Source organism: Hyaena hyaena, unplaced genomic scaffold (assembly GCF_003009895.1).
Source record: "Hyaena hyaena isolate Hyena2069 unplaced genomic scaffold, ASM300989v1 scaffold_1623, whole genome shotgun sequence".
Lineage (NCBI taxonomy): Eukaryota > Metazoa > Chordata > Mammalia > Carnivora > Hyaenidae > Hyaena > Hyaena hyaena.
The window spans coordinates 137,636-265,757 of NW_024082245.1; the positions used below are offsets into that span (position 1 = coordinate 137,636).

Here is a 128,122-nt window from a genome sequence, read left to right on the forward strand (position 1 = left end):
ACCCCAAATATCTGGGATATAATAGAAAAATCCCTCATTACTTCAAAAACCAGGATAATCATAACTTAAATGAGAAAAGCCAGAGGAGACTCCAAGATGGCAGAAAAGCATGGAAGTCTTCTTTCTGTCGTGTGTACATGAAATACAGCCAGATCAACACTAAACCATCCTGCACACCTAGAAAACTGATTTGCACAACCTGAGCCATGGAACTCATCAGGTATGCAGAGAGGATCAACAGAGGGCAGGGAGCTCTTTGCTTGCAGAGAGAGGATGGAGACAAGGGTGAGAGTATGATAAAAGCACTCCCCCACAAAAGCAGCTGGAGGGAAAGTGGAAAAGTGGAAACAGCCGCAGGGACTGAACTAAAAAGGGAGAAAGGAGAAAGAAGAGGGTTTAAATTCCATTAAGATTCTATAAATAGGGAGGGTGCAGAGTCTGAAACTCCACAGCTCAAATAACTAGTGGTGCTCTGGTGGGAAGGGTGAATTCCCAGAAAAGTGGTTCTGGGAGGTCCTCGGGCCATGCATGATTTTCCATAACCACAGAAACGCTGCTGCTACACAATTGTGTGAACTTTTTCTGGGGAGGGCTGGCACCCAGTCACAAGTCTCTGGACGTCAGCAGCAGCAGGGTCCTGCGAATGTTCCTGGGTGTGGCTGGCACCCAGCCATTGCTCGGTGAGACCCTCCCCACAGTCTCAGAAGTGAGGGGATAGGAAACACAGCCGTATCTCAGATAAAACTCATGAGGGAGGTGACACAACCTGATGGCGTGGTTACAGACAGTGTAAAAGTGTGGACTGCATGAAGACCAGAGACAAAGGATGAGTGTGCAATACCTGGTTGGGGAGAGCACAGAGTTCCGATACTAGACCCGGTAGTTGGGTGATGCCATTTTCATTCCACCTGTGCATACCCATACACACTTACAGGTGCCACAACAATCCACTCCAGTAAGCTAAGGAGCATCGTTTAGTGGAGAATGGAGCCGTTACAATAACTCCCCTCGCAAACTGGGCCAACCTTGCTCCAACCTTGCTCTTCGGGAACACCACAAATCTCTCCGCCTTCTTAGCATTTACTATAAAGTATTTCATAGGTTAACTTGTAGGGTAAAACAATGTAATATCAATTGTATTTCAGTCTGCTCACTAATCCATCTATTCATTTTTCTTTTTTTCTGTTTCTTTTTTGTTTCTTTTCTTTTACTTCAGTACAGAAAGATAAAATTTATTCTTATTTTCAATTTTTATTTAAAAAATTTCCTTTTTTGACTAAAATTTTTACTTTATAGTAAATTCTTCAAATTCTATTTTACTTCCATCGTTTCAAGTTATTCTATTTCATCGTATTTATTTTCTCAAATTTTCAAACGTTTTATTTTTTTTCTTTTCATTTCCCCTTTTTTCTCTAATCAGTCAAGCTCCTTTCAATAACCAGAACAAAACACACCTAAGACCTAGCATCACTTAGTTGATTGTGTGTGTGTGTTGTTGTTGTTGTTGTTTTTAATTCTTTAATTTTATTTTTTTCCACGTTGTCTCTAATTAATCAAGCTCTTTTCAATAACCAGACCAAAACACACCTAGGATCTAGCATCATTTACTTGATTTTATGTATGTGTGTTGTTTTAAATTTTAATTTGTCCTCTTTTTTCTCTAATCAGTCAAGCTCCTCTCAATAACCGGGCAAAAACAGGCTGAAGACCTAGCATCATTTATTTGATTTGTGTGGGTGTGGCTGTGGGTGTTGTTTTCAATTATTTAATTTTGATTTTTTTATCCTTTAGTTCCTTTTCTTCCTTCAAAATGACAAAACAAAGGAATTCACCTAAAAAGAAAGAGCAGGAAGAAAAGACAGCCAGGGACTTAAACAACACAGACACAAGCAAGATGTCTGAACCAGAATTTATAATCATGATGATAATATACTAGCTGGGGTCAAAAATAGATTAGAATCTCTCTCTATAGAGACAAAAGAAGTAAAAACTAGTAAGTATAAAATAAAAAAAATACTATAACTGAGCTGCGATCTTGAATGGATTCCAAGGCAGCAAGGAAAGATGAGGCAGAGCAGCGGATCTGTGATATAGAGTACAAACTTTCAGAGAATAATGAAGCAGAAGAAAAGAGGGAGAGTAAAGCAAAAGAGCATGATATAAGAATAAGAGAAATCAGTGACTCATTAAAAAGGAAGAACATCAGAATCATAGGGGTCCCAGAAGATGAGGAAAAAAGGGGGAAGATGTGTTATGTGAGCAAATCAATGCAGAAAACTTTCCTAACCTGGGGAAAGACACAGACATCAAAATCCATGAAGCACAGAGGACTCCCACAAAATTCAAAAAAAACTGATCATTAACAAGACATATCATAGTCAAATTCACAAAATACTCAGGCAAGGGAAGAATCATGAAAGAAGCAAGGGAAAAAAGTCCTTAAAATATAAGGGAAGACAGATCAGGTTTGCAGCAGACCTATCCACAGAAACTTGGCAGGCCAGAAAGGAGTGGCAGGATATATTCAATGTGCTGAATGGGAAAAAATATGCAGCCAAGAATTCTTTATCTAGCAAGACTGTCATTCATAATAGAAGGAGAGATAAAAAGTTTGCCAAACAAACAAAACTTAAAGGAGTTCATGACCACTAAACCAGCCCTGCAAGAAATTTTAAGGGAGACTCTCTAAGAGGAGAAAAGATGAAAAAAATTAATTAAAAAGGACCAAAAGCAACAAAGACTAGAAAGGAACAGAGAACGCCACCAGACCTCCAACTCTACAGGCAACACAATGGCAATAAATTCATATCTTTCAGTACTCACTCTAAATGTCAATGGACTAAATGCTCCAATCAAAAGATATAGGGTAACAGAAAAGATAAGAAAACAAGTTCCATCTATATGTTGTTTACCCATTTTATACCTAAAGACACCTTCAAATTGAAAGTAAGAGAATGAAGAACCATATATCATGCTAATGGTCACCAAAAGAAAGCTGGAATAGCCATATTTATATCAGATGACCTAGACTTTCAAATAAAAACTGTACCAAGAGATGAAGAGGGCATTATATCATAATTAAGGGGTCTATCCACCAAGAAGACATAAAAATTGTAAACATTTATGCTCCAAATGTGAAACACCCAAATATATAAATCAATTAATCACAAACATAAAGGAACTCATTGATAATAATACCATAATAGTAGGGAACTTCAACACATCACTTATAGCAATGGACATCTCATCTAAACAGAAAATCAATAAGGAAACAATGGCTTTGAATGACACACTGGGCCAGATGGACTTAACAGATAAATTCAGAAGATTTCATCCTAAAGCAGCAGAATATACATTCTTCTCCAGTGCACATGGAACCTTCTCCAGAATAGACCATATATTGGGACACAAATCAGCACTCAACAAGTACAAAAAGATACAGATGATAGCGTGCATATTTTCAGACCACACAGTGCTATTAAACTCTAAATCAACCACAAGAAAAAATTTGGAAAGATAACAAATACTTGGAGACTAAACAACATCCTACTAAAGAACAAATGGGCTAACCAAGAAATTAAGGAGGAAATTAAAAGTACATGGAAGCCAATGAAAATGATAACACCACAACCCAAAACCTCTGGGATGCAGCAAAGGCAGTCATAAGAGGGAAGTATACAGCAATCCAGGCCTTCCTAAAGAAGAAAGGTCTCAGATAAACAACCTAACACTACATCTCAAAGAGCTGGACAAAGAACCACAAATAAAACCCAAAACCAGGAAATAATAAAGATTAAAGCAAAAATCAATGCCATTGTAACCAAAAGAACAGTAGAACCGATCAATGAAACCAGAAGCTGGTTCTTTGAAAGAATAAAAAAAAAATTGATAAGCCACTAGCCAGTTTGATCAAAAAGAAAAAAGAGAGGACCCAAATAAATAAAATCAAGAATGAAAGAAGAGAGATCACACCCAATGCTGCAGAAATACAAACAATAATAAGAGAATATTCTTAGTATTTATACGCCAATAAAATGGACAATCTGGAAGAAATGGGCAAATTCCTAGGAACATATAAAGCACCAAAACAGAAACAGGAAGAAATAGAAAATTTGAACAGACCCATGGTCAGTAAATAAATCGGATTAGTAAACAAAAATCTCCCAAAATGCAAGAGTCCAGGGCTGGATGGATTTCCAGGGGAATTCTACCAAACTTTTTTTTTTTTTAATAGTTTATTGTCAAGTTGGTTTCCATATAACACCCAGTGCTCATCCCCACAAGTGTCCCCCTCCATGCACATCTCCTCCCTCACCCCCCACACCCATCAGTCCTCAGTTTGTTCTCATCATTCAAGAGTCTCTCATGGTTTGCCTCTCCCTTTTCCCACTATTTCCTCCCTTCTTCTCCCCCATGGTCCTCCGTTAAGTTCCTCCTAATCCTCCTATACGTGCAAACATATGGTATCTGTCCTTCTCTGCCTGACTTATTTCGCTCAGCATAGCACCCTCAAGGTCCATCCACACATGGCCAGATTTCATTGTTTCTCATTGCCATGTAGTATTCCATCGTATAGATAAACCACATCTTCTTGGTCCATTCATCCGTTGATGGACACTTAGGCTCTTTCCATGTTTTGGCTATTGTTGAGAGTGCTGCTATGAACATTGGGGCACATGTGCTCCTATGCATCAGCACTCCTGTATCCCTTTCTACCAAACATTTAAGAAGAGTTAACACCTATTCTTTTGAAGCTGCTCCAAAAAATAGAAATGGAAGAAAAAACTTCCAAACTCTTTCTATGAAGCCAGCATTACCTTTATTCCAAAACCAAAGACCTCACTAAAAACGAGAACTCAGAGCTGGTCCCAGAGTTATACAGCCAACTAATCTTTGACAAAGCAAGAAAGAATATCCAATGGAAAAAAGACAGCCTCTTTAACAGATGGTGTTGGGAGAACTGGACAGCAACATGCAGAAGAATGAAACTAGATCATTTTCTCACACCATACACAAAAATAAACTCAAAATGGATAAAGGACCTGAACGTGAGACAGGAAACTATCAAAACCCTAGAGGAGAAAGCAGGAAATAACCTCCTTGACCTCCACCAAAGCAACTTCTTACTTGACACATCACCAAAAGCAAGGGAATCAAGAGCAAAAATAAACTGTTGGGACCTCATCAAGATTAAAAGCTTCTGCACGGCAAAGAAAACAATCCACTAAACTAATAGGCAACCAACGAAATGGGAAAAGATAGTTGCAAATGACATATCAGATAAAGGGTTAATATCCAAAATCTCTAAGGAACTTCCCAAACTCCACTCCTGAAAAACAAAGAACCCAGTGAAGAAATGGGCAGAAGACATGAACAGACACTTCTCCAAAGAGGACATCCAAATGGCCAACAGACACATAACATGTGTCTTTTTTTTTTTTCCAAAAAAAAAAAAAGAAAAGAAAAGAAATAAACCCATCATCACAATAGGAAAAAAAAAGACAAGTTAATACCTATTCTTCTCAAACTATTTCAAAAAATAGAAATGTAAGGAAAATGTCCACTAATTCTATGAGTCCATCATTACCCTGACAAAGACTCCACTAAAAAAGAGAACTATAGACCAATATTCCTAATGAATATGGATGCAACATTTTTCAACGAAATACTAGCAAATCAAATCCAATAGCACATCAAAAGAATCATTAACTACAATCAAGTCAAATTTATGCCAGGGCTGCAATATTGGTACAACATTCACAAATCAATCCATGTGATACACCATATTAATAAAAGAAAGCATTAGAACCATATGATCCTCCCAATGGATGCAGGAAAAGCGTTTAACAATGTACAATGTCCATTCATGAAAAAAATATCCCTCAACAAAGTAGGGTTAGAGGGAAGCTCTCTCAATACAATAAAGGTCATATATGAAAAATCCACAGCTAATATCCTCAATGGAGGAAAACTGAGAGCTTTTCCTCTAAAGTGAAGAACTTGACAGGGATGTCTACTCTGACATTTACATAGTACTGGAAGTCCTAGCCATAATAATCACAAAATAAAAAGAAATAAAAGGCATCCAAATTATCAAGGAAGAAGTCAAACTTTCACTACCTTTGGACATGATATTCTATACAGAAAACCCAAAACACTCCACCAAAATTTTGCTAGAACTTTACATGAATTCATTAAAGTCACAGTATGCAAAAATCAATGTACATAAATCTATTCCATTTCTATACATCAATAATGAAGCAGCAGAAAGAGAAATCAAGAAATCAATCCCATATACAACTGCACCAAAAACATAAGATACCTAGGAATATATTTAAACAAGGAGGTGAAAGACCTGTATTCTGAAAAGCATAAAACACGGAAGAAAGAAATTAAAGATGACAGAAAGAAATTTTAAAATTCTACATTCTTGGAGCGCCTGGGTGGCTCAGTCAGCTAAGCGTCCGACTTCAGCTCAGGTCATGATCTCACGGTTCATGGGTTCGAGCCCCGCGTTGGGCTCTGTGCTGACAGCTCAGAGCCTGGACCCTGCTTCAGATTCTGTGTCTCCCTCCCTCTCTGACCCTCCACTGCTCTCTCTCTTTCTCTCTCTCTCGGAAGTAAATGAAACATTTTTAAAAATTCTACGTTCTTGGTTTGGAAGAACAAATATTCTTAAAATTTCTATACTACCCAATCTACACATTTAATGTAATCCCTATCAAAATTCCACCAGCATATTTTTACAGGATGTAAACTGGACATGTAAACTGGAAATTTAAAAATAATTAATAAAAAAAGAAAAGCCGAAACTTAGATGAATCAGATGGTACAGTTGTCTGACAAGGATTTTAAAGCAGAGATCATAGAGTGCTTCAGTGAGCAATGATAGACATTCTTAAAACAAATGAGAAAATAGAAACTCGAACCAAAGAAACAAATTATTAAATACTGAAGTGATAGAACTGATAAATACATAACTGAAAGTTTAAAATCTTGCTGGATGGGCTTAATAGTAGAGTGGGAATGACATAGATAAAATCAGTGCATCTGAGGATAATTAACAAAATTTACCCCGTTTGAGCAACAAAGAGAAACTGTACTGAAAAAATAATAATAAAAAACAACTCAGGGATCTGTGGGAACATAACAAAAGAGCTAACATTTTTTAAGTTTATTTATTTATGTTGAGGTAGAGAAGGAAGGAGGAAGACAAGGAGGGGAGGGACAGAGAGTGAGGGAGAAAAAGAGAATCCCAAGCAGGCTCCACACTGTCCTCACAGAGTCCATTGTGGGGCTCGATTCCATGACTATGATTACATGACCTGACCCGAAATCAAGAGTCAGACGCTTAACCGAGTCACGTAGGTGCCCCAAAAGAGCTAACATTTACATTATTGGAGTCCCCAAAGAGGAGAAGAGAGGGCAAATGGAGCTGAAATGTATTTGAAGGCATAATGGCTAAAAATCCTCAAACTTGACAAAAGGTATAAATGTACAGATTCAAAACAACCCCAAGTGGAATAATCCCAAAGAAATCCATGCCATGACCCATCATAATTAAACTTCTGAAAACTAGAGATAAGAGTCAGTCTTGAAGCAGACAGAAATTATAGAGGAACATCAGTTTGAATGACAGCAAATTTCTTATATGAAACCGTCTACACCAGTAGGAAGTGGTACAATAGTTTTCAGATACTGAATGGAAACAATTGTCAACTGCGAATTTTATATTGTGAAAAATATCCCTTAATAAGGAAGGAGAAATAAGTACATTCTCAGACAAAGAAAAACTAAGAGAATTTGTTACTAGGAAGTCTACACTTTGAGAATGATTAAAGGAAAATTTTCCAAATAAAAAGGAAATGATAACAGAAATCCTAGAAATTCTGAAGGAAAAGAACATAAACCATCCCACTTGTCATAACCATCTTAAATCATATTAGATGGCTGAACAAAATTACAATTACAAAATTGTAATATCATTTGATATGGTGCTCAGTGTATATATAGGAAGTACTTAGGACAATTATATTTTAAAAGCAGGACAATAAAGTCACCTAAATGAAAGTAAGGTTTCTGTGCTCCACCTGAAGTGGTAAAATCTTGATAGCAATAGACTATGATAGTTAGATATGTATATTATAATATTTAGAACAACTACTAACAATAATGTGAAGTGATACTCTCCAAAATGTTGCAAATAAATCAATATGGAATCTTAAAAATACTCAACTCAGGAAAGTTAAAAGAGAGAGAGAAAACGGGAAACAAAAAGAGAACAAATAATAAAGTGGCAGGCATACAGTCTAACATATCAATACTTACTTTAAATGTAAGTCATCTGAATTAACCAATTATAAGATAAGAATTGGCAGAATGTATTCTAAAAATATATGATTTAAGAATATGCTCTATAGAGGTAACTCATTTCAAATACAGTAATATAGATAGATTGAAGGTAAAAGGAATGAAAAAGATACACCATGCAAACATCAATAAACGAAGAAAGCAGGTTTGACTAGACGAATATAATGTAAAGAATAATCTAGAGCAAAAAAACTCTTAGGGACAAAGAAGACTATTACATAATCAATCCAGGAAGATGGAACACTCTAAGTGTGTGTGCCTCAAAATACATGCAAAAAATTTATAGAGCCTAAAGGAAAAATAGGCAATTCCACAGTTATAGTTGAGGACTTCAACACACGACTTGACGAAACTACTAGGCAGAAAATTGTCAAGAAAATAGAAGAATTGAACAGCACAATCATGGCTGTTGGCATATATATAGTATTCCACCCAACACAAATAAAGTACACCTTTTTCAAGTACCCAAGGAACATTCAGAATATAGATCATATTTCAGGCCATAAAACAAACCTCAGCAAAGTTATAAGAATTGAAATCATATGTAGTATATTTTCCAACCACAGTAGAATAAAAGTAGAAAACAATAACATAAAAATTTTAAATTTAACTACATATTTCTATAAAAAAGAAGTCTCAAAGGAAATAAAAACTGCATGGAACTGAAGAAAAAATAAAATACAACCTATCATCATTAGTGGAATGCAGCCAAAGCAGTGCCAACAATGAAATTTACAGCAGTTAATGCTTATCTCACAAAAGAGGAAGGGTCTCAAATCAATAATGTAAGTTCCTACTTCAGGAAACTAAAGAAGGTAAAATAAACTCCAGGCAAGCAGAAGGAAAGGGATACTAAATATAAGAGCAATAATCAATGAAATAGAGAACAGGAAATAAATAGGAAAAAATCAATGAAATTGAAACCTGTTTCTTTGAAAATAAATTAATTAAAGTGATAAACTATATGTAACAAGACTGACCAAGATTGGAAGGAAGAAAAGCACATACCATCAATATCAGAAATGAAAGAGGATATATCACTATAGATATTGCTCCCATTAAAACCATGATAAGAGAGTAATACTAGTAACTTTGCATTCCTTGAAAACCAGAAACTACCGAAACTGAACTGAAGTGAAAAACCTGATAATCCTATAACTACTAATGAAATTAAATATGTAGTAAAGAGCACCCCCACCCCCACTAAAACTGTCAGATCCAGACACTTTCACTGGTGAATTCTACCAAACTTAAAAGAATATTTGACACCAATTCTACACTATCTCTTAAAATAGGAGGAGAACATATCTAACATTCCCAACTCATTTTGTGATAAGAGTACTTACTATTGCCTTGATACTAAAATAACATAATAAAAGACAGTACCAGACAGAGAGAGAGAGAGAAGAAGAAGAGGGAGGAGGAGCAGGAGGAAGCGGGGAGGATGAAGGGGAAAGGAGGAGGAAAAAAGTGGAGGAGGAAAGGAGGAGAAATAATTTAGGGACCAATATCTCTAAAGAAATTACATGTAAAATCTCAAGAAAACATTAGAAAACTGAATCCAGCAATATAAAATGAATTATACACCATGATAAAATGGGGTTTATTACTGGCATTTGAGGCCAGGTTCAACATTTGAAATAAATGTGATTTGCCATATCAACAAGGTATACAGGAAAAATCATAACTTCATATTATTTGAATTAAAAAATAATTTGACAAAAATTCAACATTTATTCATGATAGAATCAGCGAACTAGAAATTGAGGGGAACGTTCTTCAGCTGATAAACATATCTATAAAGTATCTACAACTAGCATCCTTTTAATGTCAGAATCATAATTTTTTTTTTTTATGTTTTATTTATTTCTAGGAGAGAGAGAGAGAGACAGCATGAGCAGGGGAGGGTCAGAGAGAGAGGGAGTCACAGACTGAAACAGGCTCCAGGCTCTGAGCTGGCAGTCAGCACAGAGCCCGACGCGGGGCTCGAACACACGAACCGCGAGATCATGACCTAAGCGAAAGTCGGACGCTTAACCGACTAAGCCACCCAGGCGCCCCATGTCAGAATCATAATTTAATGTTTATGGTAAAAGACTGAATGCTTTTCTGTTAAGATTGGGAACAAGTCAATGATATCTATTTCCACTACTCTTTACAACATACTACTGAAAGTTCTAACCACTGCAGTAAGACAACGAAAGGAAAGAAAACTTCTACAGACTGGAATGAAAAAAATAAAACTGTCCCTATTTTAAAATGACATGACTGTTGACATAGAAATTCCCAAGGAATCTATAAAAATCCTACAAGAACAAATAAGTGAGCTTGGCAAGTCACAGGCTACAACATCTAGAATCGATCTCATTTCTGTATATTAAAAAATAAAATCAGAATGCTATTTGGGTTTCATCACTCCCCAAAAAGTGAAATACTTATGCATAACTTAACAGAACATGTATTATGGTTAACAGAACACATACGTGTGTATGCTAAAAATTTCAAAATGCTGATAAAAGAAATCAAAGAAGACCCAGATCCATGGAAAGAAATACTGTCTTAGTGAATGGGATAACAACATAGTGAGGATGAAAATGTGGTTCAAACTTTTCTATAGGTTTAATGAATTTCTATCAAAATCACAACAATGTATTTTGTGGAAATAGATAAACCTATTCTAAAATATATATGTAAAGATAATAAGTACTAGAATAAGTAAAACTATTTTTAAAAAGAAAATAATGTAGAATGACTTTCCCCAATATTTAGGCCTATTACGCAGCCATAGTAATCATGAATGTGTGGTATTGGCAATGGAATTTACACAGAGATAAATGGAACAGAATACAGAATACAGAAATAAACTCACATATATGTGCCAAGCTTTCTTCATAAAGGTATAAAAGAATTCAATGGTGTTGGGGCAATTGAACATCCATAAACTAAAAGCAAAACCAACCAAACAAAAAACAATAACCTTTACTTTAATATTATACCGTATGCAAATATTATTTCACATTTCACATTCACAGAGTTAAATATGAAACTTTAAGCTTTTAGAAAAAAAAGATAGGAGAAAGCCATCAAATAAAGAGCTAGACAAAAAGTTTTTCTACTGGAAACCAAAGCACAATCTATAAAAGGAAAAAAAAAAAAAAGATAAATTGGACCTAATCAAAGTTCAGAATGTCTGAACTTTGAAAGACCTCGTGAAAGAGGAATAAAATACAAGTTACAGATCTAGAGAAACATATTTGGACTCCAAATATCTAATAAAGGGTTTGTATGTGTGTCTGTGCTTGTGTGTATGTATAATAAATAATAATAATAATAATCCCATTAGAAAATGGGCAAAAGAAATGAACAGGCATTTTACTAAAGGCTATATATAGGTTGCAAATAAGCACATGAAAAGATGTTCAACATTGTTAACCATTAGGAAAAGGCAAATTAAAACCAAAATTAGATATCACTACAGTACTTATCAGAATGACTAAAATGAAAAATAGTTATAACATCAAATGTTAATGAAGATAAAGAGAAACTGAATCACTCATGCATTGCTGGTGGTAATGTAAAATGATAGAACCACTCCATAACATAATTTTGAAAGTTTTTTATAATAAAAACCATGAACATACACGTTCCAACATGACCCAGCAACTGCATTTTTTTGGTGTTTATCCCAGAAGAATCAGAAGCATTCATAGCATCTTTACTCATAATAGCTAAAAACAAACAAACAAACAAACATAAAACACAAAACAGAACAAAAAATCCTACCCTAAATGTATTTCAATGAGTGTATGGTTAAATAAACTCTGCAATATCCATACTTTGGAATGCTATTTAGCAATAAGAAGGAGGAAGCAACTGATATGTGTACTACTTGGATGGACATCATGGGAATTATTCTGCGTGAAAGAAATTATCTCAAAGATTATAACCATAAAAATGTTTATGTAGTGTTCTGTGTATGACACAATTACAAGTGTGGAAAATAGATGGAATGATTGCCAGGGCTCACAGATGGGGGTGGAGGGATTAAGGAGTGGAAAACTATCAAAGGCCTTGATATGAGGCACCCTTGTGTGATGAAGGTAAAGTATACTGGAGTATACTGGAAGTTAAGTAAAGACACTAAAGTATCTTGACCATATAAATGTCAATACTTTGGTATGAAGTAGTAACATAATTTTACCAAATATAACCATGATAGAAGTTGGAGACAGTACAGGCTGTTTTCACATTATTTTTTATAATAGCACATAAAATTTATTTTTTAAATTTTAATGTTTATTTATTTTTGAGAGAGACAGACTGTGAGTTGGGGAGGGGCAGAGAGAGAGGGAGACACAGAATTGGAAGCAGGCTCTAGGCCCTGAGCTGTCAGCACCCGATGTGGAGCTCCAACTCATGAACTGTGAATCATGACCTGAGCCAAAGTCAGATGCTCAACTGACTGAGCCACCCAGGTGCCCCAATAATAGCACATAAATTTAGAAGAGTATAAAAATAAAAAAACTTAATTAAAAAATAGTGATTACAATTGTATTCTATATGTTCAAACAATTTAGTAGAAACATGAAAGATATTTTTTTAAAAGGCCCAATATCTGAAATGAGAAATGCACTGGATGGGATGAATGACAAATTAGAAAGTGCAGAAGAAAAGGTTAGCGCACTTGAAGCCGCTATGATAGAAAATATCTAAAGTTAAATACTGAAAAGAAAAAGGACCAGAAGTGTTATAAAGAGTATTGGAGAGGGGAAGTGTCCAACTCTTGATTTCAGCTCAGGTCATGACTTCAGGGTTCATGAGTTTGAGTCCTGCATCAGGCTCTGTGCTGACAGTGCGGAGCCTGCTTGGGATTCTCTCTCTCTCTCTCTCTCTCTCTCTCTCTCTCTCAAAATAAATAAACAACTGTTAAGAATATTGTAGAGGGCAAAAAGGTAAGCGAAGGCAAAAAATAAAATAAAGATAGAGTGACCACAGATTTTCCAAGGAAAATTGTGGAAAACTATAATCATAAATATTCAAGAAATTCAACAAACCTCAAATAAAAGAAGCATGGAGACAACCACACCATAATCAAATTGATCAAAATCAGTAATAAAAAATATTAAAAGAAGTCAGAGGATAAAAATGTACAGCATAATGATATCAGTAGACTTTTTGTTAGAAATAATGCAAGTGAGAATAGTGGATCAACATTATTAAAGCCACTGAAAGAAAAAAAAACAACTATCAATCTAGGATTTACATCCTCTGAAGATATCTTTCACAATCAAAGGCAAAATAAATAATTTTTTAGACATACAATATTTTAAAGAATGCATTGCTAGCATAACTGTAATATAAGAAATGTTGAATGTAGCCCTCAGCTGAAGAATTTTACCACAGATGGAAATATGAGTCTATAAAAAAGGAATGAAGAGCACCAGAAATTATAACTGCATGGGTAAATATATAAGATCTTTTTATTATTTAAATAACTTTAATAGAAATTGAATTTAAACAAAAAAACAATAATGTATATTGGAGTTTTTTAGAATATGCATAAATAAAATGTATGAAAACAATAGCATAAAAGCTAGAAGTGAAAAAATAGGAGGTAAGATTCTTATATGATATATGAAGTGGTATAGCCACTTGATGTTAAGCTGTGATAATTACATATACTATTAATCCTAAAGTAACCACTAAAGTAACACAACACAGAATTATGGCTAATAAGGCAACAAAGGAGATAAAATGAAACCACAAAACATACTCAGTAAATCCAAATGAACAAGAACTAGTTAGAAAAATGCAAAAGAAATAACAACATGATTAAGCCAAATCATAACAATAATCAAATTGAATGGATATAGTTTAAATATCTCAATTGATAGGAATATGATAGACTTTTTTAAAAACACAAGAATTAACTGTATGCTGCCTACAAGAAATTTCCTTTCAACATAAAGGTAAAAATAATTTCACAAGTAAATTATTTCCTAAATATGATGCCAAAAGAAAAAAAATTGGACATCATCAAAATAAAAGTTTTTGTTCTTCAAAGATACAGTTAAGAGAATGAAAAGATAAACCACAAGGCCTGAGAGAAAATATTTGCAAAGTACACATTTGATAAAGGATGAAGGATATCTAAAATATCTAAAGAACTCTTAAAACTCAAAATAGCAGAACAAATAAAGCAATTAAAATAATGAATTAGAGATTTGGATAGATCCTTCACTAAAGAACATATATAGATGGTCAAATAAGCACATGAAAAGGTGCTCGATATCATTACTTCTTAGGGAAATTCAAAATAAAACTATGTACTTACTAGAATGGCTTAAAATTTTATTTTATTTTATTTTATTATTTTATTTTTCTTTCATAGTTTATTGTCAAGTTGGTTTCCATATAACACCCAGTGCTCAAGAATGGCTAAAATTTTATTTTATTTTATTTTTTAAAAATATTTTAAATGTTTATTTTTAAGAGAGAGAACGAGACAGAGTATGAGTGGGGGAGGGGCAGAGAGCGAGACAAGGAGACACAGAATCAGAGGCAGGCTCCAGGCTCTGAGTTGTCAGCACAGAGCCCGATGCAGGGCTTGAACTCTCAGACCACGAGAGCATGACCTGAGCTGAAGTTGGACACTCAACTGACTGAGCCACTCAGGTACCCCAAGAATGGCTAAAATTTTAAAAAGTTCAATCATATCAAGTGTTGATGAGGATGTGGAGGAACTGGAATTCTCATGTAGTACTGGCAGGAATGCAAAATGGTACTACGAGTTAGAGAAACAGTTTGTAAGGTTTTAAAAAGTAAGTTATACCGCTGCAATGATCCAGGCATTTTATTCCTAGATATTTAGTCAAGAGGAAAAGAAATACGTGTCCTTGCAAACATACACGTATATTCATCACAGCTTTATTCATAATAACCCAAAGTGGGAAACTACCCAAATATTTTCCAACAGGTAGAATAGATTAAAAATATTGTATATCCATATGATAGAATGCTACTGAGCAATAAAAGGGAATGAACTATCGATATAAACAACACGGATGAATCTCAAAATAATCAAGCTGAGTCAAAGAAGGCAGACCAAAAGGAGTTATACTTCAATACAATTTTGTAAAGAGTCATAAAGTCTTAGACTTCTTTGTGGACTCAAAGCCTCAAGATTAGAGGGAGGGGATTCAGTAAGACAATTGTAGTTATTAAAGGTAATCTGTTGACATAAAAGTGGAAAGTTTAGGTTATGGTAACTACTTATTTGGGCTGATTGAGGCTGTTTCAGAATTTTGTCAATCAATATTTTTCTTTGCCTTTTCTTGATTTTACCACATTTCATCATCATTTCTCACGTGACCCTTAGCCCAGTATATATCGTTTTCCTTCTAAAATATGTTAACTGGAAGTGCTCTCTTTTCACCACAAGAATATTCATAATGTGAATATTTACATTTTATTTCCCTTTCCTCAAGTCTTCCTCTTCTTGTGACCAGTTTGGGATGTCATTTGATTTGCTTGCTATTTCTGTGTTGATTTTGAGTTATTATGGCCAATTTGTCCCTTGTCTGAATATGATTAGGGATGGATCCCTAGCCACACTTTCACACTTAACTTTAAAAGAAACTAACATTGGGGCACTTGGGTGGCTCAGTTGGTTAAGCATCTGACTTTGGCTCAGGTCATGATTCCTCAGTCCATATGTTCGAGCCCTGAGTTGGGCTCTGTGCTGTCAGCTCAGATCCTGGACCCTGTTTCAGATTCTGTCTCCCTTTCTCTTTGCCCCTCCCCTGCTCACACTCTATCTCTCAAAAATAAATAAACATTAAAAATTTTTAAATAAACTGAGATCATGCCCCTTTTTGCTTTGAGAAAAAAATATGGCCCCAGTCCCTTCAGCTCTGCAGATAGTTGTTGCAAGCATCTAGGCTTCATGAATGTGCAGCATGCTAAAGCAGAAAGAGGATGAGATTTGGAGTGGGGCTCATAACTGGCTCTGGGGGTATTTTACTGGGCCACCCTGAGCAAGTTACAGGACTATCTTAGCTCATTTTCTTTTCTGCAAAATAGGGAAAATAGTAAGGCTTGCCTTGCAGAGTGTTATAAAGATTAAAGGTAATATAGGTAAATGGGTATGGCTCATAATCAATAAGTGATATCGCTATTAGTTTTTTTGTGACTGCATTCTGGAAACAAGTGGAAAAGGGAACATTAATGAAAAGGGAACTCTATACCATATCCAACTCTATTTCAACTTTTTTCTTTATCTGCTTAGAATTTCTGTGATACTGTATAACCCCTATCTTGGAGCTGCTAACACTATCTACTCATCATTAACACAGATGCATCAGTCTCTGGGATTGCTGACTTGATTGAGGCAATCTTTTCCCAGCTTTACACCTCAGGGACTATGTTGTAATATAGTGCTGGAGTGTGTTCCCCCTCTACCTGATCCTTATCTGATGTCAGCCCTCCGGGTGGGCCTCCATTTTGGAGGGTGTGATATGCCTGTCCTCTTTGTTGGGCAGGATGATTTATTTAGTAGAAGTGGCAAACCATATGTTGAATGCCAGACACCAAGATGGCATCTGTGACTGAAGGCCTAACCTGGAGCTTTTCTGGAGGCGTCTGATGATGTGAGATTCTTCCTGATTCACCCTGTGACTAGCAACATGCCTGGACTAGAGAAAGAAACCACCAACAAAATATGACATGAAACTAAGGACTGCCTGCCCCATGAACAGAAATTGAGGCCACATACATTTCTTATCCATTGTGCCAGGTGCTTCCTGAAAATATGAATACACAGTTACTTACTGAAGAGGCTCATAGTTCAAGAATGACTCAAATAGATAAGTTCAAAGGGATATGCCAAATGCAATAATTGAGATATGCACAAGGTATTCCCAGGCTCCTAGAAAAGGGAATAGGGAAAGAGACTCTTGAGCTCAGCCTGGAATTTTGGGAAAACCATGCTAGGGTTGATGATGCTGGGCTGCTTTAGGACAATTAGGAGATAGTCAGGCCAAGGGATACACTGGGAATCAGAGTGGATAGTATAAGCTGTTATGTACCAGCCAGCATGCCTTGTATAATTACCAAGTGGGCATGGATTCCAAAATGCATGGGATGCCAGGATGTAACAATGGGGTCCTAACTGGATTGGAGATCTAGGGATGATCTTTCAGAGGATTGGGGGCATGCAGGAGAGATGAGATTATCTATACATAGAGTTATGTCCGGGGCCATTCCTATAGAAGGCAGAGTACAAGTGAAGATTTTTTTTTCTTAAATAGTTTATTATCAAGTTGGTTTCCATATATTGGAAAAGAAGGTGGGCCTTCAGGAACTTAAAGCAGCTACAAGCACAGAGCTTGGTTGAGAAGGAATTGTGAACTGGTTCCAAACAGGTAAAATCTGCTCAAATTTTGTTTGTGAGCTCATAATGACTTGGTGTGGAAAGTTGATGTATCTTTCAGGCTGGAAATTGGAATGCTCTTCAAGTAGTCCAGGTAAAAATGGCAGGGGCCTGTGCTGAAGAAGTATGGACAGGTAGGAATCAATTGGATTAAGTAAGGGAAGGGAAAACTTAATTAGTTGTTTGAAACTAGGTTTTCAGCTTATATGAATGAGTAGATGCCACTAATTAAAATAGTTAGCTCAAGAGAGCAAGCAGGCTTAGGAAGAACTATGGTTTCATTTTCTGGTTAGGTTGTGTTTTACCTGTATCTAGGGCATCCAAATATGTGCTTTCTAGAACCCATTGGGAAAAGGGAATGGGAGGTTCAGCTCTGGGAAGAGGTCGGTGACAGCTTGTTCTGAGTGTTAATATACTCAGGTAGACTGGAGTGGTGAATGTGTTATCATACCACAGTATAGAAGCCACAATGTATCCAGACAACATTCATCTTTAAAGGCACTTAGAGGGATGAGGTCTGTAAGAAGAGTCAGAGAAGGGTGGAAGAAAGATCATAGAAACTGATAAGAGCAGATACCAGATACCATGGAGTGTATAGTCAGCAGTTAAACACATCCATGGGGACCAAAGAGGAAAGGTATGGAAATGCACCCTGTGGACTTAGGGTGGTGGAGTTCCCCAATCTGTATGGAGGAGTGTAGGAGGCCAGAGTAAACCTGCGCAGGTGTGAGCAGTGAGGTGAGGAGGGCACTAAGTAAGGCCACTTGTCCAGCACACTAGATGAAGGAACACAGGCCCTAACCACCATCATTAACTGTGAAACACATTCGTTTCCCTGCTATCTTAGTAAACAGGATATTAGCTGAATGGCAAAGCCACACTGATGCACCTTTAGCTCCAGACTGCTCTTAGTTACAGCTGGGCCTGCTGCCCCTTTATGCCTGTTTTACATCCTCCATGGGGCAAAGAACCAGGACTGCTGATGCCCCACATTCTCAGGCATTTTGATTTCTACCATCCCACCAGGGAAGTGACTTGCAAGGAAGAAGGTACCTGCCATGCCCCTGCCCTGGGACCTGTTCACATCCCCAGCATTCTCCCTGATGCCTTTGTGGTGGAAGTTCTCTTCACCCAGAGAGATTATCTTCCCTCTTGGTTGTGCTCTGGGCTTCTTTCCCCACAGTCTGTGCACCCTCCTATCCAGTCCTGGCTCCCCTTTCCTGAGCGCTCCTAGCACCTGGGACTTCCTCCAGGCGCTGAGTTTGCTGTATGAAGGGCTGCGTGGGGTCTCCCCTAGGACATCTAAATTAGCCAGGAGATGTCCTGATCAGAAGGAGGCCAGGCATGCTGTGATTCAGGAGCTGGGTCAGACTAATTGGCCCCTCAACAACTTTCATGTGGATGCGCTCTGCACCCTGCAGTTTCTCCGCAGACTTGTTCAGGATGACGGGATTTGTTTTCACTGCAGACAGGGGACATGGTGAACTAGCAGAAGATCCCTACACAGTTGTTGAGTTACTGTTGTTATGAGAACAGCTGCTCAGAGAATAGTGCTTTTGGCCCCAGGAGCCTTACTTCTTCACCAGTATAACAACTAAACTAGCAGCTAATGGTAGTAACTTTATGTTTGGATCTTTTCAAACCATAAATAAATGTCAGCAGTAAGCATCAGTTTACCTCTTTAATTACTTCAGCTGTGAAAATAAGAAAACCTTCCGAAGTAATTTATAAGATAGTTTTTTAAAACTGAGTATACACCTAAATATGCATTTATTTATATTAGTATATTATTTTAAACACATAAATATATAATATAATATATAAACCTATTATATATTAAAATGTAAAATGTATATTAAAATATTTATATATAAAATATACTCGCATATGTAATTATTTTGTATTTATATAATTTTGCGTATATATGCATATGTATTTTGCATATATTGAGTTTTATTTTTAAACATTTTTTACATTTATTTATTTTTGAGAGACAGACAGAGACAGAGCACAAGTGGAGGAGGGGCAGAGAGAGAAGGAGACACAGAATCCGAAGTAGGCTCTAGGCTTCAAGCTGTCAGCACAGAGCCCAACACAGGGCTAGAACTCACAAACTGTGAGATCATGACCTGAGCCTAACTTGGACACTTAACCCCCTGAGCCACCCAGGCACCCCACATATATTAAGTTTTAAAAGAGCATTGTATAGGTTTCTTTGGAAGGTTCATAATATTTATATGTACAGTTAACCCTCGAACAATGCAAGTTTGAACTGCATAAGTCCACTTATATGTGGATTTTTAAAAATAAATACAGTAAGTGCATTTCCTTTTCCTTATGATTTTCTTAACATTTTTTCCTCTAGCTTACTTTATTGTAAGAATACAGTATGTAATACATATACAAAATATGTATATTTTAATCAACTCTTTATGTTACCAGTAAGGCTTCTGGTCAGCAGGCTATTATTAGTTAAGTTTTGAAGGAGTCAAAAGTTATACACATATTTTCAGGAGTGCTGGGGGTCAGCAGCAACCCCCATGTTGTTCACAGGTCAACTATATATAAAAATGAGCCTATATATTTTTACTTAAAAACAATTCTTTTTAAATGTTTATTTGTTTTTGAGAGAGAGAGAGAAACAGAGTGTGAATGGGGGAGGGGCAGAGAGAGAGAGGAAGACACAGAATCCAAAGCAGGCTCCAGGCTGCCAGCTGTCAGGACAGAGCCTGATGTGAGGCTCGAACTCACAAACTGTGAGATCATAACCTGAGCCGAAGTTGGACGCTCAACTGACTGAGTCACCCCAGTGTCCCAAGCCTATATATTTTTATATATAAATATAAACATATTTATGCTGTATATAAGTATATATTACATATATGAGTATACATACAAACACAGAAGTATATGTAGCAAAAGTAACATTTCTTTTTCTAATACATATATTCCCTGGACCTTGTGGCTGTGCATCAAATTGGAAAGCAGATAGTCTAGGACTGTTGGGCAGCTGGTTGCTGAGGTAGTCTGTGTGATTCATGGGTTACACAAGCCCTCTTATTCATTGTAGCTCCCTTTATTAACTGTCTCATCTTTACTTATCCATCCTATCTCATTATTAAAATTAACAAGTGAACTAAAAATGGCCTGTAGTATGAGCTTACTTCATACAAGCCACCTTTCTAAGCACTTTGTATATATTCTCACAATATCCATATGAAGATGTCACTGTTGGTTCCTATCTGACAGTTTCTCTCTGTCCTTTCAGTTTGCTTATAGAATCCCACTTTTGTTCATTCGCTCCCCTCAAATGATGACACTATCTCCACCTCAAATATGCATTCTAAAATTATAGCATCCCCTTGCTAGTGATTTGGTTAGATGGTGATTACACAATCCAGTTTTGGCTAGAGATGTGAGCAGTCTGATGGGCTTCCTGGGAAATCTGTCTATCTTTTTAGCAAGAGTCATAAGGAAGACATGGTACTGTATAGGAAGCTGTGGTATGTCATATGCGTTTGATGGCCTTTTTCCCATGGCCATGTTACAACCAAGCAACACTAGGATGAGAAATAGACAATTTCTGAGTAAAGGGAAGAAAAAGTAATTCCAGATCTTTAATTACATCATTGAACCACTAATTGAAATCACTGCAAAGCAGCCCCTATTTCTAGGTTCCATAGGGAAATATATTAGTTAGTTATTGTCCTGATTATGCTGCCTCACAACCTGCCTAAAATGCAGTGTCTGAAAACCACAATCCGTTTTTCAACTTCATATTTCTATAGGTTGGCTGAGAGTTGAGTAATCTAGACTGCACTCAGGTGGACTTAGTTCCAAGCTACAAATTGGGTTCATATTTAAACCATGTATCTCTCATCCTCTGGGCAATGCCCTTGGCTGGGGTATGTGAAGACAGGAGTGCAAGAGAGCAAGCCCCAGTATGCAAGCACATTTCAAGTTTTTGTTTAAGCCACATCCCCTAATGTCACAATGACCAAGCAAGCCATGGCAAAGTCTGCCATCTGTTGGTAGGTGAACATCCCTTGTGAAAGTCTCTGCAGTCATGTGACAAAGGATATGGATGCAGGAAAGTGAAAAATTGGCAACAGCAGCCTAATCTACCAAGGACATCATTTTCCTTATTATTTAAGCCAGTGGAGACAGTCTCTAATGTGGCTTACAGCTGAAAGCATCCAAATAGATGTTTCAAGTTTCCTAACTTACAGGTGAGAAAACACCACATGCAATCTAACCCCCGAGCCTGTGCTCTTGAAGCTATGCTGAGTAAATACAAGATTATAATTTCTAGGACAATTGCCAAAAATTCTTTAGGATTATGTATTAAGTATATTTACATTTGCATAGATTACCTCTCCAAATTGACTTCTTAAATATCACATTGGACAATAAAGGAAAAGACATAATTTAAAGAAGAGAGGAAATGAAGAAGAGAAAGTAGTTGTGAGTGTAAAAGAAACACACACATACATTGGGTAATTATGTAAGACAGTGTATGAGCATGCAAAATTGGTGGCTCAGGATTAAGACATCAATAAAACAATTCTTTTTTTTTTCCTGTCAGAACCACTTCAGAAAGAGGTAAAACCAACTGAGTAGAAATCAAAATATTAGGTTTATTGCTGTTGAGATCTGGAGTGGAGAATATGTCTTCGATAGGCAGGCACTCATCATGATTTCCTCACAGTACATCAGCCACAGCAGCACTGGGAAGCTGTATGGTTCAGAAGGTAGCTTCAAAGCAGAGATGGCAAAGGGCCCTGTTCAGAGCACCCACATTTATTCTGCTCCGATTGACAGATGAATTACTCCAGCTCCAAAGAGAGGAATGATAGCCTAGCATCAGTCTTTTCCCACACTGGAGAAGCTCTGGTCGATATCAGTCCCAAGGGAGAAAATTCTCAGCTAGGATTATATGAGGAACTAAGTCAATTGGAGAAAGGCAAATACCATATGATTTCACTCATAGGTTAGAATTTAAGAAATAAAACAAAGGAGAAAAGGAGAGAGGGAGAGGGAGGGAGAGAAAGAGGAGGAGGGAGAAAGCGAGAGAGTGAGAGCTCGCGTGAGAGAGAGAGATCAAGAAACAGACTCTTAACTAAAGAAAACAAACTGATGTTTACAGGTGGAGGTTGGGGGAGGAGATATGGGTGAAACAGATGATGGGGATTAAGAAGTGAACGTGTCATGATGAGCACCAGGTGTTGTGTGAAAGCGTTGAATCATTATATTGTACACCTGAAACTAATATTGCACTGTGTTAACTGGAATTTAAATAAAAACTTTAAAAATATTTAAAAAAGAAATAAAGAGTCAACTTAAACATGAATATGTCTTAAAAGAAATAAAAACCAATTTGAACTTGATAAACAATAGGGGTGATTTTAAGAAGTCTTGCAATAATGATAGTATTTTAAGAAAACTAAGCATGAATATAACATGAATATATTACTTAGGTATGAAATGTAGATAAAGGCTTTATATACCTCATTTTGAACCATGACAACAATCAAATATGCCAGAAATACACCATCCTGCTCTGAAGTCTTGAATTGGAGATTCCACCATCTCTGACTATGTTCTGCACTCTTTCACCCTTCTCTTTCCTCAGATCCCACTGTATCTTCAGGCCTGACCTCTTCCTCCTTCCAGGTTTAGCCCCTCCCTCAACAATGCTTCCTCTAGCCCCTTTCACAAGTCTCAGAACCTCCTTCCCTCTTCTGTCTAAAAGGACTTCAGGGCATGAGGTTGGAGTTGGACCTATGTGGCTCCTCCTTTTAATTGCTTAGGATTAAGCAAGTTCTTTAATCCAGGCCTCAGTTTTCTTGCCTAAGATTTGACACAACAGCACTGTGAGCCTTGGGAAGTGGCTGAGATGATGAGTGTTTCAGAAATGTGTGGGCTTTGTGATGTTATTATTCCAAGTACATCGTTGTTGGGCTGCTGAAGGTAATTGAAAAGAGCTACAGAAACCTGCTGACTGGCTCCACTATAAATGTACAGTTTCAGTCCCTGTTGGATCTTCCAAATGGCTCAGCATTTTGTTTTGGTTTTGTGCCCAACTATCTCTAAACACAGAACTGGACTGTTTCATCTGGCAAATAAAACATCCCTCTTGTAGAAAATTTGGAAATTAGAAAATGTTATTAAAAACACATGGTCCCACCCCCTAAAGAATGCTTTGCTCCACTATTTCCACATGTTGGGGTATTTTTTAGTGTATTAATATCTCCATCTACCTAAAATCCATCCCTAATCACAACTTTGTGTCTATCTTGCTTCCTCCTATGGACTCAGCAAGTTTTCCTTTGTCCTTATCAGCTCTCTTTCCCTATAGTGATGGTTGGGAACCTGACTTGTCTCTTTAAACTATGTCAATTCATGTTATTTATCTTTCCAAATGGCCACAGAGAAGATACAGAGATGGAAGCCAACAGCTCTGCTACCTCTTTTTCTCTAGACTCCTATGTGGTCTCCTGCCTTTTAGTTCTTCTGCTCTGCTTTATTTCCATGGCTGTTCTCTGCTTATTTTCTCTAAGACTCAGCTCTTCTCACTGCCCTCTCCCCAACATCACTAGCTCTGGTCTCCCTCAGGTATCCCCCCATCAATCACCTTCATTCAAAAGCCTTCACCTTTGTCTCCTCCCCCAGCCACTGTTCTTCCCTTTCCAACCAGACAGGCACCGTGGTCTCTCTCCCTCAACCTGCCAGCATGCCCTTGGACTTCTGCCGAATCATTCTGCAGAAACTGATTACACATAAGTTGCTCACATCTTCTGAACTCCCTGCATCCATTGCCTATTTCCAAACTGCCTTTCCTCCAGTTCTCAGCTGCTACAAAAACTCTGGACTACCTGTGAGTTCCAATTTCTGTTTTTCATGCTACTTGCTCACTCCTCCTCCCCATAATTTTTTTAATTGATTGATAATCCTCTGCCCCTTCCTTAGGGACCACAAGGATCCTGCTCTACACCCATTCCTTGGTTATATCATCCACTTTAAAATCTTCTCATTTTAATCTTTAAGCTTTAGATTCTTCCTTCTACATCACACTTACTGTTCCTCAGTTCCTTGCCCACTGCAATTCCAAATTTCTATGAACATCTTTACAGTGAACTATTATTCAGCCCTAAAAGAGAAGGACATCTTGATACCTGCTACAACATGGATGAACCTTGAAGACATCATGCTAAGTATAGTAAGCCAGCCACAAAAGGACAAATAATGTCTGATTACATTATATGCGGGACCTAGAATAGTCAAGTTCACAGAGACAGAAAGTAGAGTGGTGGTTGCCAGGGTTTGGAAGGAATGAGGAGTTAGTGTTTAATGGGTACAGAGTTTCAGTTCTATAATATGAAAGGAGTTCTGGTAATGGATGGTGATGATGGTTGCACAGCAGTGTGGATATACTTAATACCACTGAACTGTACACTTAAAAACTTATTCAGCTGGTAAAATTTTTCCAGCTTTATTGAGACATAATTGACATACATTATTGTGTAAGTTTAATGTGCACAATGTGATGATTTGATACATATATATGTATATATATATATATATATAGTGAAAATAAGCTGGAAAAGTTTTTGTGTTATATGTCTTTTATGTGTTTTATGTGTTATGTGTTTTTATCACACAAAAAAACACATATTTTCCTCATATTCTGATTTATCTACTTCCTGTTTGATACAGCTTCCCTTAGTCTCATTTTGGATAAGTGGTTGCTCAGGGTCCCTAACTAGCACCATGAAAGGCAGCTGTGTTCCTGGGTTCCTTTGCATGGCCACAGTGCTTTGGGATCCTGCCTTTCCTTACAGCCTCAGCTCCTGGCTTGGTCTGGGTTTCATCTCTTGAAAATGCCTGCCTCTTCAGTTCAGGCTGTAAATTGCATTCCCATATTCAAATTAAACTACTTCGTCTGTAGAATGCTCAGCCTTTGTACCTGCACTTCTCTTTACCAGGAATGAGGGCCCTTCTTCCTTTCTTTCACAAGCAAATTTATATATAAATGTTACGCACATAAAAACATATTCAAAGTGAGTTTTAGTGTAAGAACCACAGTTATAAAGCAGAGAAGAAGAAAGTGGGACTCTTCCTGATTTTAGATTCAGTAAAAAATTTTTAGGGGTGCCTGGGTGGCTTAGTCGGTTAAGCGTCCGACTTTCATTTAGGTCATGATCTCGCGGTTCGGTTCGTGGGTTCGAGCCCTGTGTCGGGCTCTGTGCTGACTGCCAGCTCAGAGCCTGGAGGCTGTTTCAGTCTGTGACTCCCTCTCTCTCTGACCCTCCCCTGCTCACGCTGTCTCTCTCTCTCTCTCCTAGAAATAAATAAAAACATTAAAAAATTAAAAAAAATTTTAGATGTACCATTAAAAGTCCAAATGATTAAAAAAAGACAAAATATATTAATAGTTTGGATTTTGTCAAAATTTAAAATTTTAGCTCTTCAAAATATTGCTAAGAGAATGAAAAACAATTCACAGCCATGGAGACAATATTTGTAAAGCATAACTGACATAAGACTTATGTTTAGACCACATAAAGAACTCTTGCAATGTAATAAGAAAAACACAAAGATTGGCAAGGATTCTGAACAGACCTTTGTCTTAGAGATGTTAAATGAATAGCAAATAAGCAAAAGAAAATGGAAATGCAAATTAAAACCAAAATGAGATACCATTTCATACCTACTAGGATGACCATAGTAACAAAGAAAATAACAAGTATTTGCAAGCATGTGGAGAAATCAGAGCTCTCATATTGCTGGGGTGACTAATACAATTACTTTGGAAAAACAATTGGACAGTTTCTTAGGTTAGTTACCATATGACCCAGCAATTCCACTCCTAGGTATATATCCAAGAGAAGTGAAAACGTTTGCCCACAAAGACTTGTACATGAATGGCAGCATTACTCATAATTTCCAAAAAATGTGTATTCAAGTACCCAAGTGTTCACTAATTGATAAATTCATGAGCAAACTGGTTTAGATTCATACTATATAGTAAGTATTTGTCACTAAAAAGAAATGAAGCCCTAACATATGCTCCAACATAAAAGTGTATCAAGAGTATCATGCAAGGGGCTTCTGGATGGCTCAGTTGGTTGGGCATCCAACTTCAGCTCAGGTCATGATCTCACAGTCTGTGGGTTCGTGCCCCAAGTCAGGCTCTGTGCAGAGCCTGGAGCCTGCTTCAGATTTTGTGTCTCCATTTCTTTCTGCCCCTCCCCCACTCACTCTCTGTCTCTGTCTCTCTCTCAAAATAAAATAAAGACATAAAAAAATATATATCATGCTAAGTGAAAGAAACCAGGTACAAAATGATGCACACTGTATGGCTCCATTTATGAAATGTCCAGAAGAGTCAAATCTATAGAGCAGAAAGTAGATTAGTGGTTGCTTAGGGTTATAACTGTGTAATGGAGAGCCACTACAAATGGATACATGGTTTATTTTTGGAATGACGGTTATGTTCTAAATTTAAACTGTGGTGAGCTCTGCAAATTTAATAAAAATTATTTAATTGCACCCTTAAAACAGGTGAATTTCTTGGTATACAAATTATACCTCACTATTAAAAATAGATCTCATTATTTGATAGGGTAATATTGAAGTGTGTAAATAAATTTTAAATGTATTCTCAATTAAAATAATAGGCATGAACAAATCAGGTAAGTTTCATATATATATGAGGCATATAAAGGAAGCTTAATTTCTGTTAACAAGTAATTATCTCTTGGTACACACACACACACACACACACACACCCCAGACCAGAAGAACCACTGAAAGCCTATGTATCAGAACAGGAACTAGGGTGACTTTTAATTGGAGATATTAGAGGTGTTTTTAATGTTCTCTTTTTATATTATTTTATAATTTTACTACAAATCTATAGATTAAAATTTTCATTGAGACTCTGTCACATACTGATGAGATAGAAATACTCTAGTTATAGTCCTCCCTCCCACTTAGTGCTTCCTTTCCTCACCATGTACACACCATCATAAGGACACTGTTGTCTCATTGCCTAAATTTGTTCCAAATATATTCACATCTTTCTTTTTCAGGGAAACAGACACTTTATCTATTTAAAGTGTATTTTTAAATACAGGGGATTTTTTTTTTTAACAAATACAGTATTCTATAAGTTTAAAGTACAATGTGATGATTTGATAAATGTGTATATTGGGAAATATTTACTACAGTAAGGTTAGTTAACATATTTAGTTATAGAGTTGACCTCTCATAATTAAAAATTTGTTGTTATTGTTGTTATGGTGAGAAAGTACTTTCAACTTTCAAGTAATGATGCTACATTATCATAATAATACTCACCATGCATGCTATACTTTAGATCCCTAGAACTCATTCATCTTATAACTGAAAATGTGTACCCTTTGTCCAACATCTTCCCATTTTCCCTGCCCCTCAACCACACCATCAATCTACTTACTATGAGTTCAGCTTTTCTAGATTCCATATATAAGTGGATAATACAGTATTGGTCTGTGCTCCTTGTGTGATGTCTATGCCCAAACTTCCCCCTTTTTTAAGGACTCATATTGAACACTGACAATATCTTATTTCCTTTTGAATTCCCTCTCCTGTGGATTGGCAGTGGCATATAGATGGCTATCAGTAATGTTTATTAGATAAATACATGAAAAAGTAACTAAAGCTTGAGAAGGTCACCCATACGGCTAATCCCAGGTAAAAACCTGTGGAGTGAATCTCCACAAGACACAGACACACACACACGCACGCACGCACATGGCCATCCTTAAACCCAGGGAATGTATTTTGAGTTGCATATTGGTACTATCATGTCCCCATGCTCAGAGGGAAGGCAAATGCTAATGACATTGACCTCAGTGTATGGTGAGGGAGTCTGAAGACACCACAACAAGAAAGTTGCTCCTACCTACAGCTGAAAACTGCATTTTGGCTAATGCCCATGGCTGCTATTTTCAGTTTGCTCTAATAAGTGACTCTACCCTTGAGGGTTTCAGGTTACTTAGTGGATGTGCTCAAAATGGATTGGCCACTTCTGATTGCTCCTTTTCCCTTTGCATTGTTTGCTTTTCTGCTTTCAATGTGGCTATGTTTTAGTGATTATTATTGCTTTTCTCCTAAAAGCCAGAATGGGTGCATGGGGTTTTCATGAAGCAAGTAGATAGCAAGTACTTGGTAAGTTGTTATATATGGCCTTCAGAGAATTTTGAAATCTTAGTAAAGTTGGTAGTCATCAGAGACAACCTCCTTATTTAGGTGAGGATCTGACTGAGTCTACAGTGGAGGAGAGTCCAAGAAGATTCTGTGGTAGATGTGTCACTTGAGTGTTCTTTGCAGAAAGATGACATGAAATAGGAAAATCTTATAAGATGGTGAAAATATAGAAAGCCAACCATGGAGAGGACCAAGGCAATACAGAGGGAATCAGACAGACTGACCATATTGGTGCAGTTGGGAAATCAACTGCAAATCTAGCGTGGACCATCCAGAGTTTATAGCTCATGTGTTGGGCAGGAAGAACACTTAGTTGCTTAGGAAGAGTAGGTTTTGGTCTCAAGCAATGGTGAGCCTAGTATTAGGTTTATTTGCAGGTGCAGGAGATGTCACTCTGGCAGGATCCACCTGTTCGAGCCCTAGAAACAGACTTAGGGACACAAGGAAGTGAGACCATGAAGGCCTGGAGCCTCAGGTCCTGGGCAAGACCAGAGCACATACGGGACTCCTCAGAAAAGGAGAGCCTGTGGCTAGGCTGCAGACACATTCCTCTGGACTGCCTCAGATGCAAACACAGAGTGAGGTAGGTTTGACCAACAATGACTGGAGACCATTTTAACAAGTGGGCAAGAGGACCTAGCCCAAAGAAGGGAGAGGTGATACCTAGAGGGGATTATGAGGGCACTGGCCAGGAGTGGGGGAAAGAAAGAAAGGAAAAGATGGACCTTTAAAAAACTTTGATGTGAGAAAAGATGGGGCTTGAACAGAGGGTCTGAATAAAAGTGTTACACATCTTGTGGAGTGAATCCATAATAAGCATTCCTCTCATAAGCTTGTTTAGGCAATTGTAATAAATAAATGAATAGAAAGTGTTGAATGACTGAATGAATATAATGACTGAATGACTAAGTCCATGAATAAATGAATGGAATTAATAAGTGCCTGGCCATTGACAAACTGATAATCTTTTTTGAGAAACCCACAATACTTAAAAATTACATATTGGTACAACTATCTATTACTGCCTGTTTTGTGTGTGTGTGTGTGTGTATGCATATATATATATATTGCATATACATACATATATATGCAAATACATATCTGCAGATAGATAACTAGATAGATATAGGATATCAGCTAGACTAATTTCAGAGTGAGCACAGTAATTCAGTGTTCTTTATGTTTCTCATTCCTTTGTAGTCTTTCTCAGCTTTCTAAGCTGCACAGCTAGGACTCAGCCTCTGTGCTGCTGATAGATACATTCCTTAGCTGAATAGTCACAGCTTATAGACACATTTTCCTTCCCATGAGTTTGGAATTGTATATTTGTGTGTATTTATATTTACATACACACACACAGATATGTGTGTCTTTGTGGGTACATGTGCATATGTGCCTTCCCTGTTCTTTATTCTTAGTGTTACTTCATTACTGCAAGACACTGCAGCTGTGTATGCATCTTGCTATCAGCTCTCCTCTGTCATCCAGGGAAGCCCAGTTGTACCTGGCACTGGCCCAGCCATGAACTGGTGAACTGGTGTGACTGGGAAATCATCATCCACCTCTTGACACCTCAAGTGTGACTTACCTGTGTTAATTAAACTGACCAGAGCAGTTGTAACCTCCCTCTCAGGTCCAGGGGGGTTAATCATGGACAGTTGAGGGGCAAAGTATAATTCTGAGAACCTTAATTCTGACCATGAGTTTGTATTCCTCAGGACATGCTGACCCTGTATTCCAGTACCCTGTCCCATGGAATAATCTGTGAACCTCAGCTACACCAGTCAATCCCCTATTCTCCTTCCTTACTCTCTCACCTTCATTCAGTCTGTCTCAGAGAGAAGGCATCCCTGAGAAGTAAGGTCCTTGGAGCAGCTCTGTCAGGCTATTATACAGAACCTCCTAGCATTTGCCACAGCTCTGAAAAGTTAACATGTTCCATCATCATGGAACAGTGGCAGAGTTCCAGACATTATTTCTCTGGTTCATGTCCTGCACTGTTGTCAAATCACTACAGATCATCACAGATTGTCATGCATAAAAGTAAATTTGATAATGGCTCTAAGGACTGGAAGTAAGTCTAAGGGTCATTACAGATGTCTGTCACTCACAGTAAGGTTTCATTTAATCTGACACAAATGGCCTTTTTAGGATGTGGGGTTACATTTTCAGTAGGAGCATAGCAGTAGACAACAAAAATGATTGTAGGTTTTGTGGCATCACACCCTATATGTTTTAAGTGCCAACAGTTTCATCATTTTAAAGGTGAATATAAAGCAAGTGAATCATGACTGATTAAATTACTGGCTGTTAATTATATTGCAAGTTATAAATTATAAACCCTAATTCTAATTAACACAGCAGTTAATTAATTGACAACTTTGGTTGTGTTACAACTGAGTCTGGCATGCACAATTCCAAACTCATGGGAAAGGAAAAAAATGTGTCTACGAGCTGTGTAATCAATGGCAATGTGACTAAATCCTAGCTGTGCAGATCCTGAGACAGCCTGCAAGAGAGCGAGAAACATAAAGAACACTCAAAATTATTATTATTCTCATACTAAAAATAGTCTCTAGCTGCTATCCAACATGAGGCAAGTCACATATGGAAAACCTGTATTTTAATATCCAACATTACTCACAAATCAGGAAAATGTACAATTAACTTGATATAGTTGATGTTCTAAACAACACCTCGGTGAATAGAGACCTTTTGCTACTTTAAATCACCATCTGGATGCTATGTAAAAGTTTGTTTTCTGTGGCTAGAGCCTTCTTGGCTGGTCCACAGCTCTACTTGATGACTCCTTTGAACTCATTTGCATATGAATAATGTCAGATATTATGTTGAGGTTTACCAGAACCACAATTGCCAGCTGAGGGAGTGCACTTGTTTTGTTAAAACAATACTCTTTATTTCCAATAATTGAATAGTTCTTGCTTATTTACCAACTTCCAAAGCAAAATATGGGCATTTTAACCATCAAAATCATTCTTTCACGACTCCTGTTGGCACCATATATTTCACCTTCTCTTACTGAATCCTAAATCTTCCCTGTGCATGCATGATGTGCAGGCATAAGTACTGAAAGGGAATAATTAGAAACATCTGTTTACATTTACCAGAAGCAGATATTAGAGGAATTAAAATAAGCACAGCCAGCACACAATGGCTTAAAGAAATTGAATATACGAGAATGTCTGAATATGATGAGAATGCTGGATTTCTGTGAAAACACACTTATATGAATATACCACTGTATGAATATTCTGTACGATATAAAAAGACCCTTTATGAGATGATATTAACAGCAAGCAAAGTTAACATGTATTAAGTATTCTGAAATATTCATTTCTTTTCTTCATTTACTGAACAGCTTGTCAGTGTGATGTTTGAAGTTGATGGCTATAGTTATTTATAGAATCAGAACCTGGAAGGAGGCAGGACATCCGTGCTCTGAGGCAGTCCTCAGACACCTGTGCTGAAGCAATACCATAAAGCTGTGATCCTAGAGCCCTGAACCATGTCTACATATTGTCATCTTAGCTACTGACAGATAGTTGATGGTTTTTGTTGAGACTACTGGAAGTGGTTTGCAGCAGGATGTATTGGCATCCACTAGAATCTCAGAGGCGAGTAGGAAGATTGTGTTCTTGCAACACACCCAGCACAGACTCAACTCTCCATGGCAGCACACAGTGGGAGCTGTCCATATGCCTGCATTTCAGTACACATGTGCATGCCTTCTAAATATAGACTGTTGATGTTAGGAAATAGAGTTTACTGATTTTAATGAAGTGAAAGGACTTTATGTAATTATAAGTCAAAATAGTGATCAGAATATGAACTGATGGTGTAAAGACCAATTACATATAAAAATAAGAATCACAAATGGAACTTTTAAAAATACCAATGCTGGGCCTTATTTCCTATAATTCTGATCTAAGGCAGTTAAGTTGAGCCCTGGAATTGGACTAGGAATAAGGAAAGAGAAAGAGTAAAGATGACAAAGCACTACTTATAGAGCTGTCAAAAAAGAGTCATTGGATAAGGAATCAGTGCTTAAAGGAATATCTGGCTTGCAAATAAAAACAGGGAGTCATTAGGGCACCTGGGTGGCTTGGTGAGTTGAGTGTTCAACTTTGGCTTAGGTCGTGATTTCCCGGTTTATGGGTTTGGGCCCCACATGAGCTCTGTGCTGACAGTTCAGAGCCTGGAGCCTGCTTCGGATTCTGTGTCTCCCTCTCTCTCTGTCCCTCCCCCGCACATGTTCTGTCTCTCTCTATCTCTCTCCCTAAGAAATAAAATAAACATTAAAAAAAAATTAAAAGAACAGGGAGTCATTAGCTAAAGATTTTGAGAGAGAGAGAAATAAAGATCTTAGGGAAGGATGAAATCACCATGGAAGAGAGGAAAAAGGAGGAAAGGAGCAGGGACAAATCTGAGGTAGTCAAATGTTGAGATATAGATGGGCTGTGGAAGTACAGGGGCCATGAGCTGAACAGCCAATTGCAGCCACTCTACAAGCTCTGTAAGTATTAAGTCAGATGAGGACAAAAGATGTGCCCTTTGGAGGTTGTTGGGCATCTTTGCTGGGATCAGGCTGGAGATTAGAAGCAAGCCTTAGGTGGATTGATGAGGGGATGGAGGCTCTGTGGTCAACAATATGATTGGCTTGAAATTCTAAACAAATCTCAGTATAAAACCATTGGAAATGGTGAACATAGGGGACCTGGGTGGCTCAATATGTTAAGTGTCTGACTCTTGGTTTCAGCTCAGGTCATGGTCTCGCAGTTAGTGGGTTCAAGCCCTATGTCAGGCTCTGTGCAGCCACCACAGAGCCTGTTTGGGGTTCTCTTTCTCTCCCTCTCCCTCTGCCCCTTCCTTTCTCATACTCTCTCTCTCTCAAAATAAATAAACTTAGAGGCGCCTGGGTGGCTAGTCAGTTAAGCGTCCGACTTCGGCTCAGGTCATGATCTCACAGTTCATGAGTTCAACCCCCGTGTCAGACTCTGTGCTGACAGCTTGGAGTCTGGAGCCAGTTTCAGATTCTGTGTCCCCCTTTCTCTCTGCCCCCCCCCCCGCACTTATGCGCTCTCTCTCTCTCTCTCTCTCTCTCTCTCAGGGGCCATTATATGTTTTTGAACACAGGAGCAAATCATCTGACATAAATTATTAAAGATCACTCTGGATGCTATGTTGGGAAGAAGACCATGGGAGAAGGGAGGTTTAAGGAACCAGTTAGGAGGCTTCAATAGTGTGGAGGGGAAACAGATGATTTTTGAGAAGGGTGGTAGCAATAGCAATGATAAGAGGCTAAACCACAGTCCTTTTTTTTTATTTAAAAATTTTTAATGTTTTATTTATTTTTGAGAGAGAGAGGCATTGAGAGAGCATGAGAAGGGGATGGACAGAGAGAGACACACACACAGAATCCGAAGACAGGCTTGAGGGTCTGAGCTAGCTATCAGCACAGAGCCTGATTTGGGGCTCGAACTCACAAACTGTGAGGTCATGGCCTGAGCCAAAGTCAGATGCTTAACCAACTGAGCCACCCAGGTGCCACAACCAGTCCATTTTTAATGTGGAGTAAACAGAATTTCATATAGATTGATGTAGAATGTGAGAGAATGGATGAGTAGAAAATGAATGGAAATTCTGATTTGAGTAACTACAAGGATGGAATACCTTCAAGTGAATTGGGAAGACTATTAGTGGTTCTGTTCTTAGGGTAAAATTAGCAGCAGTTCAATCTGGATGTGTTGAGTTGATACTAGAGTTTGATTTATAAATTGGGTTGGAGATAAAATTTGGGAATACTAAGCATACAGATAGAATGTAAAGCCATGAAATTAGAAGAGATCACTAAGGAAGTGTGTTCAGATAGAAAAGAAAAGTGATGGAGGCTTGGTTGATTGGGTAGGTGGTGGTTCAGAATGAGGAGATTTGGGGCACCCTGGCATTAAGAAGAAAAGGAAGAATTCGAATGAAGGACAAAGAAGATGGTTTAGTCAAGTAGAAGGAAAAGCAAAAGACTGTGTGTCAAGAACAGTGATTGGTCTGGGATTTCACCCATAGTTTCATAGATGCTGGGAAAAGTATGAATCTCAAGGGTGAAACAAAGGAAGTTTATTACTCTTATCTAGGGCCAGCTACATAATTTGTGGGATCCATGGCAAAATGAGTACAGAGTCCTTTGTTTAAAAAGCAGGAAAGTGTCATTCCTCTCCCATCTAAAAGTTAGCACTTGTGTTTTCTTTCCTTAGGCACTGTGTGCTTGATTAAGTGTATGAAAATATACATCACAGTTTCTTTCTGGCTACCTACCCTTTGATTTTAATGTCCGAGAAGATAAGATTGCTTCATGTAATTCCATGCGGTAATGCCCATCCAAATATTTCTGCTGAAATTAATAACAATTCAGAAAAAGAATGATTATCAAGAGTTTTTTCTTATTATAGAGTATAATATTATTAATATTGTGATTTATCTAATAGTAATAACCTAACAAGTTCTGAGTAGAAACCAGAAATAGACATGATCTCATAAATGAATGGACTTGCTGTCTAAAAATAGCATGTCTTCTTAGAAACTGAAAGTACTTTAAAATGTGTAGCATCACTAATCACATGATTTGTCTCTGAGGAGAGGAAATCCATTGTTAAATCCTAATATAGAGGCCCATACATAAAAGCAAAGGGCATTGAATTCTCATAGCATAAGTGTTTGGGAGGGGTTCTTCATTTAAAATGGGAATATTCCTCCTTTATTTTATGATAAATAAATACCTTTCTTTCTGTTGAAACATTTTTCCTTGTTTTCTGTCTTGAAAGGATTCAAAGAGAAGTGATTTCAAGTGATACTCAGTTCAGCAAATCTATTAATGTAAACTATAGAAACCATGCAACCCCAAAGAAGACCATCACTATTTAAAGACAAGCAGTCTTTAACCTAATTGTCATCTGCAGGCACCATGCTCAAGCAAGGGAAGAGCACAGAACTTGATAAATTACACAGTCAGAATATGGACAAATCACTCACAAGTGTCCAGGTGTAACATTCTCCCAGTTGTTTGAATATCCCTCAAATATAGAGATGTTGAGAGTTCCTTGCACAAGCATTATGTCTATTTCTCACATCCAGTGTTTGGAGCATTTTTGGATGAATGACAGATACATTTAAGAGACATCAAATCCCCTTTTGGAAGCCTATTAATTAAAGATAGTTGCTAGAAAATAAAGATATGTATCTAATTATAAATACATAATTATATGTATAATAACTTTATGTAAATGTATATACACACATGTTGCAGACCATAATTTGCTAAACAGTCTGGTGTCTTAGTGAGTATTATTCAGATAAATACTTTTTTAGAATAAAGGAGAAAATGCAATGACTCTCCAGTTTACATGCACATTCCAGAATTTCATTCATGGGATATTTGTGCTGAATTGGAACATCTGTTCCCATATAGAGTGTGAGACATCTGATCATGTTGTATATTCTTCTATTTAACCTACTAAATATCTGAGATCTGGTGTTGGACTCAGCCATCTCTAACATGAGTAAGTGTTCTTCTGGGATGCAATTTGAGAGTCCAGGAGCTTATCACTAATCATGGGGACATCAGTGGAAACATCCTCTGTACTACTGTTGCCACTCATGTACCACTCAGTTCTAGAAATGGAAGGTATTTAGGAAATAAGATTAACAGAACCCAGTAACTGAGTAAATGTTGTATGTAGGATGAGAAAGAAAGAAGAGATTGGTGTACAGCCTCTGGTTTTGGTTTAGTTGAGAATTAATGAGTGGGTACAGAATGATGGTATGGAATGGGAATAGATTTGGGGTAGAAGGATAAGGTAAGAAAGAAAGATGAGTTAATTTTGAACATATTGGGCTTGGGTTGCCTGTTGGCGCCTTTGGATGTAAAGGTTCAAAAGGCAGCTGGACCCATCCATTCAAATCTCATGAAAGTACAATGCGTCAGAGAAATTGATGGAGGAACCTGGGAATGGGAAAGAAAAGTGGGGATGCTTCTCTCTCCTGTCACCTTGGTGGTTTGAGAGAATAAGTAACTTCCCCTAGGGAGGAAAAAAAAATATGTAGAGCCACCAATTTACAATTAAAGGGGGTTATGGAGAGGACACTTAGTGAAAATGTTTTTTTATACGGAGAGGTCAATTGACTATAAAATGGGGGTTTTCCCATTGCAAAATGGGAAGGGACGTTGAGAATTCTACATTAAAGTATTAAGCTGAGTCTTTTTTACCTGCATCTCCAAATAATAAAGCACATTTTCCTTTACAATTTGGCATGCACTTGCATGGAACAATGGGCTGGGGTCCAACTGTTAAAGAGGATCATTTTTCATCATGTGCTGGGGAGATTTCTTTGAGGGATGACTGGCCCTGCTCTAGGATGAGGGAAGAGAATGTAGAATTTTCCAAATGCCTATTGAGTCAAGCACTGTGTTAAGCATTGTTAGCTTAATTAATTGCTAGAGCACTTTTGTAAAATGACCATTTTTAGTTTCTTTTTTTCACAAGAGATTTCTGAGACTCAGAGTGATTAGGTAACTTTCCCCAGTAAGGTACCAGGCAAGGAAGCTGATCCAGTGTGTCAGAGGCATCCTGCTCCACCACCTCCTGCAAATCACCCTACCAGAGTTCCATTTAGCCATGGGCATCTCTTTTACATCTTCCTGGTCTCATTGGCTTATGTTGAATTCTTGGTTTCTTCTAATACTACCTTTTTTTTTTCTTTTGAATGTACGTCATTATAATCATTTTGCTTTTCAAACTTAATGGACTCGAAAAAATATCAATGGCATCTATTCATATATGAAAAGAAAAACATACAAAGTAATTTATATCCTATACAAGTTTTTCAGATGGCTATAGAAGGCTGGGGAACTTGTATCTATATTTATCAGCCCTTTTACATTTCATACAGAGATGAGTAGTTCATTTTTTAAATACATTTAGCATTCATGAATAAAAAATACGAACTATAAACCTTTGGGCAGATATAACAATTATAAGAAGACCAGAACATTTTAGTGACCTTCCTTCTCATATGCACACCAGCTTCCTTCCATTCCAACCCCAGACGTTGTAGATATTCCTTAAACATACACTTCATTGGCATCATTGTATATTGCTTGACTCTTCATGGGTGCTCTCCATCATGCTAAGTCACTAAGAGTGTGTAGCAGGCAGGGGCACATGGGTGGCTCAGTTGGTTAAGCGTCTGACTTCAGCTCAGGTGATGATCTCACAGTTTATGGGTTCGAGCCCCCCATCAGGCTCTGTGCTGAAAGCTCAGAGCCTGGAGCCTGCTTCGGATTCTGTGTCTCTCCTTCTCTCTGCCTCTCCCCTGCTCATGCTCTGTCTTTCTCTGTTTCTCAATAATAAATAAATGTAAAAAAAAAAAAAAAAGTGTGTGGCAGGCAGTCTTCCCAGACAGGGTAAGTGGGCTTAAGTGAAATGGTTCATCTATATTTGCACAGCCAACAGGAAGCTGACTTGAGACTTGGGCATGTTTGATTCCAAAACTCCTTCTCTTAATCACTTCCATTTTCTTTGGTTCAATTTTATGTTTACCTCCTGGATTATGAGCTACTTACGGTTACTAATTATGTCTTTCTTATCTCTGGGTTCCTAATACCCTGCATGGTCACTGGCTTACAGCAATCCTCAGTGAATGCTTGAAGGGGATCAGGGAGGAAGAGAAGATACCAGAGAGATGAAGGTCATGCTTTCTTAGGAAAGATCACCATATGGATTCAACAAATTGGAACCTAAGTACTATTGAAGTCTGTTGTAGGAGGAGATAGGGATGTAATATTGGATACTCATTTTTAGGTCATTAAAAAATGGATTAGGATTTTCTAAATATAATTTGTTAATAGAAGTGCCAAGATTCTCCCAGCCTGATCTCAGTTGCAGAAATGCCTAAAAAGGAAGTTGGCACCACCTAGGTCTTATGTAAAGTTTTCAGAACAATTTTCCCTAACCTGAGGACAACTTACCTATAAGGTTTTGTATCATAAACTTGCTGAACCAGATGCAAATGCAGGTGTCCTCTGGCTTTCACAGCTGCAGCTAGATATTTAAATGTAGTTTAGAGATTGCATTTCTTTATCAGGATTAGTAAATTTTGTCTTCATTTCCTATGCTGAAGAAATCTTGTCAATTTCTTAATTGCAGAATAATGAGCAGTATTTCTACTTTCAAATATGTATTCTTGTTACTTTAATGTGATAAATGTGGAGAGATTTCCACAAGCAGAAAGAAACTTTGTTGTTTATCTCTTACTGCAATGTATTTGAGCTGCCTGAGTGCCCAAAAGATAGGCTGAGGTTTTATTTTGTTATTTTTGTTGTTGCTGCTGCTGTTTGTATTTTCTCAGGAGATTTTGAAAGGATTGTCACCTATGTGTAAATGCTTGGCAGGTGAATAGCTCATACTCAAGAATGCCTATTCCTTGCCCCCAGCCACTGGGGCTTCTGAAGCTATGAGTACCAGCAATCATTTCCTAGCATCCCTAGACTTCCTGCCTCCTCCTGTCCACCTACTGCTATCTCAGCCCACTGGCTCCAAACTGTGGGGCCCTGGGCTGGGCTGGTGTCTTACTCAGGAACTCTGGCTTCTCACCTTTGCATGGAATGGATTTTTGTAACCTGGGGTAAAACATGACAACTGTGTCATATTTCAAGGACAGAAATTATACAAATTCAAAAGAAATTAATAAAAAAATTGAAGAATTCCACTCACTAGTATTTGTTCTCACTTTGTGAGGCAGTATGAAGCAAATAGGAATGCATCTCAGTGGACTTTAGTATGCTGATGGAATTGATACACAAACAGATGCAGATATGTACACACAAACGCACAGAGGAGAGGGACCATGACTTCATTAGATTATCAGAGGGCTTTATGATTCCCCTCAAAAAGACTCGAGGAATAAGCAAACTCTTAATTGAATGATTTTGTTTGTAAGATTCTTTTAAAGAAAGACTGTTTTGAATATAATTCTTCAATATTTCTTCATGCTAGTCTAAAATTTATCATAGCCTTTTATAAGACACAGGAAAATTTAAGACATTAAATCTTATCTAATGATTTTTATGAGTTGTCATAGTTCAAACCAACTATAATTAAATAATTTACATGTATACATTATATCCCAGAAAACTCCAGGTCCTAGTGGACTAAAGAATTCTGGATGAGAGGGGCGCCTGGGTGGCTTAGTCGGTTAAGCGTCCGACTTTCGCTTAGGTCACGATCTCGCGGTTCGTGGGTTCGAGCCCCGCGTCGGGCTCTGTGCTGACTGCCAGCTCAGAGCCTGGAGCCTCTTTGAGACTGTGACTCCCTCTCTCTCTGACCCTCGCCTGCTCACGCTGTCTCTCTCTCTCCTAGAAATAAATAAAACATAAAAAAAAAAAAAAAAAAAGAATTCTGGATGAGGAAACACTTCGGTTTTCCCCATCACTGCCTGGTCTCTCTCCACTGAATCCCGTATCCTATGGCTGCAGTGTCCACTGGAATCTGTCACAATGTAAATCAGAGAGCAGGAGGTTTTCCTTGTATGGACAACATCTAAGATATAGATGAACCTGGTAGGGCAGAGGCCCAGAAGGTCTCAGAAGGGGTCCTGGGCCCAGGTACACACACACACACACACACACACACACACACACACACACACACATTCTTCAGGCCATTTGTGACTAGATATAGAACAGCACTGAGTCTCCACTAGTGGAGAAGTGGCTAAGCTAACCTAGGAGGTCAAGGATTGCTGCTCTACAAGGGTTTCCAGCTGCCTCTCTGGTAAGGATTTGGGGCTGGACTACTGAGCAAATGGAGAAGCAGAGGTGGTAGGAGGTGCTGGCAGCTAAGGGATCTGAATGCCAGGAAATCAGTGCCTTTCTTTATAGCCTCCCAATTATCTGGTGCCAGCCTCATTCCAGGATCTGCACCTAAACCAGAAACCCAATGTTCTCAGGGTACTTAGGACTGTTGAAAGGTCTCTTAACAAAGGATGGTGTCACTATCCATGTACACACACCTAATATGTCCATTAATTAATTTATAGGAGGAATGTTTTATAAATGTTCAAAGTACTGCAGATCTTAGCCACCACCCAAAGCACAGTCTTCTAAAATCAGGTGATACCAAATTATATCCAGAAGGAACTTTGTGAGCCTAGTTCTGAAGAATTTTGAGCAGGGCTAGGAGTGAAGACTATTCCTCTCAATCCATGAAGACCTCACAGCTAAGGAGATTCTGTGTCTCCTGGACACAGGGCCCTGTCATGCGGCTCACTCCATTGGCAGCTATTTCTGTAAGTCTTGATGCCTCTTGGACATTACCCCCTCCTCCTTCTGCCAGAATGTGCTGTCCAGATGTGCTGATATGGCTGGCTGTGCCTCCGCCAACGATCAGTTCCAGGACACAGACTGTCTCTTCCTACTGTGTGCTAATCTATTTAAGCCCATCCTCCCAAGGTGAGGTTTCTGGAGCCTGTGCCCATCACACTGTATGGTGAAAAGCCTTGCTTGATGGTCCCCTGTGTCCCACCTTTCCTGGATACCCACTACTTTCATGAGCCTGCTCCTCCTAGACTCCTCTTCTCCCCATGCCCCACTCCTTCTTTCATCTCATTCCTCTGTATTCTTCGCTGAGCCTGGCTGCTCCCTGCTGCCCCTCTCTACCCAGAAGCCCACCACTCTAATGAGCCTTTCTCCTCCAGACTCTTGATTTCCCTCACCCTGGGTGTGGCTCTCACTCTGATCTCTGACCCCCATACCTTCTAATGTCAGCTTCTCCCCACATTCCACTCCTCCTTAATCCCCTCTTCACACCCACTCCTTCCTAATGTCTCTCTGTAGATTTAGTTTCCACTGCAAAGGGCAGAGGTGGGAAAGGAAGAGACCATCACAATTTCCTCTTACCCTAGCAGAAACTTTTGGTGTCTGAGATTTCTTCTCAGTGTGAGTGAAGACTCCTCCCTGTGCTCAGGTGGATCACATGGCCAGAGCAGGAAAGATGAAAGTCAGGGACACAGTGAACTCTGCAGAGGCCCAGGAGGCTGACATCCACCACCAGTATCAGACTCATCAATACTGCCTGGTTCTACTTCCAATATTCTTGGGGCCCCCAAAAGCCCTGCATCAAGGCCTCTGCTCTGTCCCCTTTCATCTCCCTTGAGGCACCCCGTCTCAGCTGCACCACGTTTAGAGGTGACCGCTCCAGGAAGAAGGCAAGGAGAGCTCATGAAGACCCTGGGGACCTCTGAATGTGGAAAATATCAACTTGCCTGGGATTCTCTGAAGACAAGAAAGTTCCACAAAGCATTTGTCTACATAGCAGCTGTGCTAAATATTTGCAAGGATGGGGGGCTTTAGTGGTGCCACAGTTCTTATTCCCCTCAAAAGCTACATTATCTTACATGACTTGATTCTCCATTCACCAAGGTATCTTTGCTGACTATCCTCCCACCAAGCTCATTTCAGTGTATTATGCAGAACTATTTAGCTCCTGTCCCTTAGAGCTTTGTTTTGAGGTTGACAGTCACACCCTGGAGGAAGGTAGCCTCAAATTCAAATCCAATTTCCCCCAGTTATGCCTGTTTATTGGGGCATGGGGGAAAGGAAGCAAATTACTTGAGCTCACTAAAACATTTTTTTCACTGATGGGGGATGATAATAAGAATACTGATAATCCCTGCTTTGTGTTTAAATGAGATGATGCTAGCATAAGGCCTAGCACATACCAAGGGATCAGAGCATATTAACTACTGCTGACATTATTGTGCATGGTGTTCACCACTGCATGGCACAGGAGTCAGTACCATGGCCCACTGAACACTAAAATCTTCTATTAGCTGCCCCCAACTGCATAAGAGAGCAAAAGAAGGCTTGGACTTGCTGTCACATTTCCTTTGCCAGTCTGTACAGGAGAAAGAAGTGGGATACTGACTAGTGTCCCCACTGATGTAATGATGTCATTGCTTTAGAAAGCACAGCTGATGCAGCAGGTTTGAATTTAAATACTAGTTTTCTCCTCTATGACCTAAGCTCTCCCCAACCCTAATCCACTCAACTGACCTCAGCAAACACCCAAGACCAAAATTGAGAGGTGTTGCTGGTGGTGTGGAGAACAGCACAAGACTCAGAGCCCAAGTTTGATGACTCTGAATGACAACTGAGTTCGCAGGGCAAACTGACACATTTCCTCCATCCTCATGGCAACCCATGTGAATGCCAGTTGGAAGGAAACTCAGAGAAGTGCTAGACTTCATGACTCAGGCGTAGGATGTGGGCTTAGAAACCAAAGAGAGAAGCAAGTGAAACACTTCTATTTCAATAAGAATGTAATTTGGAGCATTATATTCAAATTGAAAATCCTTTAGTTGCAACTGCTGATTTATTTCCATCTTATCATGCCACCAAAACTTAGCATGTTTCAGTTAAAAATGTATAACCTACATTAACCATAATTTCTGATAATGCAGGGTATGTGATTGCACTTTTTGTGGGTCCATTTACATCAAGCCTATTATATGTGATCTTTTAGGATTTCCCTAACCTGTACCCCTTTTCCACCTGTTCTCCCTTATTATCACCCACCACCAACCACCTTCTACTACCCATTTAGTCACAACTGATCTTCCTGATCCATGATTTTGTGTTTAAAATGAGTTGTATTATTATTTAGGTATGGCAGGCACAACACATCGGGAGAGAGCTGCCTTTGAAAAGATAGTTTGTTATTCAGAGACCCCAAGAGAAGGGAGCACACCATCCATTGGCAGAGAATGTGAGGAACACAGGAAAGCACCAGGGTCTGTCACAGGGAAGAAATGAATCCATGAACAAGACCCTTTATGGTGGTTTCCATGGGAAGGAATGGGCATGGGGGAGGCTGGATAAGCAGGTTTAGGATTGGCTAGTTTCAATAATTACAGTGGGCCCTGAGGTCTAAACTGTCCATAGTTTCCTGATACTTGGACATAGAGAAAGCCCTATAGAGAAGGCACTTGGGGTGTGAGCTCTGGCACTTGGAGTGTGATTTCTGGATTGGTTGATTTGTATTTGGAGTTTAGAGCTTAATAGAGTTGTTTGCTATGTCTAAGAATTGGTTAGCCCTGGGAGGAGGGAGAGCAGTCCCTCCAAAGCCAGCCAGGTCCAGATGTTAAAGCATGAGAAAACAGAAAATAAAAGACATGATAAATACACTTGGTTGTGTCACTTGCTACTTGAAGCCTTCAATGTCTTTCATTGGCTATGGAGCTGGCACTTAAGTTTTTCCATCTCTGGTCACTGCCACAGAATCCTGCCTTGCCCACCACTCTGTCCTTTTCCCCTCTTGAACCCTAAGTTCCAGCAAAACTGCTCCTCAAGGATACTTATTCATTGCATCTCATCAATGCAATAAAAGCAACAACCTCATATGATTTTTTCATGTCCTCTATCCAATATCTGGCTAACCAAGACCTTTATTTAATGCTACCTGCTCTGTGAGGATGGGTCATGGGGTGGGGAACAGTTCACACAGGTAATGACAGGGACAGAGCTCTGCCTGTATAAGTGCCTGGGAAAAAATCCCTCTGTGTGTCTTCTCATCTACTGAAATAGTATCTCTCCTTCAACTTGTAGATGAAACCTCTATGAAGACTCCTCAGTCCATTTGAATTTTCTTGTTTCCACCCTCGTCTGATTTTTTATGGCCCTTATAGCTTAAAACTTATTCTGTTTATACTTATTTAGCATGTATTGATTTTGTTACCTCCTTGCCTTTGAGCACCTGGAGAAGAACATCCAGATGTGTTCGACATTTCAGAGGCTTCTATGTTCTAACACTCTTGAGATCAGTGACAAGTAGGCATTGTTAGATTAGCAAGCACTGAGAACTGTCCAGTGAGTCAGTAAAATGAGTATTGCATAGGATGTCATAAGACCTGTGTCTAGATAGATTCTTCAATTGATTTGCAATCCTGCCTCTCACTGCCCACTAAGTCAGGATGTTTGCAGCTATCTGTAAGTATGTGGATTCAGAAAATCCTGTATGTAACAGTGTTTTTTCCTTCCCTGGTTAGAGAGTTTTGATACTTATGTAGAGGGGTTTTCAGCTTGGGTTCTTATATAGTGTAGTTCAGGATGTCCCATGAATATTACCAAATGTTCAGACTTGATCATTGTAGACTTGAATAATGATTGCCAAAAAGAATAGAAGTTTAAAAATAGAATTTTCATGCTTAGCCTGATTTCTTTCTTTCTTACTGCATTAACTACTTTGTAGAAGAAATCCCAAAACAAACAAATAAACCAAAAAATAAGATCCTCTGTCTAGATATATGCTTATTTTGTTGGCAAGCCTGTGAGGGTTACACCATGGTCCACTTGCCTTCTCCCACATCCAGCTTTAGCTACAGGCTCCCGTTTTCCCTAGACGAGTATATCAGCATCTCAAGGTGATGATATGGCTTAGTTAGTATAGAAATGGTGTTCTGGAAGGAAAAGAGAATAAGGCATAAAGACCTCCCATTGGTCATTGGGTCTCCAAGGTATGTTTACAGAGGGTTTGTATTTACAGCTTTTCCGAAGGGCAAGCGAGGAAAGTGTTGCAGAGAGAATTTGTGGACAGAGCTCCTCTGCCATAGGTGGGAAAGACACACGTATGCCTGGTGGGAGATGGAGGACATAGGAGAGGGCCCAGGGTTCTGCCAGCAACCTGATTTTATGATAATTTTTTAAAAATTATTTTTGGCCCTTTATGTCTATGTGGCTTATTGTTTAAATGCCAATTTGTCTAGTCTGGTTCTTGCCGAAATAAAACAGATTTTTTTCTAAAACAGAGGATTTATTAGCATGATTTATACCTATTAAACCTAATATTTGCATTTACAAGAAAGCAACCACTGCTTCCAATCCTGCCTGAAAATAATACCCATTTCTCCTGGATTCCAATCTGAATTTGACCAGTCATGGAGGAAATATGCCTGTGGCTGAGAACAAACTAATTTTTTTTCTTTTCTTTTTTCCCCCCAGGATTACACCTTAACCATGTATTTTCAACAATATTGGAGAGATAAAAGGCTTGCTTATTCTGGGATCCCTCTCAACCTCACGCTTGACAATCGAGTGGCTGACCAGCTATGGGTGCCTGACACATATTTCTTAAATGACAAAAAGTCATTTGTGCATGGAGTGACAGTGAAAAACCGCATGATCCGCCTTCACCCTGATGGGACGGTGCTGTACGGGCTCAGGTCTGTCTGCCTTTTCAGGGCCAATTTCACAGTTGCATGGTGCATTGGCATTGAATTTCTCACTTGAGATGATTATAAGCAGTGAGGCCATGTCCTCAGATTAATTAGGAGACATCCACAGAACACTGAGATTTGCACACATACACAAACCTTACAAATATAAGATTTGGGGCATTACTGTTACTATAAATAGTCATCACGCAAGGGAAAAACCATCTCCTTGGATTGATTTTAAACAATCGCGTTGCTGTATCTGAGAACACAGATTCCCTGAGGACGGATTTCCCATATCATAGCCACAAAGGTCTGTAATGAATATTGCTCTGACACTGCAGAGACTTTCAATAAAGTTGTCCCAAAGCTGTTTGCCGAGGTGAAAAAAACTGTCTAGTTTTGCTGTTATATGGTATAGTCTCCTCAGAGCTTTATGAGGTAGTGTCACCGATATTTATGGGAATGACTAAATGAGAGGCTCCCTGATGAGAATCATCTCACCAGGTCTCATAATGAAATCACTTGAATCAGGAAACCAGACTGCTGCCTGGAACCCTGAGGAGGCTCTGGGCTTCCCTGGTTGCCCTGGAAACCACCAGACCTTCCCATGATGCTCCACCACTGTTGGTGGCTAATTATTGTGACTATAACCCTTGCTAAATGGTTACCTTAAAAATCTTTTGTCTCTTGTGCTGATTTTTCAATGATATTTATTTTGTTTTGTTTTAGAGTAATTGTGTGTGTGGGTGTGGGTGCTTGCACCTGTGTCTTTCTTTATCTCCTGGCCTTGAAGTGCCTTTGAGATATTCTAGGAGTGACCACAGTTTTGAGTAGGGTGGGGGTGGATATCTTGAACAACATAGTTATCATAAAATATTGTGAGACTATAGGCCTTTTACTAAGACTCCAACAGATCTAAGTGAAATCATAACAATGTACATTTATGTCTACACCACTGACTACACCACTGACTTTCCATGCTTCAAATGAGGGAAAGCATTATTTAACATTGCCTTAAGTAGAAAATGTTGAGTGACTTTTTCAAAACGACAATACATGGAATAGGAGTCAGAATTTTAGCAAAAGTCAGACTTTTTTTTTACTCTAAGGAGAAAAAAATGGTGTATGTCAACCAAGCTAGGGTATTACTATAATAATTGATGTTTCAGGTTGATATTTCTCTGGGACATTTTAAGCCTTGTGTACTTTTGCCTGGAAATGAAAAAAAAATTGATATAAAACTCTGGAGGTTCTGAGAAATACATCAGTTGTATGAAAGATTACCCAGAAACCATGTGAACATAAAATGAAGAGTCACGTCCCTCATTTGCCTGCCCTACCTCCTGCCAAAACGAACAGAACAAGTGTACGTGTGTTTGGTAGGAGGAAGAGCAAAAAGAAGCAAATAGCAATAAAAATTAAGCCTTGGCTTGGCTTTTTAAACAAAACTTGTTATTTGGGTTCTCTCCATTTTTATTTTTGTGTTCTTTATTTTCTTACCAGAGGTAGAAAACTTAGTATGCCTCCTTCGAATCTGTAACTGTTAGGAGGGTGCCTATCTGGCTGCTCTAACAAAATGCCATAAACTGGATGGCTTACAAACAACAGACATTTATTTCTCACATTTCTGGAGACTAGATCCAGGAAGAAGGTGCCGGTGTATGGGGAAGGCCCACTTCCTGTTGATAGTAATGTCCTCACCTGGTGAAAGGGGGAAAGGAGCTCTGTGGGATCTCTTTTATAAGAACACTAATCCCATTCATGAAGGGTCCACCCTCATGACTTAAGCCCCCACTTCCTAATACCACCACCTTTGGGGATAGGATTTCAACATATGTGTTTTGTGGGAACTTAAGCATTCAGACCACAGCAGACAGAATGATATGACATGAATGAAATAACTGTAATAAATTTCCAGGCTCCATTTGAAAGTGTTGGATTTAACATCCCAAAACATGCAAGAATAAGAAAAGCCAAGAGAATAAAACTGTAACTTTAGCTAATACTCTGTCTGTAAATTTAGGTATAAAAGTTAAGTAATTATATAATAAGCCCATGGAAAGCTTTTAATAATAAACTTGGTACAATAACTTTAAAAATTCTCTAGTCATATTTACATCCATTATAAATCTCAACCAACCTCTTAAATCAGTAAATGGATTTCTAAATAAATAGTTGTTTTTATTCAAATTAGTCTCAATATACTCCTTAGATCTTTATTTAGAACCTCATATTTTTGAAACAATTCTTCAGATCTTTATGAACCTGGACAAGCTGTCAGAAAGAAAATCTCTAAACAACAGACTGCCACATTCTTCATATGCTTAACAGCTATACTGTGCCATCTGATTCCTTTTGAAATTGGCTAATCCTGAAATTTCTGCCTTTAGATTTAAAAATCACACATAGCTATAGAAATTAATTTGAATTTGAAGTTTAACTTGAATTTTTGGACAGAAAGCACATGTTAGTATTTCAAAATAATGTTATTGAATTCATGTATATACATATTCTATGTATGTATATACATAGTCTATGTATATACATATTCTATGTATGTATTCTATGTATGTATTCTATACATATTCTATGCACTTATTCCCTGCAAAGTGAAGTACCATTTATATATATTCTATTTCACACACACACACACACACACACACAGTATCAGTATTGTGTTTTGGGTTAAAAACACTGGGAGTGCTTACATTGGAAGGAAAACCTTTATCTTCCTTTTGGCCCTAAACCCTACCTTCCCTTTGCTCTCTTTCTACTGATGTGCTCACTGAATCATGTTGGTGACATGGCAAACCAAGGATGGGCCAGTGTATAAAACCCCAATGACACATTATATCTTTTTGGTACTAAGTACCATGATATGAGCCTGAATGAGGTCTGGTGCAGCTGAGGACTTTAGTGAATTGAACTCCCCTGAAGGTTCATGGAGTGCTAGGATTATTATTTATCTCCTGCTTTAAAGGTGCTGCTGTTGAAGGTCCATCCCAATAAGGATTTCATTCTTACTGGCTATATGCCTAAGATACTAGTTGTCCTGGCTCTATCCCTGAGACATTAAGGCTGAATTTATCTCCCCACTGGAGATGGGGATTGGTCTATACCCAGCTATACCACAGTAGCATACGCTGGTAGGTCAATCACCATTTAACTCCTCTAGGCTCCTATTGCTGTTCATATCTAGCCACTGAAGTTCAGGATCAATAAGAGCTTTTGCTTTATCAAGCATAGATGAAGATCTCTGGCTGTGGATGAGCTGTCTATGACATGGGTTTACGTCATCTCAGTCTTATTCTGGGAAATAATTAATCCATAACTCTGATGACTCTGCAAAAGTGGTCATTGACTGCTCGCACAGATACTTGAGAGTAATCATGTTCTTGTAATGATAAGATGTCACTATAAATCGTGAACTATTTTTTCAATGACTCTTACAGCCCCTTGAATTTGAAACATGGGCTAACACTAGCTTGAGTTTATTGGCTTGAGTTCACCTGAATAAAACGATGAACTGAGCTTTGTGAACATGTCTAAGTCACCATGTGATGTGACAGAATGCTCTAGACAGAGGATATATACCATCCTAAAATGAAACTGGGGCTCTTTGAAATTCCCTTTGCATGGCCAAACCTTTTCAGAAACTAGGAAGATCTTGGCTAAGATAGTTGTAGATCTTGGTCCTGTTCCTGTCACAGTTTTTCTGTTTTCTTTGGTGCTGGGCTCAAGTTTTTTGCTGCCTGTGAGAAGGCAGAGTCGTTATCCCTCTCTGGTCTTCCCATGTTTCTTTTCCATTCAACTTATCATCCTATGTCATTAAATATCTCACCCTGCACCAGAGAGTACATTTTGTACATGATATTTTCTTCAGGCCATGCATTTTGTCTTTGGACCTTTTTTTCTCCTTCTAGGAATTGGTAATGGGTTCACAAAATAGTATTTGATTTGCTTCAAAAAGCACCTGAGAATCTAAGGTTGGGTCATCTTCATCAAAACAGTATAGAAATATTCTACCCGAAAAACTTATTGCAAAATGTGTTGGAAAATACACTGTAACATTTCCACTTGTTATTAAAAATGCTTAAAATTGTTAAAGTTGCCATTTTTATAATTAAGAGGTTGAATGCAATGTTAAGATGAAGCTACAACTTATTTCACAAGATTAAAATTAAGTCATCTAATTGGTTTGGCTGCCATCTTTTTCCAAAACTGTATTTTCTATAGTGGTTCTGATCAGACATCTTTTTCTGCCAGAAAAGACCTAAGCTCACAGAACTAATACAGCTTACGTGATTTGAGTGTAGGTGTACTTAATTCCCAAACTCATGTTTTGTCACTGTTTCCCAATTACTTTTATGTAAGTAAATAATGTATTGATGAATTGCTTCCAAAAAAGGGACTATGGCAATTTTTACTCATATCAGCAATAAATTACATATTTAGGGTTGTGACACCTGCTTCAGACTTTATCATTATTTGGCTACTGTAAATAACCTATTTACTTCATCCCTCAAACCAGTAGAAAATCACTTGTTTCATTTTCAATTCAAACTCATAAAATTGTATATCCTTCTAATGCTCCATCTATTCTTCCCCTGTTTTAAGGATCCTTTCACATCTTCACTTCAGTCATCCCCACCATTCTCATTTAATGACATCACCTCATACTTTAATTAACAACACAGAAACCTCAGGGTGCCTGAGTGGCTCAGTCAGTTAAGCGTCCGACTTCAGCTCAGGTCATGATCTCATGGTTCATAAGTTTGAGCTCCACATCGGGCTGTCTGCTGTAAGTGCAGAGCCCAACTGATCCACTGTCTCCCTGTCTCTCTGTCCCTCCTTCTTTCCCCCAAGCACCTCAAAAATAAACATTAAATAAAATAAAAAAGCAAGCAAGCAAAAACCATAGAAACCTCCTCATCTTCTAATTTGCGAAGAGAACTTCTGACATGGATGTTACTCACTCTTTGACTCTTCTACTCACTCTTTATCATGCCTCCAGTATGCAGATCTTCCTTCTACTCTTCAGAAATCTCAAGGATGAAGATGTTCCTGTCTTAAGGCCTTTACACATTCTCTTTGCTGGATGTAATACCTCACTTGTAGATATTCATGTTTTAGCATCATAGAGTAATTATATCATTATATAATTAATCATATACATCCAGGCTAGCAGTTTAGTTAAGACACGTCAACTGTCACCTCTACAAGGAGAATCCTGCTTTGATTGTCTATTCCTTTGTTTTATTTGTATATAGCACTTATTCAGATCTAACATCATCTTGTTGTTTTATTGCTTCTCTTATTTATTGACTTTTTGTAATTATCCATGATGGTGGGGAAACCACCTATGAGAATATAAATTCTCTGAAAAAGAACGGTTTCTGTCTTACTTATTGTTCCATCCTCCAAACCTACTATAACCCTGAGTGGAAAAAAATATTGTATGAGAATTGTATGAGATTTGTATGAGAATTAAATTTAAATTCTAATTCTTCTTTCTGTAGTACTTTTTATATTTTCCATATAGATTTTTAATCCATCAGAATTTATCTTGGTATATGGTGTGAGGCAGCTTTACAATTTTTTCTTCTCAAATGGTCAACTATTTGTTTTGATACTTACCAGTTTATTCTTCCATGTCAACAATCATTTATTTTAGCAAATTCTAAAAAATACAGTGTGAAATTGTTGGTTGGAATTATGCTCATGAAATATTACTTTAAACAAGTGCTATACTGTATTCAATCTTTCCTACATAACTGAGTTTTCTGCATTCATTCATGTCTTCATTCATGGCTTGTAGCAGAGTTTTGTCATTTTCTGCAGAATGCCCACTCATATATTGGTAAGGTTATTCCTATTTTTTATGTGTGATACTGTTAGGAATGTTATTTTTTCAACTGAATTTTACTGATATGTGGGAAAGCTATATTCTATTTGTTTATAGTTCTCTTTGTTTAGGCATTTATCCAGTATCATATCCATCCAGGCTATCAGTTTAGTTAATAATTTGAGATTTTTAGTCTCACAATCATAATGCTTATAATGATGATTTTTTATGTTCATTTTCATTAGTTTTACTTTTATTTCTATTTCCTATTTTATTGCATTGATTTCAATTTTCAGAAAATGAAACACAGTAGGGATAATAGTGTACAAGATTTCCTAATCTTTTGTTATAAGAAGACTGCTTCTTGATCCCACTATGAAAGATGATTTGCGTTTTCAGTTTAAGGTAGTTATAACTCATTCTTTTACTTCCATTAAAAATATATTTATTGGAGCATCTGGGTAGCTTAGTTGGTTGGGCAACCAACTTCAGCTCATGATCTATCAGGTCATGAGTTCAAGCCCCGCGTCAGGTTCTGTGCTGACAGCTCAGAGCCTGAAGCCTACTTCAGATTGTGTGCCTCTGTCTCTCTTTGCTCCTCCCCGATGAGAGCTCTGTTTCTCTCTCTCAAATATACATATGCACACACACATATATGTATACTATCAGTTAATTTCTGGGAACTATGCCATGAGTTGAATAACACAGATATCACAAATTATGGAATTTATATTCAACAACTAATTATGAATCAGATAACTACCCTCTGACCCTAGATTACTTTTTCTTTACATATCACAAGTAAAAATAGATTTATTAATTCACTCTCTATTTGCTCATTTTTCTAATTTATTTTTTTTAATTTTTTTTATATATTTTTTTTATTTATTTCTAGGAGAGAGAGAGACAGCGTGAGCAGGGGAGGGTCAGAGAGAGAGGGAGACACAGACTCTGAAACAGGCTCCAGGCTCTGAGCTGGCAGTCAGCACAGAGCCCGACGTGGGGCTGGAACCCACAAACCGCGAGATCATGACCTAAGCGAAAGTCAGACGCTTAACCGACTAAGCCACTCCGGCGCCCCTCATTTTTCTAACTTAAACTGTAATTGAGATGTAATAAATTACCTACCTTGATTCATCCTTGAATTCCTCATATAAATCCTTTTTACTCATGGTGGGCAATACTCCTTAAAAATCATTACATTTGTTTTGTCCATGGCTAATTTACAATTTTTTTAATGTTTGTTTTTTTTTTTTTCTGAGAGAAAAACAGAGAGAGATAGACAGCGTGAGCAGGGGAGGGTCAGAGAGAGAGGGAGACACAGAATATGAAACAGTCTCCAGGCTCTGAGCTGGCTGTTAGCACAGAACCCGTCACGGGGCTCCAACCCACCAACCATGAGATCATGATCTGAGCCGAAGTCGGATGTTTAACCGACCTAGCCACCCAGGTGCCCCTACAATTTTTTGATTGAAATATAATTGACATAGAATGTTTTCCTAGTTTCAGCTATGCAACATGTTAATTCAACCATTCTATACATTACTCAAGCTTACCATGATATGTGTAGTTATCATCTGTCACTATGCAATATCATAATATGTTTGACTATACTCCCTGTGCTTTCACTCTGTGACTTATTTTATTACTAGAAGTTTGTACCTCTTGATTCTCTTTATGTATTTCACCCATCCCCCCACCCTCTCCCTTCTGGCAACCACCAGTTTGTTCGCCGTATTTATGAATCTGTTTATTTATTGTTTGCTTGCTTGTTTGGTTATATTATACATAGAAGTGAAAGCTTACAGTATTTTTCTTTTTCTGTCTGACTTCACTTAGCAAAATACCTTGTAATTTCATCCATGTTGTTGCAAATGGCAAGATTTCATTTCTTTTTATGGCTGAGTAATATTCTGTTGTGTGTGTTTATGTATCACATTTTCTTTATCTAGTCAACTGTCAATGAATACAGGTTGCTTCCATATCTTCAGTGTTGTAAATAATTCTGTTATAGACATGGGAGTGCATCTATCTTTCTGAATAAGAGTTTTCATGGGGGGGTGGCAAATAAGTGTTCATAGTGTAATTATTGAACCATATAGGATTTCTATTTTTAATTTTTTTGAGGAACCTCCATACTGTTTTCCACAGTGGTTGCACCAATTTACATTCCTACCAATACTGCTTGGGGGTGTCCCTTTTCTCCACCTCCTTGCCAACAGCTGTTTTTCTTATCTTTTTAATATTTGCCATTGCCTAGTGTGAGGTGATAGCTCATTGTGGTTTTGATGATTGATGGATGATAGATTGATGTTTTTCTTGATAATTAGTGATTTTTTTTGTATTTCTATTAGCTATCTGTATGTGTTTAGAGAAATGTCTATTCAGGTTCTCTCCAAATGTTTTAATCAGACTGATATTTTGATGTTGAGTTGTGTTCTTTATATACAGCTTCAATATTAATCCCTTATCAGATATATTGTTTGCAAATGTCCTCTTTAAGTCACTAGGTTGCCTTTGTGTCTTGTTGATGGTTTCCTTTGCTGTGCAAAAGCTTTATATTTTGGTGTAGTCCCAATAGTTTATTTTTGCTTTTCTTTCCCTCACATGAAGAGAGATATCGGTAAATATATTGCTATAATTTTTTTAGAATTCCTTAGACAAACAGTTTACTGGCTTTAAGCATAACTTGTGATCTAGTCATAATGCAGTTTTGTTTGTCACCCACTATCCCCTTATACATTGTTCACTGAGGTATGAAACTTCTTCACCTTGGGTAAAAATTTGGGCAGATATTATGGTTTTCTGCCAATGGTTTAGTAATAGTTCTTTTCTATCTTTATGTTACACAACAATTCTAAGTCAGTGTTTAATACTAATTCATATTTAGCATTATTATTTTCCCTTTTCACAACCTAGGCCTATTTTAGACTAGAAGCCTGTAATGGCAAAGGAAGAATAGTTGACTTTTCAGCTTCTCTGATTTTACTTTTCTATACCCCACCCTCACCCCACCACCCAGGTTGACAATACATATATGACTCCTCCCAGTGTGAGGATTCAGGGGTTAGAGAGAAAATAAGTAAGAAAAATTTTACTTGAACTAACACCATTTTCTTGTGGCTTCATACTCTAGGGACTTAGAAGATACTGAAAATTAACACTTCTCAGAGCTTCCCACCATGAGGCATCTTTCTCCAGCTGGTCTCTTGGCCAGCACTGAAGTTTTAGGGAGTAGAAAGGTAGGGTATGTTTCTATTCCATGGAGTCCCTTGGAACTCTTTTCTCAGCTCTAGGAATCTATCTTTCATGGTCAGCTTCTATCTCTCTGCCATCTGAGCAGGCCTGTTGTAGAGGATCCAAGATGGTTGGCTCTTCCTATTTTTCCAAATAGCTCATGTGTGATCCTAAGAAAATATGCCTGCATTCCTAGTGTGACAATCGATTTCTTATTCAGTTTCCTCTATTCTGCTACCTCAAAACTATTCTATTTGTCCCAAGTGTGAAACAGGCACTATTCCTCCTGGAGTCCCAACTGAAGGAGTTAATCTCCCAGAAAGATGGCTGGAAGCTGTCCCAGGAAATCTATTCCCAGATTAATTCCTCCTCTCTCATTACTCCGACTCTTATTAAGATCAATGACTTAACTGAAGCTTCTAAGAACCATAAGCCAATTCACTGAAATTCCTTAGTAAATTGTCCAATGGTGAGGTGGTAATTTGGGGCACTTCTCACACATTTGTGATATATACCATATAGATTCTGTTAAATATATCAATAGATTATATCTGTCTTTATATTTCAGGTATGTTTTGACATAATATGAAACAAGATTTCTCTCTTTTAGTATGTTCTGTAACAGATTATATTACATAGTAAATATCTATTCCGAAAAAGGTTAGTATATCCTGTAAGTACTTTTAAAAATTACTTATAAATAAACACGTCATATGAAAAGCTTTCTATAACTGTGTAGTACTTTCAGTATGATCTTAAATGTCATCTTCTACCGTGGCACACATGGCTTCAATTTCTGCTGTACTTATAGGTCTCTCTAGGCTTTCTTCTTGCATCAATCATGAAAATTCATGTTTTTCAGGAAAATTTTCTTTTTTATCTGGACCTTCTAATTAATTAGCATGTACATATGCATTGCCCCCTAGAACACATTGTTATATTCCCCTTTTTATTTTTTTTGTTCAGTATCATGAAGAAATATTTATTTTCTTTATATTTTAAGGAGCTAGCTTTTGATCTTATATCAAAATTTTGTTTATTAACGTCTGTTTTATCTTTATAAACACCCTTCTTCTCTTATCTTTAAAGATTTCTTTATTGGGGAGTGACATTAACAAAATAGCAGACTAAGAAATTTCCAGCTCTTGTTTCTCTACAGAAATGTCAAAAACAAGCAAAAGCTGTCTGAAACAACTTAGAGGAGCTCTGAAAAATATTCTAAAGTTTGCAGAAACCAACCAAATGCCAAATAAAAAAACTATATTCAAAAGAGTTGGAAAGTTTTGTGATATTTTTACCTATCATTTCCCCCATTCCCTTCCTGGTACAGGGAGAGGTAGGGGCCTAGTTACTAGTTTCTTCCCTTGGACTGGAGGGCACAGATGTGGCCTTGTTTGTAAATTTTTGTGTACATATGTTCTAAACTGTCTGGAAGATACCTGAAGGACTGAAACAAGATGCTCATCTTTATTTTGCATAACTCAAAATACAGGCAGGAAAAAAGTCATGTTCTGGTCATAAAGGCTACAACATGTCTATAAGCCCATGGATGTCTATGGTAAGAGACTCAGGGTAGAAATATAAAATAGATTGTGGAAGGCTGAAAGAAGAAGCTGAAGTAAGATTCTGAGAAATTGTGTTATTCAGAAGCAGTTAGGGATGCCTGGTGGCTCAGTTGGTTAAGCATCCAACTTTGATCATGAGGTCATGATCTCATGGTTCATGAATTTGAGCCCCGCATTGGGTTCCGTGGTGACAGCTCAGAGCCTGAAGCCTACTTCAGATTCTTTGTTTCCCTCTCTCTCTGTGCCTCCCCTGCTTGCACTATGTCTCTCTCTCTCTCAAAAATAAACAGTTTTTAAAATTAGGTATTCAGAATTAAGAAAACTATGCATATACTCTGGCAAAACATATTCTCAGAAAAGTCCTGAGAAGACTTTAAGTTTTTACTTTGGCTGATCCCTAAACTCAGAGCCATCCTAGCTAAGTAGTGAAAGAATGTGCCAGGATGGAGCCAGTCTACAAAGATAGGAAGAGGTGGCTCTTCTCTCTTTTTATTTATTTGTTTGCTTGGGTTTTTGTTTGTTTATTTTAGCTCTTATCATTCAAAGACATTTCTGTTGAAACATTAGCTGAACACGAACTAATAGAACAAAGGCTTTGCTGATTATACTGACAAAGAAAAGTTTCTTTAAATTATTGGAAATACTTCAAAATAAATGAATTATTAAAGCCTTTCTAAAAATGAACAACAGAGAGAGAAAAACACTTCATTGTCAGAGTTGTAACATTGTAATAGTCAACTGCCCAATTTTCAAGAAAAAAATATCACAAGCAAAAATGAAACATGACTCATTCAAAGGAAAAATAATAAATTGACAAAACAATCTTTAAGTATACCAAAACATAGGACTTACTAGATGAAGACTAAATTGTCTCTCTTAACTATGCTGAAAGAGCTGAGGAAAAACATGGACAAAGAAACCAAAGGGAATTGAGAAAATGATATATGAATAAAATGAACAGAATGTAATAAATAGATAGAAATTATCAAAGGAACCAAACAATTTCTGAAGCTGTATAACAGAGTAATTGAAGTATTCACTAGAGGCATTTTCACCAGATTTAAACAGCCAGAAGAAAGAATAAGCAAATTTGAAGACAGGACAATTAAAATCATGTAGTAGAAGAGAAACAAAAGTGACCAAAGAAAAATTAACAAAACCATCAGGTGCACCAAGAGTTGAGAGTAAGAAAGGTGTTAAAAAATAATTTGAAGAAATATTAGCTAAAAAAATCCCTGAAGTTGATGAAAAACATGAATCTACAAATCCAAGAAGCTCAACGACCTCAAAGTAGGACAAAAACAAAGAGACCCACACAAAGACACATGTAATCGAACATGAAACATCACATAGACATAATCTTTAAATCATCAAAAGTGAAGTGACTCACCCTAAAAAGGGGAACCCAAAAAAAGATTATTGGCCATTTTTTTTCCTAGAAGGCAGTGGAATGATTAAATATTTGAATTGTTGAAAGATAAAACCTATAAAGAGCAAATTCTAAATCTGAGAAAACTGCCCTTCAGGAGGAGGAATTAATAAATACCCAGGTAAAAAAAAGCTGAAAGATTTTATTACCACTAGGTCTGCCCCTCAAGAAAGGCTAAAGGGTGTCTTCAATTTGAAATGAAAGGATGGTAGACAGTAACTGAATGTATATGAAGATAAATAAGAAGATATCCAATAAAAGTAAATGAAATAAGTATTACTATTTTTATAACTGTACTTTCTCTGTTATTGAAAAGACACAAGTTTAAAAATAATTATAAAGCTATGTTTTTAGGTACATAATGTATAAAGATGCAATTTGTAATATCAGTAACATAGGGTAGTGCAAAGCAAATTGAGTAAAGATTTTATATGTGGTTAAAGTAAAGCTTATGTTAATTAATATTAGATTATTATGTTAGACTGTCCTATATAATCACCAGGGTAATCAAAAAGAAAATATCTGTAGAATATAGGTAAAAGAGGGGCACCTGTGTGGCTCAGTCAGTTAAGTGCATCTGACTCTTGATTTCAGCTCAGGACATGATCTCATAGTTCATGAGATCAAGCCCCACATTGGGCTCTGCACTAACAGCATGGAGTCTGCTTGGGATTCTCTCTCACCTTCTCTCTCCCCCCATACCCGCTCATGGGTGCTCTTTCTCTCAAAATAAATAAGTAAACTTAAATATAAAGAATATACATAAAGAAAATGAGAAGAGAATCAAAATATCTCACAAAAGTTAACTAATCAGAGAAGAAAAAGATAGAGAATATGAAGGAACAAAAATCTATTAAACATACAGAAAACAGCAAAGAAAGAAGTCTTTCCTTCTTAGCAACTAATAAGAAAAGTTTAATTTAATCTATTAAATATAAATAGATTTGGTGCACCTGGATGGCTCAGTTAGTTAAGCATCCAACTCTTGATTTCAGCTCAGGTCATGATCCCAGGCTCATGAGATCAAGCCCCACATTGTGCTCTGCACTGGATATGGAGCTTGTTTAAGGCTTGCTCTCTCTTTTTCTCTCTCTCCCTCTCTTTCTGCCCCCCTCCCCATCACTCACTGTCTCTAAAATAAATAAATAGATAGATGATAGATAGATAGATGATAGATAGATAGATGATAGATAGATAAATAGATAAAAAATATGAATAGATTATACTCTTCACACAAGAGCTAAAGATTGGGAAAATGGATAAAAAACAAAACAGGATCCATCTATATGCTATTTATGAAAGACTCACTTTAGTTCTAAAAACATAATAAATTTAAAGTGAAAGGATATAAAAATGTATATTCCATACATATAGTAATCAAAAAGGAGCTGAGGTCGCTATACTAATATGAGATGAAATAGATTTTAGGTTAAAGACTATACTAAGAAGAGAAGAACATCACATATTGATGATAAGAGTCAAATGTCCAAGATTTGATGGTTATAAATATATATGCACCAGACATCAGAATCCCAAATATATGCAAAATTGAAATGAGAATTATAAAGTTCTACAATGATATCAAAACTTTGAGATGCTAGGAAGCAATGCTAAGAGGGAAATTTATACATGTAGACATACACATTGAAAAGAAGAATCCAAATTTATATCTTAGGGAACTAAAAAAAAGAAAAGTAAATTAAAATGAAAGCTAGTATAAGGAAGAAACTAATAAAAAGTAGAGATAGATAAAATAGAGAGTACTAAAGCTATGTAAGACAAGTCAATGAAATGAAAATTTGGTCCTCTGAAAAGATCAACTAAGTGAACAAACCTTTAGTTAGACCAAGAAAAAATAGAGAAGACTCAAATAACAAAAATCAGGAATGAAAAGGAGACATTAGTACCAATTTTACAAAATAAAAAGATTTACAAGCAAATACTATGAAAAATTGTATGCCAACAAATGGGATAACCTGGATGAAATGGACAAATTTATAGAGACATACAGTTTATCAAAACTGAATTATAAAGAAAGAAAATCAGAACAGACTTCTAATTAGTGTAGCAATTGAATCAATAACTAAAAAACCTCTCACAAACAAAAACAAAGCAAAACAAAAAACAAAAAAACGACCCCTGGACCAAATGGCTTCATTGGTGTGGTTTACCAAACATGCAAAGAAAAATTACCCCAGTGAAAACATATAAAGAATTAACCCACAAAAAATCAAATTCTTACCAAAAAAAGATGAGGAAAAAAATGCTTCCTTGCTCATTCTATGAAGCCAGCGACACCAAAGCCAGAAAAAGGACACTAGAAGAAAACCACGGATGAATACCTCTTATGAGTATTAATGCAGAAATCCACACCCACCCCCCAAATTACTATCAAGTGGGATTCAGCAACATATGCCATGATAAAGTGGTACTTATTCCTGGAATTCAAGTATGGTTCAACATAGGAAAATAACACTAACAAAACAAAGAATAAAACCCAACACATTATCTCAATTGATGCACATAAAAAACATTTAACAAAATTGAACACCCTTTATTATAAAAATGGGCAAAGAAGTAGGAATTGATGGAAATTCCCTCACATGATAAGGACCAAACATGAAAAGCTTCCAATACATTTGTGAAATACATTGTCCTATACATTTATAAAAAGCTGAAATCTTTTCCCTAAAGATCAGTAGCAAGGATTTCTGTTTATGTTATATCTGTTTTAATTGGAAAAGGAGTATATTTGTGTTCAGAAAATATGATTTTATGTAGAAAATCTAGAGATTTCATGCAACACCTCTGCCTAACCTGTTAGCTATAAAAAATGAATTCAACAAAACTGCAGATTTCAAAATCAACATATAAAAATCACTTGCATTTCTATATATTAAAAATGAAGGGGCGCCTGGGAGGCTTAGTTGGTTGAGCGTCCGACTTTCGCTTAGGTCATGATCTCACGGTTCGTGGGTTCGAGCCCCGCGTCGGGCTCTGTGCTGACTGCCAGCTCAGAGCCTGGAGCCTATTTCGGAGTCTGTGTCTCCCTCTCTCTCTGACCCTCCCCTGCTCACGCTGTCTCTCTCTCTTCTAGAAATAAATAAAAATATTTTAAAAAATGAAAATTCAAAAAAGGAAATTAAGAAAACAATTCCATTTAAAGTAGCATAAAAAATGAAATACTTAGGAATAAATTTAATGATGGAGGCATAAACATTATATATGTTTATATATAAATATATATAAATAAATAAAGTCCAAAATAAATTTATATATATATAAGTTTATACATATATATAAAAGTTTATATATATAAGGTGATTATATATAACTTGATTATGTATATAAGTATATATATAATCAAATGAATTTTGACAGATGTGGCAAATCAATTTAATGAATAAAGGACAGGATACTTAATAGTGCTGAGAAACTGAATAACCACATGTAAAAGAATGAAGCTGCATGCTAATACCAGATATAAAAATGAGCTCGAAATGCATCAAAGGTATAAATGTAAGAGCTAAAACTATAAAACTTTTAGGAAAAGATGGGAACAGCTTCATGACAATAGATTTGGCAATGATTTCTTGGATATGGCATTAAAGCACAGGCAACAGAACAACAACAAAATATAAATTGGACTACAGCAGAGACTTCTGTGCATCAAAGGACACAGTCAACAGGCTGAGAATGCAACCAGTGGAATGGGAGAAAATATTTGCAAACCATATATCTGATAAGGGTAGTTAATATCCAGATTATATAGAGAACTCCTAAAAGTCAACAACAACAACAAAATCAAGCAGTTTAAAAATAGTCAAAGGACTTGAACAAACTATTTCTCCAAAGAAAATATACAAATGGCCAATAAGCATATGAAAAGATACTTAACATTATTATTCACTAAGGGAATGAAAATCAAAACCACAGTGAGATACCATTTCACACACACTAGGATGGCTATTATTTTAAAAAGAAAAAGAAAAAGAAACTAGTGTTGGCAAACTTACAGAGTAATTGGAATCCTTATGCATTGCTGGTGGAATATAAAACAGTTCAGCCTCCATGGAAAGCAGTATGACTATTTTTCAAATACAGAATTATTGTACAGTCCAGTAATTCCAATTCTAGGTATATATCAAAAGAAACAAAAACAATGACTCAAACAGATAGCTGTACACCAACATTCCCAGTAGCATCATTCACAATAGCCAAAAGTCTGAAATAAACCAAATGTGCATCAACACATGAATAAACAAAACGCAGTATATACATACAATGGAATATTATTTAGCTTTAAAAAGATGTGAAATGCTGATATAGGCAACAACAAGGATGAACTTTGAAAACATGGTAAGTGAACTAAGTCTGGCACAAAAGGACAAATATTAAATGATTCTACCTATGAGAGATACCTAGGTTAGAAAGTAGAATAGAGGTTACCAGGTCCCAAGGAGAGGGGAGAATGGGAATTAGTGTTTGATAGTTACAGAGTTTTCTGTCTGAGATGATGAAAAGCTTCTGTAGATGGATGGTGGAAATTGTTGCACAACAATATGAATGTACTTTCCACTAAATTGTCACTTAAATATGGTGTAAATGGTAAATTTTACATATATTTAAAAAATAATTCGTTATTGTTTCATGTTTAATTCTACTATTTGTTGACTTGTATGCTGTTTGTTTTTGTTCTGTTTGTCTAATAAAGCTGTTTCATACCCATTTTCTGTCCTTTACCTATAATCTTCTGTTTTCAAAACTTTGTCTTCTTCCTTTGCCCTTAGGAAGATTCTATAAGTGTGCCTTCTCCTTTCCTGTCCCCAGACCACCAGCAGCACTGTCATTTGGGAAATTCAGAACTGCAGACCCTAGACCTTTTGCTCAGAATCTGCATTTTAACAAAAACCCTCTGTGATGTGTATGCCCATTAAAGTTTTAGAAGTCATTCTACATCATTAAATTATTTTCAGCTGTGTCAATTCTACTGTTTCTGTCTTCAGTACAAATTTCAATTCAGTGCCTATGGCTGAAAATCCTAACATTCTCTTCTTAGCTTTAACAGCACTTACCCATGTCTTTATCTCAGGCTCTTCTTTCCCTATGTCTCCCTGTTCTAGTTCTAAACAGAGCACATATGTATTCATGCCTTTTGACTATCAGATATATATCTTCCAAATACTTCAAGTTTTATTTTCAATGCTTCCATACTTTTTGTATAACACCTCTTTGTTTTATTCATATCCTTATGTAGGATATATCCTAGACACAAAGTGATTTTCTAGTGAGACTATAAACACGGTGACCCTGGTGTCCTTTGGCCTCATTCTCACCTTGGAAGCTTTAGCCCCTTAGGGTATAAATTTGAAAAATTGGTTAATGGGCACCATTTGTTATGCCTAATTGCATTCACACAGAGTAGGACCTTCCTTCTGACCACTGGGTTAACTGATTAAGTCTTGAAGTCATGGCTGTTCTTCTAGCCCTTTCCAGAGAAACTCACTGTGGTAATGAAGATGTTCTAAAACCTGTACTATCTGGTACAGTAGTCTCCAGCCATATGTGACTGTTGAACACTTGAAATGTGACTAGTGCATCAGAGGAAGTGAATTTTCAACTTCTATTTCATTTTAACTAATATAAAATTTAAATGTAAAATAGTCACATGTGCTAGTGTCTACCATTTTGGACAGCATACTTCTAGATATGAAGCTCCACCAAGTGACATAATCAGATCCAGATAGATAGAGAGTACTTCCTGGTTCCTTCAAATTGGTTCCTCCCTTCCTTTTCAGAGGTTTGAGTCTGTGATATTCTCCTCAAGAACTTTCTCATTCATCCACTTTGACAGTTCTGTTCCTGGCAGATGGTTGAGAACCTGGCATAGACTTTTCTGTTGGTTTGGTTTTTCAATTCAGCACTATTACCAGTTTTCGCCTTTGTGTTGCTTTATCACCATATTATTTGAAAATCAGAAAGAGATACATCAGGGCCTGTCTCATTTGCCTAATATGACTACTCATTTCACCAAGATTGATATTTTTTAAATGATAGTGGATTTATGCTGAAACATAGAGATAGATGATGTTATTTTAGAAAAATGCTATCTACTAAGGGCTCACTATCTTATTTCACTCTTGAGAAGTATCAGGTTGTGATTTCCATTTTTTGTAAGAGAATTTATTATTTTCTATGTATGTTGTTACCTGGGTTGATTGTTGTATTTCTTATCTATTGACACAATGCTGCTGTGTAACAAACAGCTAGAAAGTCTCAATGCCAGATAATAACAAGTGCTCGTTGCTTGTGTGTCTGTGTGATTAGTGAGCATCCTACTCATCCTGGCTAGCTCACTCACAGACCTAGGGGGTGGTAGGTATCTACAGAGATGAGTAGGCACCTCTGTACTTCTCCACTTGGGCATTCTCCACCTAAGACAAGTGGACTCATCTGGGCATAGTTTTCTCACAACAAAGGCAGAAGCACAAAAGGAGACTGGAAACAGAATGCCTCTTGGGAGCTAAGCTTGAGACTGGCACATTGTCACTTCCACATATTCTGGCAGACAAAGTGAGTCACAAAGTTGGTCCTCATTCAGGAGGTGGACAGACAGCTTCTTTTTAGTGAGGAGAATTGCAAATGACATGGATAAGAGTGTGGATATTTGGAAGCAAGGAAAGAATGGGGCTGCTAACACAATCAACTTATTCAACAACTTTCCCAGCAACATGCTAAAGGAGTATGCATAGCAAAGTCTTTCAGACAGCGTTATGAATGTATTTTCTTATAATTTTTGTAAAACAAAACAAAAATTGGAATAACTTAAATGTTGGTTTATGCCTTGTGTTTTTTCCACATTGAATAGTAAGCACTTCCTTTAGAATAATACATAGTAAGTTTGAATAATTTGACTTAGGCCCTTAACCATAGCATCTCAGTTCCTATTCTTGGAAAAATGCCTGATGAACTTGGCATATAGGGAACAAAGAAGAAGAAGACTTTGAGTTACCATAGAGCTGTTGTAAATGGTTACCTGTAAAGCAATAGCCCAGATGGGCTGCTATCCCATGACCATAGATACAACAATTGCCCAGAATTCTCAGGCATTTAGGCATCCCACGTGCAAGCCAGAGGTCACACAGGAAGTGTTTCTAACTTGCTCCTGGGTCCTGATAATTTAACAAGATTGTGATCAAAGAGCCAGAACTCCACTGATGGCTGCATTTTGCTGGGATCTTCACTGCAGTGGAGGGCATAAAACTCATGGGCATCAACAATGGCCCGGTGAGAATTCATTCTGCAGCAGAGGGATTCACAGACACCACTTGGCTATTAATACAGGGGGTGTCCCTCAGGCATCTTGACCAATGAGTCTGTGGAGTTTTCAGTGAGTCGGTAGCTGTGCAGGGCCAAGGTTCTTGCTTGGAGTGCTTGAGAGAGGGAAGGTTGCCTCTTGCACTTAGATTTGGGGGATTAAATCCAAGAAAAGTTAAGATATCTCTTTCTCCTTCCGGGGCGCCTGGGTGGCTTAGTCGGTTAAGCGTCCGACTTTCGCTTAGGTCATGATCTTGCGGTTCGTGGGTTCAAGCCCCGCGTCGGGCTCTGTGCTGACTGCCAGCTCTGAGCCTGGAGCCTGTTTCAGTCTGTGACTCCCTCTCTCTCTGACCCTCCCCTGCTCACGCTGTCTCTCTCTCTCTCTCTCTCTCTCCTAGAAATAAATTAAAAAAAAAAAAAGATATCTCTTTCTCCCTCCAATTCTTGAGTCCCATGCTTTGTGCTTACGCCTGGCCCCCATATCTTCAAAGTCATTTTTTTGTTCAATGAATATTTACAGGATACCTGCTGTGTGCATGCAGGAAATATTCCAGGCATTGGGGAGATGGCCACCAACAGGAGAGACAAAGCCCTGCTCTCGACTCACCTGAGGAAGTAAAAGGGACCTGAGAGTCAACAAATAGATGGGTGCTCCAATTACAGATGGTTCTAAGGGTAATGAAAACATTAAAATGTGGGTAATGAGAGGACATGTAGCTGGGGCTGAGGTACTTTAGTCCTGGAAGAGCTCTAAGAATGCCAGTCAAGGACATTTTCATCTCTGTCCTGTCTGTTATTTGGCATGAATCTAAAAGATTAGTACATGATGGTAAAGAGATTGTGTGCATTGCCTAAAGGATTCACTATAAGTAAGGATCCCAAACTCTGCTTATAGTCTACCTTTCCCAGAAGCATTGGCAAGGAGGGCTTTTGTACCTCGGCTGACAAGTGGGCATTTCTGACAAATGTTTGTGGTAGTTAAGTGTCCTGATCAGCCAAAAGAAACATGTCCACAGCAGCCACTCCACATGGTCTGTGGAAAATTCTGCATTTGTACATGACATGAAGAGTTTGCATCTGCCCTTATTATTATTTTCTTTTTTTAAATAGTTTATTGTCAAATTGGGTTCAATATAACACCCAGTGCTCAACCCAAGTGCCTTCTTCCATGCCCATCACCCCCCTTCCCCTCTCCCCTACTCGCATCAGCCCTCAGTTTCTTCTCAGTATTCAAGAGTCTTTCATGGTTTGCCTCCCTCTCTCTCCTCCCCTTCTTCTCTCCCATGGTCCTCTGTTAAGTTTCTCCTGTTCCACTTATAAGTGAAAATATATGGTACCTGTCCTTCTCTGCCTGACATTTCACTCAGCATAACACCTTCGAGTTCCATCCACGTTGCTACAAATGGCCAGATTTCATTCTTTCTCATTGCCATGTAGTATTGTATAGATAAACCACATCTTCTTGATCCATTCATCAGTTGATGGACATTTAGGCTCTTTCCACGATTTGGCTATTGTTGAAAGGAGTGCTGCTATGAACATTGGGGTATGTATCCCTATGCATCAGCACTCCTGTATCCCTTAGGTAAATTCTTAGCAGTGATATTGCTGGGTCATAGGGGAGTTCTATTGTTAATTTTCTGAGGAATCTCCACACTGTTTTCCAGAGTTCTGCACCAGTTTACATTTCCACGAACAGTGTAGGAGGGTGCCCGTTTTTCTACATCCTCGCCATCCTACAGTCTCCTGATTTGTTCATTTTAGCCACTCTGACTGGCGTGAGGTGATATCTCAGTGTGGTTTTGGTTGGTATTTCCCTGATGATGAGGGACACTGAGCATCATTTCATGTGTCTGCTGGCCATCTGGATGTCCTCTTTGGAGAAGTGTCTGTTCATGTCTTCTGCCCGTTTCTTTACTGAATTATTTGGTATTATTTTCAGTTGACAGAAATTGAAAAATGGAAGTGATGACATCAAAGTACAGCTCATAATCTTAATGTAATTGAGACAAAGTGAAAACCTTGAAACATACTAAAAGCCGTGGGTCTTCTTGACTCAGACTTCCTCTCTCAGCTGTGCAGGCAAAGGACACACAGGGATAGTTTATAGTTGGTGTTCAAAGATGGCATGTATCATGCAATAGAATTTTAAATTTACTGGGGATAATGTTCTTTATATAAACTTTGAGTTTATTCCTTGAATTTTCAAACTTTTGACTGTTAAACATATCTTTAGGAATATTTCACTTATAAAAGCAGGACTGCCTACTAAATTCTACCCTATTCTGCAATGGGTTAAATATCATTACTGTTAGTATTTATTATCTTCCTTTACATATTGTATTTACAATGTGTCATATATATAAGAATACTGTATGTATATATATGATCTCTGTGTATATATTATATATGTATACATTATGTATATATATATCATATATGTATACATATGTGTGTGTGTATATATATATATATATAATTACAAATTTCTCTACCTTCTTTGATCTTCAGGAAGAGCTACACAACCTGAATAGCCTTTTAAAAAGTTGAATATACAGTATGTCATACTTTAAGGCAGAAGAGATGATACAGAGGTAGTAGAGTATAAGATTCTGTCTGCCTGAATCTGAATGCTGCATCTGCCTTCCAACAGCATTGTAAATGTGGTCAACCTCCTTACTGCTTCCTAGCCTTGGTTTGTTTATCTTCCAAACGGAAATGTTAATAACACCTCCATAATATGGTTATTAATTAAATGCATGAGTGTTCAAGGGCTGAGCATAGAGTGGGGTACAAATTAAACTCTCAACCAACATTACGTAAAGTACAGATACGACAGCATGCTGTCCTGAGCACTGAAATAATAAATCAAAATCCTTTTCTGTAGCATTTCCTAGTCCTCTATCCATCACTTCTCTACTTCTCCATCTTTTTTTTTTAATTTCTACTTTCAGCAGCCTCAAAGTGTGACTATTTGTAAAGAAAGGACATATTGAATGGTAGACACTTTTTCTGTCAATTGGCTGCCATCTTTCTCTGTTTTTTTTATCATAAGCATAAATTGCAGCCTTAGAGACTATATGCACTCTCTCTCTCAGTCAGAAAACAAAAAAGAAACAATGACACCTCCAAAAAAGTATCTACTAAGGAGTAATATTGCAGAAATCCTTAGCCAGTCATGTTTCTCACTGACCCTACCACTTTTCTTTAGAAATAGGAATGGAATTTTCAGGTTACAGAGGGCTATGGAAGTGGAGCTAAATATTGGTTAAATTCTCTCTCAGGACAAATAAAGTTTATTGAGAAAAATATGAAAAGTTGTGAGTAGATATTGGGGGTTATGCAAATGGGATTCAGTCACTCTGGCTTCTCTGCCCTTGGTCTATTTCCATTAACTAGGTTTGAGCTCTCAGTTCTGAATACTCAAATTCCCTCCCACAAGTATGTGCAAACCCTCAGGCCTCAAAATTTGGTCAGTTCATGAAAAAAAAAGTTCACTCCCTAAGCAGTCATGAATTTAGCCAACTTGCTAGAAGGTTTTGTGGCTCAGGGAGAGGTTTTGAAGTGCTGCACCCTTCTTGATCCCTCTGTAACAGCGCTGCTGGTGTAGCGATCTCATGCAAGATTCCCCTTCTTGATCCCTCTGCCCACCCCTCCTTTCCCGTTTCTTGCCTTTCTGTCCCAGTGGCACACAGACCTCTTTCCTTCCACTGTGTCATCTCTATGCTTACCTTTTGTACTATGAGAAGGCTCTCATGTCCTAGTTTTCACCATGAAAGGGTTTTCTCTGTTATTTCTTCCATAGGGAGAAGAGTAGTAATACATGTTTTTACCTTATTCTTCAAGTAAGTTGGGAAAAGAGCTTCTCATTCTGGCAGTATTATGCCATAATCAGAAGACAGGACAAGTATACTGGATACCCTTTTATAGATTCTTCCAGCATCATGTTCCCCTTCCAGTAATGCCCATGAAACACACTACACAATGTCACAATGAGTGTGAGTCCATAAACAATCTGGACATATTTGTGTTCCCGTTTGTATGGGTAACATTGAGAATAAGAAAAACAAAATAGTAATCTCAATTATTGGCCCTTTCAAGTGAATAGGGCCAATACCAAAATATGTAGGAACAATAAAAATTTTGAATATTTCCAGTAGAGATGTTTTTATTTTCTCCATAAAATTCATAATTTTAATAGAACTTCATTCTAATTTTGCCTTGTAGGCATCTTGTATGGATGTTGGGTTGTCAATATGCCATAAAATATGCCAGAATTAAAGTGTGAGGCTGGTTCTTCAGTTGTCTATAAAATCAGATGCTATGGAAAACTATACCAAAGAGCTAGGTGTTGACTTTGGATTATAGAATGTAATTCATTACTTAGAATGGTAACTAAAAGTGTTATGACATTTGGAAAGGACACACTTTCACCATTGGTAAGGGCCTTATAGCATATGTCTTCATGGCACTTGCATACTCTTTGTAGAGAATAATTTACTATTTATCTATGATTGCCAAATATGTTGACATTTTCCCTCACTGCTCTTCTTTTTGAAGTTGAAGAGTAGAACTTTTCTCAACCTGTTGCTTATCCATATGCTAATGAAGGACTACTTTACTACTTCACCTAGGTTAAATGAGACCAGCCCAACAGAACTGGCACATGCCTGGTAATTTACTAATGTTTTGATTAAGATCTGCAGATAGGAACAGAACTTTATCATGTTGCCCAAAATAGCAGAATATTCATATGGAAGGCTATCTTAAGAAAGCTGAGTACTGGGCTTCAAGAAAGGTGGAACATCGAAGGTTGGGAATTCAAGGTAACTTTAGAAATCTCAGGAGGAGGGACACCTGGGTGGCTCAGTCGGTTAAGCATCCAACTTCAGCTCAGGTCATGATCTCATGATTTGTGGGTTTGAGCCTTGCATCCGGCTCTGTGCTGACAGCTAGCTCAGAGCCTGGAGCCTGCTTCGGATTCTGTAATTCCCTCTCTCTCTGACCCTTCCCTGCTCGCTCTCTCTCTCTCTCTCTCTTTCTCTCTCTCTCTCAGAAATTTAAAAAAAAAAAAGAAATCTCAGGAGGAGATATACTTACCTCTTCATTTTTCTGATCCACCATTGAATGACTATAATGAGGGCTGGCAGTTACACAATTCCACATAATCCACAAAAAAATGCTCTTCCCTGAAGTATATAGTATATACCCTGATACCTTGCAAGGCCATGTTCTGCAGCCTTAGTGACCACTGTTTCCTCAACCATCTACTCTCTGCATTTTCTCTACCTCTATTATGCTTTCTCATGCCTCACTCTCCAATTTCAAAATGACATAACAATCCTTTAATTCATGAACTTGCAAAGTCAACTCTATTCTTGCCCTATCTTTAATTCACTTCCATTGAAGAGAATTCCTTTAGCTCCACTCTGCCTTTTAACTCAGGCCACATCATAGATTCTTGATCAAGTAATGGTTCAGTCATCTGTAACTGTGGTTAAGAAGGGGTGGAATTCTAAAGAAAAAGAGTATAAAACATAGTGGCTGAATTGCATTTCAACTGAGGCTTTGTGTAGGTTGGTTTTCCTAACAATGAAGCTGTAGACAGAGTTGGAAAAGAACCTGACATTTCTAGAAGTTATTTATAAATCTATAAGATTTAACTGTTGCATGATGGAGGCTTAACTGTCATTTGGGTCATGATATAAATTCCTTCCATGGCTGCATATGACCTCAAGGAAGGCTGACCCACTCAATTTTCATTCATAATCAATAACCAAATATTTTTTTTAAAAGATAGATGATCTCATGGTGAGAAACTCTGAAGCATTAGGATCCAATGCAACAGACAACTGTAATAAATAGGATAAAGCAGAAGCTTGGCTGAGAGTTCCAAAGTGCAGCCTATGATTCTGTAGGTACATAGACATTCACATGGAAAATCAAAGAATTCAATCTTGATCTAATCAGTGTTGTTACTGCACATAAGTCTTTTCCATGCTATAAAACTGTGCTATAAAAGTTGAAGACAAACTTTTCCTTAGAAACACCTTTCTCTGCCCTTGGTTATCCAAAGTCAACATGAATAATTTTATCAGATTTAAAGTTTTTATGTTGCTTTTCTTGATAAAGCTGGCCTATAGGATACTGAAAAGTTATTCATTCAGTATACATTATGAAATATGTGTAATCAAGTGTACTTGGGGGAAAGGAGGCCCTACATGGGCATTACTCATTATTTAGCTGGAAGCAGGTTTTCTGCTACATTTTCTGATACCATCTTTAACATCTGCCCTCATCTGTGTATTTCAGAATCACCACAACCGCAGCTTGCATGATGGACTTGAGGAGATACCCCTTGGATGAGCAGAACTGCACGCTGGAAATTGAAAGCTGTGGGTATCTGTACTTCTTTTTCATTCACTGTATTTTAGGCCTTGTCATTATTTGGTATCTTTCCCAAGGCATATATCATTTTCTTGCCATAGTTTTTAAATATATTAAATATAGGAGGTTTAATCCTCCACTGTGCTAATTTCACTGTTATGAGAGAGAGAGAGAGAGAGAGAAACAGAGACAGAGACTCAGTATAAAAGAGTTCTCCTGTCTAATAGGATTAAGAGAGTCTGCTTGCTGTGCTGAAATATAAGAAAGCAAGCACTCCTCATCTTGGTCCATTCAGTGAGAAGAGAACAAACACTGAGATGCAATTTTCTCACAATATGCTTCATCACACATGAGTGGATGTACTCCTGGGAAGCTGGGAAGTTGGAGTAAAACTCATTTTCCATCAGGAACTCAGCTTTACAAGCAAGTTATTCTTGCATTTTGGCAATTTTCTAAATTTTAAGGGATTCAGATACCTTATTGATAATTCAGTGCTGAATACTTCTTTGTGAGGGATGAAAACTGCAACTTTATTATCTAACAAACAAGTGTCCCTCCTGCTACCTGAACTACATCTCCTGGCATATCCAGATGTTGCTGTTGCTGTTGCTGTTGTTACTTATCCTGGTCTATCATAGATTGGATTATAATTAGTCTCAGTTAGATTTAGTCTTGTCAGATTTCTTTCGGGGGAAGACAAATGACTACAGTGTTACTGATGCATTTGTTGTAAGAAGTGAGTGTCTTTGTGATGAACCATACTACGAAGTTGTGCTGAGTGTACACATGTTTTCATCCTGTATAGAGCTGGCTCCACTGTGCTCCTCACTTCCACACTACATCACTGTCAAGTATTCTGAGAGCCATGCTTTCAGAAAGGGAAATCATGGCAAGTGATCCATAATGGAATCATCTGGGGAGATTTAGTATGGAGGACAGAAAGCTTAGCAGAAAGATGATTTCCCAGTAGTTGAAGGGCTATTTTAGAAGTCGAGTGGATTTTTTGTGGCCAGAAGGCACAACTCCTAGTGAGGTGATGGAAATTTCAGGAAGGCAAATTTGGGACCGAAGTAAGGAAGCAGCTACTACTCCAAATCTCTGAACACATACTGAGTAGCCTCAGAGAGTGCAGACTCTGTTACTGTGATGTTTGAACTGAAGGGGAGAATGGGCAGAAAGGTCTGTCATCAAAGAGATTTCCTCACAAAATGAGGAATCCTTCACTTCAGAGCCATTAGAGAAAACCCATAATTAAAGCATTTGAGAGGAAGAAGGGACTTTCTGGTGACCTGACTACACACATATACAAATGTTTTATTTAAGTCAAGATGGAAATGTGAAGTGTGAGCCCCCACACAAGGGGGAGGGGCACACTACTGGGCACAGTATGCTGTCTGAGCTGCAGCCAGAAGACCAGTGGTATTGGGCTGGGTGAGAGAGAGAGAGAGGATGTACTCACAATACATACAGGGGCTAGTTCTGTAGATTCTTAACATCCTTGTAAGGAGCTTGGATTTGTTTCACTAATTGTATTGGGAAACATCTGAGGGATTTAAGCAGAAGAGTGGCTCAATAAGATGTGTGTGTTATGAACAATTGTAATGGCTGCCAGATGTGAAAAGAATGTAAAAAAGTAAGAGAGAAGGGAGAAGCCAAAAGTTGTAATCACTATGTTCCAAGGAGAGAAGGTAGCAGATGGGACAAGGGAGATGACATTTGCCATGGAAAGCAGTCATCCCTATAGCTTTGGTCTATTTGTCAAATATTGAGTGTCTGCCTTATGTTGTATTACTCACTCGAGTAAAAAAAGTCTGTTATACTGATAGGGTTTTTTCTCTAGGTCTGAGTTTTAATCAGCTCTCCTAATAAAGTTAACTTAATCCTTTAGAAGTCTCTTGGGTGGTACCAGAAACATCAGACTTGATTGTCCTATCTCCTCATTCTGCAGAAGCATTGATTGATCGATTACAAGGAGCAATGTACATTATGCTAAGAGCTGGACTTGAAGCTATATTCCAGCTAATAAATACTTTCTTTTCTAAGGGCCAAGAGTATCCCAACCAAGTGCATTTCTAAAGATGGCAGACCTCATAGCCAGGAACACCTGATAAAGGCATCCAAAAATGCCAAGGAGGACCCTACTTTGCCCTGAGAGTTTCTGATGCTGCCAGACTTTAACTGGTTACATTCACCCTCAGTATTTTAACTTTATCATAGCTTTTGAGAGAAGTGGTCTTTCCAGAATTCCTTATACTTGAGTTTTCTTTTTTTTTTCTTACAACCACTTTCTTTAATGCTGTTAATATATATTTCAAATTCATTTCCATGTAACATGCAGTCCAACTCTATGATTAGGCTTTGCAAACAGAATTCTGGTGAGATCATTCAGCCTCCCCAGATCCTCTACTTCTCAGCACCAGTGTGATACAAATAAAACAGCAGAGGTAGTAACCAAAAATATTCATATGTTAGTTCTTTGATGATGCTTTTTCTCATAGATAAGCACATGAAACAAATCTACTTCAAATACAGGCAAGCTGTTATTGCATGTTATTAGTTGCAGTTTCTTTAGGCCTACATGTAAACAAAATGATGATTCTTCATTTCTGCCATGTCCCCACTTCTCTCTCCTGGCAGACGGCTATACCACAGATGACATTGAATTTTACTGGCGCGGCGGCGATAAGGCTGTCACTGGAGTGGAGAGGATTGAGCTCCCGCAGTTCTCTATTGTGGAGCATCGTCTGGTCTCGAGGAATGTCGTCTTTGCCACAGGTGAGTCCTGTGTCACTCACTGGCAGCCTAGGCAGTGTTGGTCTCCTATTGAAACAGTGCAACTGGCTCATAGAACTGGGTCATTCAAAGCTGTACTATCATCAGTATTTCATCATCTTCGGTGTTCCTTTTCTCTGTAGGTAAAGGGATTGGTAACCTTTGACGGGAAGGAAAGATCATCTCACAAGGAGTTGCACTCAGGAGAGGGTTACTGAGAGTTAAAAGACTAGGGTGAATTTAACCAACTCATATTTGGTAACATAAAGAACTCTCATTTCTGGACAGAGGCAAGTCCACTGATAACCTTAGAGGCAGACAGGAAGGGAGAAAGAAGAAGGAGAAAGATCTGAGGAAGTAGTGCTATTCCCCTCCTCACTTCTTGGGGTAGCAGTCAGCCTTGGTGGTCCAAGAAATTGGGCCACCCTAAGTTAGTGATGACTCTTGAAATATAATCATCTTCTCTTGATACTATCCAGTTAAGGTTGCCCCAGCCTGGGTTTCACTGTCATCTGTTTCAACTCTGATTAAGAAGATAATTTCTGGTCTCCTGTCTGTCCTTGATGAGGTTGCATTAAATTAAAACTATGCGTATTTTAACATTGTGCAGTGCTTTCTTGTTATTTTTGCATTCCTTCTAAAGTTGATATACTGTAATTGAAATAATAAACAAAAGTGCTTTGTAATCTGGAAGGTTTTATAAAGACCACAAACTCTGGGTTGAAAATGCTAAATGAAGACAGAGCTGGGCCTTCCACCTTGCTTTTCTCTTGTCAGTATAGCTTGAACAGTGACAAGTGGGTGGCAATTAGCTCCAGTTTTGTGAGAGCATTTATAAAGCCCAAGGAAGTCCTGCTCTTTCTGCCTGTTGCTTCTTGCTGGAATGTCTATGACCAGCAGCCACCAGCCTCTCCTTTGTCTGGTCACCTCTGACTCATTCTTTTTTTTTTTTTTTTTTTTTACAAATAGTTTATTGCCAAATTAGTTTCCACATAACACCCAGTGCTCATCCCCACAAGTGTCCTCCTCCATGCCCATCCCCCCACCCCCCCACATCCATCAGTCCTCAGTTTTTGTCAACATTCAAGCACCTCTGACTCATTCTTTAGCTTAATCTAGATGCCACCTCCTCTGGGAAGGCTTTTTGACTCCGCTCTGCTTACACACCTATATGCTTCCTTCCCAAGCTGGATTAAGTGGCTGCTCTGTGTTCCCACAATACTGCACTGACCTTCTAGCTCTGCTTTGCCTCTGACCTCAAGGATACATCTCCATTAAGAGGGGCCTATTCTGGTCATGGTTTACCCCCAACACCATCCCCACCTTGTATAATGCCTGACATGTCCTAGGCATGCAGCAATAGTCTCTGGATAAATGAACAATGAGTCAAGCACCAACTTCCCTCCTCTCTACCCCAGCTTGTAAGAACCAATAGGGAATGCAAATTTTAGACAAAATACTGAATGTTTAAAATACCAATATGGTTCCATTTTTATGCAGTGCCACTTTATCCTCTGTTGCAAGAGGTGCTACAGATATCCCTGTAGTCTCTGGAGGTACTTGCCTCAGATTGGCAGTAAGAGCCATCAAGTACATTGGCTTATTGTTAAGTAATGGTATCTACAGCCAAGAAATCTGCCCTGTGATGCATTGGATACAATGATTTACTGATTTTAGAACCAGGATTCAAATTATTCCATGCTACAGGTGATACGAGCAGAAGGTCCTCTCAGAACATAAGGGTAGTATTCTATCAATGAAAAAATCTGCCCAAGCCTGTCTTGGTCTTGATAATCGCCATTGTGGCCAGTATGCTTCTTTAAGAATCTTTTACTGCATTTTCATGCAGCCTCATCAGAAAGATGTATGCAGTGCTTCCACAGGGAAATGCAACCATTTAGAATGGCCTTCCTGAATCTTCTACCTCAAAACCACTAAGGGGCCATTTTTTTTCTAGATGCAATCTTTGTCTTTCTTTGAAGTATTTATATGGTAAGAAAGTATCCCAAATAGATACTTCTGATGTGGGGGATAATATTTAAACTATGCATAGAGCACTCAGCCCATCAATATGAAGTACAATGTCTTATTTCTAACACTTACTAAGTTCTGGCGTTCACAAGATATAAGACAAGGGCTCTGTATCAGTCAGTTACAAACCTAGCAACCTTCAAAGAGCTTGCACTTTATATTGTTTGTCAACTATATTTCAATAATAAGTTTTTAAAATAGAGATTGCAGTTTAAAATTATCCTAATTGGCCTATTCATAAAGAAGTAGCATAAGCTACATTGTTTGACATTTATTCTAAAGTAAATGTTACACTGTTTTCCTTTCCACAAGTGTTCTTAATTAGTGAGATTTTGGTCAGTCAACAGGATTGATCAGTCAGTCAGACTACAGAACCGAAGAATTCTGTAGCCTGATAGAATTCTCAAAAAAGAGGTTAGTTAAGAACAAACACTCTGGAACTTTATTTGGACCAGGAAGAGTCCATGATGAGGATTGAATGTGATGTTTTCCACCTCTACTTCCACCTGGAGGTAAACACAGGGCAGCCTCATGAATCTGTAGGGCAAGAGGAAAGCTGGACTCAGGGAGGCAAACAACACACATAAAGTGCAAAAATTCAGGAGATGTTCATTCTCAGTATTATGCAAGTGAAATTTTTTACTTTTACCCTCTTAGCCTCTGTCCTGCTGATTTGGGGAACTTATAGAAGGTCCCTTGCAGTGATTTCCCACAGGAAGCTGTCCTAGTCCATCTCTAGGTTAACATGAGGTTTAGGTTAACTAACATGAGGTTTAGGTTTAAGAAGAGACACATGTAAATGCAAGTTATAAATATTCACTCAGCAATTGGCATGAACTAGGTGTGGGACTGTGCCTGGTGTCAAGGAGAGAAACAAGGAATGCCTGGTCCCCTGGGATCTCTCATTAGGCCTTCATGTTCAACAATATTTCCCTAATGATGTCACATAGCCCATTGTGTAAAGGAGTATTTAGTGGGAATTAAACCACAATAATTGAACTCACTTAAATATGTTCAAGAGACAGTATGTCCAGGGTTTAAAAACACAGATGCTGGAGAAGTCCTTAAACTTACTAGCATTGTGACCCAGGGCAAGTTATTTTACCACTTTGAATAATAGGGATATTAATAGTAACTATTTAGTAGGGTTGTCAAGAGGATTACATAAGTTAGTATAAACAAAAAGCCTAGAATAGTGCCTATAGTAAGCACTTATTAGTTTTCATTAACTAAAATGTGTGGGATCAAGAATGAGGCATATTCTGAGGAGTCTGAAAATAGATAATCTAGCAGCTGACCAGATCTTTGTATATTAGAAAATTTATGTCATTCTTCTCCTGGATGATTGGGCTCCTAATTGCTTACTAGAGGATTTTAAGAGTAAGGATTGTCTTTGGTTCATATTTGCATCCCTAAAACACTCCAGTGCCTAGCCAACTCAGTAGTTAGAAAACTGAATGGTTATTGAATGGAGGAGAGGAAATCTGACCATCATTACTAATTATGTGAATTCTAATTGAATGAATTGTCTCTGCAAAAGAAATATTATAAAATTAATGATATTATATATTCAAATATTTAATGTACTAAAATATTATGTATTTTTTTAAATCCATATTAAAACCTCTTTTTACCTGGGGAGGAAATTAAGTACACCTTTGCCTAGAAAAAGGGAGTCATGTTTCATAGGTGTGTTTTATTTTATTTTATCTATTATTTTTTGAGAGGTGGGGAAAGGGGCAGAGGGAGAGGAGGAGAGAGAATCTTAAGCAGGTTTCATGTCCAGCATGGAACAGGACACCAGGGTTCAATCTCACTGACTTGAGCCAAAACCGAGAGTTGGACACTTAACCGATTGAGCCACTCAAGCACCCCCCATAAGTGTGTTTTAAAGAAAGCAAAGAAATGACTGAACTAGTTCATATCAACAAATAATTATTTAGTTCCTACCATTATTCAACAAGTAGTTGTTTTTTTTGGAAAAAAATCAAACCCTTTAAACTTGAAAGAAAATAAAGCAAGTCTGCATTACTCTAACTTCTAACCATAATGGCATACTATATTATAATTTATAGCACCTTGTTTTAAGCATTTTCCACTAAGGTCCCTTAGAAACTGGTAATAGACAAGTAAATTGGCCCAAGTTAAAATTTAGGAAAATTGAAGCTCAAGAATGATAACAATTTGGAGTGTCAGTCAGTTAAGCATATAACTTTGGCTCAGGTCATGATCTTGCAGTTCGATTTCTAAGTTCAAGACCTACATCAGTTTCTGTGCTATTAGTAGAAATCCTCTCTCTTTGCCCCTTCCTTACTCTCTCACTCTCGCTCTCTCAGAAATAAACAAACATTAAAAATGATAATAATTTGATCAAATTTGCATTACAAAGCTAGAAAGGAGACAATCTCTAAGTTTCTTAACAAATAAGAACCCCTAATACATTTTTGACAAAGACTTTAAAAACTAGCCTTTTTTCTCCTGGGTTTCAGCACCAGCAAATAAATAAATAAATAAATAAATAAATAAATAAATAAATAGACTAGCCTTTTTAAGCTTTATTTGAAATTATCATTTCCCACAATTTTATATATTAATGGTATAAGGGTTCTTACAAAACAGGTGAATACATAGTCGGGATGACAAACAATGAACACAGTACCTGCCTTTAGAGTCTGTGCTACTCTCTCCTTGACATGCCTGTGTTAACGGGTCATGTGTTCTTCTTTTTTTTTTTTTTTTTACAAATAGTTTATTGTCAAATTGGTTTCCATATAACACCCAGTGCTCATCCCCACAAGTGCCCTCCTCCATGCCCATCTCCCCCCTCTCCCCCACATCCATCAGTCCTCAGTTTGTTTCTCAGTATTCAAAAGTCTCTCATGGTTTGCCTCTCTCCCTTTCCCCCACCATTTCCCCCCTTCTTCTCTCCCATGGTCCTCAGTTAAATTCCTCCTAATCCTCCTATACGTGCAAACATGTGATATTTGTCCTTCTCTGCCTGACTTATTTCGCTCAGCATAACACCCTCAAGGTCCATCCATGTTGCTACACATGGCCAGATTTCATTGTTTCTCATTGCCATGTAGTATTCCACATGACCCAAGGGATACGGATCATGTGTTCTTGATGAACAGTGCTTCATGCAGGTTTTTAAAAACTGATAATGGGATTGGAGACCTCCAAAATCCTAATCCAGGGCCCTACAGTTGTTTCATCCAAACATGCAGAAATCCTTGGTGACAAGAAATGTGCCTCTGGGTTCCTATTCATCCTGCACTTTGTTTCCAGATTAGTAACTAAACAACACTCTTTGCATGAAACTATTACCCAGCTCCAAATGCTTTGATGACTGCCCTTTGTCTGCAGCATAAGATTAAGACTCCTTGACCTTGAATCCACATGTAGTACCAACCTGTGTCTTCAGTTTAGTTCACAAATGTTCCCAGTATGAAGCCTTCATGATAGTTGTTGCATCTAACTCTTTAACTCTTCTCGAAGCATGTGCTCCTGCATTCTGCCTAATGATTTTTACTTCTGCTACAGCCTCTATTTGATATATCTTCTTCCTTTTTTTCCTATCCAAATCTGGTATATTTATCAATGGACAGTTCAAACACCAACACCTCCACTTGGCTTTCCTTGAGCCTAACTGTCAATTATCTTTCCTTTGGAAAACTTGGTATCACACACGAACTGTATCATTCCTTTATCAACTGTCAAATATTATTAAATTCTGTCAAATATTATTACCCTGACTCTCAGTTATGTCAGGCATGCAATAAATATCTTTTGAATTAATTTTTTGGTTCATAAATTGAACCAAATATTAAAATATTGAAAATTCAATATTTTCATAAAATGCCCAAATCCAAAACATAGATTCTTCTTGAAAGTCAGAAAAGAGGGACACAGGGGTGGTTCAGTTGGTTTAAGCATCTTACTCTTGATCTTGGTTCAGGTCAGGTCATGATCTCACAGTTTGTGAGTTGGAGCAGGGCATCAGACTCCTCTCTGACAATGCAGAGACTGCTTGAAATTCTCTCTCCTCTCTGTCCCTCTCCTGCTCTCTCTCTCAAAATAAATAAATAAACTTACAAAACAAAGAAAGTCAGAGAAGAGAAAAAAGAAAATGAATTATTTTGATTAAGCTCATTGTATGTCATTCACTATTCCAATCTACTGGATTTCCTGGAAAGTCCTAGATTTTTTACAAGTATTCCTTCTTAATCCTGAATTATATTTAATTGTTTAATATTAAAGCATAATTGACACACATTGCTGCATTAGTTTAAGGTGTACAACATGATTTGACAGCTTTCTATACATTATACTATACTTACAACAAGGGTAGTTACCATGTCACCATATAACATTATTACAATACCATTGACTATATTCCCTGTGCTGCACTCTTCAACCCTGTGACATATTCATCCCATAACTGGAAGTTTGTTCCTCTTAATCCCCTTCACCCATTTTGTCCATCTCCCTCTCCTTCCCTTCTGGCAACTACTAGTTTCTTTTTTATATTTATGTGTCTGTTTCTGTACTGTTCGTTTGTTTCTTCATTTGTTTCTTTTTTAGATTCCACATATAAGCGAAATCATGTAGTATTTGTCTGTCTTAATTATTGCAAATAGCAAGATCTAATACTTTAAAATATTTTTTATTTAATTTTTTTTAACATTTCCCTCAGGAGAGGGGCAGAGAGAAAAGGAGAGAATCCCAAAATAGGGCCTGAATTCACAAACCCTGAGATCATGACCTGAGCTGAAATAAAGAGTTGGTTGCTTAACTGAGTGAGCCACCCACAAGCGCCAAGATCTCATACTTTTTAGTGAAAAAGTATAGGGGTGCCTGGGTGGCTCAGTCAGTTGGGCGGCCGACTTCAGCTCAGGTCATGATCTTAACAGTTGATGGGTTCGAGCCCCACCTCGGGCTCTGTGCTGATGGCTAGCTCAGAACCTGGAGCCTGTTTCAGATTCTTATCTCCCTCTCTCTCTGACCCTCCCCTGCTCACACTGTTTCTCTTTCTCTCAGAAATAAATAAAACATTAAAAAAATTTTAAATGAAAAATTATATAAAGTGGTTTCTCAAATTATTCTCTGACACCTACAATCTTTAGGTTAACTCAAATCTGAAAACATGCATGAGTAAGGCTTTCTAAGAAAGAGGAGGCCAGATTAAAAGGGATACAGAAGAACAAAGAGAAACAATACAAGGCGGGGGGGGGGGCGATCATCTCCCTTCTGCAACTTGATACCTAGATATGAGACCGCATGGCATTTTCTTTCTCCTTTAACCATTAAAATAAATAGATTAACTATAGTCAATGTATTTCTATTTAATTTGTCATCTACTTCTGTAAGACCCATTAGGGATATGGTAGAATTTCAGAAAATACTGACAATGTATTTTTAAAATAAGTGCAAACTAAATTAGTCTTTAAAATTCTTTTGACTGAAATTTGAAAAAAGATTGGCCGTCTTCATAAGCCTTTAGGAATAATGTAAGAAATTTTTGCTGAATCTAACTTTTAAACCTCCTCTAGATTGACAATTCTTAATCATTTATAAGTTGGGGTCTAAAACATTCTCTTAAAAATATTTAACAAAGCATTTTTCCTAGAAATAGTTAGAATTCTTCTCATGCTTTATAATTTTATACAAAGACATATATTGTTAGATTTTTTTTACTTTAATGATAACTTTTATAACTTTTCTGTATGAGCACATATAGAAAAATACTTAAAATATAAATGTAGAGTTAACTGAATTATCAGAAAGAGAACAATCATATAACCTCAATCAGGTCAAAAAGTAGAATATTACCAGAGCCCCAAAATCTTCATATGACTCCCCCTAATGTCCTCACTTCCCTCCTTCTCAAAGGAAACTACTACCTTTTCAAAATATAATAAATTTTGTGTTTTTGAACCCTATTTAATGGGATAATAGAGTTTGAATTAATTTGTGACTATCTTCTTTAACTGAACATTATGTTTATGAAATCCATCCATGTCACTGTATTTCACTTATTTTCCTTGCTATATTACTATGCAATTACACCACATTTTGTTTATCCATTCTACTGTAGGTGCAGATTTATGAATAATACTATTGTGGACATTCGTGTGTGTGTGTGTGTGTGTGTGTGTGTGTGATTATATGCACACACAAACATTGAGTGTATACCTGGAAGTGTAATTGTGAATGTTCAAGCTTAATGAACATGTCAAACTGTTTTCCAAAGTGATTCTGCCAATTTATGTTCATACAAGTAATGCATGAGTGTTCTTTTTGCCCACATCCTTGCTAACATTTCACACTGAAGTCACTCGCTGGGTGTTGAGTGGTATTTTGTGTTTTTTTTTTTAAATAGAATTTATTGTCAAACTGGCTTTCAGACAACACTCAGTACTCATCCCAACAAGTTCTCTCCTCGGTGCAAATTACCCACTTTGCCCTCTCTTCCATCCCCCATCAACCCTCAGTTTGTTCTCAGTATTTAAGGGTCTCTTATGGTTTCCCTTCATCTCTCTCTATTTGAAACTATTTTTCCCCCTGGTCCTCTGTTAAGTTTCTCAAGATCCACATACGAGTGAAAACATATGATATCTGTCTTTCTCTGACTGACTTATTTCACTTAGCATAATATCCTCCAGTTCCATCCACACTGTTGCAAATAGCAGAATTTCATTCTTTCTCATTGCCATGTAGTATTCCATTGTATAGATAAACCACATCTTCTTTATCCATTCATCAGTTGATGGACATTTAGGCTCTTTCCATGATTTGGCTATTGTTGAAAGTGCTGCTATAAACATTGGGATACAGGTACCCCTATGCATCAGCATTCCTCTATCCCTTGGGTAAACTCCTAGCAGTGCTATTGCTAGGTAATAGGGTAGTTCTATTTTTAAGTTTTTGAGGAAACTCCACACTATTTTCTCGGATTAATAGTGAGACTGAGCACCTGTCTTTATTGGTTATTTGGAGATCCTCTTTTGTGAATTACTTGTGCAAGTCGTTTTTGTGAATTATGTCATTAATTTGAGTTATTTATAAATATTAGATGGAAGCTGGCTTTAGGTCACAGTGTGTTACAAAAATGTACTTTTAAGCATAGACACTTACAGTCCAATGCAAATGATTTTTTTGAATGGTGTGAAGTATGGATCAGGTTTTATTATTTTCCACAGCATCATTTGCATTAGAGCAACAAATTTGTCATAAATTGTATGTGCATATTTCTGCTTTTTAACTTTATATTCTGTACCATAGGTTTATTTATCTATCTTGTACTCTTAACTCACAGAGTTAATTACTGTAGCTGTAAGTAGAGCAGATCCTTTATTTACTAGTACAATAGACTTTACTATTTACTCTTTATTTATTATTGACTTGATTATTTTGGGCCTTTTATATTTTCATGTCACTTTTATAATAAGATCATGAATTTTCACCCAAAAAGTGCTCTGGCTTTTTATTAGGAATATATTAATTTGGTGAACAAGCACATCATCATATTTTTCCAACCTGTTTATATTATATCTCCATTTTTTGTTACAAATAGTTTATTGTCAAGTTGGTTTCCATATAACACCCAGTGCTCATCCCTACAAGTAACTCCCTCCGTGCCTATCTCACACCTCACCCCCCACTCCCATCAGTCCTCAGTTTGTTCTCAGCATTCAGGAGTCTCTCATGGTTTGCTCTCTCCCTTTCCCCCACTATTTCCCACATTCTTCTCCCCCATGGTCCTCCGTTAAGTTCCTCCCAATCCTCCTATACGTGCAAACATATGGTATTTGTCCTTCTCTGCCTGACTTATTTCGCTCAGCATAACACCCTCAAGCCCCATCCATGTTGCTACACATGGCCAGATTTCATTCTTTCTCATTGCCATGTAGTTCCATCATATAGATAAACCACATCTTCTTGATCCATTCGTCCGTTGATGGACACTTAGGTTCTTTCCATGTTTTAGCTATTGTTGAGAGAGCTGCTATGAACATTGGGGTACATGTATTCCTATGCATCAGCATTCCTAAATCCCTTGGGTAAATTCCTAGCAGTGCCATTGCTGAGTCATAGGGCAGTACTATTGTTAATTTCCTGAGGAATCTCCACACTGTTTTCCAGAGGGGCTGTACCCGTTTACATACCCACCAACAGTGTGGAAGAGTGCCCGTTTCTCCACATCCTTGCCAGCATCTAGAGTTCTCTGATTTGCTCATTTTAGCCACTCTGACTGGCGTGAGGTGGTATCTCAGTGTGGTTTTGATTTGTATTTCTCTGAGAGGAGAGATGCTGAGCATTGTTTCATGTGTCTGTTGGCCATCTGGATATCCACTTTGGAGAAGTGTCTGTTCATATCTTCTGCCCATTTCTTTACTGGGTTGTTTGCTTTTCGGCTGTGAAGTTTGGTGAGTTCCTTATAGATTTTGGATATTAACCCTTTGTCTGATATGTCATTTGCAACTATCTTTTCCCATTCAGTTGGTTGCCTATTAGTTAAATAGATTGTTTCCTTTGCAATGCAAAAGCTTTTAATCTTGAAAAGGTCCCAATAGATAATTTTTGCTCTTGATTCCCTTGCATTTGGGGATGTGTCAGTAAGAAGTTGCTTCGGTGGAGGTTAAGGAGGTTGTTTCCTGCTTTCTCCTCTAGGGTTTTGATGGTTTCCTGTCTCACGTTCAGGTCCTTTATGTATTTTGAGTTTATTTTAGTGTATGGTGTGAGAAATTGATCTAGTTTCATTCTTCTGCATGTTGCTGTCCATTTCTCCCAACACCATCTATTTAAGAGGCTGTCATTTTTCCATTGGAAGTTCTTTCCTGTTTTGTCAAAGATTAGTGGGCTGTATACCTTTGGGGTCAGCTCTGAGTTATCAATTCTGTTCCATTGGTCTATGTGTCTGTTTTTGTGCCAATCCCATACTGTCTTGATGATGACAGCTTTGTACTAGAAGCTTAGTCTGGGATGGTGATGCCTCCCATTTTGGTTTTATTCTTCAATATTACTTTGGCTATTCAGGGTCTTTTGTGATTCCCTACAAATTTTAGGATAGTTTGTTCTAGTTTTGAGAAGTATGCTGTGCAATTTTGATTGGAATTGCATTGAATGTGTAGAATGCTTTGGGTAGTAATGACATCTTAACTATATTTATGAGCTTTATTATTTATAAATATAAATATATTTATATTTATCCATGAGCATGGAATGTTTTCCCATTTCTTTGTGTCTTCATCAATTTATTTCATAAGTTTGCTATAGTTTTCATCATACAGATCTCTTATATCTTTGGTTAGGTTTATTCCTAGGTATTTTATGGTTTTTTGTGCAATTGTGAATGGGATCAGCTTCTTGATTTCTCTTTCTGTTGCTTCATTATTGGTGTATAAGAATGCAACCGATTTCTGTACGTTGATTTTGTACCCTGCAACGTGGCTGAATTCTTGGATCAGTTCCAGTAGGCTTCTGGTGGAGTCTGTCGGGTTTTCGATGTAGAGTATCATGTCATCTGCGAAGAGGGAAAGTTTGACTTCCTCTTTGCCAATTCTGATGCCTTTGATTTCCGTTTGTTGTCTGATGGCTGATGCTAGGACTTCCAGCACTATGTTAAACAACAGTGGTGAAAGTGGACATCCCTGTCGTGTTCCAGATCTCAGGGGGAAAGCTCTCAGTTTTTCCCCGTTGAGGATGATGTTAGCTGAAGGCTTCTCATAGATGGCTTTGATGATGTTTAAGTAGGTTCCTTCTATCCCAACTTTCTCGAGAGTCTTTATTAAGAAGGGATGCTGTATTTTGTCAAATGCTTTTTCTGCATCTATTGACAGGATCATATGGTTTTTATCTTTTCTTTTATTGATATGATGGATCACATTGATTGATTTGCGAATGTTGAACCAGCCCTGTAACCCAGGAATGAATCCCACTTGATCTTGGTGGATGATTCTTTTGATATGCTGCTGGATTCGATTTGCAAGGATCTTGTTGAGAATTTTTGCATCCGTATTCATCAAGGATATTGGCCTATAGTTCTCTTTTTTTGTTGGATCTCTGTCTGGCTTGGGAATCAGAGTGATGCTGGCTTCATAAAATGAGTCCGGGAGTTTTCCTTCGACTTCTATTTTTTGGAATAGCTTGAGAAGAATTGGGATTAATTCTGTTTTAAATGTCTGGTAGAATTCCCCAGGGAAACCATCAGGTCCAGGGCTCTTATTTGTTGGGAGATTTTTGATCACTGATTCGATTTCTTCACTCGTTATGGGTCTGTTCAGGTTTTCTATTTCTTCCCGTGTGAATTTTGGTAGTGAGTGTGTGTTTAGGAATTTGTCCATTTCTTCTAAGTTGTCCAATTTGTTGGCATATAATTTTTCATAGTATTCCCTGATAATTGCTTGTATTTCTGAGGGGTTGGTTGTAATAAGTCCATTTTCATTCATAATTTTGTCTATTTGGGTGCTCTCTCTTTTCTTTTTGATAAGCCTGGCTAGAGGTTTGTCAATTTTGTTTACTTTTTCAAAAAACCAACTCTTGGTTTCATTGATCTGTTCAATTGTTTCTTTGGTCTCTATGTTGTTTATTTCTGCTCTAATTTTTACTATTTCTCTTCTTCTACTGGGTTTAGGGCGTTCTTGTTGCTCTGCCTCTAGCTCCTTTAGGTGAGCTGTTAGATTTTGGACTTGTGCTTTTTCTAATCTCTTGAAATAGGCCTGGAGAGCAATGTACTTTCCTCTTAGGACTGCCTTGGCCGCATCCCATAGATTTTGAATTGTTGTGTTTTCATTTTCATTTGTTTCCATATATTTTTTAATTTCCTCTCTAATTGCCTGATTGGCCCATTCATTCTTTAGTAGGGTGTTCTTTAACCTCCATGTTTTTGGAGGTTTTCCAGACTTCTTCCTATGATTGATTTCAAGTTTCAAAGCATTATATCTGAGAGTGTGCATGGTATGATCTCAATTCTTTTATATTTATTGAGGGCTGCTTTATGTCCCAGTATGTGATCTGTCTTGGAGAATGTGCCATGCGCACCCGAGAAGAAAGTAAATTCCCTGGCTTCAGGATGTAGACTTCTAAATTATCCGTCAGATCCATCTTGTCTTATGTGTCTTTCAAATCCATCATTTCTTTAGTGATATTCTGTCTGGTTGACCTATCCATTGCTGTAAGTGGAGTATTAAAGTCCCCTGCTATTAGCACATTCTTATCTATAAGCTTGATTCTGTTTGTGATTAATTGTTTTAAACACTTAGGTGCTCCCATATTCGCTGCATAGATGTTTATGATTGTTATTTCTTCCTGATGGATAGACCCTGTAAGTATTATGTAATGCCCTTCTTCATCTCTTGTTATTGTCTTTAATTTAAAGTCCATTTTGTCTGCTATAGTATAGCTACTCCGGCTTTCTTTTGATTTTCAGTAGCAAGATATATATTTCTCCATCCCCTTACTTTTTATCTGAAGGTATCTTCCAGTCTAAAATGAGTTTCTTGTAGACAGCATATAGATGAATTTTGTTTTTTTATCCATTCTGCTACACTATATCTTTTGATTGGATCATTCAGCCCATTTACATTCAGTGTTATTATTGAAATAAGTGGGTTTAGAGTCTTTGTATCCTTTGTAGGGTTCATGTTTGTGGTGGTGTCTCTGGTTTCTTTGTGCCTTGCAACATTTCCTTCAGAGCATCCCCCTCAGGATTTCTTGTAGGGCTGGCTTAGTGGTGTCAAATGCTTTCAATTTCTGTTTATTTGGAAAGACTTTTATCTCTCCTTCTATTTTGAATGACAAGGTTGCTGGAGAGAGGATCCCTGGCTGCATATTTTTTTTCTGTTCCTCACATTGAAGATCTCCTGCTACTCCTTTCTGGCCTGCCAAGTTTCAGTAGATAGGTCTGTCACCACTCTGATAGGTTTCCCTTTGTATGTTAGGGACCTTTTCTCCCTAGCTGCTTTCAAAAGTCTCTCTTTGTCCTTGTATTTTGCCATTTTCACTATGATATGTCATGCAGAAGATCGATTCAAGTTATGTCTGAGGGGAGTTCTCTGAGCCTCTTGTATTTCAACGTTTACTTCCTTCTCCAGGTTCGGGAAGTTCTCTGCTATAATTTGTTCCAGGACTCCTTCAGCACCTTTCCCTCTCTCTTCCTCTTCTGGGATTCCTATGATACAGATATTGTTGCGTTTGACCATATCTCTGAGTCTCAAATTCTTCTTTCATGTTCCTGGATCAGTTTGTCTCTTTTTTTGTCAGCTTCTTGTTTTTCTATAATGGTGTCTTCTAAATCACTTATTCTCCTTTCTGCCTCCTCAATCCTTGCAATGGAGGCCTCTAATTTATTATGTATCTCATTTATCGCATTTTTCAATTCATCATGCCTATTGTTATTTTCCGTATTTCTTGTAGCCATAGTTTCTTTGATGTCCCCTATGCTTTTTTCAAGCCCACCTATTAATTTTATGATTATTGTTCTAAAATCTTGTTCAGTTGTGCTTCTTATATCTGTTTTGAGCAGTTCATTGGCTGTTAGTTCTTCTTGGAATTTCTTTGGAGGAGAGCTCTTTCTTTTCGTCATTTTAGTTAGCTCTCTGTCTGTTGTTAGTTTTAAAAACTTGCTATGCTCTCTGCACCCGTGAGCGCTGCTGAACCCAAGAAGACTCTTTAACTGTCGAGGGCCTATCTTTTTGGAGAGTGTTTTTTGAGAGGTATCTTTTGTTCTCTCTTGTTGAGACCTTGGTTATTTTATTTTCCTACTCGTAGTGATATTTGGAACTCTCCACCATGTGTACTTTGCCTTGTTTCTTGAGGTAGTCCTGGAGACTAAAACAGACTGACAAACACACAGGGAGCAGAGGACACAAACGCACAGACAAATCCAACTAACAGGCAAACCGAGAGGGAAAACCAAAAAGTTAAGAGAAAAGACGGAGGAGGAATGGCGAATAATAGAAAAATTTTAAAATACATAAAAAGGTCAAAAAGAAGAAAAGAAAAGGAAAAAAGAAGAAAACCAATGGACAAAGAACAGTTTAAAGCATATAACCGGATTTTCCAGCTACAATTAAATTGCCGGGTGTATGCAGTGATGGTGAAGAGCTTAGAGAAAGAGAAAGAAGAGAGGGCGGGGATGAGGCAAAATTGGAAATAGAATGAACAGGCCAAAGGGATAAGAAGCTTTTTTCAAAGAGCTAAAGGGTGGAATATGGTTGGATAGGTGAGAGGACACTGGTGTTATCTAGAGAAACTATATAGTCTAATTACTCCTGAGAGAAAGAGATTAAAGGGTCCATAGGTGTAGAATTTACATTTGCAGAATGGACTAGATGTGACTGTTTTAGCAAGCTGGTGACCAGAGTTAATCAGGTCATTGCTGGGGGGGTGGGAACGGGGAGGGCAGCTCTCAAGCAGGGATGGGCGTGATGTGATCCAATGGGTTGCCTCAGGCGGGAGTTCTGCCTTGGCGGTTGTGGGGAGAAGAGTGGTGGCCCTCCAGTCCCTTCTTGAACCAAGCGCTGCACCTCGCTGTTTTGGGTGTGTAAACTCCCCGGGCCGGGGGCGCAGTCAAAGTGGGTTGTGCTCTTCAACATAGGCCAGACCTAGTTTCCAAATCCCAGTCCATGCGCCCCGCTGAAATTGCAGTAGACCCAACTTCGCAGGTGATACCCTCAGGGCAATTCCAAGCCTTTAGCCTAGCCCTGGGGGTGGAGCCAGAATCACTGCTGCCTTCTCCTCTGGGTTGGGTTGGTGAGCGTGGGCGGGAATTTGCCTGCGGGGCCCGCTGGGTCCACTGGAGAGAGAGAAACCAGGTCCCTCTGTGTCTTGTCACCCAAGTCATGAACTCGCAGGCTAATCTCCCAGTTTTTAAGCTCTTCGCCTTCCCTCTAGATTTCCAGCCAGCCAGGAGCCCAGCGACCCAGTATGCGCTGGGGCAGCTCCTCCAGGAGTCCGGCTAGCCAGGAGCATGATGGCGCAGAGGCGCACAGTTCCTCTAAGGGTCTAGTCAGCCAGGAGCACAAAGAAGTGGTCAGCGCACAGCCCCTCCGGGACGAGTTGGTGCACGGGGACCTGGTGCTCAGGGATTTAGTGTGCACAGTCCTTCTGTGCCCCGAGCGGAGGTTTTTCTGTTTCCCAGCGACAGGGACCATGTCTTGAGCTGCTTCAGACTCTCTTTTTCCCCTCTCACTTCCCGCAGAGGGGGATGGCCCCTGTCCCTGGATTCTCTGAACCAGGCCCGATTTTATCGTCCCCTGTTCGCACTCACTTTAGGCTTTCTCAGTGGATTCTGTGTCCTTTTTCTCCCAATCTCTTGGGTTCTGTAAGGTTTCCTATGGCTTCAGATCTTTTCCGTGCAAGATATGGGGGCGAGTGCAATGTACAGAGCTCCCTACTTCTCTGCCATCTTGCCCCCTCTGCTATATTTTATCTCCATTTACATAGGTCTTCTTTTATTTGTGGTAGTAACATTTTAGGATCTTCTGTATGGAAATCTTGTACATATTTGCTAAACTTTTCAAGATGTTTGATAATTTCTCATGTGATTATACATGATAAAAAGTTTTAACATTATTTTTTGTTTGTTGCTGATATATATAAGAACACAATTATTTCATATTAAATGGCCTTGCTAAAGTATTTATTACTTCTGATAATTTATCTGAGATGGTCTTTTTACCTCTTCCCAAACACTGCAGTGGTCTTCATGAATTTTAACTCAGCATGTCCTCATTTGACTTTTATATGCTACTGTCATTATATATTATAACTTTACATATATTTAAAACCTTATCTGATATTATTGTTCTTATATGCAGTATATGTTCACTTATATATAATTATAAATATCCTCTTTTCTTTGTTATTCATTCTCTTATCTCCAAATCACTATCTGTGAATGCTTCCTTCTGCCTAAAAAATATTTTTGTTTTTTGTTTTGTTTCATTTTGTTTTGTTTAGATTTTTGCCTAAAGAACATTTGAAAAATATTTTCTTTAGTCTGAGTCTCCTGGCCACAAATTTCTTCCAGTTTCTTCTTAAAACTGTATATGACCTTATATCATATATTCTTGTAGGATGGCTCCAGAAATTTAGGTTGGCAATTTTTTTTTCTATTTGAAGATATTATTTTGTTGTCTCTGGCTTCCACTGTTTACATTGAGAAGATGCTTGTTGGTTTAATTGGTGCTCTAAAATTAATCTGGTTTTCTTTCCCTTCGAGGAATTTTTTATTATTTTTTCCAATTTGATTTTGATATGATGTACAAGATGTGGTTTTGTTTGTAAGTATTTTCTTAGAATTTATAGATCTTCTTGAATCTTTGGCATGAGACCTTTCAGCACTTTGGAGCATTAGCAATCACTGCTTTTGCTGTATTCTCTCTCTGTGTGGTTTTCTTCTAGGATTCCAGTTTCAATTTCAGTTTTACAATTCCAGCACTGAGTCTTCTTACTATATCTTCTATATACCTCACCCTCCTTTTTGAATTTTTCATTTTATTTTCTCTTCTTGCTTCACTCTGGAAATTTTCTTCTGACTTACCTTTCTGTCCAAAAATTTCCTCTCCATTTGTGTTTAATCAGTTATTGTTATCCATGGGGATATTGTGGATATAATTCAAGATCTACGATGATTTTTTTTAAAAATTTTTGAATGTTTATTTATCGAGAGAGAGAGCGAGAGAGAGAGCAAGCGAGTGTGAGTGGGGGAGGGGCAGAAAGAGGGGGAGACACAGAATCTGAAGCAGGCTCCAGGCTCTGAGCTGTCAGCACAGAGCCCAATGTGGGGCTTTAACTCACAAACCGGGAGATCATGACCTGAGAGGAAGTCAGTTGTTTAACTGACTGAGCCACCCAGGTGCCCACTATTTTCTTTTTTTTTTGTTTGTTTTTTTAAATGTTTTATTTATTTCTAGGAGAGAGAGAGACAGACAGCGTGAGCAGGGGAGGGTCAGAGAGAGAGGGAGTCACAGAGTGAAACAGGCTCCAGGCTCTGAGCTGGCAGTCAGCACAGAGCCCGATGCGGGGCTCGAACCCACGAACCACGAGATCATGACCTAAGCGAAAGTCGGACGCTTAACCGACTAAGCCACCCAGGAGCCCCAAAGAAACTTTTAAAAGCTGTGTGTACAACCTTATCCTAAAACGTGCCTATTTGGCTTTACAAAGAGTTTGGTTTTTTTAGACCTATTTAAGCTTATGAATTATTTATCGTTTGTTTTCCTTACTAGAACNTTTTCAGTATTCTGGTTGATTTTATGTCTGCTCGTTCTATCAATTATTGAGAGAGGTGGGTAAAGATCTCTGATTCTATTCGTGAGTTTGTTTCTTTTTACAGTTTCACTGCGATTTGCTCTGTGTTTTTTTTTAAATTTTTTTAATGTTTTATTTATTTCTAGGAGAGAGAGAGAGAGACAGCATGAGCAGGGGAGGGTCAGAGAGAGAGGGAGTCACAGAGTGAAACAGGCTCCAGGCTCTGAGCTGGCAGTCAGCACAGAGCCCGATGCGGGGCTCGAACCCACGAACCGCGAGATCATGACCTAAGCGAAAGTCGGACGCTTAACCGACTAAGCCACCCAGGTGCCCCAGGTGCCCACTATTTTCTTTCCTCAAAGAGAATGTATGCTTACCCCTGTCAGGCAGCTAAGGCATTAGCAATCCAGGACAGGTGATGTTGAGTTCAGATTCAGTCCTTGTGCAAGGGTTAATCCTTCTGGTTTATCTTGACTTCCTGGGCAAAGCTCTTTGGATTCTCCACTTGATGTTCTCTGTCTTTAGTTTCTGCTCATTTAGTCCATGAATCTGTCAGATGTCCTACTTAGCTTCTCATGTTTCTTTTCTAGGAAGTCACATTTCAGCTACCTGAAATGTGGCTCACCTCTCAGTTTCTTTTTCCTCCCAGACCTTGCCTCAGATTTTTACTGGCTTGCTATTTCTCCAGTGCCTTCAAGGAGATATATTTAAGTTTTGTCCATTTTCTTCTAGTTGTTTCCAGTGGAAGTGCTACCTATCCTATAATACTCAAACACCATGTTTTTTTCCCACTCATCTTTATTTTTTCAGAAAAAATAACAGTTGTTTTAATATTTAATTCTTACTTAGTTTGGACTATTAATACATGAGAGTAAAAAAGAAAAAATGGTATGCATTTTGCAATCACATTTTGGAAAATATATTTTTGGGTTTTTTTCAATAATGTTATGTAGTGGAAACACTTACCCTGAATGGTGTTCAATAAAGGAAAGTGAAAAGCTCAAAGGAGATTTGACTCTGGTTGTAACAATAAAAAACTGTGAAAATGTTACCAAAGCATTTGGAGAGCAGATAGTAAGGGGATCAGGTTAAAAGAAATATTACATTAAATTTATTTCATTAGATATATTTAATAATCAAAGAGTTTCTTAAATATCACTCTGAGCACAGATCACAAGATTGTGACTTCATCTTCTGCATTGGTGTTGAATGTACTTTCTGTTAACCAACAACATTTGGAATATACAGTTTTTGTCAAATCTGAAATTTACTCCTAACTTTTTAGTTTTGTTTGAGCTAAAAAACTAAAATTTTTGTTAGATATATGAAAAAACAGATTTTTTAACAAGCTTCTTTAATTATGTCATGTTTTTATTTCCATTCTTTTTTTCTGGGGTACATTTGGATTGTTATCTTCTGACTTTATTTCAAAATACTTCTGCCAAGATTAGAAGAAAGAAAAAGAGAAGGACACCAAAATGATGATAGTGAACATATCTGTTAAGATATGTGAATTTTCTATTCTTCAAAAAATCAATTTTCAAAATACTATTTTGCTTTTTATTCATAATTATGACAGATTACAAATATTTTTAAAGTCATCATGTCACACTGTTAATACATTCACTTAATTTTCTGTAAAGTCCATTTGTGAGCTCCATGCTTTAGTAAACTAAAGCCCTGTGATCAACTTATTGTCCATTGAGTCTATAAATAACATTTACTAGAGGTCTAGAGAAAGTACTATTTAAAACATTGAAAGAAGGAATTATCATCCTTATCCTACTTACAATATAATTTAACCTTAAATTCTAGAGACGTAGTCCCATTCTTTTATTCCTCCTACTTACTTTCATTAGAAGGATTCTAAGAGACAAATTGCCTGAGCTGCCTAGACAAATACTAAGTCTTCAGTCCAAAATGGTGGAACCAGAGCAAGCTTACTCTCAGTGCTAAATGAAAGCTTAGCTATCTCATCTTGTTACCATGAAATCATTTTCCTTTAAGGGCTCCTGACCTATCAAACATGTCTCGCCACAGAAGCCAGATTTCTCCAGAATTCATTGTCCAGCACTTTCTTTACAATAAATAAATAAATAAATAAATAAATAAATAAATAAATAAATAAAATCTTGTCTACTGTTACCTTTTGAACTTACTTTTAAAACTACCAGTACATTTTTTTTTTGAATTCTTAGATTATAGAATCCTGAATACAGAAGGCACCATCGAAGAAGAAAAGAAAAGGGAAAAGCAACTTGTATTTATTGAATGTGTATTTTGGGCCAGATAGTAAATTTGTTATTTAATATAATTAAGCCATTTAATTTCCAGTAAAATACATGTAATAGGTATTCTGTTTTTTCTTCTAATAGATTATCAAAATATAATTTTGATACCATACAGTTCACCCATTTAAATTATACAATTCCATGATTTTAGTGTATTTACAGAGTTATATAATCATGACCGCATTCAATTTCAGAATATTTTCATCAACTCAAAAAGAAACCCTGGGGGCACCCGGGTGGCTCTGTCAGTTAAGTGTGCGACTTCAGCTCAGGTCATGATCTCAGGGTCTGTGAGTTTGAATCTCTTCGGGCTCTGTGCTGACAGCTCAGAGCCTGGAGCCTGCTTTGCATTCTGTGTCTCCTCTCTCTCTGCCCCTCCACTGCTTTCTCTTTCTCTCAAAAATAAACATTAAAACAAAAAAGAAACCCTGTACCCATTAGACACTCCCCATTTCCCCACCCCCCAGCCCTGGACAACCACTAATATAATTTCTATTTCTGTGTATTTTATAAAAATGGAATCATACACTATATGGTCCTTTTGTAATTGGCTTCTTTGACTTAACATGATGTTTTGAAGTTTCATCCATGTTATGTCACATATCAACATTTCATTTCTTTGTATTATGGAATAACATTCCATTGTATGAATATATCATATTTTGTTTAACCATTTGTCAGTTGATGAACACTGGGCTATTAAGAATAGGGTTGCTCTGAATAGTCATGTTCGTTTTTCTGTAGATATGTTTCCATTTCTCTTAGACATGTTCTTAGGATTCGAATTTTTGGATCATATAGTAACTACATTTAACCCTTTTGAAGAACTATCAAACTGCTTTCCAAAGTAATGGCACCATTCAACATTTCCACAAGCAGTACATGAAGGTTTCTAATTTCTCCACATCCTCACCAACACTTGCTATTGTCTTTTTTTTTAATTATTGAAAGATAGTTGATTTGCAATGTTATATTAATTTCAGGTATACAACATAGTGATTCCATAGATCTATATGTTATTCTATGCTCACAATTGTAGCTACCAGCTGTCACCATACAACTGTTACAATACCATTGAATATGTTCTCTATTCTGTACCTATTGTCTCCATTATTTATTCATTCTATAACTGGAAGAATGTATCTCCCACTCCCCTCACCCATTTTGCCCATCCCCCACACATCTTCTGGCATTCAAAATCCATAATTTCCAAAGATCCATAAATACAGGGAACAAACTCTGGCAACCAGTTTTTTCCCTGTATTTATGGGTCTGTTTCTGCAATGTTTGTTTATTTTACTCATTTATTTGCGTTTTTTTAGATATCACATATAAGTGAAATCATATGGTATTTGTCTTTTGCTGACTTATTTTACTTAGCATAATACCATCCATGTCCATCCGTGTTGTTATAAATGGCAAGATCTCATTCTTTCTTATGGCTGAGTAACATTCGTGTGTGAGTGTGTGTGTGTGTGTGTGTGTGTGTCTTCTTTATCCATTCATCTACAAATGGACATCTAGTTTACTTTCATATTGTGGCTATTGTGGGACCAGAGCAAGCTTACTCTCAGTAAGCAAGCTTACTCTCAGTGCTAAATGAGAGCTTAGCTATCTTATCTTTTTACTATGAAGTCATTTTCCTTTAAGGACTCCTGACCTATCAAACATGTCTCACCAGATGTTTTCCTTCGCAGATTAATAGTTTGTAATTTTGATGGAGTGTAACTTATCTTTTGTTTTGTTTTGTTTTGCTGTGATATCCTTGCCTTATTTCAACACAGGGAAACTGAGGGTTTGATCGGATAGTCAGTTTACCAAAGGAATATTCCAAATAAGTCATGAGGCTGAACCTAAGCCCTTAGACACCACCACTCTTTGCTTCAGAGTCATGTGATACAATAGTATGGTTTTACTCTGGAGAATCAGAAAGAGAATCATGCCTATGGAAACAATCTGAAAACATTTTTTTTTTTGTTCCAGTTCTGTTTTTCCTCTTTCTCTTTTTCCTATTTCAAATATGTCCTGCGTTTCATGGATATTTTTGAACATAAAATAATTAAAGTGACTAGTAATGGAGCCAGAAAATTAGTAACACTATTTTCAATTTTAGGTTGTGTTATAAAGTGAAAAAGTAGATTATAAATGAGTGAGACAGCGTGATTTAAAAAATACCTCAAGAGCAGCACTGAGATCTCACAAAGCTTTTAGGCAATGGTGGGAGAGCCCTTCACAGTGTCCACCTTAAAGAGAGAGACGTACATGTGTTTAAGTCAGCTCTGCTACAGTTGCTAAAATATCAGCTTATTACTTTATGGACACAGTTGAGTGGCTCTCTCCCTCCTCAAAGGTGACACGATATTCTATGTCGACATTTTTCGTGCATTCTTCAACAATATTAATGCTATAGAAAGCAATATTAATTTAGGCTAGATTCAATACCCAGAGCCTTGTTTTTGGCATAACTTTTAGTGCATCTAGGGAGAAAGGGTTGAGATCAGCATCTTCAATAGGTAGTTTTGCCAAGGAAGCCTTGAATTGGAACAATGCACTTGTGTTCAGGGACTGTTCCTCTGGCTGTTGGCTCAGCATCTACTTGGGAACCTGACCACATCTGCATTGGCGCACAGGCTTTAGGGGTTCTGTGCCTTTCTGTTGTAATTTTTAAGCTTCTATTACTGTTTTGAAGGGTATGTCTTGGTGTAGCTGACTCACTACTTCTCAACTTTTTTAACTGCTAGCTATGATCATGTGGGGAGTTTTCCCATAGATACAGCATACATCATGCCATTCGCCCTGCAGTGTAAGGACTTTATCTAACAAAGCTACAAAAAGACTTTTATGTGATCTTTAAGGCTCATATCCAAAGGTGAAGGCCTTGGCCTAGAACAGGTCTTAATATCTCTGAGAACTCTTGGGTTTATTAATGTTCTGAGGGCTCTTTCTCATGGCATGTTGAAAGGTTCTTCTTCATTTGACCCTAGTGAGTCTTTTACTCTTAATAATCGCCTGCTTCCCAGCCTGAAAATAATTGTATTCAACCAAGAGTAGTATCTTGGTTCAGATGCTATGAAAACTCTCCTACATCACCAAATCTCATGCTCTAGAATATGCTTGTATCTCCAGCATGGATGTCACTCTGTTTTACCAGGGCCAGACCATATGAGTCTCTCTCTGACATGGATTAGGAGCTAGTTGGACTCCCTTCTTACTCATTTGTTGTCTGCTCCCTTCACCATTCCCATTTCTGAGATTATGAGACTGGAATGTGTGGGGCATATAATGAATACCTAAAACATTTTTTATTCAAAGTAGCACTTTGGTTTCAATAAGTAGAATGTATTTACTAAACAAGTACATAAGAAAGTGGCATATTCCTTAAATCTAATTTCTGTGTTATGAATTCTGTTATTCTAAATTCTTTGTTATATCTCGGCAAATTTCCAGAGATTAAGGTATTTTTGGAATCAGATTAGTATTCCTTTCCTCAAAGTCTATAGTGATTTTCCAAATATTTGACCATTCATGCCATTGACCTCCCTATTACAGGAGGCAGGTATTCCCAACAGTGTCAATCATACTTCATTGTATAAGTATCAATATTTGCCTCTGTTGGGAACAATTTCCCTGAAAAAGGTGTACTTTGGAAAATATTAAGGAAGTTGACTTGGCAAAAAGAAAGTTGGGGAATAAGGTAGATTACCTTATCATTCAAAAAGTGTTTGCTGCTCTATCCTGGGAAAAGACAAAATGACAAAATGGTTGACAGTAGGACTTGCTCTATACAAGGAAGTGTGAAAGGAATATGTGTGGCACTTCTACCACAATGTCCAGCAGTGTCCCAGATACAGAAAGCTAAGTGAATATGTAGCACAAGGAAAGAAAAATATTTTTTGTAAACTACAGAGATCGGTGTGCTTTTTGTTACTGCAACATAAGCCAACCTATCCTGATGAAACAGAAACCATTCCAAGTATAGTGGATAGAGTGACACATAACTGAAACAAGAACACAAAATGCAAGTGATAAGCAAAGCCTGAGATTGCCATGGAATTTCAAGCTAAGATCCAACAATGAAGTTACTTCAATAAAGATATTAAAGTTGCTATGGGATTTCAAACAGATTCAATAAAGATGTTGAACGTTTTGAATATTACACGTGCTGAGAGTCACATAAAGATACCAAATACTCCCATTTTTATGCATACAGATATATTTATTGATAACCTATGATAGTTTAGACATTTACCTAGGCATCGTATTATATTAAAAATACATCACTCCACAAACTCTGCCTTCGGGACTATACAACTTACTAAGGAAGATCCTGCCTTGTTAAATAATAATAATTGTATTGAAAAGAAAATAACTCAAAAAGGTAATCACTTAACACTTAGGGGAAAGAAGAAGAAAAGATTAATGGAGGATGTGACATTTGATCAAGGATTTGGAGTGTGGGTAAGGAAAGACATTCCATAAGGAGGAAGGAGTGGGGGTGAATCAACTAAAGTAGGAAATATGGACAATTATTTTTAGGTAGTGAGGACATTCTTTAAGCTAGAAAATGGTATGCTTAATGAAAAGATATAGTGGAAAATAAAACTGGAGTAAATTTAGGAAAACATTGTAGAGAAAACAAAATTCCCAAATGATATTTGAGCCTTTATAGGAAGCAGTGAGCCATAAAAGATTTTGGATATGGGTTGAGAGCGAGTGTCCATACTGTACTTCAGGAATGTGTGGATGGAGCACAAGGCTGGGCATCTAGAGATGGCAAGGCCTACAATGAGACTTTGACCCAGTTCAATGTCACATCATATCAAGGATCCACATACACATAAAACGTAATGTAAAACAATAATAGAGTATATCAAATCTATGTCAAGGGAAGCTTTATTCCATTGATGGTGTTGGGAGGATTGTTTGCTTATGGAACAAAAATCAATGTGCATGTATGCTTTATATTAAACACTGAAATAATTATCAACCTTCAAAATATGTTTGTGGGTAAATTTCTATTGTGAACTTATCTAAGACTAAAATCAAGTTTTAAAAATAACCCATTACATATTTTAAAACAAACAACTGAAGAAATGCTTGCAGAGAGTACAAATAAGGATTAGTGTCAAAAGAACTTAAATAAATAGGTTAAAAAAATAAATAAATGGAACAAAAAAATGAGAAAAGTGAATATAGTATAATCAGATCATTTATGAGTTTAATACAGAAGAAAAACAAACATTTAAGAAGTATGAAATTAAGGAGAGTAATTGGAAAGGACAAAATTTTCCCAAAGAAATTAGCAAAAGTTATTTTTAAGAAATGTTTTGAAGCATTGTCGTGGTTACAAGGTGAGATAGGCAGTTCTATAAGATAACGTGTACAGTGGTATGATTTTTTGGCACAGTTATTTGGCAGTAAGTATCAAAAGCCTAAACAGTGACCTAGGAATTCCTGTCTTGGCATATTCATCCTAAGGAAATATATCAAATACAGCAAAAGGACTCTACTGAAAGATTCTTAAGAATATTATTTATAGTTTTCAGGGCACCTGGCTGACTCAGTCGTTTAAGCGTCTGACTTCAGCTCAGATCATGATCTCACAGCTCGTGGGTTCGAGCTCCGCATCTGGCTTTGTGCTGACACTCAGAGCCTGGAACCTTTTTCCGATTCTCTCTCTCTGGCCTTCTCCCACTCGTGATCTCTCTCTCTCAAAAATAAATAAAACATAAAAATTTTTTAAAAGAATATTATTTATAGTTTTGTAAAAATGGAAATAATCTAAATTTGTATGTATGTATTTGAAGGAAAATTGGGAAGATTTTTAAATTGTGTTTACAAATAGTTTTAAATAAGTATGAAAATGTTTATGCTCTGATGAGAGTATTATGTATGCATTTGATCAGAGCTATGTAACAGAAATTATAAACACACACATACACACACACACACACACACACACACACACACACATGACCAGAGGAAATTTCCCACATTCTCAGCCTTTAAGTGCTAAATCTCCTTTTCCCTCTTTTCTCATTTATTTTTTTTTTTTTTTAAACATTTTTTTTTATTTATTATTTCTAGGAGAGGGAGAGAGACAGCGTGAGCAGGGGAGGGTCAGAGAGAGGGAGTCACAGACTAAAACAGGCTCCAGGCTCCGAGCTGGCAGTCAGCACAGAGCCCGACGCGGGGCTCAAACCCATGAACGTGAGATCATGACCTAAGCGAAAGTCGGACGCTTAACCGACTAAGCCACCCAGGCGCCCCTCTCATTTATAATTCTGGATGAAAATGTGGTTGATGCCAAAGTAGGAGCCTGGAAATAAATATCTTTCATTTTCAACATAAAACTAATAGTCATATGAGTGAGTCAGACTGCTCAAGAATGTATACTGGTGCAGCCCCTCTGGAAAACAGTGTGGAGGTTCCTCAAAACATTAACAATAGAACTCCCCTATGACCCAGCAATAGCATTGTTGGGAATTTACCCAAGGGACACAGGAGTGCTGATGCATAAGGGCACATGTACCCCAATGCAGCACTCTCACCAATAGCCAAAACATGGAAAGAGCCTAAGTGTCTGTCAACTGACGAATGGATCAAGAAAATGTAGTTCATCTATACAATGGAATACTACATAGCAATGAGAAAGAATGAAATCTGGCCATGTGTAGCAACCTGGATGGAACTTGAGGGTGTTATGCTGAGCGAAATAAGTCAGGCAGAGAAGGATAGATACCATATGTTTGCACATATACATGGATTAGGAGGAACTTAAAGGAGGACCATGGGGGAGGAGGAGGGGAAAATAGTTGGAGAGAGAGAGGGAAGCAAACCATGAGAGACTCTTGAATGCTGAGAACAAACTGAGGGCTGGTGGAGGTGGGGGAGAGGGGAAGGGGGTGGTGATGGGCATAGAGGAGGGCACTTGTGGGGATGAGCATTGGGTGTTATATGGAAACCAACTTGACAATAAACTAAGAAAAAAATAAAACAAAACAAAAATAAAAAGAATAGAAGTTCTACCTCATTTACATGTGGCCTAAAATAAATTCGAGACATTTGGCCATCTTAATCCCTTAAAAAAAAAAAAAAAAAAAAAAAAAAAAAGAATATAGGGACAAAAACTGAAGAAGACATGGAATAAAGTCTGGAAAATTTGAGTGTGGTAGAATAGGAGCTTGTCAATCTTAGAATAGAAGGAGGTCAAGAGAAACAAGGTACAGCAATCTCAGGAAAGGAGCACCATCCATCAGTGAGGGTGGGAAGGAAAAAGGCAAGGAACTTGATTATTAGAGAAGGTCATTGGGTTGTCACTGGTTGACCTTCCAGCAGCTTTGTTAGAATCTAGATCAGGGAGATTTGGAACTGATAAAGTGGATGGTTGAAGTGGATAGAAGGAAATGGAGTCTACCCTTGGTTTTCTCCAAGAAAAACAAAATAAAATAAAGATGGCAAATATAAAACTAAATGTGGCATAATCAGTGGACTATTTTCTTATTCTGTAATGGTGGGGTTCCAAAGGTATACTAAGTGGGGTGCACACATCAGATTAGCACTGAGGCAAGGTGCTTCTTTAAGCGTCTCCTTAATGCCTTGTCTGTGGTCAGAGTAGACCATTGCAGTGTATACTGCCACCTTCTGTAAAACTGGACCTGCATCTCTGCCTCTCCAACACTCAAGAGTACCCCTGAGCTTCCTCAGTTGAGGGTCAGTAATTCAATGTCTATGCACAGTGTTGCTCTAGATGGGCTGAAAGGACAACTGGTAAAAGACATTTCAATAAAACCTGAGAAAAATTTCCCTTATTTACAATGGAGAGGAAGGGAACAGCCATTAATTAAATAATAAACAAGATACTTGGCATGATTCTGAATTCTAAGCTAAAAATTTCCCCAAAGTTTTCCCAAGGATAGTTCTCAGCTGAACACTTAGCTTTAGAAGAGTATCCTCATCATTCTCTTAGAGGCTGAAATGCACTCCCCTCCCAATTCTTCTATAAAATACAATTAAACCCCTCAGTTCATAGGCTTTTCAAATGCATGCTGTTGGCCAATAGAGGTCAAAGCCAACTTTTTTGTCTGTTATGTCTTTTCTTCAGTGTAATCTTTGTCTGTTTATCATAGGTGCCTATCCTCGGCTCTCACTGAGCTTTCGGTTGAAGAGAAACATTGGATACTTCATTCTCCAGACTTACATGCCCTCTATACTAATTACGATTCTCTCATGGGTGTCCTTCTGGATCAATTATGATGCATCTGCAGCTAGAGTTGCCCTCGGTATGTGCTATTTTTAAATGATATCTAAAATGTAAAGTAACCATGTCATTACAGTATTAAGGAAGTTCAAAGGCTATAGTTCAACTACAATTTTTTGACATCATGACACTAGTCTTGCCCATACAGTTATTTTAATCTTGAAATAATAATTTCAGGCATGATTGCCTTGATGTGTTAATTTAATTATAAGGCTCAAATATGAATTTTCATGCCCATGAAAGGGAAAATATGCTTGTCGAATATTTGCATAATAAAACTATTTTTGACACTAATTTTAAAGCAAGGATTAACATCCCCTGTTCAAAATTGTTCTGTGGCCCAGAAAGACTTGATTAATTGGGGATTCATCTTTTTTAAGTCATAAAAATAGTCAAATATTATAGCATGTAATTGGAATTACACAATTTGATGAGCATTAAAATATGTGATTAGATTCTGAGTGATTCTCAAGAGCTCTAGTGATCTGTGCTGGCCACTGGTCATTTGGCAATTGGATTGTTAGCTGATGTACAAGATATTTTATAGGTTCCTATAATATGTGTATTTTTAGATTATTAAAAGAATAGTATATATATTATATATTTGTTTGTTTGTTTATTTATCATTTAAACACATTTTAGATGAGTATAGGGCTGAAGAGCAATTATTCAGCCCATCCCTTCTCTGATAGGATTGAATTAAATTCCTGAAAGTAAAATTATCAACAACACTTTTACAAATTGATGGAAAATAATTATCAATGCATTTGCTGGTAAATTAGCTTACAGAGAACCATAAGATTTCAGGGCTCCAGTTATCCCTCTTTCCTCCTGTTTTTGTTTACCATCTTTTCCCAGAATTTCAAGTTAATTGACATCTTTTTCCCCTGGGAAAATGTGTGTATGTGTGTGTATGTAGATGTCTGGTTTAGAATGACAGATAGGTGACTTACAGTTATATCATGAATAGATTAATACATAGGAAATCAGGTAGCTATTCCTAAAGGTGTTTGGTGAATTAAAAAAAAACACTTTGAGAAGTAGAAACTATCAAAAAACTAAAAGTGCTCTATTAAGTGTTATGTATTTTTGATAGGCATGATGAAAAAAAATCCCTAAAACCAAAACCTGTAGGAATTTTCTACAGCAGCAGAGGTTACCCTGTAGCATCAGTCTTTTCTGTAGCTTTCTGCCTTTTTAAAAATGTTATTAGATTACTCTTTGTTATAGTGTTTTCTCTTCTTTTCACCTGGAAAAAGCCAGACCTGCAATAAATTTGGAAGGTTAGATCTAAATTTTGCATGTCTGCTAGCTTATACATTTTCAGGTCTTTCTTTAAGAAAAAGAATATGAAATAGACAAATATAAAATATCCAGGACCCTTCCCCAAGCCTGGAAGAGGCTTATGCAAGTGGAAATCTGAAGCTGAAGGTTCATGAGTTTCACAGTGAATCAGCCTTGGAGAATTTGTCATTATTGAAATAACTAGAGAAATATGAGTACCAAAGAACTGTAATTATCTGACATCAATAGGAGTGAGGTGCAAATTCTATAGCTCCTTAATTGTAAAAACACTTTACAATTTAATTTTTGTAAATATTCCACAATATTAAACAGATAATCTCTCTGAAGTGAGTTGTAGTCAACCCAATCTTATTACAGTATGTGAAACTAGATTCCACCTTTTCTAACAACACAGCATTATGATTATAAACCTAAACCATCATGTTGTGGCTTTTTAAAAAAATTTTTAATGTTTATTTATTATTGAGACAGAAACAGCATGAGTGGGAGAGGGGCAGAGAGAAAGAGGGAAACACGGGATCAGAAGCAGGCTCTGAGTTGTCAGCACAGACCCAATGCAGGTCTTGAACCCACAAACCGTGAGATCATGACCTGAGCTGAAGTCAGATGCCCAACCAACTGCTGTTGTGGCTTTGCTAAGACAAATGAATGGTCTGCCCAGAGTTGTTAAGGCTTCACCACTAGAGGAATGCCAGGTTCTGACTGATGTCACAAGTCTAGAAGGCAGATGTGAGCATAGAGACGGAAGTGAATGGGCATTTGCCAGTGTCAGGGTGAACCTCAGGCCAGAAGGCCTAGAAGACAACTGTGACCTTAAGGCCACACCATCTGAGCAGGTATAAGCCCAACAGGTCCAGATCTCAAAGTAGGATACCAGTATGTTCACTCCCTCTCTTCCACCTTCTGCCTACATGGAACAGGGTCTCTGAGCCTGAGTCTGCAAGGATTGAGATGTGTCACCTGGTGACCTTCAATAACTTAAAAAGTATATCATAAGGTCATGAACACTGAATAATAACACAAAAATCAAGACCAAAGTTAACCAAGTACTCAGGTGCCAGGTTCTTTGCAAGGACACTAATGGGATTATCTTATCTGTTCTGCAGAACATCCATAGCACAATAAGCAATGTTATTGTTCCCATTTTACAGAGCAGGAAAATTAGGTATAGAGAAGCTATACAACTTGTACAAAGCCATATAATATTAAGTATCAGAACAAAGATTTTAATCCAGTTAGTCTGACTCCAGAGTTTTCTCTCTTAAGTGCTACAGATGATTCCTACAGTGTCACTAGACAATACACATGAGCGTTATTTTGTAAATATTTTGTAAACCTTGTAAAAAACAAAGTTTAAAAAGAAAAACAAGGCTAATCAAGAATTATTAATTATTATTGAGGGATCCCTCAAAATCATTAAAATACTAAAGTGCTCTGTGCTTCTTTAAGAAGATATGGCCATGGTTTGGGGAATTTAATTGGAGAAATCCTCTTCCTGCCTGGTTCCACCTGTACCACACCATTTGAAATGCCTTGAGTGGTGTTGCTTGCAGCCTGAATGGCTGCACCATGATGAATGTATTTCATTTCTAAGTGAGGTATTAGAGGTACAGGTCTGTGTAAAGGGGTGTTCAGCAAAGATATCCATGGAGCACCTTCTCTGGCTCAGGACTCATGGACCTACAGTTGTCTGGGGTTGTTTCTCTATTGAGAAGGGAAAAGCTGTTCTTTCAGAAAACTGTTGCACTGCTGCTCTGTATGCTTCAAGATTCTATGTTTCTGCTAACCAGGTGCTGACTGTCAGATCTGTTGAACTGTTAGCGTTACAAGCCATCAGACTGCAAATTTGGGAGTTGTAATCAAATGGTCTTCCTCAAAAACCCTGAAGTCCACTTATCAGTGAATCATAGTACTGGTCCTTTTAAAAGTAAAACTTTATACTAAACTAATTTAGGCCACATTATTTTTATCACAAAGAAGAAAAATAAAGTATCTTTTGATTAAATGATGCAAATTATGTTTTTATTTCATAGTCGTCTTTATAAATGCAGTTTTTCAAGTATAATATTTTATTAGCATAATCCAAATAAGAAATAATTTGAAGCTAACAATTAGTGTAAAGACTGAATAGTTTGATAAATGTAAAAGAACATGGAAAGAACATTTAGTCATCCCCTGTACTGCAGTTGTATGGGTCTCCTTAAGGACAGAAGTTCAAACAAAGGCTGTGGCCTTGTGTTTCTTGCCAGAAAACCAGAAACTACTGAATAATTTTTTTTCCTGTAATGGTAATAATAAATATTACTATTTGTTCTTGTTAGTATTAACAATGCCAGTTACCGTTTATTAACATCACCAATGGTTTTCAGTCATTGCATTTAGATCTCACAACAGTTCTAAACAATGGTGCGGATCCATCAAGGCTCAGGTCACGTTGCTGGGAAGTGACAGAGTAGGCTTATGGGGCCATGTGGCTGTATCATCCCAGTCTGTGAATCCCTACAGTCCACTATCATCCACAATATATAGATAGGAAGTAAAATGATACAAAGAATTAGTAAACGCATTGGCCTTTTAAGCTAAGAGCTAATCAGAGCCCACACAGAGCACTGACCTCCAAACCATACTGTTAAGGGACTCCTTGAACCTGAGCTAATCGGCTGAGCCAGGGTTGTCTTCCATTTTCTCAAGGGCTGCTTTTATCAGGCTGAGTGCCTGTGACATGTTCTGGCTCTTTCTGTGTTCTTTCAGTCCATTTCCCAAGACATCCACTGAAGCCGGGGTCATACATGTCCATTCAAAATAGTTAACTGGAGAGTCAAAGCAATGACTAAACCAAAGCATTCAAATTTTCCAAATATATTTGAAAAGGAAAAAAGTTGTGGCAGCAACATTACAAAATTTTTTAATGATGGTGAGAACACCTAATTTCAGAGAGTTTGCATGGTATTTTCACATTTATTTGTAAACTGTAATGATTCCATTTTCAAATTTTAAAAGTCCCTAGGTACACATGAATGGTACTTTAAAAGGTAATCTTAAAATATTCCGACATATTCAATTTCCATGTATTACATAAGTTATCATGGTTTGCAGTTATACATAAAAATAGTTTCTCAATGCCTTAATTCCCTCCTCTACTTTTAATAGCAGTTTAGAGACGGGTGGAAGGAAAGCACATGCTAGTGACAGAAGACCAGGCTTTATTCCCTGCCTTCCAGATGGTCGTGAGCAAGTGGAGATATTTGGTCAGGGGGATCTCTGTGGGACGCACAGGATGAGGATGCCTACCTACAATGATAGGATGGAAATCTAGAGGGTATCAAACTAAGATGCTTAATAAATACAAATCCTCCACTGGCAAGTTGGGTGAGGATCTGCAGGCTTAGATGCCTTTGGGCAGAATCATATGTAGAGGTGGTCTGGGCTCTGCTGTGTATCTTGGGAACACTGACTTCTCTGGCCTACACTGTCCCCTGGCCTCAGTGACATCGTTTTTCAGGCTACTGTGGCTGAAGGACTGTGACTAAAGCTCTACTTCAAAAGCCTCCTTTTTGAGGGAAAGCATGACATAGCAATGAAGAAGTGTTTCCATTGGATACTAGAAGACACAAGGATAATCACATTCAGTGGCACCAATTAAATAGATAGAAAAGAGCACCCTCTGGAGCTATCTTGCTTCCTTGAGGCTTCTTAATATTTTAAGAGAGAGCAAGTCAGCTGTAGTAGTTACTGTCCTACTAAGAAGCGAGCAATCCATATCTTTCCTGCAAGTATGGCTTCACTCTGTTCAACAAACTCTGGTTATGTCACTAACTGACTCATCCTCTCCTCTCTATGGCTTCAAACTATCCAATATGAACTTTTTGTAGAGGGGAAAAATGTCTATTGCTATGGGAGAATTGCAAAATATGGTCCTTATATGTTTTTGGAGACTAGACTTAACTCTGTTAGGGAAACAATGAGATCATTCACACACTGCTATGTAGAGAATTCAACATAATGACATAAAAATGGGGGAGGGGGGATCTGGTCTTGGACCAGAGTATGGCAAGATTCCATAGTTTGAGTAAAATCATTAGCTCTTGACTTCACCAAGCATGTTCTGAGAAGCTTATATATAGACTCTTAGTTGAGGAGGAAATGACTTAGATAATCTGCCCTCAGTAGCTTCCCTGAAATACTCCTTTCTTTTTAAGGTCAGGACTGGATCACGTCCATTAACAGTTTTAAAAATCATTGCCCCATTCCCTTTTTTCTTTATAGTGCATTGTATTAAGAATTATTTTCTTCTGACAGGTAGGCTCCCTGAGCCATCACTAATGGCCATAAATGACTCTCATCCTTGATTTGTCATCATTCATTCTTCTTGGAAGTTTCTTACCCAGACACTGAGCATTTTATGTTAACTTCTGGTTTTATTTTCTTTTCTTCCAACTTTCCTAAAAAGCACATTCTCCTTTTGCTGACTGCACATTTATCTGTATACTGAATTCCTTCTCTCTATGGGCCAAGAACCATGGGGTGGTGCCCCACGAGGGAGTAGAGGTGTCTGCTTCCTGACCTGATCTGCTGCCCATATGACACGTTTCATGCTCGTTTGCTTTCTGATCATCCAATAGTATTCAATCTAATATCTACAACTATTTCATACTGTTTGAAAAAATACAAAAGTGAAAAGTCAGGAATGGAGCGGCAAAGTTACAACCTCTCACCTTCTGTTTCTTTTGTAGGGATCACAACTGTGCTGACAATGACAACCATCAACACACATCTTCGGGAGACATTGCCCAAAATCCCATACGTCAAAGCCATTGACATGTACCTCATGGGCTGCTTTGTCTTTGTGTTTCTGGCCCTTCTGGAGTATGCCTTTGTCAACTACATTTTCTTTGGAAGAGGCCCTCAAAGGCAGAAGAAACTTGCAGAAAAGACAGCCAAGGCGAAGAATGACCGTTCCAAGAGTGAAAGCAACCGGGTAGGCCCTCCACCAGCTTGACCACTCACCCATCATGCCTTACACAGACCCACCTTGCTCCCTACCACTACAGTCACTTACATGACCCTTAAGTAGTAATTGTGTGGGTTATTTATAACCTGTCATCAGTCATCAGTCACTACAGTTACTTACATGACCATGAAGTAAGTATTGTGTGGGTTGTTATTTATAACCTGAAACGTTGCCTCCTGCAAGTCACTGAGTTTTAAATAAAACCAAAATTAGTAAAGAAGCTAGAGAAGCCATAAGCTTCTCACTGCATATGAAAAGAACAGAACATGTGAATACCATGTGGGGTATTAGCCTGAACCTGACAAGCAGTAGCATTTTTCCTAAATGTTGCAATATTCCTTTAGTGATAAAATTACAGATTTGATTATCCATCATGTCACTGTACTTTTATAGTGTGGGCAGACCACTCGCTCATCTCTGTCTGGCATAGATCTTAGCTCAAGGTCCTTAGCGTTAGGCAGGAGCCATGCTCTTCCAAGGACTCTCATCGATCTTCACTGGTCTTCCCCTGTCAGTGTGTTCACAAAAGCCAGAGCCTGGCAAACCAAGATAGCAGTAGCTATCTGGGTAAAGTGTAAGGAGGGCACATTACTTTAGGAAGCCCTTGGGCAGTACACTCCAAGAGAGACCATAAATTAGGTCCACCTCATCCAACTCAGCTTAATGTCTTTACATTCTTCCAGTTACAAAGTAACTTTGCAATTACATGTCATTTCAGTTTATTTTTTAATAAAAACAATATGTCATTGAAATTATAAATAGCACTTTGAAGAAAGTGCATTATCATTTCTATATATTTTTTGTCTTTATCTTTCTACCTCTTGCATTCCATCAAGTTCTCAAAAATATATTTCTCCTTGTTTACATGCTGGGCTTCTCTGCATTTCTTTATTATCTAATTCTTCTTGCTAAACTTGGTTATTTCTCAAGCCAGTGGTATTTCCTTGCTTTTTCCCAGGCTCTTAGAGCATTATGGGTCTGTTCCTCAGAGGAACACAGCAGCTCCTTGGAGTATTTGCTGTGTCCATAGCCCACTGGTGGCCCAGAATAGGTTCACAAACATTCATGAATGAATAGATGCAGTTAAATGAATGTAAATGACTCCCATCATTTCAGCAAAAACATAAATAGAGTTGGTCAGAGAAACCCAGGATCTGTGAAAAAAAAAAATCAGGCTTCCACAAGCAAAATTATCCTGAACTTCTTACTGGAAAATATACTTAGTAACACCCTGTTATGTTTCTAAATAAGTCTGCATCCTACTATGAATACACAATATGCTTTGGTCATGCTGTTTCCAAGGAAACTGGAATTCATCACATCATTATTGTTTCCATCACACAGATATACAGACACGCATACACACACCATGCTGTTTTCCAAATTCCCTCATAATTTAAACAGATTATAAATTTGTTTCCTTTCTTCTACACGAGATAGTTAAGAACAAACCAACCTGTCAAACTGTTGTGCTACAGAAATACCTTTTTGAGTGTGAAGCTTAAAATTTAAAACAAAAAACACCTCTAACATCCACAGAGAGAAGTAGCAGAATGTAAAAAAATATATGTTATATATTGTGTATTATATTATAAATCAGTTGCAGAGGAAAATTTTATTTTATTCATAAGGCCACTTGTTACTGTTTTCTAAAAATTTCTTTGTTTTCCTAGCAGCTTTTTAAAAGTCTTTACATGTTCATATTTTTAAAAATCCACAATTGTAGATCAGCTGTTAAGGTTTGAAGTTGACATACAAATGCACAGGTACTAGCTTTAAATGCATATTTCATGTTCTAAAGATAGACATTAAAAATTATTGCTGACCACATAGAAGAATTTAGTGATAACTTTTAGATGGAATGAATCTCCCAAAAAGCTATATCATGTGATGTGGATGAGTTAAGGGAAAGTAAAAAAAGAATCACAAACTTTGTGCAAAACAGAAATACAACTACACACTGGCCAACACTTTCAAGAGTTCTTTGTAATTATAATTATTCACTTATTCACTTTCAGTAATATTTTTCAGGACTGTTTCTTTTTTTTCTTTTTTTTTTTTTTACAAATAGTTTATTGTCAAATTAGTTTCCACATAACACTCAGTGCTCATCCCCACAAGTGTCCTCCTCCATGCCCATCCCCCTCTGTATTAAAAATGGGAGTCCTAAGGCTCAGAAGGCTGTACCTTTCCTTGGACTGAAAGAGGACACTGGGCTGACCACAGGAACTTGCATTGCCATTGTCTTTCTGTCTTATAAGGGATGAGAGGAAAGTGCCACCTGTCTTCTACAGGCCACCAAGGAGGGATCTGTGTCACCAATGACGATCTTTGGGAAAATGGTGTTTTGACCTTAATATAAACCATGAGTAGATTTTCCTTATATTCTGTGGTTGTACACTATTTTAACTTAGTGGTTGATTCATGAATGCTCAAAATGTTCATGTATTCACTAAGTTTCTCCTCAGATCAATGGTGCAATGTAAATTGTGATCTTAATTTATTTGTGCTTAACCTCTTTCCTTTCCTGAATTGTTTCTATACTTAAGAGTTAGTCTTTGGTTGTGATGCATGTATTATGGTTACTGGCCTTGGATATTTTACAAGTTGACCAATTGGTATTTGAATTTCATGACGTGGCAGAAAGTCATAATTCCTGCCAAGTAATCAGAGCTGTAGACTTGGCATAATTTCTCTTACTACAGAGTAAGAGTTCTTTCCTCACATGACAAATACATTTTTTAATTTTTCTAAAATTGCAGTATTTTGCTTATATAAAAGCATGAAGGTAATTAGAGAATGAATATCAATAATATCCCAATCTGGTGACAGATTCTAGAAAAAAATGAAAATTCCTCTGTGATATATTCTGCATGAGATGTTTTTCACCTTTGAATATTTCTGCCTGTCAAGGTTATAGAGCAGGAAGAAAAACTACATTGAGATTAATGATCCTAATTATAGTATATACCAAACTCTTCAAAATATGGAGAAGTCATGAAATGCTTTAAAAAATTCAAGTGATTCATCTGTCACTCAAGACAGGACATTTCAGTCTTGTGTTTCACACACAACCACTTCCACCTGTTTTTAGACTTAAATTTTAGATGATAAGAAAACATTAGCATCTTTTTGGGGCCTTTTTGTTTTAAATGTTTGGTTTCTAAGATTTAACACATTTTAATAACCCTTTAATTCTTTCAGAAAAAAAAGTCTTCTAATAATTTTATTGGAAATGTTCTACACATTGGCTCACTTATAAATGAAAACTATGTAAATATAAAACTATAAGTGAAAAGCATCCAAATTAATTTACACTAACCTCTTATTATTCGATGTATGTCCAAGTTACTTTCAACATTATTGTTTCTATGACAAGTGTTCACTCACTCTGAAAGAGAAATAATAAAAAAATAGTATCGATTCTTGAGACATACCTCATATGAGCTGTGCCCTGAAACAGTTGCAAGGCAGCCATAATTGTTCAAAGCACTCAAGAGCACTCTAATTTTGTAAATTATTGATGACACTGGGTTTGGCTTCCTTCAAAGTAGGTTTTCTTCACTAGAGTCAAGGGCACAAGCTTAGATCTCTGACCTCATGAAGTCCTTTCACAAATGCACAGGACTGGTCACAAGGGACTTGAAAAGACAGGATATCAATTCATATAAATTTGTCATTAAATCTTGAAAAATCAACTCAACATTCAGTTGAACTTACTTCTCATGTTTTCTCCACTCTCTCTGGTGCCTCCCCAAATCACTGTGTACATTACTATCTATTTGCCTTGGATTCTCTCTTTCCAGAATCCCTTTCTTCTTCATCCACATCTTCCCCTCTTTCACGACCAAAGCTAAATGCTCTTCTCCATGACATTGTACCTGATTCTTTTTTCTACTACTTGTTTTCATCCTGTCTCCATCACTCCCCTCTTCAAGAAGTTGGTCTTGTCCCTGTTCTCCCAATTTCCACAGCACATGCTCTGTCCTTGTGAAATGGAATGTCCCATTTCATGTGGCCACAATGCCTTCTCTGCTAAACAGCATTTGATTCTTTGCATCTACCAAAATATGCACACCATGGCTCAGACATAGTGAATGCTCATGGAATGCGTGTCCATGAATGGGTGGTATTTGTCATCAATTTGGTTTAATGTGCTTTTTCACTTTTCTAATGTGAGGAGAGGAGAAGGTTCATAAATGCAGCTTTTTAAAACCAGGTAAAGCTGAGTCATTAGAGCCATCAATATTTATTAGAATTAGCATCTTTAAGAAAAGATTTGTCTTTATTTGGTATTTCATTCTACAAAGTCATTATTTATAATCTCCTAGATTTTGATAAAAGGAGCTTTTCATATGGCATTTTTTATAACTAAAAAGAGACTGGCATCTATTTAAAAATGCATTTAAAGTTCATTATATAGTACTCTTTTAAAATATGCTTGTTGATTATTTGAGACTTTCACCTGCTAGACCCATTAAATGTAAGGATATTTTCTTATCCACCTATTAGGATATCTCAGCACAGAGTATGGTACAGAGAAGATATATGGTAGATTTTTACATGAATAATCCCAAGAGTTTGAACTCTTCATGTGCATTTCTCCAGTGAGGCATCCACCTTCCTAAGTAGACCACTGGGCTTTTTATCTCATGGTTTTGTTGTATTTAAAATATTATGTAAAATGGAAAGAATATCTCTTAGAGTTAAATAATGTTTTCTGTTTTTCATACCTTTAGGAAAATAATTTCAACCCTCTGAGATTCTAGTTAATATATACTAAATCATTTATTATTATAAAAAAGTATAATTTCTACATGAATATTTTTAAAAAGGGAAGCATCTTCCACCTTTGGTTATTCTGTGACTCAACTTTAGATAAATTTTGTTTTGAATACATCAGCTTACTATGTAAGAAGATCTATTTAAAATTTTGGGTAGTTAAACAAACTCTAATTGAGCTAACTTGATAAATAATCTCAGTTTGTTAAATCTGTTTAAATGATAACTTAATATATTTTCTGTCATGATTCAAAGTCAGGTAGGGTATCACACCTATCCAGTGCAGTTGTAAAAGGCCCTGAAATAACAAGATCACCCTGATTGACTCCCTCTCTAGAAAAAGACACCCCAGTCAGTTCATTCACCATCCTGTTCTCACCTGGGTAGCCTAAAGCATGATGGAAGGTACTGGAGAAAGATAAAGATTACTAAAAGGTCTCTTTCCTCTAGAAAAAGGAAACCTTTTCTTTGAAACTCTTGTATAAAGGCTAGCTCAGCTGACTCCATGGCACTTTCCTCTCTGCTGATTTTTGATCTAGCTATCCATAGGTTCCTATGTAGGTTCCAATCACCTCTTTCTTAGAGATAGTGTGACTACTTGCATAGAAGACATGCTGCTACCCACTGGACTTTCCTTTGTTGCCGTTCCTATTTCAGTCATATCTTAATATGCCTCTTGGGATTCACCTACCACATCCTCGTCCTCCAGTGAGAGACTGTCTCCCAAAACACTGGAGGCTTCACTGATCCTAAAGACAAGCAAACAGACTTTTTTTGTGTAAGGGTTTTACTGCTAACCATTCCAGGGCAAGATTACAACAAGAACAGAAACACATGTTCCAAACTCCTCCAAAGGTCTAACATTCCTAGTACTTTTGAGATACAAACCTTATTCAAAAATTTCCCTCTACTGGATTAAAAAAAAAAAAAAAAAACAGAACTATAATGTTCTGTCAGTGTTCTGTCCCTCTCTCCAAGAACAGATCTCCTCAAAAGACTTTCTCCTCAGTACCTGTGTTGTTTTCTTGGCCCGTTTGCATCTCCAAGCACCCCCAAGCTAGCTGTCTTACATTCTAAGGAAACCATAGGTCTTCATGGTCCCTCCTGACTGTGACATTGCTCACCCTACAGTTCAGAGGCAGCATCATTGAGGAAAACTGAGCACAGCCCAGACTAATACATGCCCATTGCTGCTGCCCCCTACACCCTGTATGGGCAGTATGAGCATTTCTGTAGGGACTTCAAGAAGGGCCAAGAGGCCAGGTGGGAACAGGGTGGCAGGCAACTCTCTCTCCACTCTTTTTCTTCCTTCTTAACTGTGTAAATAAAGAAATGAGTGGCAATGGCAGAGCGCCACTGCTGTGTGGACCCAGCACATATTGAGAGGAGTGCTCAGGTTTGTTGCAATGGCATGAGGACAGCGTTACTCACAGTCTCTTGGCATTTCTCCTTCAGGCTGCCCTAAAGGAAACAAAAGAGTGTGGTGCACTCCAACAGTGGTCCATCTCCTTACTTTCTCTTCTCAAATGTGTCTTTTACTCTTTACCCTGAAGCTAATTGCAGTTCAGAAATATGTCACTTTTCCACCTAGAAATCACTTTTTATTACCTGGAAGATAAAGTTGAAATTCTTTAATGCAACATGTAGAAACCCTTAATGGCTTGACTCTAGTGTGTATTCTTGTTGATCAATGGGTATGTTTCCTTATATGACAGTAATGAGAATGACCATCATCCAATCAACCAAGAGCTTATCATGTGCCAGGACCCATTCATACCAAGATGGGAGTCAAATTTAACTAGTTTGCTTTTCTCAAAACACTTTAGTCATGCCTCAAGCCTTTGCTTGTGATGGTTTTTTTATGCCTTTTGCCTGGAAAATATCTACTCATTATTTGAGGCCCAACTCAAATGCATTTCTCCTCTGAAATCTTCCCTTCTCCCTTCTGTAGTAGCTTTGATTGCTACCACAAAAAATTACCAAAAACATGTCACTTAAAACAGCACCTAGTTCTGTTGGTCAGAAGTCCAGGTTCAGTGGGGCTTCAGCCAGGTTCTCTGCTGAGAGTCTCATGATGTTGAAATCAGGATGTCTGTGGGGCTATATTCCCTTCTGGAGATTCTGGGAATAGATCTATCCTCAGACTCATGAACGTTGTTGATCATAGTTTCTTGTGGTAGCAGAACTGAGGCCTCTGTTGTCTCCTGGCTATCAGCTGGGGCCAGTCTTTGCTTTCCCTGAAGTGCCCTCTATCAATAGCAAATCCAACTCTTCTCCCACTGTAGATCCCTCTGCTCTCACCTTCTGCTGCATATCTCTTTCCCTCTTGCTTCCAACGGGAGAAAATCCTCTACTTTTAAGGGCTCATGTGATTAGATTGGGCCCACCTAAATAATCCAGGCTAATCTTCGTATTGTAAAGTTCATAGCCTTAAATAATGTTTGCAATATCCTTTCTACATGTAAAGTAACATGCTCACAGGTCTGGAGAATAAGGGGGTGATATCCTGATGACCACACCTCTTCTTCCCTAACCATAATTGAATTGTACTTCCAAACCATAGGGTAGATATCATAGAGTCTATTTTAGCACCTTTGTGCCAGAGCCTGAGTGGCCCTTGGATGTTTGCAGCCCTTCCTGTGTCTGGGTTACCTTGGCGTCTGGGGGTCCCCCTACCTATGGTCTCAGCACTGCTAAGAGGTCTGCACAGTCACCTGACTCTTCTTAGTTGGGAGTCTTCACTCCCCACCTCACCTCCTTCACATCTAGCATAATGTCTTTAATGAAATTAAGGAGTATACAGAAGAAGGGAGCATGCAAATTAATATGTCAGTAAATTATTCATCCACAAAATAACTAATTTTGTTAAAACCTCATGGAAGAAGCTATAGAGCTTACCTAGCTCTAGAAGAAAGGGTAGACTTTCCACAGTAAAATATAGAACAAGGAACATGGCCTTCCAGGCAAAGGAATGAAGATAGGTGGGGAAACCTATAGCATGCTGGAGAACAGTGAGACCCAGGGGACTGTGGAATAGGTCACATGGTCCTGAGAGGGTCTGGCACTACTCAGAGAGGGGACTATTGTCACACTTAGAAAGAATGGACTCCACTGGGGACCCCTAGCCTTAGGCATGTTCTATGAAAGTTTAATAGAAACAAATAGACCATTGACATCATGAAAGGTCTGTAGCTGTATTTAGCACAGAATAAAATGTTATATTAAAGTTTGGCTCCAATGTGGGAGGGGACTTTCATCTATCTTAAATATAGTCCTTAAAAAAGAGACCTCCTGCCAGGACCAGGATTGGGCAAGGATCATACTTGGGTAGCAGTCTGTATCTATCCCATCAAAGTCATCAGGACTGTCCATTCATCACAGCACTATTTGTTTCTCCACAGTAATGTGAATATTTTTGTACCATCAGAAAAGGGGACAGGGTAATTTCTAAAGAAGAATGGGAGAGTATAGTTTCCATCCAGCATCCACTTGTGAAAAATAGTTAAGACAACTGAGATAACATATTGAAAGGGATTTGTATTTTGTCTTCAGTAAGGACCTGTATCCATAATTTTAAATTTCAATTTGAAAAAGCCCCCATTATTTAACCTTTTCACATAGAGTGAGAATTTTTTTTTTAAATTTGAGAAAATAAAATCTCTAAACTGTATGTAAGCCTCCAAAATGACATTTTCTATGAAAACAGTCCTGGGTTTGACAAATGTGCAACTTCTCATAATGTGTGTGATGTGATTGCATGATATAATCTGCACTGTTTGTATATGAAAATTAGATTCACTGGCATGCTAGCTGTCTAACAATGTGCATTTTCTTCAATTAGGTGGATGCTCATGGAAATATTCTATTAACATCACTGGAGGTTCACAATGAAATGAATGAGGTCACAGGCAGTGTTGGTGATACCAGGAATTCAGCAAGACCCTTTGACAACTCAGGAATCCAGTACAGGAAACAGAGCATGCCTAGGGAAGGGCATGGGCGACACATGGGGGACAGAAGCATCCCGCACAAGAAGACCCATCTACGGAGGAGGTCTTCACAGCTCAAAATTAAAATCCCTGATCTAACCGATGTGAATGCCATAGACAGATGGTCCAGGATCGTGTTTCCATTCACTTTTTCTCTTTTCAACTTAGTTTACTGGCTGTACTATGTTAACTGAGTGACTGTACTTGATTTTTCAAAGACTTCATTTAACACTGAGTGAAGTATTACTCTGCCTGTCAAGTTTTTATACCTGTACACACACACAGACACACACAAGCAGACACACATATATACATACGCAATTGTATATATATGTGAACTTTCTCAGCATATATATAAAATACACGTGTATATGAGGATGTATGTGTATATGTTTATACACACAGGTATAAGTACCCATGTGTATGTAAAACAAATACACATACATATATACATTTTGCAGCTATGGACAATTTAACACAGGATGCATATTAAAGAAAGTCATAGTTGTTTTTTTTTTCTTTTTTAATTGAAAGGGACAAGCATCGTCTAAATATTATGCCTTGAGAATGAGGGCGTGAAACACAATATCATCCTAAAATGTGTCTTTTATTATCATAAGTTAGATGTTTTAGTTTGAAAATCAGAAAGAAACTCTTAGTTAATCTTCAAGCATTTATTCAGTGGTATTTCCAGTTTAAAATGAGTCACACACTTCACATCCTTTCTGTTTACTAGAAGACTTTTCAGCTCTTTTGGTGATGGGATTTGCTTTCATCAGGCACACTTTTTCTGTAATGGTTTAGTGGATGAGGTGAGCTACTGATGTGTGCTCACCTGTTGTTTTAAACATAGATAGATCCCACGTTGATGTCTGAAACATTCATCCTTAGAAAACCCATCAGGTATGGATGGCATCTCATTGTAAGTACTCTTAATGTACAGTATATTTTTTTTTTGTTCACTTGGAGTGGATTCAGCTTATTGTCATATGGGAATACAGTGGCATGTTTTGGCAAGTTTAGTTGACATTTCAATCACTGAAAATGTGCTCTACATCTTGTATGGATTTCTAGGCCTGATATCTAGCAGAAAGCATAGACGTCTCAGGTTATTTGTTACTCTAAGGTAAAACCATCTAGGATGATTTTCCCCCTTGTCTTTATGTTATCAATCACTCTTATAACATTGTATGTTAATATAAAATATATTTGCATAATATGCATATATATGTATATTTACCAAGATTTTGTTTCTTAATGCTTGCTATCATGGCAGCATGCGATGTCATAATTTTCCTTTACATGATGTAATTACATTCTGTTATCTAGAATTAAGATTGATGCTTAAAACACTTCTGTTTAATTTCAGAAACCAAGAGACATCTTCATGCCTTCATTTCTGTATCTGACATATTTCATAAGCACATCCAACTACTCCTAGTCTAACTAGGATGCTGCAGGAACATGACCAGTACACACCACGCATCACCCAGTAATCCATGACCGTTCTCTTGAGGCAAAGGAGAGCAACCCGACAACAAACACAGTCACTTTTGGTTCCTTCTGATCCACAGCCTCATCAGTATTTGGACTTTTTAAAGCTCGTAGAAACAAGACAAGGTGCACCGGTTTCATAGACGCAACCTTAACTTACTATTTAGATGAGATCTTTCTAAAGAAAAAAAAAGAGATGATATATTTTTTGTAAACAATATTTCTATCACAGGCCTCCATAAATGGAAATGACTACAGTTGTGCAAATGGATGTCACAGTGAAGTTAAGCATTTGGAGAAAAAAAAAAAAAGCAAAATATTCAGGAAAGAACTGCTAAATTAATACTTTATCCTAACATGCCACATATGCCTCGCCCTCTCTGTTCTATCCTAAGCCAATGACCAAAATCTTGTCAAATACACTATTGGCTGGCACCAGTTTTCTCCATTTGATAGAGGCACCACCTTCCCTAAGGATGCATGTGGTGTGGGCTATCACCATAGGCTGACCACTACTTGATTTTTCTTTGGTTGCCATAACAATCTTTAATTTGCGGGTCTGTCACAGTTCAAGACCCACTGTCAAGTAAAACATAACCCACAAAATCTCATACTAGAAGCAATGACTAGTTTTTTGTTTTGTTTTGTTTTTACCTTTTTCCCTCTTTCATCCCGACCTTTCTTCAACATCTTCCACCTACTGCTCTCTGGTTTTATTTTTTATCTAGAGACTAACCAGTGATTTCTGGTCTTGGGCTTTTCTCTGACAAATTTTTTTTCACGGGTAACAATGAGGGATCCTAAAAGTTAAATAGATTGGGAAAAACCTTGTAAGTGGCCTTATCATTGTTAACATATTAAAAAAAAAAATACATTTGCGCAGACCTTATCCCTTTCAATACTTCAGGTATCTATTTCTGTATCCAGCGATTCAAGGAGTAAGCTCCACATGCAGAAGAGGGACCCCAAAATGCAAATGAACATGGACAAAAGCAGTCAATGGCAGATTTACTTGTACAATTTATATTATTGAGAACTGTGACATTAATTCTTTCTGGGAGAAAAATGATTCAAAACATTTTTGATGCATAGTTGAGGTACCCAATTATCAAAGGCAGAGACCCTATGGGGCTCAGAAGAGCTGCAGTCTACTTATCAAGGTTTTCTGGTTATAAATTTGCATGGTATAGTTATAATAGCTTTTGAGCTTTTTATATGCATTTGGCACCAAGACTGGGATCCACAACTTTGTAGACACTGCGATGAAGTTAACATAATAGCTATATTATAAATAGTGTTTGTAACTACACACACACACCACACACACACACTCACACACACGCATACATACATATATTCTGTAAAAAAAAAAACAACTTTTTAAGATCCTTGGGTATGTGTTTGCTTTACTCCATTTCAGAAGAAAATTACTTTTCTTCTAATAAAATTATTTTATAGCTTCTCCATTTTTAAAAGTTGTGAGAAATATTGAGAAGCAGAACTCTGTGCTGACAGAAGAGAGTTGAGTTCGGTTCTCTGTTCTGTTACAATGACCTCTCGTTACTCCACAGTAGTCACAGGAGTGAGCTGTATTGATGAATTCTGAACCTGGACCTCTGACATTAATGTAAAGTGGCTGTTACCCACGTCCAGACATCTTGAGTAAGGAGAGAAAAGTTGAATTTGGAATATAATGGTATTTCTTTCTCAACAACTGAACGTAATAAAAAGTTAATTTTCTATGTAGTCCTGTCTTTCCAAAATGCTTCACAGGGGCTCAAAATGTACTGAAGAATCTTGCTCTGAAAGTTGATTATTATCCATATTCAGATATACTTGAGACAACTCAAGAGCCCTACAAATAAATCCCTACAGTGAAAGACTGATAAGACTTGAGTAAATCTTTAAAACAAGTGTTAATCTTGTTCACCAACCCCAGGACTATAGAGGGGTTTCACTGTCTATATCATGAGACATTCATTTCCCCCATGAGTCATAAATGAGCTAGGAAGTATGTCATGGTAATATTCCTGTTAGGTTTGAAGATTACAGGTGCATCTGCAAATTCCTATGTTTTTAATGCCAGCATCCAGAACTTTTGACATATTCAGTCATTTTCATGAAAGACACTTTTCCCCTGTGCAGCTTTAGAATTAACATTTCTACCTAGAAGATATCCAGAGGTGATGCCACACATATTTGGGATTGGTTTTAAGGGGACAGGCACATTGCACCTGTAGGTGTTCACTTTCAGCATCTAGTAGATAACCTCGGTGTTAGTACCACAATGGTGTATCTGAAAACAGAGAATATGTCTAATTTTGAATCTCCTGGCTTGAAATTATAATCCATCTTATAATCCTTACTTAATGCTCCACCTGAAAACTAGTTCATATTTCTGGCCATTTTTATGTAATCAAAACTGAACAATTGGTGAAATATTTTGTTACTCATGGAAATAACTCTGGCTCTCCTCTTACATGAGCCATCAGCAGAGTAACGTTGAATCGTGGGGCAAAGAGCTGCCCAGGTGGACTAAATTTTCCCAGGACACTAGCTAGTGTGCCTTGGATCGATTACCTCTTCTACTGCATTGAAAGCTGCCATGTTTTCCAAAATACTCAATTCCCAACACCTGGGTAAACAGTGATCTCCCAGAGAGTGGCTATGATAACATGCCTCTCCCTAGGGTGAGCCCCATAAACATGTTTTATCATTCTTGTCTTATATTTCTACTTTACAAGTCAGTGAGTGTGTTCAAGGTAAGTACAGGATTATTCTAGTAGGAATAGGCGATTGCTGTCATGATCAATTCCCATGTTGATTTCATTTCATTGTAAAGATAAATTAAAACCCAATTTTGCTTAAGCACATTGATGTAATTTTTTGGTATTATTTGACATGAAAAAAACAGCAAAATTGAGTGATAGATACAATATGAAACTTGTTGATGAATGAATTCAAATTTATTAAAAAAGAACTAACTGACTTAAAGAAGAAGACTGATTTTTTTTCTTCCTTGGCTATCTTTTGGTGATATGGTGTGGTTATTTTAATTCCAGGTATTTTGAGATTACATGTCCATTTAGGTCATGTAGAAAATACAAAAAAAATAAGCTCAAAGCTGACTGCATGGGAGAACAACTGAACCATGATTTAAAAAAGAAATCATGATTTACTCTAAACTTCAAAAGACAACTAAACACACAGGGATCCAGCTTGTGCCTATCTTCAAGCAGGTGGTTAGAAAGAGAGAAATATTTTTCTATTAAAGGCTAGGGAAGAAACTTACCAATAACCTCTGGGCACAGGTGTTATTGATCTTTACTCTTTACTTTTTTAGTACTAAAAGGCAATTTTCCTTGTTTCCTTTTCAGTGAGAAAGTAACAAGCGATGTCATTCATGAAAGAATGAAAGAAAGAAAGAAAGAAAGAAAGAGAGAGAGAGAGAGAGAGAGAGAGAGAAAGAAAGAAAGAAAGAAAGAAAGAAAGAAAGAAAGAAAGAAAGAAAGAAAGAAAGAAAGAAAGAAGATTCTCAGACACCTCAAACCAGATAGAACTTGTATTGAGCAATATATCTGTTAGGTTCCCAAAAAGTCTGCTGGCTCACATGCAAACACCTTAAAAGGAATGTTCCCCACTGTTGTTGTCAGACTTACAAAATGTCCTCAGCCAGCTCGTATTTAATGGAGGTTTACCCTCAAATTTATCTACTCTAAGCAAAATAATATAAATTATTCAATAATTCTTTACAGGGCCTATTTCCATTCTTTTATTTTTTTCACCACATGTTTTTATATCCCAGGTTTATGTTGGGACTCTGTCTTGCGCATATTTCACACTAAAGCTTCATCTAAGACTAGAACATCACTATGGAGACATTTCTCACATACTCCATTAGGCTATAACATTATTCATCCAGAAAACAAAGTTTAAATTACCAATAACTGCAGAAAAAAAGGATTTTCAATTTTGCAGACCTTCTTAAATCTTCTTTCAAAAGCATCCCACTTTCAAATAACCAAAAAAAAACCTCACCGAATACAGAGTACAATTATGTCCAGAGAGCCTCTACCAAGAATCTACTCACTCTTATGCCCGAAGGGCTGCCACAGCCCCTGCACACATTTGGCATCATTTTACAATTCTTACCTACTTCCTTTTTATCAGCTTCTAAAGGACAGGGATTGACAATTATTTTAGTGGGAAAAATTCTTCAGGGAAGATTGACTCTTTGGAAGTCAGGACGTTGAGCCCTTTATAAGACTAAGCTAGCAATGGTTATTAATTGGGGCACCCCTGGCATTAGAGGGACTCACATTCTATGGTTTTATTTTCTATCAATAGGTTCCATTTAGAATCCATAGCCAAGCAATGCGGAAGATACTGGTAAGCAAAATGTAGTTCACAGAAATGGTATAGAGTGGATGTGGATGTATGTGTGTGTGTGTTGAAATCAAATAGGAAACTAGTTAGTAGCCTTGGTAGTCGGATAATTGTAAGAAGATATCTTTACAACTGAAATTTCTATTTTGATTTTCCCAGGTTTTTGAGCAGTTGTTTCTTTCTCTCCATTTTTTAGATAAATATGTCAATACCCCTATATTTTATGTGTTTCTCTTTCCTCTGTTTCACCTCCCATCTTTTGTTAAGTGTAACCGTACTTTTACATTACCAGGGTCAAACACATGTGCATTCTGCCTACAGTCATAAAATTATATCTTACTTTTAAATATTATGTTTATAGATTAATTCTAAATAAAAACTAATGAAACATCCCACATTATAGATCTATATTACATGGACACAGTTCAATGTCTAGTATTTCGTTTGAAGGCATAAAGATAAATCTTAGAAGGAAAAAACCAAATACTGTAGTTAATAGTTTTTCTTACTGCAAAGTGAGTTCAATTGATGTGTAAGAAAAGAGATGTTCCAGCATCTGCTACTGCATTGTGAAGACTGAAAACTTTCACATTCAGCACTATAGCTATAGCCTTTAAGATTTTACTTATAAACTAATCCTAAAATTTAAAAAACAATGAAAAATTTTATCAAGTATATAAATATCATTCAAAGCAGAGCTAAGCAGTTTGCTCCAACATCTCTCTGCAGTATCTCAACTTTAGGCTACTTGAAGAAGAATCTGTGTAAGACCCAGATAAAATGAATTCCTTTTTCCTACACTGCTTCATTTGATTCAAACCACGTGATATATATGCTTCATCAAGACTTTCCTGGTTTTATCCCTCCCAATCACCCACAAACACCCATTCTGAAATTTCTAATTTGCATTCTTTTTTCCTAATAAGGAAAGAATGGTACACTTTCCTGACCATGTACCTAATATTATTTACCACCTTAGTTATTAAATTCATTGTTTGTTACCCTTTCTATTTTTCTTCATGAAAATATTTTTCTTGGTGTTAACTGACTTACCGTACAAATTACGGTTACTTGCTTTTTGGACCTGCTGCAAAACTCTCATCCTATGATTTCTTTCCATTGGACTCTGGGAGCCCTCATTTTAACAAAGATCATCCTCAGTAAATGTCCAAAAAGTGATTATAAGATAGAAGGTTTCTGAGGTTTTGCATATCCGAATTCCTTCTTTAGTCTTTTTTATTTACTTGGTAGTTAGGTTGATATTGATGCAAATTCAAAGCATTCTCCCTCAAACTTTGAAATTATTGTATAATTATAATTTAACATCCAGTGATACTAATAACAGGTTTGATGTCAGATGATACTAATTTACTTATAAAGATTCACCCCTAACTTCTCGACCCACTGAGGATTAAGGAAGATTTTGACATCTTTCTAGCATTTCATAAAGACGTATTTAGTGTGAATCTTTTTGGCTTATTGCATTTTGGATCCTGAGTGAAACACTGGATCTAAAGATCTATATCTCTCATCTCTAAACAATTTTCTTATATTACTTTTTAAGAAAATATCCTCTACCTTTTTTCATGTGCTCCTACTACTCAGATTTTGCACTTAATAGTTTTATTCTTAACATATACTCTTTCCTATTGTAATTTTTTGTGTGTTAACTGTGTTCTGAATGATTGACTTTAACAATTCTATTTCATTTTCTAAAAAGCTTTTTTGAAGTATAAATGACATACAAAAACTGCATATATTTAAAAGGTGTAATCTGATTAGTTTCAACATCATCACAAACAAAAATTTACTTATGCTACTTTGTAATATCTCTACACCACACTAAATACTCATTCTTGTGTAAAGCAACAAGTAATGTGTTTTCAACAATTCATGCATTAGAGATTAAATTTTTAAAAACTTTATACAAATGTAATAGTATTCACTTTTTCCCTCTAATTTCTTTTTTTAAATTTAAATCTAAGTTAGTTAATATATAGTGTAATAATTTCAGGAATAGAATTTAATGATTCATCACTTAGATATAACACTCAGTGCTCATCCCAACAAGTGTCCTCTTTAATGTCCATAACCCATTTAACCCATCCCCAAACCCCCACTCACAAGCAACCCTCAGTTTGTTCTCTGTATTTAGAGTCTCTTTGGTTTGTCTCCCTCTCTGTTTTTATGTTACTTTTGCTTCCCCTGCCTTATGTTCAGCTGTTTTGTATCTTAAATTCTACATATGAATGAAATCATATGATATAGGTCTTTCTCTGACTGACTTATTTCACTTACCATAATACACTCGAGTTCCATCCAGAATGTTCCAAAGGAAAGATTTCATTCTTTTTGATTGCCGAGTAATATTCCTGTGTGTGTGTGTGTGTGTGTGTGTGTGTGTATCTCTTAGAGATTTTTGACTTGTAGTCACCACTGGGTTTATATGTAACATTTTATGCATAGAGAAATCCATATTAAGTTGATGGTTGATTAAGTTCAAACACACACTAAATTTTTACTCCCTCCTCTAAATTTTAAGCATCTGATGTCCTATTTTACATAGTTTGTTATTTGTGTCCCTTGGCAAATTGTTGCAGATGTAATTGATTTTACTATTTTTGTGTTTTAACATCCATACTGGCTTTGTAAGTATTTAGCCTACTACTTTACTCTTTGGTTTACCTGTGAATTTTTTTTCTTTTCACAATTTTTCCCTAACTTTTAGTTGTGGCCTTTTATTTTTTTTCCACTTAAAGAATTCCCCTTAACATTTCTCGTGAGGCTGGTTTAGTGTTGATTATGATATCTTCATGACCATTACTTTGAATTATTTATCAGGCATACTGCTTATCTTTGTGTCATTTAGCTCTTTGTGATTTTGTCTTGTACTTTCATTTGGGACATACTCCCCTGTCTCCTCATTTTGTCTAACTCCATGTTTCTTTCTATAAGGGAGACCAGCTATGTCTCCTGGCCTTGAAAGTAGTGGCCTTGTGTTGAAGATGTACGTTGGGGCCTTATTGCTCAATCCTCCATACGTGTCTAGTCAAAACAGGGCTTGAATTTGGGTCTCCACTCCCTGCACCCTGCCCCCCACCTCTATCAATGTGGCCTTCTCTCTGTGATTAGCTGTGGAAGGTCTGTTCAGCCAGTCTTCAGGTCATTGGCAGTTAGTTGCATAAGTTTAACTGTTATTTCAGTGTGGCTGTAAGGCAAGGTGAACTCTGGATCTTGCCATTCTTTGATCTTCCTACATGTCTCAAAGGTTTGTTTTTTGTTACTAAGTACATTCCATTACATGGTATGCCATATATATATGTTTACCTGTTCAATAGTTAATAAACATTTGGATTCCTTTCAATTTTGTTAAAAATCATGGGATTTTGAATATATACATAGAATTTTATTGACCTATGTTTTCATTTTTG

The 128,122-nt window shown here is 37.5% G+C and overlaps 1 protein-coding gene across 1 annotated transcript; it reads left to right on the plus strand.

Annotated features, from left to right (window-relative positions):
* Positions 1-46,118: 46,118 nt before the first annotated feature.
* Positions 46,119-119,122, plus strand: GABRB3 (gamma-aminobutyric acid type A receptor subunit beta3). The gene is made up of 6 exons (XM_039224345.1): positions 46,119-46,339; positions 72,039-72,121; positions 74,751-74,888; positions 103,594-103,746; positions 109,763-110,007; positions 118,664-119,122. Exons 1-6 carry the CDS (start codon positions 46,134-46,136, stop codon positions 119,003-119,005), a joined length of 1,167 nt encoding a protein of 388 aa, XP_039080276.1. The 5' UTR covers positions 46,119-46,133; the 3' UTR covers positions 119,006-119,122.
* Positions 119,123-128,122: the final 9,000 nt, after the last annotated feature.

Bases quoted from the DNA above. Each gene is read 5' to 3' on its own strand.
- GABRB3 (XM_039224345.1), top strand. From the start codon at position 46,134: ATGTATTTTCAACAATATTGGAGAGATAAAAGGCTTGCTTATTCTGGG. The intron at 103,747-109,762 runs GTATGTGCTATT...TTTCTTTTGTAG, and splicing joins TGCAGCTAGAGTTGCCCTCG to GGATCACAACTGTGCTGACA. The intron at 110,008-118,663 runs GTAGGCCCTCCA...TTCTTCAATTAG, and splicing joins CCAAGAGTGAAAGCAACCGG to GTGGATGCTCATGGAAATAT.